The 123,848-nt window shown below is 45.4% G+C and overlaps 3 protein-coding genes across 6 annotated transcripts; 2 read left to right on the top strand and 1 right to left on the bottom strand.

Annotated features, from left to right (window-relative positions):
- Positions 1-13,344: 13,344 nt before the first annotated feature.
- Positions 13,345-49,734, top strand: ERICH5 (glutamate rich 5). Of its 2 annotated transcripts, none has more exons than XM_066578404.1 (4): positions 13,345-13,632; positions 42,095-42,394; positions 46,246-46,359; positions 49,329-49,734. In XM_066578404.1, exons 1-4 carry the CDS (start codon positions 13,542-13,544, stop codon positions 49,343-49,345), a joined length of 522 nt encoding a protein of 173 aa, XP_066434501.1. In that variant the 5' UTR covers positions 13,345-13,541; the 3' UTR covers positions 49,346-49,734. The 2 variants fall into 2 exon arrangements, with proteins under 2 accessions (XP_066434501.1, XP_066434502.1); XM_066578405.1 differs by having other exon boundaries at positions 13,348-13,632; positions 42,095-42,373.
- A 3,450-nt stretch (positions 49,735-53,184) lies between these two features.
- RIDA (reactive intermediate imine deaminase A homolog) lies at positions 53,185-87,376 on the bottom strand. 2 transcript variants are annotated; one of them, XM_066579018.1, is made up of 6 exons: positions 87,218-87,376; positions 62,298-62,403; positions 59,915-59,969; positions 56,030-56,098; positions 54,767-54,822; positions 53,185-53,428 (listed from the first exon to the last, which is right to left on the bottom strand). In XM_066579018.1, the coding sequence occupies exons 1-6, from the start codon at positions 87,280-87,282 to the stop codon at positions 53,360-53,362; spliced, it is 420 nt and encodes a 139-aa protein (XP_066435115.1). In that variant the 5' UTR covers positions 87,283-87,376; the 3' UTR covers positions 53,185-53,359. The 2 variants fall into 2 exon arrangements, with proteins under 2 accessions (XP_066435115.1, XP_066435114.1); XM_066579017.1 differs by lacking the exon at positions 87,218-87,376 and adding an exon at positions 78,507-78,630.
- Positions 87,377-87,504: 128 nt separating this feature from the next.
- On the top strand, positions 87,505-122,578 carry POP1 (POP1 homolog, ribonuclease P/MRP subunit). 2 transcript variants are annotated; one of them, XM_066578401.1, is made up of 16 exons: positions 87,505-87,590; positions 88,585-88,731; positions 89,872-89,994; positions 90,720-90,895; positions 91,370-91,618; positions 94,042-94,129; positions 95,059-95,246; positions 95,610-95,866; positions 96,894-96,987; positions 97,282-97,387; positions 104,666-104,785; positions 105,461-105,576; positions 106,741-106,932; positions 107,014-107,168; positions 112,364-112,636; positions 119,893-122,578. In XM_066578401.1, exons 2-16 carry the CDS (start codon positions 88,608-88,610, stop codon positions 120,518-120,520), a joined length of 2,889 nt encoding a protein of 962 aa, XP_066434498.1. In that variant the 5' UTR covers positions 87,505-87,590; positions 88,585-88,607; the 3' UTR covers positions 120,521-122,578. The 2 variants fall into 2 exon arrangements, with proteins under 2 accessions (XP_066434498.1, XP_066434499.1); XM_066578402.1 differs by lacking the exons at positions 87,505-87,590; positions 88,585-88,731; positions 89,872-89,994 and having other exon boundaries at positions 90,874-90,895; positions 91,347-91,618.
- Positions 122,579-123,848: the final 1,270 nt, after the last annotated feature.

Below are 123,848 nucleotides of genomic sequence, written 5' to 3'. Positions count from 1 at the left end.
CCTGAGACAACACCTAAGATACCACGGTGTTCACCCTTTAACCCCACTAGTCAAAATGTGGGCTTCACTGCTGGGACCTCAGGCCATTTATCTGGAGGTGGTCCCAGTACTGTGGCAGCTAATGCTATTATACATGTAGGCACTATACCCGAGGATTGTGAAAGGGAGCATAATCAGACAGTCTATATCAAGGTAAGCAGCACATTTTAGCATGATGAATAGAGATGAGCGAGCACTCTCGGATAAGTCGAGCCTCGCTCTTCTCGAGTAACTGCATTCTTGTCCGAGCGTGCTTGGGGGGGTGGGGGGGTGAATAGCGGGGTGTAGCGGGGGAGAGAGTGAGAGATCTCTCTCTCCCCCTCCTGCTACCCTCCGCCGCCCCCCGCTCACCCCGCTGCGAGTGAGGCTCGTTCGAGTACCGGACTTATCCGAGCGTGCTCGCTCATCTCTAGTCCTAAGAGCTCAGACACATTTTAGTGATTTTGTACATGTAATGAATTTAACAACTTGAAAGGGTTTTTCTGGACAAAAATTATTGAGCCTCGCTCTTCTCGAGTAACTGCATTCTTGTCCTCTCTCCCCCGCTACCCCCCCGGGCCTGCTCAGACAAGAATGCAGTTACTCGAGAAGAGCGAGGCTCGCTTGAGTATATGACTTATCCGAGCGTGCTCACTTATCTCTAATGATGAACAAGCCAAAGGTCAAGTCATGGAGAACAGGTTCAGCATGGTAGATCTGGCCAGAGGTTAGGACAGGTGGCAAACAGAATCATAGGATAACAAGCCGGGGTCACGAGCGGAGACAAGAACGTAATTGGGACATCCAAAGTCAGAAAATCAGAACATGATAGCACCTTGAGCAAAACCAGATTGACTGCAATACTCGGGCACCCTCCACAGTTGATAGGTAGATGAAGGATTTATAAGGAGCGTGCTGGCCCTTTAAGAGCGTGGCTGGGTGTGCACATCCTTCAAGCCGCTGTCAGACACAGTGCAGATACTGGAGCCCCACGTTTACTACAGAAGGAGGGCTGAATGTGGGCCGTGGCTGCCAGGAGAATTCATCAATGAGCCTTGGAAAGCAATCAATACATGGAGCATTATTCCTTTTTTCTGCAATACGTTGTTTGGAGGTTGAAAATGTCTTCTATATGTGTCAGCACCTAAAGTGCTCAGACTTTGGAATGTATAGATATGGAGGTTTTTTATGGCAAATTGCACATACCCCCATATGCATACTTCCATAAAGTGATTGTATGTGATGTAACAATAGAATACATTATTAATTCCCAGATTGCCCATGTACTTAAATTTATAGGTGTGTGGAAAATGTCTGAAGGGGTCTTCCAGCTTTAAACTATTGATGACCTAGTCTCAGTTAACGTCATCAATAGATCAACAGGGACTGACACCCAATACCACTGCTGATCAGCTGTTCTCCCGGACTGCTGCGTGTCCTGGAAACACGGAGCGCCTACAATGGTACTGCAGCTACAGCCTCCATTCACTAGCACTGTGGTCTGGGGAAACAACTGATTGGCCGGGGTGCCTGGTGTGGGACCCTCGTTGATCTGCTATTGATGACCTATCCTGACGCTAGGCTATCATGAGTTTAAAGCTAGAAAACCACTTCAATGTTTCCATAGTGGCAGACAGTGGAAAGAAGGTGATTTCCAGGCACACCACCAACTTTAAATACAGACAGTTTACTGTTTGCACAGTTGCAACCAAAACATACCATTGCCCATGGTTAGGATAGTATTGATTACTGTCTGGAGAGGGAGACATTGCGAGGCTATGGTTGCGTTCTGTTACTATAGTGCTTTTGATACATTTTTATGCCACAACTGGAATTTGATCCTTTTGGATACAAGTCAAGTGAAACACCGACACCTCTACAGCCTCAGTGTGTGAACCTGGACTTCCACAGATTTACAAAAATCTACACAATGATTCATTGTAGCACAGATAACCTTTGGCTCCAAGGTTAAAGCTACTGGACTTTAGACTGACAGAATTTGCTGTTTGCCAAATAATTGGGGAAAGAAGTAAACGTTTTTTATTTTTTAAGTTTTGCAATGGGCCTCTGTTCCATCGATAACCTCAGACACTTGTGGCCCATTTCCAGAATACACTAGAGCTGGCATGCACATAGAAATGAACTGCAATACACATGTGCATAACATATCCATTCCTTGCGTCCACTGGTGATGTGTTTTCAGTGGCAAAGCTCTTTGTAGTCTTTGCAGTCCACCCAGAAACAGTGCATCTTAGGTCCATTGGCTGTGTCCAGTATTGCAGCACATTATCATTTACGTAAATGAGGTTGAGTTGCAATGACAGACACAACCTGTGGACAACAGTGGTGATGTTTCTGGTAAAATAAAACAAATAGCTTTTTCCAAATTCCAGACTACACCCTGAAAGACAACAATTGCAATGGTGGCAGCATTACCCTATAGGACTAAGGGCATTATGTAGTATCCAAAAGTAACATTTTTTATTGGTTCCAACAGTAGACACATCTAGAAATTGGACAGCACACACTGTGGTAGAAATGCAAGGATATTGAAGATTTTCTGAAACCATTCCAAATGAACAGCACAGGAAGGCCACATTTCGGGGCATTGTGGTAACCCTCGATCCTTATGCTTCTACCCTCTATGCTTGACAAAATGCACTTGCCCAAAATCTTGCTCCCCTGTGCTGTTCATCTGGAATTGTTTCAATAAATCTTTAAGAGCTTTGCATTTCTACTATTGATGAGCCATCTTCAGGATAGGTCATTGAAATCAACACGAGCCATGCCTGCAGTTAAAGCGATGGCCACTTCATGGAGGTCGGAGCAGAGACTTCTGCTCCAACTCCTGAGTAATTGCGTTGCTGTCATCAATATTACTTTGACTGGGAAAACCCCTTTAACCTTCCAACAGTTTTTGGAGGCTCAATTTGTAATGCAAGAAAAGGACAATACAGCTTTGGATGAACAGACCTTGTTCTCTTTCAAATGGCTGTAGCTCCTGTTCTATCAGTGCTATTGACATGCTTTTAGTGGCATTTTAAAGATTCTTGGCTTTAAAATGATGCCCAAAGCTTGTTGGTAGCTCTTAAAGAAGCAGATCTACGGCCATTTGAAATGCAGCTCGGACTATTGGATTTACAGCTGTCATTTTTTAGTATGCAGAGCAGAGAAAAGGGTGAGGGGAGACCAGCAGGCTGCAGAGAAACTCTGTGATTCTCCTGCATATATTCCTGTCCCAGGGGATGGGTCACATGAAATTTTGCTCATGTTATCACTTCCCATCAGTCAGAGAGCATATTTGCTCTCTGATTGTCACATATGGGTTTTTTTCTTCCTAGAAAAGAAGTAAAAAAATGAGGACTTGCTCATATAATCACTTCTCTATACCATTTAACCCTGCAAATGCCACAGTCATTGCTGACCATGGCATCTAAACATTTTTGCAGAATTTTTTTTTTACATTTTTATTTTCCCATTACACAAAGCTTTATGTATTGAAAAAAAAGAACAAAAACCCCAGACACATAATCGGTATCACCACATCCATAACAACCCATATTAGAAAATAATACATTATTTATCTAGCATGGTAAATTCCATTACAAAAGCCAAAATAGCCATTTTTGTTCCTCTCACTTTAGTGCCAGTAAAAACTAAAGTTGTTCCACAAAAACAGCTCTGTCAACGGAAAAAATAAAAATGCTCTGGTCCTGCAATGTGGTGCCACACTAAATCATTTTGTAAAAGTGGTAGAACAATAAAACCTCTATAAATTTGGTGTTGTCAGAATCATAATGACCCAAAGAATAAGGGTAACATACTATTACACCACATGGTGAATGCCATAAAAATAAATCCCCCCCAAAAATGGTGAAATAGCTTTTTTTATCCATTGGCCTCCACTGTAAAAAATGAATAAAAGTTATTCAATACCTGAATGTACCCGAAATTAGTTCCTATAAAAACTAGAACTCATCATGGAAAATACAAGGTCTCATACAGCTACATTGACAAAAAAAATAAACGAGTTATGACCATTGGATGAAAGGCTGTCTGTTTAGACAAAGCAATGCAGCAGCAGACCAATGATGATTGTTGCATCTGCATGAAAGATCTGAACAGTGATTTATCACTGATCGTTCCTGCACTGCATGCGTTTACACCTAACAATTACCATGTAAACCGCTCAATCTAACCAGTGGCTTACACGTAATTGTGCAGTATAAAAGGGCCTTTAATGTATGCGGTCCAATTTCTACATTTGTCTACCACTTCTGCTGCTTCTTTTCACCAGCCACAGGTGATGGTGAAAGCCAACAGTAGTATCTCCTCATTCTCTCATAACTTTGCATGTTTGGATGAGCTGAGCCTGTTATGTTAGATAAGCTGTTGCCAGACACCGCTAGCTGCTTTTACAGGTGGCCATACACATTAGATGTGTATTGGCTGAACCTGCCAATTTTGGGGGCTCATAGGATCATCTGATGTTTATGGGCAACTCCCGGCTCTGCCCCTGGTGGCAAATGTCAGAGAGAAAAAGATTGGAAAGTTAGAGTTTAATATGCCCAATCCTTTTGTTCTTGAGAAATAATATTAAGGCCCGTTTAGACACACAGATGATCGCTCAAAAGATGGCTTTTGAGTGATCATTTTGCATAATCTGCTAATTGGTACTAATGCCTATTAGTACCAATTAGCAGCTTGTGAGCGGTATTAGTGTATTTTGATGCCACCGGAAGTTAGGGGTTTGACAGGAGGAATGCCCCTCTCACACCCCTAGCTCCCGATTGGCTCAAGAGCTGAAGGTGCTACAAGGAGCTAAAGTGCATGTCTGTGTAAAGGGCCCATTGCTTACCTGTAGCGCTGTGACATCAGGTACCCGGCCCCCCCAATGCCCCCTGCCCCTGGCGCTCTGCCCTCCGCCCTCCCTGCTGTATTACTGACAGTCCCCTGCCGCACTTGCCTCCGTGGTGTCCTACACCTGTGTGGGGGGGGGGGAGGCATGTCAGTCAGTGTCCTGCGGCGCTGTAGTGTCCCCACAGTGAGAGCCTGCAGTCTGGGACCGGCAGCTGTCAGTTCCATGTGGGGACAGGGGTGAGGCACTTGTCGGCCGGCACCGCTGGCAAAGGCGCTTCATGGCCGGTGTGGCCTCCCTGCTGTAGAACCCGCTCTGCGCGTAGTGTCCCTGCAGTGAGAGGCAGCAGTCTGGGGCCGGCGGCTGTCAGTTCCATGTAGGTAGGGGGGGGAGGCACTTGTCGGCTGGCACTGCTGGCAAAGGCGCTTCACGGCCAGTGTGGCCTCCCTGTTGCTGAACCTGCTTTGAGTGTACAGACAGAGTGGGGTTCCGGCTTATGCGGCGCCAGACACGCTACTTGCAGTGGCAGATGGCCCGCTACAAGTGCAGCCGCAGCTGTCACATTCATACTGCTGTATGGTGTATGTTACTAGGCTGCCAGGACCTGCAGCCCGGGAAACTATTTGGCCAATCACTTACAGGGGGCATCACCCCCCTGTCTATCGTGACTCCACCAGGATTTTCTGGTGGCATCAAGATACACTAATACCCTTGTGAGCTGAATAAATTCTCTTTGTTCTGCCAGTTGGGCAGGTAGAGCACAGCGTGTGGTCCATCTTATCAGCTGTTCTGCTGAACAATGGTTTTCACGCCAAACTGAGGACCGTCATTCGGCAGAAAACTGAAAGATGGGCACATATAGACACAACGATTATTGCTCAAAAGATGGCTTTTGAGCGAATTTTGAGCGATATTTGTTGTGTCTAAATGGGCCTTTATGCTATTTGGAGGTAACAAAAGGTTTTTCTTCCTTTTCGATATTCAGAATACATGCTTGCTCGGCCTAGTGTTTGGCAGACATCTATTTAATGCTCTTTCCTCAGGGAACGAAGGATGGGCTTGCTGAATTTCAACATATGCAATTATAGGACAACTGAGGCTGTCGACATACACATTAGAATGTTGAATAATCTTTCCGAAATAAGTGGTTTAGCTGATAGTTTTGTGATGTGCATGGCCAACTTATGGAATCTCAAACACCCAAATGTCTTCTATTTTTAAAGCGTACCTACAGGAAGAAAATGATAACCTGACAGTGCTAAATCCCTACGTGCTGTGACTAATGCCCCTTTAAGACGAGCTGATTCTCGTCTAAACCAGCAAATGACGACACCGCTAACTCGTCCATCTGTAAGTGAAAAGCAACACAGCAAAAAGTCTTCACAACATCATCTTTTAAAAGTAAAAAATTCTTATCTTTATTAAGACATCCAGGATACAAATGGCAGAGCGACATATCAGCCTTTCTCAAGCTTAATACCATATAAGACAGACTCCACATACATATAGAAAACCATATACCAATCAAAACACCACATGTAAACACCCCCCAAAAGTAGACATACAATTGGAACGTTGGAGAGGGCATCCTTCAGGCAGACAGCTGGAGGCAATGAATGTGAAGGCATTGTGTGGACGTCATCCCAGATGCCCCGTCAGTGCAGCGCGGCAGCACCTATGTGTCATCAAAGGGAGTCCCGATGTCCGTCATGACGACACATGCCACGATAACCTCTGACTCCTGCGCATGCGCAGCATATACCTCATAAGGGCAAACCCCCAAACGGAATACATCACACCTAACTCGTTCAGCCTGTTTAGACAGACAGATCATCGTTGAAAATAGTTCACTTTTCGTTCAGTGTTTCACATTCCTAGGTGAAGCATTGAGCGGGGAGTGTGTAAACGCAACGATAAGAGAACAAGCCAACAATGATTTTTAGTCCTGTTGGAACTGAAATTGAATCATTGAATGACTGTGATTGGTTCATCAAATGCTGGCCCTGATTGGCTAAGCCAGCAATTGAGAACCAATGAGATGCAGAGCTTCCTGGAGGCGGGGATTTTTAAAGTCCCAACCAGGAATCTCTGCAGGAGACTTCAAGCAAGTGCCGGGGAGCTTCAGGGGAGATGCGCGGGTAGATGACAGCACCAGAGAGGTGATGTTTTCCTTTTTTTATTTTTACTGCAGCTAGGGCTTATTTATGTGGTAGGGTTTTTATTTCAACCACCCACTCACCCCTGAAAATCTTTGCACGTGGTGCTACCAAGTCGTGCGGCTTCATAGCACCACTTGCGACTTTGTAGCGCCTCAAAATCATGGTATCACAGTGAGAAAACACAGCGATATTGCTGCAATTTTCTTGCGGCCATATCGTGTCGCCCATTTGAAATGGGTATAAAGGTTTAGTAACAGCGTTGGTCACTACTTTGCAAAAATAGCAGCAAAAAGGCTATTTATCACAATATGTGAATGAACCCTTAGAATATTTGCGCATTATGTATGCTACTATTATGTATACACTACACTTTGCATCACCACAGCAGGATGAAAGCTGGAAAAATGTAAAACGTTGCTTGGCACCTACGTATTTCTATATACTGTGAAGGACAGTTTGATTGATGCAGTGGGCACTTTGCACCCATTACCAGCTTGACCTCAGGTTCTGATCATGCTAATGCCACAAGTAGGTGGACCTAATCAATGTTCTGTTGTGTATAGAACCTTCTAGCCTTCCACCGGAGATGGCAAGAGAAAGAAGTATAGGCTTGCTGGATTTTAACATGTGTGATCTTCTATTCCCGAGGAAGATAAGCCGCTGCCAGAGGACTCTTCCCCTCCAGCGGACAAACAGGATCCCCTATGTTTAGGCATATAAGTTTGCAATAGGTTTTATTTTTCTTCTCAGGTCCCTTTAATACCGATCGGACGGAAGATTTTATGTGGACAGCAAGAATCTGTTAATCCTATAAAACATGCAAATTTGAGGAGTGGTTTGTTCTTGTCTTTCATAATTTGTCTGCTGTGATAAAATGATTGTGAAGGATACACTGGAATGTCAGCGGGCGTCCTCCCCTGCAAATCACTTTCGCATTTTACATACGCACTGGATATTTGATGTGACAGGTTCTGGAGCTCAATAATGAACCTGATGACATTAAATAATGGACAAGCTCATCTCTTTTATGCTGGCTCATGCACCGTCTTATCCTGTTTTTGTTAGGGAAACAAGTATATCTCATTGCTCATCGCAACATATTAGAAATCTGGAACCTTCATAAAAGTTGAGATTTGCTGAGACAGCATTCCCATGTTTAGATGGGGTAATCCTACTGGATAATGCGCTACCAGCACAAACATGGCTATAAAACAACAGTGCTGTCCAATACAGTCCAAATATACAGGCTGTCCCAGTGGATGTTGTGACGGGCAAATAGTGAGGTGGGCTTCACCACAAAGCTAGGAAGCTATAGTATACGTATGGAAATCAGGGTGGGAACTAATTTAAGTGTAAAATATGTTATTTGTACTTGCATGATTTAAAGGGGTTGCGCCCAGTTATAAAGAGCAGAACTTTATATGGGGTCAATCAGAATCCCTGTAAACAATGACTAGAGATGAGCGAGCCTACTCGGTAAGGCAGTTACTTGAGCGAGCAGCGCTCTTCTCGAGTAACTGCTCAGTGATCCGAGCAGGCTCGGGTGGGCTGCGGGGGAGGGGGGGAGCGGAGCAGGAGGAAGAATGACAGAGATCTCTCTCTCTCTTCCCCCCACTCTGCTCCACTCACCCCCGCAGCCCACCTGAACCTGCTCAGATCACTAAGCAGTTACTCGAGAAGAGCGCTGCTCGCTCAAGTAACTGCCTTATTATGAGTTTAGATGTGATTGGCTAATCCTGAACACAACCAAATATAAGAGGGTGTTCACACTTATGCAACCACATTATTTAATTTTTGGTTTTTTTCCCACCTAAATGATTTCAATTTGTTTTTTAATGGAATTAAGCAGATAGCGGGTCACATGGAAGGTGAAAAGAAATCCGAAATGATTCATCTTTGTTGGATTTTTTAACATGACTAAAACCTGGTGTTTTACGAGGGGTGTATAGACTTTTATATCCATTCTGCATCTCCAGAACAAAGTTGCTACGGCAAGTTTGTTGTTATGGATAAAGATTGCTTCTCTTCAGAACCTGATGCACTTTGAATTTTGGAAAACCATTGTGTCCTGCTGCTGCCTGATTGCTGAACATGGGATTTTGCTTGATGGCATCAAGAATGTGAAGTTTACATCACTGTTTGCCCTGTGATTGTTCTAAGCAAGAGAAACCAAGTAATCTTGTAGATATATTTTTTTAAATGGCAAAACAAAAAGACATGATGTTATAGCGAGCTTTCCAACCTACTTAGGGTTCTTCCTCAGACTTAGGCATTGGTTTAAAATGCATCAGTTCAGATGGGCATAGTCCTGCGGCATAAAAGCACCAGGCCGGCCAAAATAGCGCATACAGGGGCATTTCGGCCGGGCGCTTTAACGTCGGCCAGGAAAGATAGTTCAGGAACTATCTTCCTGGCCGGAATACGGCGGTGGCTCCCATGGACTCCCATGGTAGCCGCCGGAGAAGGGAGGTGGGAGGGAGTTTAGCAGCGTGTCTGCTAAACTCCAACCACCTTACCTCCTTCTCTCCTCACCTTGCCAGCTGTTTGCAATGGGAGGGAGCGGGAGCTAGTTGTTAGGCTCCCTGTCCCGCCCCCTTACATTGCTGGCAGCAGACAAGAGGCAAAGAGGGGGCGGCAGCTTAGCACACTAGCTCCCACCCCATCCCGCCCCCTTCATTTGCCAAGAGGGGGCGGAAAGTAGGGGGCAGTTTACCAGAGCTAAATGCGCGGAACCCTGGCAGTGTCAACAGGTGCACAAACGGCAGTTTTGTGCGTCCCCGTTCACACGATTTTCAGTCGTGCTGTGGCCGTGACACGGACGACCGAAAAATGCTACGCCCATGTGAATGAGCTTTTAATCTGTAAAATGTCAACTAAGATACTTTGTAAATAATGAGAATGACGTGCCCTCTACTCAAAATTTTAAAGGTGAGACGCATCAGAGAGCAGTATGGCCATGTAAAGTAAGAGGGACACAAGGCGTAATTTCCTATTTGTGATGTGATTGTAGCATTTTTGGCCACAACTTCCCAGTCTCTTGTTACTCTATGTCTGTATATTTCATCTATACATGAACGTCATTAACCCCTTAATACTACAGGATGTACGTTACGTCCTGCCGGTTAGGGGAATGTACGAAGGGTGATCACGGGTCGGTTATAACTGTGGCTATCAAACATAGCCACAGTTTTGTAATAATCTAAGTTTGCCTTCAGATCTGCAGTGGGGATTCCATTTTCCTGCTCCTTTCAGGGAAAAGGAAAGAGGAACCCCTGCGGCCGAACGAATCCATCTTATGACGGAACCGAACAGCACCAAACGGGCCCTATTGGCTATAATGGGGTCCGTTTGGTTTCTGCTCAGCTGCCCGGCATTTCACTGGAAGAAAAAGCACTGCATGCAGCACAATTTCTTCCGGTATTTTGTGCCAGATCTGTGATTAAGCCTCCCATTGGAGGTCCCAATGCAGATGTGAAGGCAGTCTAAGATGCAGGTGTTCAAAAGAAACAGTTCTTAAAAAAAAACACAAGCCAAAATACGAAAACTGTATATATTTCATATCCATAGAGAGACTTTTAAATGCTGTGGGAAGAAAAGGCTGCAGCAGCAAACGCATTGTGATCTGGTTCACTGATTCCAAAAGTTCAAGGAGGAGAAAAATTATATCAAGGTATGCAGCAGAAATCCTGTATTAGGGTGCCTACCCACTGGCGATTTTTTTTCCTGCGATGCTAAATTGTATTTTGCGTTTTTTCTGAAGAGCAATTAGCATAGAATGTGTTCTTGTCCATTTGGTTTTTTTTTTTTCGTTTCGTTGCAATTTTTCACATAGGAACTGTCAGTTGCATATGTCTCCTTATTTTTCTCTTAATGCACCCATGATTGTCAATGGAAATTAGCGAAAAAGGCGTGAAAAACGCCGCGAAAAACGCGCGGAAAACATTGCGTTTTTCACGCACGAAAATCGGCAACGCCAGTGGGTAGGCGCCCTTATACAGCACCAACTGCTAAGAACTAGCAATATGGAGAAATAAATACATTTTGTTCTATGTTTAATACTTGATTAGGTCTCATGCACACTACTGGATGCATTACAGATACAATAGGGTGTGCATCATGGAACTGTTTGTGCACCCTATTGTAGTTCCTATTAGTCAGTATTGTGTGCCATATACGGAACCACATTCTCCCATAGAAGCACTAAAGCACACCTCTTCATGTATAAGTGCATCCCGGCAGCTCTTTGCACCTTCATAGATATGTACGCCAGGTCCAACCTGGCATTAATATCTTGTATAATTCACGCCAGTTTATGGCATAAATTATACATAAATCCAATGCTGTGGGCAGTCACGCCCCCTCCCAAGACCCGCTCACTCTTCAAAAGTGGCAGGACTTTGTGCAAATATCCACTTCGGCTAAAATGTATGACTTATTTACACCAGAAACTGGCATGAAAAGGTTCATAAATGTTCCCCAGTTTTCTGTCGTAAATTTGAACCAGAAAACTATCACATTTGAATAGTAAATAAGCCCCATTGTACTTTTAGGCTCTGTTCATATCTCCTGGAAGGGTCTGGTGCGTATGCTACACAAAATGCTGGACAAAATAAGGCAGCATGCTCCACTATTTAGTACAGTAACATGTTGGGCAGCATGATGAAAGCCCAATAGACCCCATTATAGTAAATGGGTTTAGTCGGGCGCCATTCATTTCTTTCATACAACAGATCCATCGCCGGCTGGCATTCCAATTTCCTGTTCCCATGATGGAGCAAGAAAAATAAGTGTGAAGTAATCTTTAGGCCTTTTTTACGTGGCTGAGATTCACAATAGCCCCCACCCCTGTCCCGCCTCTCCCCATTGCAAATAGTGCAGAGGGGCAGAGAGGAGGCAGAGAGGGGGCGGGAGCTCAGTTCCTGCTCCTGGCTCCTCCATCCTTCCCCCCCTCCCCTGCAGATGAGGACGACGTATATCGGCTTGGCGTGAAAACCGAGCCGATATACGTTCGTGGGAATGCAGCCTTAGGCTAGCTTCACACGGGCATATACAAATTTGTGCGTGTCTGAGCGCTGCACATTTGTGTAATTAACGATCCTTTTTATGCACGCATTGGCGTATTTTACAGTACTTTTTGCGCTCACAATGCATGATCATTTGCGTGCGGCAAACAAAGACGCACCGATTGAAATGGATAAAGTTCCAAATGTGTTCTTTTTCCAGTGGAATCATGCAGTGTTTCGTGTATTTCCTTAAATATACCCATTTGCACACCCCCATTGACTTCTATGGGGAATTTTGGTATGCAATACGTAGAAAAATTGAACATGCTCTATTTTTTTGTGCGACTGAAATACGCGCACAATGTACAGAAATGTGAAGTAACCCACTGAAATCAATGGGTTCTATTCTCTGCATATTGCGTGCGCAAGTACGCTCGTGTAAAACCGGCCTTAGAGCAGAAGCCTGGCGTTCAGTAGCCAGCCAAGCCACCGCCGTATGGTGCATTCACACGGGCGAGCGTGAATGTTGTGCTTGCAAAATTGCGATGTTCACTGCCCTGCAGTTAGCTAGAAAATCAGATTATTTTGAATAGGAAAAATTAAAAACTGCATCGCGCTCGCATTAACATGTTAGTGCAATGTGATTCCTTGTTTCTCACTGGACTGGCGGGAAAAAAAATCACATATGTAAATGGCCCCATTGAAAACTTGCCTGCTAGAATACACCCTGAGGATAACTTCACGCGGCCGTGGAAATTGTGCAAAATTTGTGCGTTGCGAGACGCACAAATCTTGCATGAATATGAACAGCATTCTTTTGAATTAAGTCATACCGGTATATACGAGCGATTTTTCCCCCTCCCCACCCCCGAATTTTGGTGCGAGTAAAAAATCGTGGCATGCCGTGTCTTTGGGCGTTGCCTTGGTGCGAGAGTGATGCGAGGTTTCCCATTGAAAACAATAGGAACCACTTGCTGATCCTTTGGCGCATCTGAAAGCCACTCCAAAAGATCAAAACTGTACTGAAGTGATGCATCCATTGGTGAGCGTGATATCGGGCCACGAAACTTGTCCAGGAGGCCTTCAAAAGATGTATGAGCAAGTTTAAAGTCCATAAGTGAGGTCAGTAAAAAGGCAGATTGTGATCACAAAGGGGTTAAAGGAAAGGATTGCAGATGAAATGGTAAGAGCTAAGAACACTACAGTGTAAGGTGTCTACAGTCAGAGCAGTTACATTGTAGCTGGATCTGGTGACAACTAGGAGTTCTCCAGTCTACTTGTCAGTTTGGCGCATGCGCAGTGCACTCCTCCCTCTGCTCGCTCCGTGCAGTGTGCGGCGGCTGCGGGACTCTCAGCATCTTCGCTGCTGCTGTGTGCGGTGAGGGCACAACCTCTGCCACCCTGTCCGTGCCCAGCACTAAGCTCCTCTGTCGCTGGATGTGACCTCTGCAGCCCGACCGAACAGAATCCGCGCGATTTAACCCTTCTGACGCTGGAGGAGCCATGGGCTGTTCGAGCAGCACTCTCACTCACACTCCGGGGAGTAACCGACCACCTGCAAAGTCAGTGGAGACCAATGGGCCCAAGAAGAGTGGTGAGTGACACGATGAGTGCGCATCTACAGCTGCCTTCACACTTGTAGCTACTTTGTAACAAGTATCTATAAGAATTATAACAGTAGGGACTACTTGTAGGTGATGGAAGCGATCAGCATAGAAGGAGATCAGATGCACCACAATGGGGGATGGAAGTTTTCCTTTTTCCTATAAAGTTGGTCCAATGTGACTACTGAAATGATAATAGTAACTATAGTCCATGTTTACTGTAATACAATATTAGAAATATTATTACTACTACTAATGATAATAAATACAACAGTAATCATAATGATAATTTTGTACTTTTTCTGCAAAATGATTAACATGCAGTCAGAATATCCCTGCTGTAAGGATTGTAGATCCTTCCATTCTGCATCTGTTCTGCGCATCCGAGATTTCCGTCCTGGCAGCACACTGGCATCCGCAAAAAACATGCATTCTTCCATCTATAGGCAGCTCTGCATGGCCTCTGTATTCAGTCTGTGTGTTTGTTCTTTTTTTACTTCCATGTTTTCAAGTCTGCAGAAAAACTGAAACAAGCCTAATTCTTGCACTAATGGCATCGAAGTGTCCTTTTTTTCTATCCCTGTAGACAGGAGTTGGTGAGTTTCATCTGTAAAATGGATCGGAATAGTGCATGCGATGAGTTTGTTCACGCGGTCCGTGTCTTCGTCCTAGCAAGCATCTTTAGGCTTCCCTAAATGACACGATCAGCCGATGAATGAACGTTTCCTCATTCATTGGCTGATTGTTTTTTTTTAATTGACAGGCTAGGGAGTGTTCGTAGGAACATTCAGGCCCAATAATTGCCCATGTAAAAGGACGAATGATCACATCTGTGCTGGAGGCTTCATTCAAAATTCTGGATGGAATAGCACAACATGCTGCACTATTTCATCTGGTAGAATTATGGGCATCATGCCAGAAGCCTGACAAGCAGTGCAGTGAATGGGGTCTGTCTGGAACTGTTTGAGTCTATCTTGTTGCAGACCCGTTGGTTCTGATATTTTTGTTGTTTGCTTTTCACATACGCTGCCCACCTGATGCATTGGTTTACAGTGCATCAGTTCAGATGGGCGTATTCCTGCAGCGTAAAAGCACACGACCGGCCAAGATAGCGCATACGGTGTGCTTTTACGCCAGCCCGGAAAAATAGTTCAGGAACTATCTTCTGGCCGGAATAAAGGGATGGCTCCATAGACTGCTATGGGAGCCTATGACAGCTGCCGGAGAAGGGAAGTGGGAGGGAGTTTAGTTGTGTGTCTGCTAAACTCCCAGACACTTCCCTTCTCCTCTCTGCCCCTTGCCGGCTATTTGCAATGGAAGGGGGCGACAGCCGTCGAGGGGGCGGAAAAGGGGAGGCAGTTTAGCAGTGCTAAACTGTCTCCCCTGCCCAACGTCATTCTGGGGTCAGCGTATATGTGCCGGACCCAGGCCATCTGAATGGGTGCACAAATAGCAGATTTGCGCGCCTGTTCACGCAATTTTTGGTCACGCTGTGGCCATGACACGGCTGACCGAAAATCGCCATGCTCATGTGAAAGAGCCCTACGGGTGTATTTAAATGGGTGAGTGCAACATCAGTCCAAGAAACTCGGACCGATATCGCACTTACAAACCCATGATTTTTATACAAGTGCGATGCGTTTTGCGAGAAAATTGCATCACATTTGCACCTGTAATTTTCACGCATGTGAAGAACACCAATTATTCCTTAGGGAAGCAAAACCGCATGAAATTTGCGTGTACACGTGAGTGTGATGGTTGTTTTTTTTTTTTTGCTCCCATAGGAAAAAATGGAATATTCTTCAACAGAATCACCCAAAAATAGGACATGATGCAATTTTTCTCTTGCATCGCTTGTTCTCGCAATGCTGCTATGAGAAAAATTACATCATGTCAATGCACCCATTAAAAACAATGGGTTCTTTTTCTGTGCATCTCACAACATACGGAAATTGTGCAAGACATTCACCCATGTAAATGTACCCTGAAGCCGCCTTCACGCGGCTGAGAAAATCGCTCGGGATTTGTGTGTTGTGAAATGCATGTCGCATGAATATGAACCCCATTCTTTTGATTGGGGTCATATACATGAGCAATTATTTTTCCTGCACCGCAGGTCAGGAAAAAATTGCGGCATGTCCTATGTTTGGGTTTTCCCATCAGAATGCCTCACCCATTGTTTTCAATAGAGCAGCCAAAAACATCACACAGCGTGTGCGGTGCACGTGAGTGCGATGCGAGGTTTCCCATTGAAAACAAATACCAATGCTCCGATGCAGTTTTAGGAATGCTACTTTGCTGAAGTAACGCCTCGCATCCGCAAGCAAGGAAATCACGCTCGCCCATGTGAAATTAGACGGATATTTATGTGCTATGAACGATGTTTGAAGAGCGCACGTTATTACTGCAGGGCCAGTTCACACACGCAACCTTGTACCATGCAATTGATTGGTTATTAAAGCCTATTGAGGTCCAGCTGTCTTCTTTTTCCTGCATTTTGCGGAAATGTGGCACACCCTTCCTTTTGCATCATTTTGCTCCTCCCATAGACTTCTATGGGAGTCTTGCACAAAATGCAGGAAAATAGAGCAGGTCCTATTTTTTTGCACAAGTAAAATCTGCATGTGCAAAACAGACTTATGAGACTCATTGAAATCAATTGGTTCTCTGTTTTGTGTACTCAAAAATGTGCGCAGACCCGCCCGTCACTGGCAGCCCTAATTGTCAGAATCTGCACATTTAACTAGAACTACAACCCCCAATGTGCTGAGACAGCGGCGTAGTCTCTGCAGACCATACACTGCGTGAGCAATGTGTCAGCTGGAAAATCATCTTCCCGGTTGCATCTATTATGGAAGACGCGCTCAGATTCTATTACTGGTTTCAGACTGGAGATCATTATTACACTACAGGTAACACATGATGGCGTGATCCAAATAGCGCCAGTTCACTACCAGGATAGCTGTCTGAGCTGAGCAGGTACACGCGGGTAGGAGCAGGCGCTTCTAGGGGAAATGGTTCCCATTGTAACAAAGTAAACTGCTATTTCCGGTTATGTTTGTTAGTAGTCGCTGCTTACATGGAATGATGATGGGAAGGAAAAGCTTCATGCAGGACTGATAGATCCCATTCTCAGTGCACAAAGAACAATTATGTATGTCATTTGCATACGCCAATTACTGGCTGTCCCCGCACCTTACAGTTAGGGGTCCGGTGCAGATCAGCGCCTGCGCTCTGTGCATTGTGATCAGAGGGGGCAGGACTCGAGTTCTGGGATGCAGTCCAGTAATGATTAGTGCAGGCGCTCACCTCTCTTCTGGCTGCTCTGCTATTTATTATTGATTGTATGTTTTGGCTGAAAGATATCATGTTGTTCTTCCTATAATTATTGTGTGAACGAGACACAATGTATTCTCTACCGTTATACTAGAACCCCTACTCTCCTGCCGCTGCACTAGAACCCCTTTTCTCTGCACTAGAACCCTTATTCTCCTGCTGCTGCACTAGAAGCCCTAGAGCCCATTTAGACACAACGATTATCACTCAAAAGCCATCTTTTGAGCGATAACTGTTGCATCTAAACGTGCAGCCATTGTGCATTTTTTGTGCACGATTCGGTCATCGCTGGTTTTTGGCAAGCTAAAAATCAGCGATGACTCTTATCAGCACTGCGAGTTCTTTGCGGAATACCACCTAATAGTATTCTTTGCCTGGAGCTCTCAGCACTGGGGCAGAGCTAAGCACCCACCCCTTGTCTGCAGCCAGCAATGGGGGTGAGTGGTCACTTAATTTTGCACTTAGAATTGAATAATGGAGTTATGACCCCTCTACTTTTCCTAGTTAGGACCTATAGAATGGTTGTGCCAAATGTCACGTTTGTGCGTCTCCGAGAAGTTAGATACTGGTCAACAAATCAAAAAAACATTCCTGTATCTGGAAACAGGTTGATTCAACTAATTTTGGGGTGCTGAATTCAGTGAAACAATCAGATTCTCTCTATCACGTCACATTTCTGAGATACATAGCACTATTACATAGACAATAATACAATATTGACAAATATTGTCTGGTTGTGAATACAAAAACAAAAAATAACACTCAGAACTCTAAAATAATGATTTTCTGGTATTTGTGAATGAAACTGAAAATATACCAATATGCTGAGGTAAGAATGAAGAGAACTGCTTCTTGCGGATTACAACAAACACTAAACAGCAGTACAGATAAGCTCATGTTGGTAACCTTCCTGCTCAACTACATTGCTCTGCCATCTAGTGACCATTTTTAGAACTTCATCCGCTGTGTACTACATTCAAATAAAGAGTTTAGCTTAGTCACTGATTTAATTTTATACAAATAATTCACAAGAAAATGAGCACAAACACAAAAACTTTTTTTTAAAAAATTGAAAAAATCTAAATTACATAAAAACCTTACGTGATACATCATTTCCAAAGGTAAATTTGGATTCTACACCCAAAATTCTATAAGAATTGATATATCGCACACCAGATGCAAAAATGCTGTTGAGCAGTGTAATCACTGGCAAGTCAGTCAGCCAGTGAGGGCTTTCACCTTAACGGTTATTTACACGAGCGTATATCGGCTGGCATTATCACAGCTGGACAATATATTCTTCCATCTAAGCAACTGCCCCCTTCCCTCTACCTCACCGACTCTTTGCCTCTCTCCTCCACTCCAATGTTTGCAATGGGAGTGGGCGATATGGGCGTGGAGCTAAGCTGCTCTCTGTCCCGCCCACTCCCATTGCTGGTTATGGACAAGGGGATGGGGAGGGAGCTTAGCTCTGCCCCCTCCCACTGCAAACTGCTTGGAGGGGAGGGGGGAACTGCTTAGATGGAAGCGTATATCGGCCGGCCGTGAAAACGCTGGCCGATGTGCGCTCGTGTAAATAAGCCCTAATATATATAAATTGACTGGTTACTATGGTCTGTAAGAAAATAAGGATTTTTCTTCCTGCAGACTTTCAATTTCACACTGAAAAGGAATCTCCAGTATTGAAGCAGTTTGATTTCTTTAACCCCTTAGTGACAGGCCAATTTTTCACCCTAATGTCCAACCAATTTTTCTGTTTTTTGCGATTTTTGTGCGATGCATTTTTAAAAAAAACGCAGCGATATCTTGTGAAAAAAAAGTGCAAGAAAAACGCAAGTGTGGAAGAGCCCTAAGGCTGGCTACACACCGCCATAATGGGCTCCGCTGCAAAATTCCGCAGCGGAGCCCGTCACGGCGCCCCCCCCAGGAGACCCCATACTTACCTGCGGATCCGGCGTCCTCGCTCCCGCATGACACTTCCCCGCCCACCTCCGCCGCGTCATGTGACACGCCCGCCGTGTCATGTGACACGCCCGCCGCGTCACATGATGCGGCCGTGTCATATGACGCGGCGGCGGTGGGTGGGGAAACGTTTTCATGCTATCTTCTGCTGTGCTACAGCGGAAGATAGTGTGAACAGACGGCTTCCATTAACGGCAATGGAAGCTGTCCGCGCGTACACCCGCGGCAAATAGAGCATGCCGCGGGTGAATTCACGGTGCAGAATTCCGCGGTGGAATTCCGCACCGTGAGCACTGAGCTATTAGGTTCAATAGAACCTAATAGCTGCGAGCAACGCAGCAGATTTCCGCCGCGAATTACGCGGCGGAAATCCGTTCGTGGGAAGGAGGCCTTATACAGGTTTTTAAAGAATGTTTTGCTATTTTTGTACACTAAAAAATTACAACCGTAATACGAGCTTTTGTGGCGCAGCATTCCAAGAGCCATAACGTTTTTATTTTTCCATCGATGGTGGGTGCGTTTTCAAGGGTGAGAAAATCACACGAGTTTTGTGTGTTGCAAAACTCACACGAAAATGTAACTCATTATTTGCCATGGGTGTATTTACATGTATTTAAAAGATCTTTTTCTTGCAGTGAAGCTGCAAGACTGATTAATTGCAACATGCTCTATTTTCCAGCAAGTGTCGCATGAGAATAAAACCTGCAGCTGTGCGGTCTCCCTCACATTGGACAGAATGTTTGTGTGCTGAGCGATGCGAGTCATGCCAAGGATGTTGGTTACAACTTGCTCTTGGCCATGCGAATGCACCCTAATGATGAATACTAAAGGCTCCTGCCCACGGCCAGATGTTTGTTGCGGAATCCGCGGTGGGCGTCCGCTCTGCGGATCCGCAGTAAATAGCGCCCATAGCATGCTATGGGAAGTCGATTCTTCCTCCAAACCTGCGGAAATCATTTGCGGTTTCCGCAAACAGAGGAAAAATCACAGCATGCTCCATTTTTTTTCCCGCGGATTCTGCGCAAACTGCTTCCATTGAAGTTAAGGGAAGCTGTCAGGTCCGCGGCCCTTCCACAATGACAGGCGTGGCACCGGTGAAATAAAAATCTGTACTGCGCATGCCCAATGGCGAGCCACCGGCTCCATGCTCAGTACAGATTACCTGGCGACAGACCAGGTACACGCAGACACCGCTGATGACAGAGTCGGATTGCGCTGTGGGATTCCACATGCAGAATCCGGCTCTGCAGTGTGCAGGGGGCCTAATGCTGGTTTGGCCATCTTTGTTTGTCCAGGACCAGAAGGTGGCTTTAGGGATGCAACCTACTTTGATTTGTAAGGACACAATGATTTTTTAAAATTCTCATCTCCACTTTTCAAAAACCATAACTTTTGTATTTTTCCCTAGACATGGCCATATGAGCGCTTGTTTGTTGCATGGCGAGCTGTAGCTTATTGGTACCGTTTTGGCTGCGAATCATATATTGTATAACTTGTAGTCATTTTTTTGTTTTGGGGGGGGTATCGGTCCAATAGCTCATTAATCAGCATTGGTGGACTGATAGTACACTGCTTGGCACTAGTCATTGCTTAGTGGCCAGCAGCCCACTAATCAGCCCAAAAACCCACTAAATCCCAGTGATCAGTGACACAGCCCCAGACACTGGTGGATATGTGAACCTAGTTGACATTGAACATCTTCATCCTAGTGAACTGAGCTCACCGACGCCGGACTCAGTGACGGTCTACACCAGCAAGTAGTCCTGGGCAGGTGGCATAGCACCCACAGCTCAGGGTGGAAGAGGGGTGTTCAGAGGATCCTGGCAGATTGTAACTGGACTCGAGCGTTTTTTCACGGCTATGTAGCCACGTTATCACACCCACCCGAAAAACGTGACCATCTGAGGCATTGCATTCCAATGCATTCGTTCATATGGGCGATTTTGTGCCGCAAACAATCGCCTGGCATGGATAAATAGAACATACGCTGCCGATTCCGGTGGGTGCTTTTACATGCTTCTGAAAAAATAGTTCTGATTCTGCCTTTCGACCGATATACGCTGGTGGCTCCCATAGACTCCTATGGGAGCTGGAAAAATGGGGAGCTGCGTCCAACGCAGGGAAAAGCTTACAGGTACAGCCGAGTGAGGGATTTCCAGGCTGCAGCATATTTTTTGCACTAATACATCGCACCCAGCCATGTGAATGGACGAAAAAACACTAAGTAAGCTCGGGACTTGATCACGGAAAATCGTCCATTCATGCGAATTAACGGCGCGCACGAGTGAATGTAAAAATGCATTCGCTCATGTAAATAAAGCCTCAGGGGAATGTTGGCTTTTCAACTGCGCAGAAAAATTGAAGTGTGGAGCCATGGTCAAACACTAAGGCCTCGTTCACACGAGCGCTGTTTTAGCGCAGTATAGGCACGTGAAAGGATCGCAGCTATGCTGCACTAAAGATTGTGTGGACGGGTGATTTCCAGCTATTTTAATTAGCTTGAAATTGCTCGTTCACACGATTGGAGGTGCGTGTTATCTAGCTCGCATTTGAGTCTATGGAAAGCATGCACTAAAGATAGGCCAGGTCCTATCTTTTCTCGCACCACGGACCTTAGGGCTCTTTCACACGAGCGCATTTACAGTGCATTTTTACGCCTGTGTGTATAAACGCTACCCTTGTGAAACATTGGTTCCTAATGTATTCGTTCACATGGCCGATTATACGACGCGTAAATATGTTAGTACCGTGAAAGATGGAACATAAGCGGCTGAAATACGTCCGGCGTATATACGGTGGCCAAAAAGATAGTTCTGGAACTATCTTTTGGCCAATATACGCCCGCGGGTCCCATAGACTCCTATGGGAGCAGGGAAAAAGAAGGTGGGGGAGGTTGTTTTGCAGCGTCAAATGCTGCGAAAAGTTTACAGGTGCCTCTATATAGGCATTGGAAGCTATCTCAAGGATTTTGGCAGAGCGAGGGATTTCTGGGGTGCGGTGTATTTTTTATTTTTTTTGCTAAAAACAACGCTCACAGTTGTGTGAATGATTGAGAAAATGCTGGCCGTGATCGTGGAAAAACTCTTATTCATGCCCTTATATGGAGTGGGCGTGAAAACGTAAAATCCCTGCCTCCTGGAAGCGCTGGCTGTGATTGGCTGATGCTTAGCCAATCACAGCCATTCAGCGAGTGCTGCCAATGAGCCAATCACAGTCAGTGCTTTCAGGAGGCGGGGATTTTTCAATCCTCGGCCAGAAGAGAGGAAGAAGACGACTGCCGGGGACTGAGAAGAAGCTGCGGTGGGGCCCCAGACAGCGCTTCTAGTTGATGTATACTTTTAAAAAATATTTTTCTTCAGCTATGGCTGAGTTTAGGGGTAGAGCTTATATTTCAAGCCCCACCCCCAAAAATCCTTGCATGTGATGCTACAGATTCGCGTAACATTGTAGCACCATATGCAACTTTGTAGCGTTACAAAATCGCGGTATTGCCACGAGAAGACGCAGTATATCAAACGGACTAGCGATGCAATATCATTGTGATTTTCTCGCGGCGATGCTGTGTTGCCCGTGTCAACTAGGCCTTATCATTATATTCCAAGAGAATGCCTTTTACAGTATCATGGCTTATTTACACGAGCATATATCGGCCACCGTTTTCATGGCCGGCTGATACGCTTCCATCTGAGCCGTTTTCCCCTCGCCATGTCTCTGCGTCTCTCCACCCCTCCGTCTGTTTGCAATACGAGGAGGCAGAGCGGAGCTAAGCTCCCGCCACCTCCTCGACGCTTGTCTTCAGCCAGCAATGGCAGCCCCCCTCCCATTGCAAATAGCGGAGGGGAAGAGAGAGGCAGAACACCGCCAAGGGGTAGGGAAGGGGGAGACCGCTCAGATGGTAGTGTATATCGTCAGGCCATGAAAACGGTGGCCGATATACGCTCATGTGAATAAGCTCTTAAACTGTCTTTATGATTGACATGCAGCAATTTTGATGGAATTATATTAATGCAATTATACATGACCTCAGAATAGGTCATCAACAGTTGATTGGCTGGGGTATTCCAAATTACATATTTGGAAGAGGTTTTAAAAGGAGAATTTAGGCCGGGTTCACATCTAATAAAAAAAAAAAGTTTTTATTTGGATAGCAGCAACTTATTCTGCAGCGCTTTTCGGTAATTTATTTATTTCCCCCCGCCAAGCTGGGTACTCATTTTATCGACTCGGAAGAATGGAAGGCTGAGTCAACATTGAAGCGGCTACCTAAACCATACAGGGATTCAACTCCCAACCTTCAGGTGGTGAGCGAGACTCTGCGCCACACGAGGCTGTGTTCAGAGGTTCTGTCGCAGATTCGGCACAAAATGCCGGAAGAAATAGTGCTGCATGCAGTGCTTTTTCTTCCGGTAAAGTGCTTGTCAGCTGAACCGATACTGAACTGACCCCTTAGGGTGCCTCCACACAGGCGTCTGCATTTTTGGGCAGGCAAAAATTACACCCAAATCGAACAAATGATGGCTTCATGTGGGAAGGGGAAGGGGGGGGAGGGAAGGGTATAGCACCTGCTTATTGTGCAGCGTAATTTGTACTGCTGCCTCAACACTCTGCACCACACGAAGCCCATAACAAAGGGTCCCTTTACGCTGAATGTAATTGTTAGAGTAATGTTTTTTTTATACGGGCCGACAGTTGGGTGCTGATGTCACCGCTAAAGTTATTAGCCCTCATGCAGAGCATTTACACAGGCAGAGTTCACTGTTGAATCGCAGGCTTTTCACTCAGCGCTTCACCTTCTATATGCAGCACTGAGCAGGGAGCGTTTACACTGAACGACAAGTCTGCGATCCAGCCATGGTTTTTATAAGCTGAATGAAAATCCGTTTTAAGAAGCTGTGAACGAATAGTGAGAGATTTTTGTGCATTTACACTGAATGATAACGCTGTGCAACACATTTTTTAAAAATCCCTTAAGGGTGCATTCACACGACCGTATATCGGCTGGGTTTTCACGCCCAGCCGATATACGGCGTCTCTCTCTGCAGGGGGGAGGAGGCTGGAAGAGCCGGGAGCAGTGCTCTGAGCTCCCACCCCCTCTCCACCCCCCCTGAAAAAAAATATTTTTTAACATTTATAGTTATTTTTTTTTATTTAGTATATTTATGCTAAAATAAAGTATAGAAATGGGTTCCTCTATTTGTTTTGGACGTTTTGATATATAGTATGTATAGTTTTGGTTTACAGGGCGCATACAGCGACGGTTTTGGTTGGCATCGGTTTCGGGTTATTTTCTTTTTTATGTATATATTGTTGCTTTATTCTATAATTTTGTTTTACTTATGTATGTAATCATGTTTTTTTTACTATTTATGACCCCCACGACGTCATATAAGACCTCTGGGAGACATTCATATGTTTTTGTATTTGACACTTTCTCAGTGTAGCTGGGGCATCCATAGGAGCCCCAGTTACAGGGGAAAGCAACCCCTATATTCACATTAGTCACTGGCAGAGCTGGTCAGGGTCTAGTATGACCCTCCAGCTCTGCTGTAGCATCTCGGCAGTCACATGACCCATTGAGCACTGTGTAGTCGGGGAAGTAGAAGGCAGAAAGGGTTAAATACCCCTCCTGCCTTCTCCTCCGGGTCACAAGCTGTCACTAACAGCTGATAACCTGTCCTGCCTCTAATTGATTGCAGAATCAGGAGGCTTAAAGCGCTGCCATCATTTTACATATGGCGGTGCTTTTAGCCCAGGACCAGGCGCCTTTAATTTACTGAGCCTGGTCGTTAATGAGTTAATTTTCGTAACAGAAAGTAATTGATATGTTTCTGTACAATTAGGACTTGCTGATTACACTGATAAAACTGAATAATAGCAGCACGTCTCCTTTTCAAGTTATTTAACCCTTAAATGACCACGCATTTTTTACTATTTAATGTACCATATAATGTACTGAAAAACTTCTAAAAAGTTCTAAGTGGAGTAAAATGAAAAAAAAACAACTCTGAAATTCCGCCATCTTTCGGTGCGTCTTGTTTCTACAGCTCACAAACTGCAACAAAAATGACATGATAACTTTATTCTTTGGGTCAGTACGATTACTATGATACCAAACTTATTTAGTTTTGGGGGTTTTCTTTTTGCTGTACTGCTAGTATTTTTTTTCAAAGACATTTAATTTTTTTTTTTAATTATTTTCTGCCACCATCTTCTGCAGGACGTCCTGTAGTTTGCTTTCGGACCATTTTACATAGATTTTTTGTCCACTTTTCATTGCATTTTTTCTTGGAGACATGATGACCGAAAAAAAGCGCATTTCTGGCGTTCTTAATTTTTTTTTGTCAGACAATGTTCTCTGTGCGGGGTAAATAACGCATTACTTTGATAGATTGGACTTTTACGGACGCAGCGATACCAAACATGTATTTTTGTTTTATGATTTTGATTCTTTTATTTAGCTAACCAATGATCTGTAAAAACACTCAGTTCATTAATTACAACTTACTGGTGGATGATCTGCAGTGTTTACGCCAGGTGGAAACATACCCTATATGTTACATAAGCCTACCCTTATAGTGTTCAATCAGTACGCCGTGTGGTACAGTGATTGCAAAATAGTTGCACAATTACTTTTGCTCTTTTAATTAAGCGAGGTTAATGGTGAGCCGACTGGATTAATTGTATAGGCAGATTTCCAAAAAATACAATACAACGGCAATTGGATCACATTATTCCCCATAACTGGAAAACCTTACGTGGCAGAAAAATACAGATATCATATTTGAATTCAGCACACTAAAGTTACTATAAGGCGCCTATCTGCTTTCTGTTACTAAAATTCTGTTGCATAGTGTAATCATTCAAATTCATTTGTTTGAACGAGTTTTGAGCAATAATCGCCCCGTGTAAATGGCCCATGAGGTCCCGTTCACATAGGATGACTGTCGGGCAACTGATCCTTCAGTGAATGGAGGCAGAGCAGGCTGGGGATCATTCTATCCCGCCTGACCTCCATTCATATTAAACAGGCCAATCATTGTTTGACTTTTAAGGCTGCATTCCCACGAACGTATATCGGCTCGGTTTTCACGCTGAGCCGATATACGTTGTCCTCATCTGCAGGGGGGGGGAGGATGGAAGAGCCAGGAGCAGGAACTGAGCTCCCACCCCCTCTCTGCCTCCTCTCCGCCCCTCTGCACTTATTGCAATGAAAGGAGGCAGGACGGGGCGGGGCTAAATTCCGCGAATTAGCCCCGCCCCGTTCCGCCTCTCCCCATTGCAAATAGTTCAGAGGGGCAGAGAGGAGGCAGAGAGGGGGTGGGAGCTCAGTTCCTGCTCCTGGCTCTTCCATCCTGCCCCCCCCCCCCCCCCCCCTGCACATGAGGACGACCTATATCGGCTTGGCGTGAAAACCGAGCCGATATACGTTCGTGGGAATGCAGACTACACCTGCAGAAACAGAACAATGAACGAGTTATGGCTCGTCGCTCAGATTGTGCAGGCATTTACACTAATGATTACAGCGAGAATCTGAACGATAATCATTTAGTGTAACAGGGCCCCAACTGAACGCTGAATGATATAATTCATTGATCAGTTACTGCAGACATTGTAACATAGTATATAAGGCCGAAAAAAGACATATGTCCATCCAGTTCAGCCTATTATCCCCAATATTGATCTTGAGGCAGACCAGAAAAAAAGACAATCAGGTAGTAGCCAATTTTCCTGATTTAAGGAAAAAAATTACTTCCTGAGGCTGCATTCACACGAACGTATATTGGCTCGGTTTTAACGCCGAGCCGATATACGTTGTCCTTGTGTGCAGGGGGGGGGGGGGGGGGGGGATGGAAGAGCCAGGAGCAGGAACTGAGCCTCCTCTCTGCCCCTCTGCACTATTTGCAATGGGGAGAGGTGGGTCGTGGCTAATTCTCAGAACTTAGCCCCACCCCGCCTCTCCCCATTGCAAATAGTGCAGAGGGGCGGAGAGGAGGCAGAGAGGGGGCGGGAGCTCAGTTCCTGCTCCTGGCTCTTCCATCCTCCCCCCCCCCCCCCCCCTGCACATGAGGAGGACGTATATCGGCTCGGCATGAAAACTGAGCCGATATATGTTCGTGGGAATGCAGCCTGACTCCAAGTCTGGCAATCAGAATAATAATTCAACGACCCTTCTGAATTAATCAGTGATTTAAGATGTAATATTGTATTGCTCAAGGCATGCCTCCAGGCTCCTCTTGTACTCTTTTTATCGACTTCACCATCACCATGTCTTCGGGCAGAGAGTTCCACAGTCTCACTGCTCTTACAGTAAAGAACCCCCTTCTATGTCGGTGTAAAAACCTTCTTTCTTCTAGACGTAGAGGATGGCCCCTTGTTACAGTCACAGTCCTGGGTATAAATAGATGATGGGAGAGATCTCTGTATTGACCCCTGATATATTTATATATAGTTATTAGGTCACCCCTCAGCTGTCATTTTTTAAGCTAAATCACCCCAATTTTGATAACCTCTCTGGGTATTGTAGTCCACTTATTACGTTTATTACTTTATCTGCCCGCTTTTGTACCCGCTCAATCTCTAATATGTCTTTCTTGAGCATTGGTACCCAAAACTGTCCACAATGTTAAATGTGCGGTCTGCCCAGTGACTTGTAAAGAGGAAGAACAATGTTCTCGTCATGTGCCCCTAGACCTCTTTTGATGCAGCTGAGCATGTGCACATTCATTTTAATGGGGCTACTGAAAAAGGCTGAGCATTTCTACTTGGCTGTCTCCAGAAGTCCCATTGAAATGAATGGAACAGCAATGTGTATGCTCAGCCTCTGCTCCACTGGGACATCTCCTTACTGTGGGAGCTGCAGTGAGGAGGAGAGGGGGACATGAGACCCCTGTTTTTGGGATCACTGGAGGTTTCAGTGGTGAGACCCCCACAGTTGGACCTCTATCACCTACCCACGGGATAGGTTCAATTCCTGTAGATCCCCTTTATGTATTTCTGACTTTTTTTGCTGCACACCCATAAGTGAATGTCATAACCACATGCTTTAAACTCCTTAAAGGGAATCTGTCACCTACTGTTAGCCCTAAAAGCTAAGCTTATGAGCTGCAAGTAGGTGACCCGCTGAGTCCGCACTTCTGTTATACTTACCTTCCCTGTCGTTCCCCCAGTGTGAGCGCTGAAAGCCACAACTCAATGCATTGAGCAGCGTACTAGTAGTCCACCTATTATAATTTTATAATGCACTTGAGCGATGGCTTCCAGCGGCTGCACCACGGGAACAACGGCGGGGTAAGTATAACACATCCTTTGACTCAGCGGGTCACTGACTTTCAGACCATAAGCTTAGCTCATAGGGGTAAAAGTAGGTGACAGAGTCTCATTAATAGTTAAACTATTAACTAGAAAGTTAATGAGTGGCGCAGTCAGTGTGTGCAATGACCGAGTTTTCTTAAAGAGGTTGTCCAGCCGTCGCATACCTTATAACAGAACTCTGTGATAACAGTGGAAAAGGGCTTTTTGACGCTCAGAACTCTCATCTCAAAGAGTGTCTCTCGCTATTAAAGACTTGGTGTATCTCTGTATTACATGGACAGCTCATTTATTTCAATGGGAAAGGTGTAATGCTTCATATAGCCCCTTAGCGGCACTGCAGGAGAAATGAACACTTGCTGCTGTTTCCCCCACAGCTGATTGCTGGGGGTTCAGCAGCAGGACGCTCTGTGCGCAACTTATTGTTGTGGGACCATTTTAACAAAAAAGGATTATCCACAGCAAAGAAGATGAGGCCTCACTTCTAGGTGACTTTTCAAAATAAGCTACCATGTTTGTGCACATGAGAATCAGAAACGCTATCTTTTCTCCTTAGGGAGAGCAGCTAGACAGTGAATGAGGAGACTCAAAAGGCCATTCATGCTCCTCTGGGTAATATGCAAATAAGGAAGATGGAATAATACCTCCACAGTGCCACCTATTGGAAGGCAGCATTCCTTCAAGCCAAAGTTAGACTCTTTATATAGAGTCTAACTTTGGCTTGAAGGAATGTTGCCTTCCAATAGGTGGCACTGTGAGAAATAAAACTATTTCTATTTGTGGCCATTATATGACTTGTATCCTGCATTTTCCCCTCTGCAGGCTGCATCTCTAGTTTTCATTTAGCTCTAACAGCAGCTGTGTAGGAGTCACTGCCTCCACTCACCTATCCATAGACTTCTATGGACAGCATGAGTCATCCTCCTCCATTTTCTGTATTATATCTCTACTGACTGAGATGACAAGATGAATTTCAGAGGACAGAAGATAGTGGACAGCAAATTAGGAGAAAGGGAGACCCCTAGTGGCCAACATTATAGAGAGATTTTCTGCGTTAAAATCCTGCATGCCCATTGACAGGGTAAATTCCATATGCAGATCGGGACAAAAAAACATATTAAAGACATGCAGATTTTGACATGGATTTTAGAGGTGGAATTTGAGTGGATTTTTTCCACAGTGAATTCCGCCATGTGAATGCGCTCTTTGTAGCATTTTTTCTGCCTAAAACATTTACACAGTACTGTACATCCCTGGACAACTGAAGGAATAGCCACCATATGACATTTGCTTCCCGTTTTCTTATCGAATATGCACGTCACAAAGTTTGCCATAACTATGACCGTCTGCCTCACGCAGTGTAACTTGTCATCTTTAATACATGGAGAGTTGTTCAGCTTATCTCTGTTACTGAATGGCTATTAGACATCCACGGGTCTGGGGTTTATTACAACTCAATGGAAATTATAAAGAGGGGCAGACTGTGTAGGGACACATCCAATTGCCAAGGGGAATGATAGCAGCCAGTTACCAATGTGTGCAGTTATTGTGCGTCAAGGAGGAATAACATAGGAACAGCACAATGCAGATTTCTAAGGAAAAGTGCTATAGAAGTCTGTGGAGAATACACGTATTTACTAAACAGACATATGAGAAAAGATCACTGGTCCTTTTCAGGGTGGTTTCACATCCCCACTGGGACCTCCGTTCGGAGGTTCCGTTGCAGATCCGCCTGGCAGCTGAGCTGAAACTAAATGGACCCCATTATGGTCAATGCTGAACAGAGCAGGACCCCCCCCCCTCCCCTCCCCATGCAGATGTGAAACCACCCTTAGATGAACAACTTTACGGTTTCTTTTATTCTGTATAATGGACATAGATAAGTTGGAGTACTAATAAACACCCTCTTACTGTTAAAGGAACTGCTCCCAAGGTATTGGCTATTAGGATAATTGGCTTCCTTGTCAGTACACAGCTCTTATGTGGTAGACATAACACTTGATGAACATTACTTTTCTTCAAGCTGATGCAATTATCTTGAGTTGTGAATACAAACAATAAGTGTGTTATTTAGAGATTCCTTTAATTAGACATGGTGACTACATAATATTAATAGTACTGCAGCACAATAGAAAGTGAAGGCGGTGGCAAGCAAGAACTTTAAACCCACAGCATGCCCTCTCTGTCATGGACTTCTTGCAGATTTCATTGTGTTTCAGCGGGTCAAATATACTCTCCCACAAAAACCATGTTTAGTATCGGCAGATCTTGCCACACAATATCCAGACTATATCTGCTACATGTGGACATGACCTTAACTTAAGGCGGTTATCCAGGTTTAATCTATGGATGAGCTATCCTCAGGACTGGTTATCAGTAGTGACCAGCTGCTTGGCGACCCCGCTGGGTGCTAGAAATACAAGTGTAGGACCATTGCTGATCTGCTATTAATAACCTACCCTGGTACGGTTTGGCATTTGCAACATGTCACCTACAGATACCCAAGGAAACTTGGAGATGTGACGTCACCTGTTGCATGCGTGGACTGTGGCTGTGCATTTATTTCTAGTAAGAATCTCTGTCCAGGGGAAGACCCAGTACAAGTTAAAAATACTACGTTATAGGTTCATATTTAAAAAAGACAATCCAAATTGCTGAGGCATTTAGAACTATTAATCTACTTATACTTCGAACTGCGTAACAGTTTAGTTATTTTTAACATGTACCAATGAAGTAGTGTTTTTAACTTTTACTGCATATGAGGAAGATGGACCAAAACCTCCGCAGCGCCACCTATTGGAAAGCAGCATTCTTGCAAATCAATGTCAGATATTTTATACAGGTCCTTAACAATGACTGGGAATTGAAAACCAAAAGCTAAAAAACCATACACAGACAGCTGTTTCAGGGTTTTTGCCTGTCATCAGTGTGCAGTAGGTTTCTGGCTTGGCTTTTACTCTGCATGTGCTGGGTCTTCCTCTGGACAGAGAGTCTTCTACAGATTACCTGCAGTCGATGAGGCATCACTCCCCCTCTGCTTGGCTGGCCTTAGGTCCGTGCGACCCGTGTGGTCACACAGGGCACCAGCTTGGAGGAGAGGTTGGCACCAGCCAGATGTAGGCTGGGGGCAATTTCCCCCGTTAGTTCCACCCGGTCAGATGATCTATGATCTACTTCCTCCTTGCTGTAAGGTCTTGTGAAGTTACATGAATTATCCCAGCTCTATCTCTTCCTCTCTGATGTTCTGAGCACTCCTGTCAGCCAATCGGCATCCCTGAAACACAATTGCTTAGTTCTGCTAATGTATTTATGTTATAAGCTTGATTCTGGGGCTGTCTTTATGTTATGAGATAGATACAATACCATAACCAATGTACTGAGTTTGATTCCTGCTATATTTATATTATGAGCTTGGTTCTGGTGCTGTATCTATGTACAGAGCTTGATTCTGGTACATTTATATATTCACTGAGCTGTTAAGATGTGGGTATGCTGCTATCTTGCAACCTTCTGCACAAGTAGAATACAGGCAGGCTGCTTATCAGTGCAATATACATATCAGTTTTTTTTTTATGACAAGGAAGGGGGGACGCCAAAAGTTCTGCACAGGTTACCATCTAACCTAAGGATCGTCATACTATGGCAATATGATTTACAGCACACGACTTAGGCCGCCTGCAGACGAGCGGAAATCCCGCCGCGGGATTTCCCGCGGGATTTCCGCCGCTGAAAGTCTGCATAGGAGTGCATTACAATACGCACTCCTATGCAGACGGCCGCGGTTTGGCCGCGCGAAATCTCGCGCGGCAAACAAACCGCGGCGTGTTCTAATTTTCTGCGGGGCACGCACTCACCTGGCCGCCAGCTCCGGTCTGCGCATGTGCCGGCTGCGCGGCAGCCGGCACATCAAAGAGCCGGGGCCGCCAGGCGCGGGTGAGTACGCGCTCGTCCCTGCAGGCTCTGGGGTCGGATCGCGCGGCGAGATTTCTCGCTGCCGGATCCGACCCGCTCGTCTGCAGGCGGCCTTAGAATGGTGTACAATGCAGAGCCATTGATTCTAATTAAATTATGCTGCATTATGAGAACCTATACAATTCATCATAAAGTGAATCAAAGACTAATCAGAGCTGAAGGAGCTTTGCTGTGTATGTAGTGCCACTACCTGTATTTGCTAAATAATTAATGGGAGCCAGAAAATACGGACACCTCTCTAATGAAAGGGTATACTGGACATGCAAGTTGGCCATTGGATAGCTGAAAACCTGGAGGCGAAGTTGGAAGGCCTTATTCACACAACCATATATATGCAGCTATTGTAGCTGTGTTCAAAAATTGGGACCATCTAAAGCATTGGATTCCAATGTATTCATTCAGATGAGAGATTTTTGGGCACGTAAAAAAAAAAAATTGCATCAGCAAAAATAACACATACTGTATCACAGCACCAGCCAGAGTGAATAGAGAGCTGGTCGCACTTGTGCGCTGCAGCTCCATTCATTTCAATGGGTTAGCAGAGTTAGCCATCAGTGGGGCTGATGGAAATAGCAGAGCATAACGTTTGGCTATCTCTGCTATCCCATTGAAATGAATGGAGCTGCAACATGCAAACGCGACCAACACTCCATTCACCCCAACCAGTGCTGCGATGCAGTACTCCTGGCTTAACAGGATATTTCCTTGACATTTCTGCAATCTCCCTCATGGAGATGGAACTTCTTGGAGGTTTGGCAGCTGTATCTGACTCAAGTGATGACATCCAACTTTTACAATAAAAACTGAATGAATGACTTACTATAACCACTGTATAGGGGCAATGGCAAATACTTAAAATATACTGCAGCCTGTCAGTACTGTTATTTATTGGTGTAATGGAACTCAATTCCCATATGGGCTATGCGTTATGTTACACGGAATGATGGAAATGTCAATATACTCAACTGTAAGTCAATGTGGTCGTACTATTATGCCAGTGTGAAGAGAGGATAAAGTGGCGATTTGGTTAATCTGATTTAACATAACTCTCTTGTAAATGTTTAATGACTTGTCCAAGGCTGACATGACATCACTCGTGAGGAATCTGGTTTAACAAGTATTTGCTCCCACTGACCATATCATTGTTAACGTTTAACATGGGGCTTTAAATTCGTCGGTGGAGATGTGATGAGAACACCCAGTCGTAATGCTACTTAATTATGTTTTTTCTGAAGGTCCTTGAACACTGGTTGACAATTGGGCTGGGTAATGGGAGCAACGATTGTTCTGTTTTAACGAGCTTAAAAATGCTCACTGATCGGTGATACACCCGGCCCATAGAGACAGACTAATGCAGTAGTGATCATTCATCTCTACAAGGTGATTCTTATACTGGATCCAGCAGCACAAAACCCTAAATCCCAAAAGGGGGGAGAGGTACAAGGAACAGATGCCAAGCCAGCCGGGAGACTGTGAACCAACAATCCCAAAATTACATAAATATGGAAAAGAAGTGGCAGCATAAATGGTGTAGAATTTTTCAAATGACATAATCCTTTATTGCTCCATAATCAGACACAACCAACGTTTCGACCAATAAGGTCTTTTTTAAGCCACCATCTGATAGGACAGAACTTCCATGTTCAGGATCACACAGACATGGAAGTTCTGTCCTATCAGATAATGGCTTGAAAAAGACCTTATTGGTCGAAACGTTGCCTGTGTCTGATTATGGAGCAATAAAGGATTGTGCTATTTGAAAAATTCTACACCATTTATGCTGCCACTTCTTTTCGATATTTATACAAGGTGATTCTTGGCTCATGTAAAAGAAAATGAAATGATCACTGATTGTCAGGCATGTCTACTGGTGCACCTTACGATCTTTAGAGATGATATTTAAATCCCCCCAAATTCCTTGGTCGTAAAAGAGAAGTCAGGTTCTCAAAACTGGTTAGGAGCATATTGGGAATGGAAAAGGGCTTGTACCATGAAAACCACTTATCACCTATCCACACGATAGGTGATAAGTATCTGAGAATTTGGGTCTAATCTCTGGAACCTCAATGTTCACAATAATGGGGGTGCAGAGAATCCCCATGAGAATGGTGTGATGGTCAGATGTGCACACTAATTTATTTCAGTGGGACTGCCGGAGTTTGCCAAGCACTTGAGTTGCTACAGTGTGTCAGTGAAGGAAAAATGGACTGTAGATAGAGGTATAGCTTGGAGCTCCTCTGATTGATGCAAAATATGTAACATTTCCCCCAACTACCATGTGCCATGTATAATTCTGGTGTCCTCTTATATGGCAGAGGGCCAAGGGTCTGGGTGCAAATGGTATGTCTACTGTCAAATAGCTGGTCTGAGTCTAGTTTGTTTAATGCCGGAAACACACGATTGCGTTCCAGCCACATTAATACATCCATAAGACAGATGAACATCGCAACCTGACCACTAGTCTCCTGCCTCAAACTCTATGCATGATAGATGCTCAGAATTCACGTCAGGAGACCCGTAAACAGTCGAGGACATGCTACCATATTACAGACAATAAAGGCACCCAGAATACGCTCGTGTGGCACTGGATTGAATACAATTGCATTAGTTTCACATCTTCAAATCTTTAGCCTTTGGCTGGAAACAAGAATGTTCTCGTTCACTAACAACAAACAGAAGTGTAGAAAAGAGTGCGGAATTAAACTCAAAGGTCCATTCCAGACTTGGGGGCACTAAGAATTATACTGGTCTACATATGAAAAGTTTTTTGTACTGACTAGAGATGAGCGAGTAGTGGCTTAGTTGAGTACCTGCCCGCTCGTCTCTAAAGATTCGGCTGCCTGCGGGGAGCGGCGGGGGAGCGGGGAGGAACGGAGGGGAGATCTCTCTCCCCTGCTCACCGCCGCAACTCACCTGTCACCTGCGCCAGTAGCCGAATCTTTAGAGACGAGCGGGCAGATACTCAACTAAGGCACTACTCGCTCGAGTAGTTAGCCTTAGCGAGTATGCTTGCTCATCTCTAGTGCTGACCTATTTGTACTGATCCTATACAATTTGTAGGTGCTGATTCCAAATATGAAGTCAAATTTTTTTTTAGAAATGATAAATATTTGCTTACACTGTTCACTTTAAATTGAAGAATTACCAAACTTGTGAAGAACATAATAACACCTAATATTGTAATATTAGTCTAGTACAAAAAGATACGTTTATAAATGAAAGAAAAGATCCATAGTTCTATAAATAATTAATTGTTTGGCACAAGTTTCCCTTTTTCTTTAAATGTTCTACATATTTTATAACTTTTCTGCTAAAGGGTACTCCATACCATGTCACAGCTTGACAAAGACTGCGGCTGTGCAGTCGAAACGTCGCCTGTTTTTTATGCCAATGAAAAATAAAGTGACATCCATGCGGATGTAAACTTTTATTATTGCACCTAATTGTGCTGTTCGTACTTCTTTCCATGTCACATATTGGTGGCACTGTAGAGGTATTGTTTCATCTTCTCATTTCCATATTTCTCAGAGGAGTATGGATGTCTTTATAAGTCTCTTCACACACATTCTGGGTGCTCCCTCTAACAATACCCTTCCTGATCCACGTCTATAGGCCCATCACTACCCAAGCCAGAATCCTACTGCACATTGATGAGGGGCAATCATCCTGAAACAGCTATCTGTGCATGTTTAAAAAATCTGCCATTGTTCGCAGGGATGCTGCCTTCCAATAGGTGGTGCTGCAGAGGCATTGTTCCATCTTTCTGTTTGCATATTTCCCAGAAGAACATGGATGGCCTTATGTGTCCTACGTGCTCTCCCAAAGGAGAAACAATACCCTTCCTGACCCATGTCACATATTAGCATGTAAGACATAACCATACGTATGACAAGATGGTATGTTAGTGTTTGAATGTGTATCAATGAGCTTACAATTTTAAAACATAGTATATGGTTTGTAGTCTAATCAACCAAATGTTACTTAGGCCGCGTTCACACGACTATGTCGTAAAACGCTGCGCAAAAATTGCAGTGTTTTACTTGCATAGGGAATTGCGTATTATCAAGTTTTTGCTTGTGTATGCCTGCGCACGTACAGCGTATTGCATTGTCTTCTTGGTTTCTTCTTTTTCTTTTAACTTCTCATGTCTTCTAGCAACATGCGTAAAACCTCCTTTATTCATACACCGGAATCCTGTACGAGTTCAACATTATTTATGAGTTCTAGCTTTTATTTAATCTCATTTGAAAGGATCAATTACGCATATATCTTTAAGGCTGGGTTCACACAGGGCGTATTCCCGTCGAAAATCTCGCGGTTTGGCCGCAGCAAAAACCGTGAGATTTCCGCCGGGAGAACCGCGGCGGCGGCTTTGAAGCGGCCCGGCCGCTCGCTTTTCCGTTGCGGCCGGCGCTCCCATAGAGGAGAGTGCGGCCGCGATGAAAGTAAATAATAAACAGACATGCTGCATCATTTGAAACCGCGGCTGCGGCAGCCGCAGCCGGACTTACCGCAGCGGATTAGCCGTCCCGTGTGGACGAGATTTCTGAGAAATCTGTGGCAGAGAGATTTCTGACAGCTGTGGCAGAAGTCCGCGGCATTCTCCATATCTTTTCAATGGGGCTAGCGCTGCTGCCGCTGGCCCCATTGAAAAGACTGGTGATGTCGCGGCGATATCCCAGCGATTTTCGGGTATCTGCCTGCATTTTTCTCGCACTGCGATGCGAGACTTTAACTTTAGAATCGCATCGCAGTTGAGAAAAAAAACGCCAGTGGGTGGGAGCCCTAATTCAGTCTTCCGTTTCTAGCTCATTTATTTTATCATAGAAATATATCATATGTGTTCAATAGACACAAAATAAACAGTCTGTTTATCAAAAACAATATCAGTAATATCTGGGAAAACTGAACCTGGCTGAAATAAATGAATGTGATATTTGAATTCAGCACATAGAAATCTCTAAGGATCAATCAGCAACTTTGATGTAGACCAGTGTTACTTGTGGTTAGTTTGCCCTGTCATAGGACCTCTTGTTCCATCAGCAGTGCATTACCCAAACACTCATTACATATTGTTCTCTTGCGGTACAAGTGCCAGCCTTATTTGTGCTTCTGCTAGATCAGTGGTTCTCAACCTTTTTCAGCCCATCGCCCCCTTTAGGTATTGGGATGGTGGCCAGCGCCCCCCAAGCCTTAGTAGTCTTAACCCAGTCAAAGTTTACCTTGTTTAAAGTACAAATTAAAATACCAAATACTTTTTTTTGGAAAGTTTGATAGTGTTTAACAGATTAGCATTAATTGTAAAAACATGTCTCTAAAAATTACTAAAGAAGTATTTTACTCAGCTAAATTATAGCTGTTGAAATGTAGGTGATAAATATTTAAATAATAAACAGGTTAATTGTGAATACAATAATAAATAGGTTTTATTGTAGGATTTTGGGGGGGGGGGGGGCAATAATACCATCTTTAATTATCATTCGATAGAAACGTACAACATATAAAGAAAATGCAAGATACACCTTAATGGTCAGAAAACTAATTAAAATGCAAGAACAATGAAATTTGACATAGTAATAATAATGTTTGCCACAATTACTCTGTCTCATTAATGGCTGCCTTGGGCCTGATGAGCGGACGCCAATTTTGCGATATCTGCTTCTATCTTCGTCAACTGCAGTCTCAAGTCACCCCTTACACATATCTGAAGTTTGTTTCTTGCTTTTATCAGGAGCTGCTGAAGCCCACTGAAGCCCCTCTCCACTAAGTACAAAGATGGAAAAGCTAACATGAGCAACTTAACTTCCCACCACAGGATAGGATAGAATTCTTCACTTTCACCCAAAAACATTCATAGGCACATGGTGGGAAAAGTGCTTGGGCTATCATGTTTCAAGTTGATCAACTGCTCTTGTAACCTGGGATGAAATTCTCCTGTGTCTGCTGAAAATGGATTGAGTACCCACGTTGGTATGTCAAGGGTACATAGATAATGAAACCTAGTTTGCATCTCTTCATGGCTTGCTTGAGGTGTGAGCAAAATAAGTCTGCATGTTGAAATTTGTCTCCGTCTTTGCGTGCAATTTCTTGAAGACTCGGAAACTGACAGAGCTTGCATCGACTCGGGTTATTGGTAAAAAAAGCGCCAATTTGGCAATGAAGGAAGAGATTATACCTTTAGCCTTAATGAAATTCCTTTTGTCTCCTTGTAAGATAGGCAACATCAAGACATCGTAGTTTGATTGCATCACAAATGCTTGGGTCAATCGGCTGAAGAAACTTGACTACTGTGTCAAAAAATTCATAGAAGTGTCGTAAGCACTTTCCTCTTGACAGCCACCTCACTTCAGTGTGTAGGAGTAGATGTTTGAATTCTTTGTCATGGTCTTGACAGAGCTTGTGGAAAAGCCGTTCATTCAAAGAGTGCGCTTTTATCTTGTTAACAGCATTAATTACATGGCGCAGAGAATCATGCAATCTCTCACCTAAATGTTTAGTAACAAGGTGCTGCCGATGGATCACACAGTGGACTGCCATTATGCCCTTTATAGCAGATTCTAAATGGACTATAAATCCACAATATCGACCAATCATGGATGCAGCTTTGTCAGTTGCACAAGCAAGTATATTTGTTAAAGGGATGTTTTTTCTTTGAAAAATTCTTTCACTCTTTTGTATATAGAGGACTCTTTTGTGTCGGTGGTTAAATTTCTGGTAAACAGTTCCTTTACTACCTCTTCATTCAGATTAATGAAACGAACGTAAGCTAGCAGCAATGCTTCATTGTATCTGACCATTGACTCGTCAATTTGCATTCCAAATTCTGTGTTCTTTATCACGTCCAAAAGCATTTCTTCCACATCAGCAGCCATCTCATCAATTTTTCTTGAAACTGTGTCATTACTCAAAGGAATCGATTTCACCATGGCACAGGCATTAGGCTCCAGCATAGTACTGACAATCTCTTTAACTGCGGGTAGCACAAATGTTTCCCCAATAGTATGTGATTTGCCACATTGCGCTATTAATAAAGAGACTTTATAGGAAGCAAGAGGCCTTTGTCAGCATTGAGAGCGGATTTTCCAAATAGCTTGCCTACAGTGCTGCGGTTCTCAAACTTTGACTTTAAACCTTGGAAAAATGAAATAGGCTTACCCACTTTGTCTGAATGCATTTTTGCAAGGTGATCACTCAGTCTCAAAGGCTTCATATCTTTATTCGAAAATGCCTTTTCACAAACTAGGCACAAGGGAAGCTGTCCATTTGTAGGAGAAGGGATGAATCCGTATTTCAAGTATTCATTTGAATATTGACAGCATTTCTTTTTCTCAGCCATTTTTATAAAGTATGCTTCAAGAATGCACTGCATATGTCACTCTATCATATAATGATGCATGACTTTTATAACTCCATGAACAGCCTAACCCGCTGCATTCCATAATGCCGCTGATTGGCTGGAACTTTCAATTGTGTGGGTCTCTGAGAGTTGTAGTTTATATCAGTGTTCTAAAAAGACTTTTGTCATCCACTAAAACTACAACCCTCAGAGACCCACACAAGTGAAAGTTTGAAGTGGTGCCAGTCAATTAGCAGCATTACGGTATACAGCGAGTTAGGTTGTGCTGTAGGTTATCCAGTGTTATGAAGTATGATTGATCTGTAGTGGAGCCATGGAGTTATAAAAGTCATACATTATATGATAGAGGCGCACACAACTCCCATTACATGTAAGTGATTCATATGGATGGATTATCGACGAAAACCGAGGTATCACTACTGATTTTTAGAAAAAATGTAGTAACTAGACAAAAAAAAACCCCAAAGCAAACATAACATTGAGAATCAGTGTGCTAGATCACCATGACATTTTGTCATTAGCTCTAGTACACTGAGCTACCGTGTGTCAAAAAAATCTAATCGAACTGTCCAATGGAAACAAAACTAAATGCTTTAGAAACCTTAACCCATGGCTTCATCTGCCGTAATTTATGAGTGATGTACATGGGCTTATATGGAGCACACTCGGGAGCAGATCCGTCCATAGCAGCCATTAACAGAGAAAGCCGATTGGAGCTGTTAACTGTTTAAATGTCACTGTGAATTCTGGCAGCAGCATTTAAATGTCCTAAACAGCTCTTCAGTCTGAGAAAATCGTGTGATACGAGAGTGAGTGAAAACGCATGGTTATGAAACCAATGATTTTTCAATGGTTTCATTCCCACCTGCAATGTTTTCCCTGTAATGCTGCAGGGAGAAAAAAAAGATCACAGCATGTTCTATCTTTTTGTGATATCGCCCATTGTTTTTATTGGGGCTGGCGGCAGCAGTGCCGGCCCCATTGAAAACAATGGAAGAACATAGTGATTCCCTACTGCAGCTTTGACAGCCGCGATGAGGAAATCCTTCAGCCCTGCACTGATGCAAGGCTGTTTCTATGTGAAAACGCCTTACATCCACAGGTTTTCAATGGTGTCGGCAGCAGTGGTGCCCGTCTTATTGAAAACAATGGGAGAGCATAGCGATTTCCTGCTGCGGCTCTGACAGAACTTATTCAGCCCCGTAGTAATGCAAGGCTGTTTCCATGTGAAAACACCTCGCATCCAGGAGTTTTCAGAAGGATTGCAAAGGCGATATTGCCCTTGCCAGTGTAAAGCCTGCCTCAGTGAATGAGCATGAGTTCCACTGGTGACAGCGCAGGAGCATGGAGCCAGGTAAGTCTAATAAGCATACCCCCAGACTCCTCATTCTCTGTCCTATGAGCATCATAACTTGGTTTACAGTACTTATAGGATGGTCCCTGTACTGTTAGGTCACCTGTCCCAAACTACGACCCAACATTAAAGGGGTTGTCCCGCGCCGAAACGGGTTTTTTTTTCCAAACCCCACTCCCCGTTCGGCGCGAGACAACCCCGATGCAGGGACTTAAAAAAAAAACAGCACAGCGCTTACCTGAATCCCCGCGCTCCGGTGACTTCTTACTTACCGGTTGAAGATGGCCGCCGGGATCCTCTCCCTTCGTGGACCGCAGCTCTTCTGTGCGGTCCATTGCCGATTCCAGCCTCCTGATTGGCTGGAATCGGCACGTGACGGGGCGGAGCTACACGGAGCCCCATTGAGAAGATAAGAAGACCCGGACTGCGCAAGCGCGTCTAATTTGGCCATTAGGGCGAAAATTAAACGGCAACCATGGAGACGAGGACGCTAGCAACGGAGCAGGTAAGTGAAAAACTTTTTATAACTTCTGTATGGCTCATAATTAATGCACAATGTACATTACAAAGTGCATTATTATGGCCCTACAGAAGTGTATAGACCCACTTGCTGCCGCGGGACAACCCCTTTAAGACAAAATAAGGAGTGTGTGTGTGTGGTTAATAAAAAGAAAAACTATTTGGACAACGCCTTTTAAGTCTTAGTGGTTAAAAAAAAGTGTAGTAATATTAGCCAAAAGCTCAATATATTAACTAATTAGGCCAATCTTAATACTTTTATTAAAAACATCAGTGTCGTCATTACTAGGCTCATAGCACACTAATGGAAAGTACATGGAGGATATCCTGTCATTTCTTTACAAGCAAAAATGTGGCAACAGAACACGTGTTTTTGCTTGTACTGTATTGGCGCAGTCATGGCGTACGCGCACCTGCACATTTAATTAATTTTTTGCAAGTGCTGAGTTTGTTGTTTGTTTTTTCTGTTGCAATGCCGTAATTTCATGTTTTAGAATTAGAGGGATCAACTGACTACTAAGAGGAATAAGGATTAAAAAAGCTGCAATAGAATCAATTTTTTTTAAACTCCTGGACTAATTGCAATTAAAGTGTCAATCAGTGAACTACATCAATGTGCACTAAACTGTGTCTTTACTTTCAGCATCATCAGAAGCCAGCGACCAAATCATAGATGACATTGAAACTATTCCAGATCAAACAAAATTGGTTCCCTTGACGGAGAATGAACCAACGACGAATGGAATTCCACCGGAAGAGGAGCAAACTGAAGCTGTGGCAGCTGTCGAGTTAGATCAAGAAGAAACTGCAGAGCCGGCGCCAGAAGACTGTAGAACTAGCTGCCAACCGGCAGAGGAGGAAACTGGCCACGTCGAAGAATTTTCAGACCTGATCACTGGTCAGGACAGTTCAGTGGTTGAAGGTTGGTTACGAGGCAGTGTGGGTATGTGGTTACGGATAAGAAATGTCTTAAAAGCAAAGGAGTGGTCCATGTGTAAATACTTGTTGGGACATGGTTACCTAATTGGGGACTGTTAGTTTGCAGTTTCATGTACTGTATAGCTACAGTAATGTGATTGAGAACCTGACAGTATTTTCAAGGGTATAACTAGAAAACGGTGGACCCAATATCAAAATTTTGAATGTTCCCTTTCTAAAAACACACTTTCCTGTCGGGTTACGCTGAATAAACTAAGTATGTCCTTATCCTTAGGACTCTTTTACACGGGCGCTGCGATTTTTGGATGGCCATGTCACAGTTGCATTTCCTGTTTATGCGCCCATTCAGACTGCCTGGGTCCTGGCAAGTATACGCTGAGGATTGGATACAATCAGACAGGGGGAGAGACTTTAGCTCTGCTAAACCCCCACTCCTTCCTTCCCCCCTCTCCAGCTGTCTGCAATGGGAGGGGGCGGGAGCTAGTTTTTTAAACTCCGCCCCTTGCCATGTGTCTGCAATAGGAGGGGGTGGGATGGGAGCTAGTGTGCCAATCTCCCACCTCCTTCTTTGCCAACAGCCGGCAAGGGGCAGAGAGGAAGTTTAGCAGAGACGCGGCTAAACTCCCTCCCACCTCCCTTGTTCGGCAGCTCCCACAGGCTCCCATTGGAGTCTGTGGAGCTGGCCACCATATTTAGGAAGGAAGATAGTTCCAGAACTGTCTTTTCCAGTCGGCATAAAAACGGCCAACCGGAATGCGCACCGTATGCCCTACCTTTGCCGACCTGCTGTTTTTACACACTGCAAAAATGGCCGTCTGAACTGAGGCATTGGAAACCAATGCAGCAGATGGGTTACGTATATTGTCCGGCCATGAAAATGGGGTCGATATATGCTCATGTGAATGAAGACTTAAGACTAAGAAATAGTGTTATAAACCGCTAAGCACTGATATGCTTTCTCAGACCTGACCCTTAAATCATATCAAATACTGTATATAGATGGTCCAAATATTATGACCATATTACCTTCATAATATCACTGAACAAAACACACCCAACATTACGAATGCTATACAGTATTCGGACCAAATAATATCTCCACACCTTGATTAGTTTGGCTCATCTTGATCAGACGGGCGATATAAATTGCCCCGATTTTAGGTAAATTGAATCTGGCAAGCCTGTTCTGATTTTTGGCGAAAATTGCAGGATAATTAAATTTCCCATAATTGCAGAGGTCAGAGTACAGCCAAGGCGCCTTGCTGATGCCCATCTGCATCATGTTCTCCATCTTATAGCAGTGTCTTTGTTTGCCTGCATCATATTACCTAGCCATATATAACATGGGTACAGTATAACCAGTGTCCATTTTACAGTTGAGAACAGGACAGAGAAGCTGCATCATGTTTATATGCCTATATAACACCGAGTCTGTTGTTAGGGACAGATATTCTACACCAGATATATTGCTGCTTAGCGTGAAAGTTCGTATACTGGGGTTACATTGGAGTGACCAGAAAAAGAAGTTGCATCACATTTATATGCCTATATAACATGTCCTCTGTTGTTAGGGCCAGATATTCTATAGCGCATATATTGATACTGGCCCTTCACAGTTTAGACATAGTTTAAAATACTTCCTTTATTAAATAATTTTTAAAAAATAAAACACAAAACGGGGCACTACAAAAAACCTCCTTGTTATAGAGGTATATTGACCTTAGTCACGTAGTAAACGACTATAGCTGCTTACTTATTTTTTCACACCCTCATTAGTGTCCAAGAGGGGCTGTAAATTTGTATAATAGTGCAGCAGCTGTCGTTATATCAAAAACCTTGGATATGGGTAAGAACAGATTAATATCTTACGCATTACTTCCCATATTTCGGGTCTTATGATAGAAATTAATCAAGACTTGAGATGAATACTGTTATGGCAGCGATTGGTCTTGTTTTTTTCAATATCACAAGACAGGAAGGTTAGCGGATATTGGAGGTGTGTGCCTTTAGACTTGATGATGCGATTATATATTTCATAATTCAAGTGAATAAAGGCTCATCTCCTATTCGTATCTTTTCAATTTTAATATCATAATCTTCAATTTTTTATATGTATTTTCTTCGTGTTTTTGGTTAAAATCTCAACGCGTTTCTCCGCTTATTGTAGCGGGTCATCAGGAGATTTTTCACTGAGATTATGGCTTTAGTTCTAGATTAATGCCTGTTCCAGAGTTTTAATAGCTCTCTTTAAAGAGGACCATTTTCGCTCTGTCAGACATAGGCAGTGCAGATGAATCAACTGAAATAAGAGATGAGTGGTTACTAATAGAAGGACACCTCTATTATAGAGGTAGTTTCTATATTTGTAAACGATATAGATCTGTCTCTTTTTCAGAGAATGCAGTATTGTGATGGACAATCTGCTCTTCTATATAGCACAGTATTGCATTGTTATGAGGTGATAGCCTTTGGTATAGGCCATCACTCCCTATACTGCAAGTCTGTGATCTATATATTTCCTATTATTCTTCATGTATCTATATATAGGGAGAGCAGCTTGTGGTAAGCACGCTGCGTCCCTATATAGTTTAGATACTAGTCAGCCGCAACCATATATATAAAGATAAGGAGTATCGATTAGAGATGTTCCCAGATCTATGGTTAAAGCAGGTTGGCTATTATCTCTTCCTTCATAGCACTGCCTAATGCTGGTACATGTTTCTGACAGAGAGTAAGAGAGGTAGCGCCTCTGGCCTGGATGGTAGGTCAGGACAGGGCCACTGTGAGCATATATTGATACTGGGTATGATCCTGTATACCAGCAGAGAAAAATAGGGTTCTATTAAAGAGAAGCTGCATCGTGTTTATATGCCTGTATGAAACGTGGTCTGTATATTTGCTATATACGTTGCTGCTGTTAACATATAGCAGCAAAGCAGACCGACAAACTATACTTTGGCGTGGGGAATGTCGCAGTTCTCAGGTTGTGGTTTTGGGCATCATTCAAAGTCGCCATTCTGGTCACTGTGAATTATTTGCAGACCTTACAGAGCTAGTTGTGGAGTTTGGGGAATTCAGTTATGCAGTGCCAACAGGGACTGTGCACAAACATACAAGCTGTACGCTGCAGCTTTCTGATCTCACATATTGTGCTTCCCAGAAATTGTAGCCCATTTGCTTGGTGGTGCTTTTTGTTAATATAAAACAAAAAAAACAAACAGGGAAACCGTAAATACACACAGTGCATGTCAGTGGCTTCAGATATCATTCAGAGTTGCCAGTCTGGCCACTACATATTATTTGCAGGCTTTATGCAGCTAGCAGTGGTTTTCTGCAAACTACAAAGTTTACTTTTTAGTGTAGTTTGCAGAAAAAGATAACAAAAAAAGAACAAAATATAGAAAACATGAAGAAAGCAAGGGGTAGGGGATGTGGCGGTAGAGGATGAGCTAAATTGACACTTCAATTGGCACCCACTGAAGCAATAGCTCCACGTTCTGCAGGAACTGTGAGCGGCCCGCTGCCATTCCTTATAAGTGGTTCTGCCCGTGTGTTACATCCGCAGTGCGCAGAACAGGTTGTAGCGGGGATCACAAAGCATACCTCAAGTACCACCACCTCCTCTTCCTCCTAGTAGCAGGCACACAGCATTCAGTCTGCACTAGTCGCCCATTCTTAGGCAGGCGCTGTCCCTAGCTTAACATTCATTTAGTCGATCTGTGGGAGGTCTGGGTAGTGCAACCATATTCTATCCGTCTGAAGGCGGTTTTACTCTACAGTGTGTAGTGACACTGTACATAACCTGCAGTAGTACGCAGAGGTCTAATTTGATATCTCCATGGTTATTGTGTCCAGGTGAGATAGAAGAAGCTGTGGAAGCCAAGATACATGAAGAGGCTGTGAGCAAGGGCCCGGAGACAAAAGAGGATGAAACAGGACACCCAGTGGATGAGGCAGAACCAGAGATGGGTACGTTGATAGGGGAGTGAATGTCCTCTTCTTTGTTACACTGGTGAGACAAACATTATAGTCTACGTAATAAGAAGATCTGTCACCGCTGCTCTACGGTTACTTGGCTCAGCGAACCAGTTATGAAAAAAGATACTCCAACTTACACATACATCCAGTGTGTACAGGCAAACTGGTTTGTTTGTTGGACAATTACAACAGTATCCTCGATAGGAGTTACTTGTATCGCCATCATCTATGTATTGTGTTACTTTTGAATTACTCTTGTTATGGTGGGTGAAGAAAGCTGCTTACGTTACATAGAGGTCAGGTCCGCTGTGAGCCCAGTCCAACCCTGAAATGTATGCTAGTAATATCTGTAAATTATTATCCTAAGATCAGGAATACACAACTATGATATATTGAAAAAGTGATTGATATGTTTATGGATATGATATCTTTGTTATCTCAAAAGGGTGTTTTCAAGGTAAATACCATTGATCGTCTCAGGACCTCAGTCAATTAGCTGATTTGGCATCCGCTGTCAGCACAACACACGGAAAGTACAGAGCAGAAGCTGATGCTCCGTCCTCTGTGTAGTGGCAGATGCTGGTAATTGCAGCCATATTAAAATCATTGTGTATTGCTTCATAGCCCTATAATAGAGTCATGTGCTGTTCATAGATTTACACAGACAGCACACAGCTACTGTGTGTGGGGGCCTTAAGACCCATTTAGACAACGATTCTCACTCAAAATTCGCTGAAAGCCATCTTTTGAGCGATAACCATTGCGTCTAAATGCACGGACATCATGCATTTTTCATGCACAATTCGTTCCTTGCTCAATTCTAGAAGACTAGATGAACTCTTAGCAGCGCTGATAAGATTCTTTCATCCTGTGTCCCGCTGGTAGTTCACAGCGGGATGTGAGCTGTAAGCGCCAAGGACAATGCAGCCGTTTGCTTATGCAAAACAGCTGTATTGTTTGCCAAGCGATAGCAGCGGTGTCCCGCTCAGCCTGCATAGCTCTTTAGTTGCTAATTATCCGTAATAAGAGCAAAAGGTTAAGCCGTGCCACTGAGGACTATAAACTTCTGTTCTTTAAAATAGTTTATTAAGCTACGCGTTTCAGCATCTCCATGTGCCTTTTTCAAGCTTTACACACAAACAATAATATCCTAGCTTATATACAAGCACAAGTATTACTCACAACAAGGCTCCTCCTGGCATCCCCACGAGGTAACTCATGACGTAATGAATGGGGAAGGATTCCCTACCCTCTAACATTAGCGGTCACATGACCTGTTGTGAAACGCATATGTGCGTTTCAGTTCTTCTATAAGCTTTATCAACAGCCTTTGCATAAGTACAAACGACCTTACACTTGTGCGTACAACTCATTATCAAATAGAGGTATTATTTGTCAATGTCACATATTATACATTAAAAAACTTCTCAAAACACCTCTATACATAAAAAATATAAATAACGGTAATATTAGTATTAAACTCTTTGAAAAAACATAGGAATAATGTAAACTCCTATAAATGTATATTTTATCCTTAAAGATTACCATTAAAATATTTTAAATGGTAATCTTTAACCCCTTCCCACTCCAGGACGTACATTTACGTCCTGGAGTGTCTGGGTATGTATGCAGAGAGGTCGCGGGGCGACCTCTCTGCATACAGCGCGGGCGTAGGCTGTTTATTACAGCTGACACCCGCAGGCAATTACAGCTGACAGCAGCATTTAAATCCCCCGAACGATGTTCGGGGGTCCCGCATGGTGCCCCCGCGGTGATTGAGGGGGAGCCGTGCAGGTGTCATGACAGCCGGGGGCCTTTTGAAAAGCCCCAGGGCTGCCTTACCAGACTGCCTATCAAGCCATCCCCGTGGGGTGGCTTGATAGACTGCCTGTCAAATAGCAGTATGACGTAATGCTGTAGTATTAAGTCATACTGCAGGAGCAATCAAAGCATCGCTGGTTGTGGTCCCCCAGGGGGACTTTAAAGTAAAAAAAATAATAAAGTTTTATTAATTGTAAAGAAAAAAAAAAAAAAAGTTATAAAAGTTTAAATCACCCCCCTTTTGCCATATCTATTATTAGAAAATCTAAATCATAAAATAAAAATACATATTTGGTATCGCCACGTCCATAAAAGTCCGATCTATCAAAGTGGTGCATTATTTTTCCCGTACGATGAACGTCGTCCGAAAAAAAAAAAAATAAAGAACACCAGAAATGCACTTTCAGTTACCCTGTCTCCCAGAAAAAACACAATAAAAAGCGATCAAAAAGTTGTATGTTTTCCGAATTGGTACTATCGGAAACTACAGGACGTCCCGCGAAAAATGAGCCCTCGCTTAGATATGTCAACGAAGAAATACAAAAGTTATTACGCGCACAAGATGACGGCAGAAAATAATTGAAAAAAATTTAATGTCTTTGAAAAAAAAAAGTAGTATATTAAAAAAAAAAACAAAAAACTATTCAAGTTTGGTATCGTAGCAATCGTACTGACCCATAGAATACAGTTATGTCGTTTTTGTTGCAGTTTGCATAAGGCGCGTTCTGATCAGTTTTTTTCTGATTTCGTTGCTAATTAGCTACTACAGACTATGCAAAGATGATCGTTCAGAACTGTCACTCAAACTGTAGTTTGAGTGCTTTTTGAGCGGTCATCTTTCAGTGTAAATAGGGTCTTAGGGTGACTACCCACTACAGTTTTTTTTCACTGCGAAATTCGCAGCGTTTTTTTGTAGGGGTCTATGGGACTTGTAATGTTAAAATCGTGATCGCGCAAAGTCGCGATTTTGCGCGATCGCGATTTTAACTTTACAAGTTCCATAGACCATAGACCCCTTCAGAAAAAAAACCCGCTGCGAATTTCGCAGTGAAAAAAACTGTAGTGGGTAGTCACTCTTAGGCTACAAGGATATCCTGTAATGTTATTTTTAAAAAAAACCTTTTTTTTTCTTTTCGCAGATACGGTGGAAGGGTAAATTGATTTTGAAATCTTCACATTCTGGACTTTTTTTTGTACTGTCACTGAAAACTTTCTGGAGATTCTTCCTTAGATGATTAAGTGAGAGCCGATCAGAACTCCTCTCATGTCACATTGCCAAGACTTCAGCATGTAGTCACAAGAAGAGTTGTACTACACCACCGTTTGTGCCTTATCAATATAAACTCTGTTAAGTGGAGGGTTATTGAACTTTCTTTGCGTGATATCAATGTTCCTCTGTATGTGGTGTCAAGAAAAAAAAAAAGGAGCCTCAAGACAAGTGAAAATGTCGCCACCTTGTGATCTGAAACAGTAATGGTCACACAATGTTAATGTGCAAGATCCGCTGTCATTTTCTAGCATTAAATGATGTAGACATTACTTACAGCATGTCGTGCTTTCCGTTTTTTTCATTGTTTCGCAGCCTACATAGCGTTCAGATAAAGCATCTGTATGAGGTAAGTTATAAACATGAAGAGTTTAACCCCTTCATGACATGGACTATTTTGGGCTTAAGGACGCAACAATTTTGGGCGGATTTTCTTCTCCGTTTATCAAAAGCCATAACTTTATTTTTTCCGTCGACGCGGCCGTATAAGGGCTTGTTTTTTGCGTGGCGAACTGTAGTTTTTATCGGCGTCATTTTTGGTTACATTAACTATATTGTAAAACTTTTATTATTTTTTTTATGATAGCAGGGAGAGAACGCATCAATTCTGCCATAGTTTTTTTTTTTTTTTTTTACAGCATTAATCATGCAGCATAAATGAGACATTCCATTTTTTCTGCGGGTTGGTACGGTTACAACGATACCAAAATTCTTACATTTTTTTCCACTTTTCTGCAATAAAACCCCTTTTTTTTGGAAATCTTTTTTTTTTCTAAATCGCTGCATTCAAAGTCCTGTAACTTTTTTATTTTTTGATGTACCGAGCTCTATGAGGGCTTATTTTTTGCGAAACTAGCTGTAGTTTTTACTGGTACCATTTCGGGGTACATACGGCTTTTTTGATCACTTTTATTGCATTTTTAGTGAGGCAAAATGCTAAAAATTAGCATTTTGCCTCAGTTTTTTAGCGGGTTTTTTTTTGCGTTTTTTTCGTGCACAGTCAAAAGCATGTGCAACTTATTGTACGTGTCATTACGGACGCGACAATACCAAGTATGTGGGGTTTTATTTTTTTACCTTTTTTATGCTAATCTGAGAAAAAGCATAAAAAAATGTTGTTTTTTTTAAATTGATTTTTTTTAATCTTTGCTTTTTTTTACACTGTTTGTGTCCCCCTGGGGGACTTTGACCACTACCCTGATGATCGCTGTCATAAGGCATGGCAGAGCTACTGCTCTGCCATGCCTTATCGCTTATACAGCGATCATAGGCATAGGCAATACAGGACGCCACTGTCTGGTGTCCTGTTACCATGGGGACAGGCCGGGCTCTCGCGATAACATCGCGAGAGCCGGCCGGAGACACAGAGGGAGTCCGCTCCCTCTGTGAACTCTTTCCCTGCCACGATCTACTTAGATCACGGCAGGGAAGGGGTTAACAGCGGGGGGTGGGGGGGGGGGGGCGCATCTCTGATGCCCCCCCCCGCTGCGGGATCACATGTGATCCCGCGCTATCTCTAGGACATTAGTTCACGTCCTGTTGCAGGAAGTACCAGGCTCCCAGGACGTAAACTTACGCCCTGCAGCGGGAAGGGGTTAAAGGCTACAGAGTCCTGGCAAAATCATTCATATCAGAATGAGCCGCGTGCAGATAAAACACGAGTAGTTCACAAGCCAACTAGGGATCCAAAGGTTCAAAGAAACATGAAACCATCCAACAAAACCCATATTTTATTCTACTTTGGGTTGTGCTTACACGGAGCTGAAATGGCAGCGGAAGATTATACGGCAAATTCCGCAGCATTTCTGCATCCATCCAAAACAAAGTCAAGATCTGGCGGTCCCCTCACCTCCGAAGTCTTTGCACTATCAGTGTTGCACAGTGCCACTGGTCAGGTGATGCCACTTCCGCATCACCTGACCAGTAGTGCTGCGCCTCCAACAGGCCACCAAGTGCCAGGGAACACTAAAGGCCAAATGCACACGGGCGGGATTTCCGTTTGTGCCCGCTGCCATAGGATTGCATTTGACCAAATTAAGCGAATTACATACATTACGTTTTTTAGTTTGCAGCCTTATAATGTGTTCTCTTTTTTTGTTTTAGACAGCCTGGCTGAATGTTGTGGTGAGAACTAATGGAAACAGCTGAATAGGGCTCTCTAGATGGTAACTCCCTTAGGGACATTGCACACTGGCAAAATTCCTCCATAATGCCCAGTGCAGTTTCGGATTTCCTCCTATTTTTAACCATGAAATGCGTTGTGTAACTTTTTTGTGGAATTTATAGTATTTTTTTTCAGCACAAAAAAAAAAAAAAATTGCGGAATTACATCTCTTCCGTATATTAGAAAGCAGCTGCATCAATTCTGCAAAAAGTCGTTAATTTCGTGGTGGTAACTTTTTCTCTTGCCGAAAAGAGACATGCGGGTTTAAATTCAGACACGTGAATTTGAAATGATGTGGATTTCAAGCCCATAGGATAACATGGGGCTGTGGAATGGTCTATCCAGAGAAATTCCATCCTTTGTGAAAAGTCCATCAGAAATCAATGGATGTTGCATGGTCTCCACAGGTCCCCAGTTATAGTTACAGCCAAGCTTGCTGTGCTGTTTGCGCAACTCCCATTGACTTCCATGAGAATTACGGAAACAGCGTAGCGAAGCCTCTTTACGCAAGTCCCAACTACCACATTCAGCTGGGTCGGGAGCAGCGGGGTCTAGAACTAAAGACAGGTGCAGGTCCCAGACCTAAGAACCACATTATCAGACTCAGATGGGAATACCCCTTTGCTACAGTATAGTAAGATCCAGTTACTTGCAGGCGAGGTCTTCTCTGATTGTATACGTTCTTTTTCCTTTTCCATCTGAAAAAAAGCCATTTCTAGTCCGTGCAGCAGCACTGTGGGCGATTCAGGTGATTCAGGACAGCCAATGCGGTTGACAATGCTTTGAAGAACATCACACATAAGGATTCCAGGTCTTCTTTGGCATTAGGTTACAGATCGAGTAGCATTGTGACATATATATATACCAGCAGTATTCAACACAGGCTTAACACTATTGAGACGCTATGGGTCAACCCGAAGAGGGCGGTGCATCAAGGCATCCCAGAAATATTGATGAACTGAAACACATTTGCAGGGAAAAATGGTCCAAAATTTCTTCTCGACGTTGTGTAAATCTTATTTGTAGTTACAGGAAACAGTTGGTGGATGTGAATGCTGCTAAAATGGATTGTTATTCTTATCACAGACAGGATTACAATTAGAGTGACACCCATGTGTCGATTCAGAATAGGCAATGGTCATCGCCCACCTTCTTCCCCTCCCTACACAATGACCTCTGCATAGGTAACTGAGCATACCCACAACACTGAGTCCCCTCCTGTCCATTGTGTCTGTGGCCCACAAGGCTGCTATAAAGCATCTATAAATGCAGGTGAGGCAAGATGGGCGCCCCCATAATCATGTACAGACAATAGAATAAAAAAAAAAAAAAAAAAAACAGGATTAGAAAAATATGTTTTACTCTCTGGTTTGAATTGGTAAAGAAAAAAAATGTTATACAGTACATCCCCTTTAAGCTGACCTTGTGGCTTATTGATTGCATGCTTTGGCTCAGAGCCATCACGTACTTTGTATAATCATTGACTGAACTACATAGAGGCAGCAGCTCATAATTTAGCTGTAGTGATAATTTAGTATTCTAATGTAACCAGTAATAAATGAGATCTTGTAGAAGAAAAATAACATTTATTCCAGTCAAAAATACCTAATATAGCGCTCTAATGTCACATCCAGCGTCCGGGATGCATCGCTGCACTAAACAATGGGAATGTATAAACCATGGTGGAAATTGTGTTTCTATGACCTACTAGGGAAAAGATAATTTTATGTAATTGATCTTTATAGGGAACTTGAAACTTCAGTGATTGGTCCAAGGATGGCGATCGCCTCAATCTCTACTCTTCCTCCCTTAAAGAAAGAAAAGCAAAGCCGTTATAGTAGAACCATTTCATGTAGGGATGCCAAATAATACTTACATTGCTCTAACGGCAAGACGGTCATGTTCTGATGTGGCTTGTATGGCTAGTGTCACACAGTGCAACATTTCTGCACACAAACATCCACAATTAAATCTGCACATGGTTTTATTACGGACTTACTGTAGCTATGGGATTTCATTCACTACCTTGTAATGAATGAAATTCACAGTGAGCTTTCTGCAATAGGTCATGCCATGGATCTGAAAATAAGGAAGATGGAAAAATACCTCTGCAGCGCCACCTATTGAATGGTAGCAATCTTTTAAATCAAATGTGAATTTGAAGGATTGCTGCCATCCAATAGGTGGCGCTGCAGAGGTATTTTTCCATATTCCTTATTTGCATAAATTACGCAGAGGAGCTAGCATGGCCTTATAAGTCTTCTTATTCACCCGTTAGTTGTCCCCACACCCCTTTTGGGTACTCTCCTTGGAGAGAGACTATACCATCCCCGACCCACTCACCCCTAGGTGTCTCTACACACTTTTTGGGTGCTCTCCTTAAGGAGACACGACACCTCTCCTCCTGACCCATGGATCTGAAAATTCACAACATGACTTGAATCCACAGCAGAATTTTTCTGCTGTTCATGAATAGGGTTTGTTAAAACACGAATCACCAACATTGTACTGTACATACCATAGCTGCAGAATTTTCATGCAGAAAATTGTGCCACTTGTGCACTACACGTGAAACAGGTCTAAAGGCAGTAGTACTGGTGACCAGCTGATTACTTACTGCAGGTTCAGCTCGCTACAGGGGGACTGCATACAATTCAAATGAAGGTCCAACCACGGGCGGCCAGATCTACCAAAGTGGCTCTTCACCAAGGAGTTATACATCCTCTTCTATAACCACCTAATAACCCCAGCATCTGTTACAGATGTGACAAAGTTTAACTTGACAGTGATAACCTTCTGTGACAAAGTATCTTATCTTAAGCCATTGAAAACCAACTGTTACCCTTTAAAAAGTGTTTTACGTTGACTTTTATTGTGATAAGGTAAATAAACTGTGACACAGAAAGCTATCTTAATGGGTTGAGTCAAGTTAAAAACTTTGCTACTTGTGAAGTCTCCATTGATGCTGCAGTGCAGAAAGTTTACAAATATCTATATAACCGCTGAATGAGAAGGAATGGGGCAGAGCAGCTACTGGCTATTATCTAGGTAAGTACTCATCTGTTATTATTCTATAGCATTCCCTCCATCCACTCCAATGTTTAGATAGAAAGACAACTTAAAATTTACAAAAACCCAACACTTACTCTTGGCAGAGCGGCGACCTGGTAAGCAGCTCTGGCTGGGAAATTAGTCTGGAAAACTGTGAAACAAAGCAAATCACTACAGTTGGGAGGTGAGCATGCTGAAAATATACATACAGTAGTAAATAGACAACCAATAAACCAAAAAAGGTATAAAATGTAGGTCATGGTATTTTGCGTTTGGTATAAAACACGAAGGAGACTTCAGAGCCTCATAGCCTAATAGCAGTAGTAGAATGGGTTGTACTGGAGAGAGGAGCAGCTTCCAATGTGGCACTATCACAGCAAGTCTGATATGCAAGAACCTGACTGTTTTGCACTGAACATGAAGATCGCTTCTTTCCATGTACCGTATTGGGACACTTGAATGCAATATAGGTGTTCCCCATCTAAAGTAGATCTGGCAGATCCAGCTTGGCCTTTATAACATGGACAACTACACATATGAATGAATGGCTACAATACATTTCCCTTAAATAGGACCCGTCACTGGACAAAATCTGTATGGTTCTGTAGCTTCAGCCTGTTGACTCTATTCAACGCCCCCCCCCCCCCCATCCTTTTTTTCTTTTCATACTCACCTCACCTGTAAAGCAAGTGCTATGTGACCTACTGACAGTGAGTGGTAGGGAGTGCCCACTTGACACATTCACAGTGATGAAAGCCAGGAGGGGAAAAAAAAAAGTGGGGGGTGGTGGTGATAAAGTCATAACTGTAGACCTATGTATCCAGCCCTGCTGACTGTATCCAGTGATAGGTCCTCTTTAAGTGTATGGCCAAAAGCAACTTCGCATTTCAAACTCCCATTGGATTAGGGGCGATCATCTGACACCAGATCAATTTTAGTAAAGTGTGTAAAAAGTTTTCCCAGGTGAAAAAAAAAAAACAGATTAAACTTTAGCAGTAAGGAAATGGTGGCACTCTTTGAAATGAGAGAATGAAAACAAACCAAAAAAATCTAGTAAGGATGCTGAGGTGCCCACATACTCTTGACTGTTAATTGGGTTCCTGGTACACATAAGTATTGTAGATCTCAGCAATTTCCATCAACTATAATCCAGCCAGCAGCGAGCCGGAGGCATCATGGCCCTGAAACCATTTTAGGCACATGGCTGCCCATCAACATTGTATCACCCACAGGCTGTCCGGCTCTGGTCATACAGTATTTTAATGCTTTTAGTTTGATAACTGTATTAGTAACTTAGTCACTTTTTTGACAAACAGATGATGGCACTATGTGAAAGATTTGCTCTTCTCAATACTTACATTGCTTGTAAATTTCATTAACGGTATTGAAGTCATTAATATCTGTCAATAACACCGTAGTCTTCACAACTAGAATAAAAACACAGAACTAGATTTTATATAATAAAACAGATGGGTGCATGCCAACGAAAATCAACACGCAGAGTTTGGGCTGCTGGGTATTGCTTAGCTTTTTTCTACTTAAAGGGGTTGTCCAGTTCCCAAACTATATTCTTCTGATATGTTAATGCAGTTGGAATCTTCCGCTTTGGGGATCCAGCGCTCTACCCAGTCGTTCTTTCGGTGTTTGCTGTGGAAGATGTCACATGAAGTCGCCTGACCGCTGCAGTGTCACTGCCCGTTCTGCTGGCATCAACGCTCACATCCTGGGTGCCGGGAGATTGCAACAATGACGCTACAGCTTTTGATTGGCTTCAGAGTCATTGTTGACTCTTCCACAAAAAATACTGGAAGGATGTCGGGGCTACAGCGCTGGATCCCCACAGCAGAGGAGCGCTACATAATGTTCTTTTTGTTATTTTAACCCAATCGTAGCCATTGGGAGAATGTTGTCCGGTAACTGGACAACCCCTTTAAGAATGTTCATGTCAATAAAACCATATAAGACATCAAAGCAAGCCTTTCTATGTTCCAAGCACTGATAAGACTATGAGCAAAGCTAAGCAAGTATAGTAATACCCACAATGCATAGGTTTTCTCTTAAGCCGGTTGGGGAAAAGCTTGATGATGTCTTGCAGGCAGTGCGTATGGCTCTTTGGTGTCTCTTATGCAGAAGATACACCATATCTGCAGCTGCACAGGGGCCTGGTCGAAAAGAGAACGCACCACTTTGAAGTGCTCCCATTAGTTACTTTGAGGTCATCCAATTAGTCCACAATACTGTGATTCTTTATTATACATTATTTCAAAATAAAACTTTACAGGGTTCCGAGGTCAAAATGCCTCTTTTCCCCTAAAAGAGTCAGAAAAATTAAATTCAAGCTGCAACAAGATCTTTTTAACTTTAAAGCGACCCTCTGGTTTCGGGACAAAATTCTGTCCCAGGTCTGGAGGGGAAGGGGGGGGGAGGATATCACCTGCAGTTGTTTTTTGCTGGCCCTCCAATCCACTGGTTTTAGACATTTTTTTTAATTTTTTTTTTTTAATTGCAAATGGCTGTAGCAATTTTCTAACTACCTAATGCACTGCTCTCTGGTTGGCTAGTGCTCATCACATGAGCAGACGTGAGCAGGTATAGTGCATTAATAGTTCAACATTATGAATGCATTATGGGATTAAGGTAGTCTGAAGATTGTGTCGGCCACCTTGGAAGTTGAAAACAGAACCCTAAACTGGTGGATCAGAAGGATGGCAGAGAAGAAGAGATGCAGGCAATAAATTCCCCTTCCCCTCCAGTCCCGGGACAGAATGGTCATGAATCCTAACAGTCTATTTAATGGGTACTTTAATATCCCTAGGACAAACAGGCTCGCCATACACATTAGTTAGCTATATTTTCCGATATGTGTTCCGAATGGAGAGGGAGTACATATCACTGCAAGACACCTCTGGCGGTAGCTTATCTCCCTGAAAACAAACTGATCAGACAAGTCGAAATCCAAATGCCCGATTCTTATCTCCCCCGAAATCTGCCATCCTTGGAGAGTCAGGAGGATCTCAAAAAGAATAGGAAATTAGCTGGCCTTGCTGAAAGATGCCTTATAACAAAAGTGAATCCAAACTCATGGATGCCTCAAGATAACTAAAAGGAAGGAGTCCCTTTACTTGACAAATCAGCTGTAAGGGGCGCACACGTCTTTCTTGCACCAAGGCCTTATATAGTTCAAACGCCTCCCAGAATACATATTATTAAAGACCAAAATATTTGTCTTTATTGCATGTGCAAACATGAACCCTAAGAGCCTAATGCAGTGTCCTCACTATTTACTTAGAGCTGACCTCTCCTGGGTTTAGAGGCACCGTTCTATCACATCCCCGTTGGTCATATGACCAGTGTCGCAGCAAGATGACTGGTGGTCACGGGCAATACACTGGAAGTGCTGGACATGTCCCCAGTGGTAGACGTGTTATAGCATCACAAAACTCCTTTCCCACCATCAGCTTCCGCCCCTCGTCTCCAGTCTAGCACATGCTCTGTGAAGCAGAGGGAGGGCTTCTGGCAGTGTCCCAAGGTGATGGAGACCAAAAAGCATGTACAGGCAAGCACAACCATAGATCTAAGTAATAATAGCTGTTCAGCATATTACACATCAACAAACGATATGTAAAAAAGAAAAAATAAATAAAAGATACGCGACATTCACATAAATATATCATCAATTACCGATATCAAGATACACCGATGCAGATACAAACAATTTTCATAAATAAAGTCACAAACAGGACATCAGGGAATCTTGTGTGGCGCAGAGTGTTAAGGCAGCAGAAATGCAGCCCTAAACTCGCGCTCATGGCCTGAAGGTTGCTGGTTCAATCTCCGCCTGATTCAGGTAGCCAGCTCAAGGTTGACTTAGCCTTCCATTCTTATGAAGGCGGTAAAAGGAGTACCCAGCTTGGTGGTGGGGTAATAAATAAGTTACCTGAAAGCGCTGTGGAATAAGTTGGCGCTATAAAAATAACAAGATTTATTTATTTTATTTACAGAACCACTAGGTCTGCATAAAATGTATAAATAATCATAAAAAAACATAATTTAATACATAAAAGACCCACAGTGATGTCCTGGAAAAGAGTTAAGCATAACGGAAAATAGGGTGCAGCATCCATCTATCTATCTGCATTGTTGTAATAGCAGGGTGTATAATGGGCCCATTCTTTATTGTATTGATGCACCTTAGGACTTTGACTACTTTCTCTCTGGAGAATTTTAAAGATTTTTAAAAACATTTTTTGGACAACTTCTATATGTCTAATAGATTTGTTTGTAGCATTCTGATACCTTTATTTATGCGAGTGTCACGTAGCTTTACTTTTTTTCTTTTTTTTTGTATGCTAAGAGGACAAAGACATGTCCGTAACATCAGGCTTGCTCTGCTGAATGTGGCGGCTTGGTCACATGACCGGTGGGGAAGTAGAAGAGTGGTGAGCTTGAAAGATGGAGAAGCGAGCTTCTAGTTTTCTAGAATTGAGCAATGAACTCTTATCAGCGGTGCAGGCTGTTATCAGTCAGAAGCGCTGATAAGATTCTTTCAGCTCGTGTCCTGCTAGTAGTTCACAGCGGGACAGGAGCTGTAAGCGCGGAGAACAATGCAGCTGTTTTCTTATGCAAAAAAGATCTATTGTTCGCCGAGCGATAGCAGTGGTGTCCCGCTCCACCTGCATAGCTCTTAAGCAGCTGCTTAGCTACTAGAGACTATGCAAAGATGAATGCTCAAAACTGTCACTCAAACTGTCGTTTGAGCGATCATCTTTCAGTGTAAACGGGGTCTAACACAGACAGACGGCCCTAAATATGCCAGTGTGCCAGGGACCTAGAGGTGAGACCATACAATGGGCCTGAATGCACAGGGCCAAACCATGCCCATATGCGATGGTCAATGGCTGCATTACTTACTGGCAAAATCATACAGCCATTGGCTACCACAGGTGAGCAGGACTTGGGTCCGTGCGTTTAGCTCCACTGTGTGGTCTTACCTTTACAAGAATTTTCAAAAATTTTTACAAGTCTGCATTAGTGGATAGACTTGTAACTAAAAATTAAAAAAGAAGAAAAGAAAAAAAAAATATTCCTAATTAGCAGCAAAGTTCATATTATCATCAACAAACAGAGCAACCATCTACATCCATGACCAAGTTACACAGACAACACAAGAAAAGGCCACATAGAAAGACGCATGTATATTGGAAGATAACAGATCATCTAAAGAGTACAAGTCTATAACATACCATTGTTGTAATCACATCCTGCAGCTTTAAGAATTTCACCCATATTCACCAAAGCCTGGAAAACAAGGCCAACATGTCAATGCTAGACCGTGGCTATACGGCAATATTCCTATAGTGTAAAGAGATTTCACAATATATTCTGTAAAACATCAGAACATGGGACACATTCAGGAAACAAACTGTAGAATGGGTACAACTAATGAGAATCATCGCGTCGTCTTCTGAATGACAAATATTTGTTACTGGGGTTATGCAGTTTATACAGGGTGTCCCATTCACTGGAGGCCCGAAATAATCAGTTATAACTCCAAGACTCATGAACACACTTTAAAGGGACCCGAACACCTCTGAGCAGCATCATAAAGTAAGAAAGTGCCGTTCGGTAAGGTGAAGGGGAGCCAGGGGGTGTTTTTATTTTTCATATACTCCCCCTATTCTAACAGTGTTCCCTGGTGAAGTACGTGTATTGTCTGAAAATCTATATAGAAGTCTATGTGAAAGCTCGCACATAGCACTCTTAAGAGTCATACTTTCGTGCTGTTTGTGAACTTCACCAGGGAAAACTGCAGGAATAAGAGATCGGACGAGTATAAAAAAACAAAACAAATTAAAAAAACCATCCCCAACTCCCCTTCACCTTCCCGATCGGCACCATAGCTTAGTTTACAGTGCTGTACAGAGGTCAAGCTCTCTTTAATGAAATTTAGTCAAAACATACCTTACTCATCGGGAATCAGGCACTCCTCATAACATGTGCTGCAAGTGTCCTCCGTCAATGGTCAAGCACAGCTGAACCCGATGCTCCGTATTGCTGAACGCTCCGGTGATTTTATGTGTCGTCACTGCAGCAATTTTTTGCTCAATGTTCCTGTTCAATTCTTGGGCAGTTCGTTGCTTATGCCAGTCAACTTTCCCCTTCAGTGGGCAGCAAAGGCTCTGACTACGTGACTGGATGGCTGTGGAGATGGCATGGTGTGCCGACCGAAACAGCCAGGCTAACCGCCCAGACTAGCTGGACTTCGGCAGACAGGAGTGACTGACACACATGTTATGAGGGGTTTCCTGATTCTCACTGAGCAAGATATATTTTGCCCAAATATCATTAAAATGTGTTCATTAGTTATGAAATTGTAGCATATTTTTCAGGGCCCAGCGAGTGGGACATCCGGTAGAGCTGTTAGTAAATGTTGCTCACCATCTGAAAATTGAAATGAATTATAAAGCATAACTCCACATTCTTATTTGCCCAGAATTCCACACTCTGCTACACTCCGAATCTCCAAGTTTTTCTATGAATCCCAAAAATATCTCAAATACCGCTCAATGGGCCAAACTGTACATCCCATTTTATAAAGGCACAAAGAACTCTCTTCCTCATGGATTCCATGCTGCTGTATTCTGGAGCTATAAATTGTTGTTTTTAAGGCAGAATCCGACGTTAGACGCATCACGCAGCGGCACAGAGAACCTATGGATGCATACTGCTGACCCATAATTCAGTCCTAAGTGCCCATGTACACATTGGAGTATGCATGAGCCCCGATTTTGAATAGTGGGAGTATGACCATTGGGGGAATGTATATATCGTCACACTTCTGGAAGGAGTGCTTATATAGGGGTCAAAATGTGTTGTTATTTTATTGCTAATGATGTTCCTTTCAATGTTCAACCATATTGGTTAAAGTGATGGTACGGAGAACATTATAACCCGTTAGGGGAGAGGCAATTAAATCATAAACAGCCCCCAAGAATAATAAAAAAGTTCTGCGTGTGGTTTTGTGATACAGTTAAGAAGAGAAAAGTGTATTAGGTCTGGAGAAAATATCTCCACCTTGTAGACCATTATACTGCACTATCATCAGCTATGATAGTGGCTGACAAAGTGGTCCTCAAAGCTAAAAGAGGTCTGCATATCAATCAGCAATGGAACAAACGGAAGACTTCCGGAAAGGGATATTGTGCTGCTGCCACTAGTCACTGCCGTTGACCTGTGTTTGTAATGCAACACCATAAGCTGTACTTGTTCTTCTCCGGATCTACTCTCAGTTATGATGTGGTCTCCTGCTCTTCATTCTAGACCACATCAGCTGGTACCCAACAACCCGACTGATCAGAGCAATTATGCAAGGTAAGTGATGCCTAAAGATCAAGCATCCATCTTTGCTGATATGGAGCCAATGGCCCTAGAGCATCATACCCTGACGCTAAAGACCTCTTACAACATGGGGTAGTCGGTACGATGTGAACCTGTGCAGGGAGATCCCAATGGATTGACCTCTTACACTTCATACCAGTAAATGGGAGATACAGATACATCCAAAGTTGATCCCAGTTACAGGGTCAAGCCTAGTTGTAAAATCTAAATAACAAAGAAATATTTTACCTGCTTTGCCTCATTTCTGACACCGCCGGGCACAAGCTGTCCACTTGCAGGATCCATGCCGAGTTGCCCAGATACGTACATGGTCTTATCGACCACCACTGCTTGACTGCAACATAGAACACAACAGTCCATTAAATAACACTGGTATGTCATGCCAAACTTGCATAAAAACAAGATTTTAAAAAGATGTTGAATTTAAATGAAAAAAAGTGTATTTTTGCTGTTTGGGTCAAACATTATTTCCATAGAGAAGGTTGCAGTGATTTATAATGGTCTCTGCCTTCCTAAACACTAAATGGAAGGCACTCAGAGATGAAACAAAGTAAGTCAGAATACTGGCGATTCCATGACACATCACGATTGCCAACTAGTTCTGCTCACATCACGTTCTTTTGTTAATAATTAGGCGTTTGCCGGAAAGGTCCCAAAATAATATATTAATTATGTCCATAGAGCTCCATTAATCCGATGGAGGCCAAAATAGTGTCCTTTTGGCTTCTGTCTGGTCGGTATAGGTTATTATATGGCAAAATTAAATTAGTATGGTATCCATCACAGACATCCACTAACCATATAGGCCATGAGCCTAACTATATGCCGCAATAAATCCAAATAAACACCACTTTCAGGACTCCCAATCTATTGGGAGAATGAGGGTCACCTTCCAGACATGACTATACAGTGCACCCATAGTACGTGTCCTAATATATAGTGGACCCAGACATGACTACATAGTGCACCCATAGTACTTGTCCTAATATATAGTGGACCCAAACATGGCTACACAGTGCACCCATAGTACGTGTCCTAATATATAGTGGACCCAAACATGGCTACACAGTGCACCCTTAGTACTTGTCCTAATATATAGGGGACCAGACATGGCTACACAGTGCACCCTTAGTACGTGTCCTAATATATAGGGAACCCAGACATGGCTACACAGTGCACCCTTAGTACTTGTCCTAACATATAGGAGACCCAGACATGACTACACAGTGCACCCTTAGTACTTGTCCTAATATATAGGGACCCAGACATGGCTACACAGTGCACCCTTAGTACTTGTCCTAATATATAGTGGACCCAGACATGGCTACACAGTGCACCCTTAGTACTTGTCCTAATATATAGTGGACCCAGACATGGCTACACAGTGCACCCTTAGTACATGTCCTAATATATAGGAGACCCGGACATGGCTACACAGTGCACCCTTAGTACATGTCCTAATATATAGTGGACCCAGACATGGCTACACAGTACAGCTTTAGTACTTGTCCTAATATATAGTGGATCCAGACATGACTACACAAAGCACCCTTAGTACTTGTCCTAATATATAGGGGACCAGACATGACTACACAGTGCACCCTTAGTACTTGTCCTAATATATAGTGGACCCAGACATGGCTACACAGTGCACCCTTAGTACTTGTCCTAATATATAGTGGACCCAGACATGACTACACAGTGCACCCATAGTACTTGTCCTAATATATAGAGGACTAGACATGGCTATACAGTGCACCCATAGTACTTGTCCTAATATATAAGGGACCAGACATGGCTACACAGAGCACCCTTACTACTTGTCCTAATATATAGTGGACCCAAACATGGCTACACAGTGCACCCTCAGTACTTGTCCTAATATATAGGGACCCAGACATGATTACACAGTGCACCCATAGCACTTGTCCTAATATATAGGGGACCAGACATTGCTACACAGTGCACCTTTAGTACTTGTCCTAATATATAAGGGACCAGACATGGCTGCATAGTACACCCTCAGTGCTTGTCCTAATATATAGGGGACCCAGACATGGTTACACAGTACAGCCTTAGTATTTGTTAGTTCCTGTTGCCCTGCCATGTGCCGCCACTCTTCATCTAGACATGGAAATTACATGTGAACCGCCACACATAGATATTTCTTTCCCCAGTTGATTGGGGCCACACAGAATGGGCTTGTGAGCCACAAGTTGTGCACAGTATTATTGTATCTTGTCACCACCAGAAAGCTAGGGTCTTGACAGGGCTTGGATGGAGGAATGCCCCTGTCACACCCCTAGCTCCCGATTGGGTGACTTCTGTATGGTCCTTGAAGGTCCTAGCAGAAGCGCGTGTAGTGATGTTGTGCCCGTGCTGGAGGGTTAGGGTAAGGGGTTAGTGTTCATGTTAGGCTTACATAAGTAGCTGTAAATACAGAAGCCTTTACAGCTAAAAACGTAAGCGTCATAGGAAAAATAACCCCTTAACCCCAACCCTCCGGGCCAGAAAAGAGTCACTACACAGGCTGCATCTGTCCCAGTGCTCCGTGAGTTATTCGTGTGGCCACTTTTAGCCTGTCGCTGTGCTGCCTCTCACCTCGATCCTGGCCGCCAATTGCCCCAGTGACTGACTGCTGTGGTCAGCTGGCGCCTCTGCCGCCTTTCCCAGTGTTGCCGCAATCCTCCTGCCATCTGTGGACGGCACTTGCAGGATTACATACACAGCCGACGCTACCAGCGTCAGTGGTGTCCGGCGCCTGTGTATGTGCCGACGCTCGCCGCTGTATTCCTGGCATCCGAGAACAGCACTGGCTGGTCTTCTCGGCCGACTCTGGGTGTCCTCCTGCCCTGTGTTAATTTAGTAACGCGCCCCCCTCCCAGTCAATCAGAAGCTGGAGGCGTTACTACGTTCTTTGACAGCTGCTCCCTTGTCACCACCCCTAACTTCGGGTTGTGACAAGGTACAATAATACCGTTGTGCACCCCTGGTCTAAGGCAATATTCTAGCAGCACAAATCTCTGGTAGTTGGGGGGCGTGGCCAGCGACCAACATGGAGAGTCGCATGTGAGGAGAGCTCCCCAGGGGATAACCTAAAATCCTTACAAAATCCTGGCCTCATCAGAATCCTGAGATCCAAAACGCCGCCTAAGGACCTATAGATCCTGAGAGGAGAGTTGGACCGCAGCTGGGGGCACGTTTAGTCTCCTGACACCCATAACGGGACTGCGGGCCGAGGAGGAAGAGGAGCGGCGCCAACGCCCTGTTACTTTCCCGCGCTTAGCCTGACGCCGACCTCCCTAACCCCTGCCTGCAGGCTCGGCTGGGACCAGTGGGCCGAGTGGACCGGTGAGTCTGCCCCCCTCGCCCAGACACAGCTCACCCGGCAAATCTCCCGGGACCCAGCCACCTCGTCTGTACCAAACCTCTCCCCCCCCCCCCCCCCGCGCTGCCTTGACCGGTCGCGACCCAGACAGAAGGGAACCTCCCGGGCCGGACCCCAGTCAGCGGGACATTGCGATTAACCCCTGGATCGAGCCGCCACGGCGGGCCCGGGGGGGAGACCGCGGCTGGCCGCCCCGCCGTCTTGAGACCCCCTGCAGCCGCCTGCCTTTGCCGCCATACACTCCGCAACGAGCCGCACTGGACCTGACCCCGCGGGCGAAGAAGCCCGCTCTGCAGCCCCCGACGAAGATTACCTGCCGCGGGGCCCCGACCGGGACCGCGGTTTACTCTGCCACCAGTCCCCCGTGCATCCACAGGTCCTCCACGGCTGACGGACGCTACATCCTTTCCCGGAGGGGGCGTGCTTCTTGCCTCCTGGCCGTCGGAACTCACCCTCCGCTGTGAGGGCTGCGCGGAGGCCGCGGCCCTCCCGACCGTCCCGCCGCCTCACAACCTCTTGCCGCCGCCTGCCAGACATCCGACGGAGCGCCGACCTAAGCCCCAGGAGCCGGCGCGCTCGCGGGACGTCCCTCTATCCTGCACAGTCGCGGGGGGCACGGGCACCGGTCCGCCCGGTACCACGGTCGGCCCGACCGCACCTTCCATCACCCACCCGGGAATCGCCTTGTGACGGCCAGGCGGGTCAATTAACGGCCCCAGGGACTCTGAATTACACAGATCCTGCCTTCCGGACCCGGCCCTGCGGAGCCGGCAGCAAAATTGTAAGTAACCAGCGGGGGCTGGGGGACAACACACCTGTCAGAAGACAGTGACCCCCCTGGGACTGTATATCGGGCAAGCAGCCCATAAAGATAGAACCTCCACCTCCCCTTGGGAAGCACCCCCTGCTGCCTATGCCACCATATAATAACGCCTTGGAGAGTCCACGGGAGATAGACTGCCTTTACATATAGCTCCACTTAACCAACAAGCAGCAGGACCCACAAGGAACAAAGTGCTCCCTGTACTTCAATCTGCGCTTCTGGTGCGCTGGGACGGAACGTTATTGCCCTCAGCAGACAGTCGCGGCGTGGGGTCGGTGTCACCCCCCCCACCTTTCTCACCATAAATTATCTCAGATCTGAACAAACCCTGCATAGTTGCGGCCCAGGCTGCGGGACCTCTACCCTCTAACAGCTATTGTAACCGCATAAATACAAGGACTCTATAGTCAACAACACCTAAAACCCACAAAAGTCGCGTCAAACCGTTGGATCCACCACCCGGCTTCGGCCACAAGCAACGGCCCTGATACCTTCTATACTATACTACACTAAGCGGAACAAAGGTCGTGGCCCGGCGACAGCGAGACTCCCGCAGTCACTAACAATTTAAGCTTCCCAGCAGAGTCCCCACAAGCTATCTGACCGGCTAACCAGACCCAAACCAAGTAACTTCCCTCAGAAACACTCATCACCAAAAAAACCACTTACGTCTCCAGTTAAACACGTCAACTATCTACCCGTGAACATGAGCGTACGCAAAAAAAGCGGCTCTGCGGCAGAAAGATTAAAAGAATTCTCACGCACTGAAACTCCAGATCACTCTCCTCGGGCGACGCAACCAGCCCAAACAAAGAAAACCGATGATGTTTCCGAGCAGCCACCAGAACCAACAATGCGTCAACTCCTGGAAGCAATCAACAATTGTAAGTCCGCCCTTACAGACAAGATAGAAGAAGTCAAATCAGATGTAGTCCTCCTGAGACAAGACCTACAAAATATGCGCGGCAGGGTGCGAGAAATGGAAGACCGCATCTCGAATGTAGAGGACTCCCTGCGCCCAATCCCCGCAGCAATACAGAAAGCCATAAAAACAGCGGAATACTGCCAAGCAAAAACTGACGACCTTGAAAACCGCTCGCGCCGTAACAACTTGCGCATAATCGGCCTACCTGAGAAGGCAGAAGGCTCACAACCAGAAGCGTTCACGGAGAACTGGCTAAAAACATTGCTGGGTGACGACGCTTTTTCCACCCATTTTGCCGTGGAGAGGGCCCATCGAGTCCCAGCGAAACCACCACAACCAGGAGCACCCCCGCGCCCGTTTATAGCCAGAATTCTAAACTGCAGAGACCGTGACACTGCCCTGCGACAGGCCAGATTAAAAGGTCCACTCAAATACAACAATTCAATAATATCTATATTCCCCGACTTCTCTGCGGACTTGCAAAAACAAAGAGCCACCTTTATGGAGGTCAAAAAGAAATTTAAAGATAGAAACATTCCTTATTCCATGGCATATCCGGCCCGCCTGCGCATAGTCGCAGAAGGAAAAGCGACATTTCTACACTCTCCCACTGAAGCTCTGGAATGGCTCAGAATGCATCCAACGTCACCAAGAGGCGCTAATCCATAACATATATAAATATGCCTGCTAGCGGAAATCGGGGCTGAGGAGCTTTATTATCCCCCTGACCTACGGGTGGTGGGCCGATCGCCAACGATGCGAACCCGTAGCCCGGGACCCTTCCGTGTCTCAATGCTACCCTAACCTAACAAATTAAGTCCACTAGGTTAAACCAGCCACCCATAGGCCACTGGAACTTTTTCCCCTCCAGCAACATCAGCTACCTACTTGATAGTTTGTAGCTTAAGTTTGTTCATTGTCTCCTGTCTCTAGATTTACCGGAACCCTAATTTAGGATTCCTGTGTTTATATTCAGACAGGATGTCAACAACTAAAAGTTTAATCTGTTTTGTGATAATTATTGTTATTTGTTCTGGACTGTCGATGCCGATGATCCCTATTGCTCTGTATGTGCAGAGACCTCTCCCTCCCCTTCCCCTAATTATAAGCGCGTTGATTGAGCTTTACATTTACACCAACACCAATGACCTTAAAATACCTTAGTTGGAACGTACGCGGTCTCGGCTCAGCCCTTAAACGCAGAAAAGTTTTCTCCTTTATTAAACAAACCAACCCCCACATCGTATGCTTGCAAGAGACCCACCTTACCAGTGACAGAGCGGACACTCTTAAGAGGCCGTGGGTGCAGTGGGCGGCCCACTCTTTCCACACCTCCTCCTCCAGAGGCGTTTCATTACTTATACATAGCTCCATAAGATGGAATCCCATCAACATTCGTAGAGACCCGGAAGGTAGATCAATCTTCGTACATGCCGAAATAGACTCCAAGCTTTACGTCATCCTGTGTATTTATAACCCACCTCATAATAATCTCTCTCTTCTACAAGCGGCCATGGCCTTTGCGCACCAATACCCCTCAGCAGGAGTACTCTGCATGGGCGACTTTAACCAGGTAATGGACCCGACCAGAGACAAATTTCACGCCCTAACTAACACAGCCACAAACACTAGCTCCCCCCTCCGGCAGATGACTGAAAGTGTGGGCTGGGTCGACCTTTGGCGGTTGCATCACCCTGATACCCTGGAGTACACCTGCCACTCCCTCGGTCATAATGCCCTTTCAAGAATCGACTATATACTCAGCTCTGCGGAGGTCGCGGTGTACCTCTCAGATATAACACACTGCCCGCGAGGTATATCTGACCACAGCCCGGTACTCCTAACACTGAAATTCCCTCAACTCATAATCCTTCCTACCTGGAAATTACACCCGTTCTGGCTCAAACTTCTAGGCCCAGATGACCAAACCCCATTCCATATATCTCTCTTTTTAGATGCCCATAACAACAACACCCATCCGGCTCTGAGATGGGATACCCTTAAAGCATACCTCCGAGGGTTCCTTAAATCAGCCATTGCATACATCAAACAAACGACTTCCCAAGCTGACCGAGAGATAGAATCCAAGACACTTGAGACAGAAAAGACTTTTATTGATAACCCTACAGACTCTAACAAAGAAGCTTGGCTCAGTTGCTCCCGCCTCTACAAACACCAACTTCATGCTAAGGCCAAGCGCAAGCTATTCTTTGTGAAACAATACTATTTCGAGCTGGGTAACCAATCCAGCCATCTGCTAGCCAACCTGATTAAGCATGAGAAGCACCCGAACACGATCCTTAAAATAAAAGACCAACACGGCAATGAGCTGACCGACGCCCCAGCTATCACAAATCGCTTCAAAGAATTTTACGCTGACCTGTACAGCTCACCCACAAATGCCACTAAGGCAGACGTCCTAAACTACCTGAGCGATTTGACTTTTCCAACACTGTCTGAAGAACAGGTGGAATTCCTGGAAGCCCCAATCACCCTAGACGAAATCCGGCAGACAATGCGAGACATGGCATCCAATAAAGCCCCAGGCCCGGACGGCCTCCCGATAGAGGTGTACCGGAAATACGACGAACAACTGGCCCCGTTGCTACTAGAGACGATACAACAGGCCCAACTAGATAATTCCCTCCCACCCTCGTTTTATGGAGCATCTATCATAGTCATTTTGAAGCCAGATAAAGACCCTACAGACTGTAGCTCTTATCGGCCCATTTCCCTGGTAAACGCCGACTATAAAATCCTAACAAAACTCCTGGCTACAAGGCTAAACCAAGTAATCCTATCCATTATACACCCTGACCAGACCGGATTTATGCCAGGAAAATCCACGACAATCAACATACGGAGAGTCCAGACAGCGATCCAACTGGGCAAACAATTTAACATGCCCTGGGCACTAGTCTCACTGGACATGATGAAGGCCTTTGACTCGCTGGAGTGGACCTTCCTTGAGGCCTGCCTGGCCCGTTTCGGGTTTGGCCCTCAATTCTCACAATGGATCAAAACCATTTACAAATCCCCAAGTGCCAATGTAATAGTAAACGGCATCCCATCCGCCGAGTTCCGCCTCGCAAGAGGCACCCGGCAGGGATGCCCGTTGTCCCCAGCTTTATTTGCCATGGCCATCGAAGCCATGGCAATTCGGTTGAGAAGCACCCCTGAAGTGACCGGCATTAAATGGGCAGGACTCGAAAGTAAAGTGGGCTTATACGCGGATGATACGATCCTATTTTTGTCAGACCCTATAACCTCCTTCTCCCACGCTATGTCCCAAATTGACAAATTCTCCCACCTATCTGGACTACATGTTAACTGGCCCAAGTCCACAATCCTATATACAAATCTCAACCCAATAACAGACCCTTGCGTCGCCAGATATAACCTAGCTGTGGTCTCTACATTCAAATATTTGGGGATGTATATGTCCCAAAACCAAAACAATGCTATAGAAGATAACATTGTCCCACTGCTAGAAAACGTAAAAAATAAATTCGAACGATGGTCGAAACTACCACTCTCGATAGCCGGTCGCATAAACCTGGTAAAGATGGCCACGCAACCCAAATGTCTATATATACTGCAGCACATGCCAATATCCGTACCCAAACGTATTTTCCAAACCCTCAACTCCCTCATCAGATCCTTCATTTGGAACTCCACTCGCTCAAAGCTCAGTCTTTCGACCCTACAAAGACCTAAAGAGCAAGCTGGAATGGCGCTTCCAGATCTGCACGTATACTACTTAGCCGGGCAGCTGCGTAATGTTCGGAGCTGGTTCTTGGAACGAGAAATGCCCATCGCTGACCAATACCTGGCAAAACAAGTGAAAGGCAACAACCTTCTAAGCTTCCTGGAATTCCCAGAACATACCAATCCCTCCGATATTTTGCCACTTCACAAACTCGCCCTAAAGGTGTGGAGGGAGGCCAGGGCCATCCAACAATACAAAGGAGTGATGTGTGAACTTCCCTTGTGGAACAACCCTGGCCTTAAGGCCCTGCAGTCGGTTCCGGATCCCCAATACTTGAGATTGTTGGGGGTGGTGACGGTGGGTGACGTCTATACAGACGGGAACCTCCTCACATTCAATCAACTACGCGAAAAAATACAGTCCCCACAACTTCAACTATTTAGATATTTCCAGCTGAGCCATGCCCTGAACTCCCAATTTCCACCTACCTCTACAAACATATCCAAATTCCCCACGATTGGCATCCTCAGATCCCAAGGACCTAAGGGTCTAATCTCGGCCCTTTACACACATCTCCTTTCAGCCAAAACCGACCATAACCCCCCCTCAGCTTACGATAAATGGAAAATTGCCATCCCGTCCTTATCTCCGGAAGACTGGGTAGATATATCGGAATCCCACCTCTCAGTCTCCCCCGCAGTCAACAATAAACTGATTCAGCTATACATTATTCACCAAGCGTACCTCACACCCAGCCGACTATATAAAATGGGCAACTCCTCCTCTAACTCCTGCCATAGATGCCGTCAACTAGAGGCCAACTTTTGGCATTTGATCTGGGATTGCCCCCTGATAAACAGATTCTGGTCCGAGATTGTATCCTTCATAAACTCGCTACTACCATCCCCCTTTAATATTGGAATGGACCCCAAAGTAACTTTGTTTGGCCTATTGGAGGAGGAGGAGTGGCCGCACCACACCCGCATTTTTCTACAGAAGACCTTGTTCCTGGCACGTAAAACAATAGCTACTCACTGGATGGCTGCGGGAACCCCAACGATCTCGGGGTGGGTTCGGTTGGTAAACACAGTAATCTCATACGAGAAAATCATCTATCAAAATAGAGGATGTCCAAATAAATTTCAAAAAATATGGGATATTTGGCTGGATACCAACTCCACCTTATCCACGGACTAAATCCCCAGTCTGGCGTCCCCTGCCCTCTTTCTCCCCCCCCCCCCCCCCCCCACTGTGGGTGCCCCGGTACCCATCCCCTTTCCAAATGGCAAGTGCAGAGCCTTACCCCACAAAGAGTTTAAACAATCGACACAGACGGTCCAAGTTTTTATGTTATAGTTTACTGTTAATTATAAGAAAAATACACAAGGAAAATGTTGTTATACCACTATGATCAAGCAAGCTATAGCACAGCATGTAATCTATGTAACACTGAGTTTATTTCATTATGATTTTACTATGTACTGTGCAATTATCCTTAATAAAGAAAAAATAAAAAAAATAAAAATCTCTGGTAGTTTTCTAAAATGTATCAGTCTGGAGTCCGGGCTGTTTAGCTTACAGAGCATTGTCTGGGCTGGATGCAATCCACTTCTCAATGGCATTTTGTTTCAGAAGTTTGGAAATATAAGTTGTATAGTCTCAGATGACAGGGCATCTATGGCGACTGTTCAGGTTGGGTGGGCTGTGGTTTTTTTTTTTGTTTTTTTTTATGACTACCGTATATACCGGCGTAAAAGGCGATGGGGCGTATAAGACGACCCCCCAACTTTCACCTTATACGCCGGTAATACAGTGGCGAAAAAAAAAAAATCAGTACTCACCTCCCCCGGCGTTCTGTCGCGCTCCGGCAGGCTATCGCTCCCATCTGGTCCCCGGCAGAACATTGCTTTCTGAATGCAGGGCTTGAAATCCCCGCCTCCAGAAAGCTAATACACACGCCGTCAGCCAGTTACAGCCATTCAATGACATCATTGAATGGCTGTGATTGGCTAAAACACACGTGGCTTCAGCCAATCACACTATTCAATGACATCATTGAATGGGTGTGATTGCTAACACACGTGCGCCTTCAGCCAATCACAGCCATTCAATGATGTCATTGAATGGCTGTAACTGGCTGACGGCGTGTGTATTAGCTTTCTGGAGGCGGGGATTTCAAGCCCCGCATTCAGAAAGCAATGCTCTGCCGGAGACCAGGAGGGAGCGACATCCTGCCGGAGCGCGACAGAACGCCGGGGGAGGTGAGTACTGATTTTTTTTTTTTGACACTTTTTTTTTTGTATTACCGGCGTATAAGACGACCCCCGACTTCAGAGCAGATTTTTCGGGGTTCAAAAGTCGTCTTATACGCCGGTATATACGGTATATTTTATTGTATAATTGTTAAAAAAACAAAACAAAAACAAACACACACATTTGTATTATATTTTTTAACCTATATGACATCATATAAGACCTCTAGGGGAGATTCACAATGCCATTTCTTTTTTCTTATCTCACATTTTTCCATTTTTGCATCTATAAGAGCCCTAGTTACAGGGGAAACACCACCAACCCCTACTGTGACATTAAATCACCGGCAGAGCTGGTTTGGTGTCTGCTAATACTAGGCAGCTCTGCCATAGTGAGGTGTCCCCAGCAATCACATGATTGCCGGGTCCAATAAGGAAAAGACTGCAGCTTCCTCTATTCTCTAAATAGCATACACTAATTTATGTAAACCGCTTCTGTAAGGACAAAGCCACAAATGGTTAATAATTTCCCTGATATCCAAATCACTTACAACAGGTTAATGGTTACATTAACTATTTTCTTAGTTTTCCTAAATAAGAGAAGTGAAATAGTATCCCAGAGAAATGCAGGATGTCAGCACAGCACTAGGACAGGGGGAACCTTGCTGGGGGTATGGACAGCTCTTGTCTGACTAGACAGCGCAAGGCAACGCTCCAAAGTTATTGCTTTACTTATTTGCCAACAGTTCAAAGGCTGTCATCCCGCTGGCTGGACGTAACATTATTAGTCGCTGCGCCTGTACTTCTCAGACTAAACTGCTGGTTTGCAAAATCACACAGTGCTGAAGTACTCCTAAGGGCTAATGTCCACGGGCGGATGCGTAAAACGCCACGGGTCTCCTGCGGCATGTTACACATACAAACCCCATACGCTTTGTCAGCAAAGAGCTGGCAGAAACCACTGAATAGGCCCTGCGCATGCCCAGGAATCTGACGTCACGGACATGTGGAGTGTGATTTTTGTTTCGAATTCCCCACTCGGTTCAGAACAGGGATGTGTATCGAAACGCTGCCCCTTTGCAGTGCCTGCGTATGGGCAGAGTATCATACATAGCCCATAGAAAGGCTGCATATCATACTCAGAGAGATAGAGCATGCTGCCATTTATTTCTCTTGCATAGGGGTACGCTGTCTCCACACACTGGTGTGCATGGAAGAATGAAAGATTATTAAACTTTCCGTGTCTCTATTCACCGCATATCATGCATGCATGCAACACATGTGTAATACATGGTGAAAAACCACCCCTGGACATTAACCCTAATTCAGTTTGTATTCTAAAAGAATGAACCCCCACCCCAGACAAACCTGCTAGACCCATAATAAGGCAAAGACAAGGCTACGACTTCGTTGAGTCAAGCTGACCATCTCACCTAAAGTGGGACTCTACCACAGCTGCAAAGACTGGCAGATTTGTGCCATTAGGTCCCAATACCCATTTTAAAATATCTGATTGGCGATTTCAGAGTTTTCACAACCAGCTGAGCCATTGAAAAAAATAAATAAATATATATAATATTAATATATATTAATAGCGTTTCTCCATTCTATGGGTTGTCTCAAAAATGTGGAAACACCCATATAGAATGAAAACTGTTTGGCAGATGGTGATCCAATTTTGCATACAAGCTGCAGGGGGAGTGGAACTTTTGTTAGGTCGTGTCACCAACATGACGGCCATTTTGAATTCTGCCACCCAAGTTTAACTCTAATTTTTCCAATGAGAAGGTACTTGTGTGATATATCAGATCAACATTTTTTTCGTTCTTATCTTCACACAATGATTTGTCTTCATTACAGGCAATGCGAACGATGGCGTTATCTGAAGCAGAACAGTGGGATCGTCCTCCATCATGGTGCTCTTTAGCCATAGATTTGTATACAAAAGTGCATGTGCAAGAAGAAAAAAATTCCATCCCGAGTGATCTTTGGAGGGCGACAGCACTGGCTTGTGGAAGCAGGCGAGTATGGGAAAAAAAATTATATAACACACACACACACACACACACCAGCTCCATAACTTAGTTTATGGTGCTGTGGAGGGGTGACAAACTTTAAAAAAAAAAAAGTTTTTAGTGTAAAAATAAAAATAGCAAAACATGAAAAATGCAGTATAAACTTGGTATTGGAATTGTGCTGAGCCAAAAAGCGTTATCACATTATTCATTTTACATGCAGACGCCGTAAAAACGAAATTTAAAAAAAACAAATGGTAGATTTTTTTCCCTAATCCCCCCCGTCACCCCCTAAAAAAGTTATAAAATATATTATATGTACACCCATAATGATGTGATTAAAAAAAATACAACTTGTCCCGCAAAAAACAAGCCCTCATATGGCGGTGTCAACAGAAAAAGTAAAAAAAAAGGTTATGGAATGCAAGGATAAAAAAAACAAACTGAAAAATTAGTTGGTCATTAGTGCTTAAACAGGCTTTGTCACTAAGAGGTTAAAATCCAACTTTGGAATTTACAGCTTAGAAAGTACAGGGATCAATCAGTTACAGCAAAGTAGGTTAAACAATATAAGAATAGTAACACATGAGAGGCGACACACATGGTTGTACATCTACCCTGGCCGCTACATTATCACAATATACAAGAAAACAAGCAAAATGCAAATGTAGAAGCCCTACAAAGCATCCCAGCAAGTTATACAGCCACTTGTATTGTTCACCAGTGAGAAGCAGCCCTCGTACCTGTAGACGTCCCTCCGGACAGGGGCAGTTGGTGTATAGATGATGCGTCTTAGGGAATCGGACATATCTGACTATTGTGCGTCTGCCTGGACACTGTGAAGCTCCGCTCCTAGTGAAAGTTGTAATCTTTGTTCTATATTGACTCAGAGCATTAGCCAGAGACAGGATCATTGATCCTGTTAGTGCTCCATAGTGAGAACACGTGAGGAATCTCTGACCCACAAACGTGTCGTCCAATAGAATTACTGTTACAGAGGTAACTTTTCATTCTGACAGGTGATAAACAGCTCCTCAAAGTACATATATAAAGAGAGTCAGAAACGCTATCTTTTCTCCTTAGGGAGAGCACCTAGACGGTGGATGAGGAGACTCAAATGGCCATTCATGCTCCTCTGGGTAATATGCAGTGGAGTCTGGCTTTGCTTTTTAGTCCCAGTCATTGCTACAAGGCTTGTATAAAAAGAGTCTAACTTTGTCTTGAAGGAATGCTACCATTAATGGGTGGCACTGTGGAGATGTTATCTATGCTGGTGAGCTGCGTGGCACTCCAAAACGGTGGAAGGATATGGCAGATTGCAATGTTGCATCTAGACACTCACTTGGCGGTCATTGTCGCTGAACACTACACTGCACCAGGTAGCTTGCAATACAATCGCAAGGGTGAGATCCACAAATCAAGCCGCCCATGGGGATGCATGGGCGTCCGCATAGCAGCTAGAAGCATGCAGATGCAGTTTTTTTTCCCAGCAGGCAGATTGCACATGCAGGAAGAAATCGCAGCATGCTCTATTTTCTTGTGGATCCGGCAGGGACGGCTTCAATTAAAGTCAATTGAAGCCGTCCAGTCCGCGGCACACCCGCAGCTGTCACTGTGGACGTGCCGCGGACACGCGGGAATTTAGAATTTTTTTTAAATGCATGCGCCGTGCTGAAGAAAGAAGATCTAGCCAGGGCAAAGCAGACCAGCACTAGATCCGGAGAGGTAAGAAAATGTTTTCAATGCCTCATGTCTGCAGGCATGGGTGGATTCCGCAGCAAAATACGTGCGTGCCAATGTGCATGAGGCCTAACTTCCACGTGAATCCGCAGGTTTGAGCCAAGTTGCAGACCGATTTCCCCCACATGTATACTACAGTATTTCTGGTGTATAAGACAATGGTGGCTAAAAATGATAATCCTAAATGTGGTTGTGGTTCTGCAAAATCCCCAAGAGCAAGACTACAGACTTTCAAGGTTCTGCTCAACTTCTGATACTCATTAAGTGACCCTTTCTGGCCTGTCATATTGTGCCAGACTACTAGGAGACCCAACAGCTTTAGCACGGACAATTCTGCAAAGGACGCAATGTTTTCAGATGTGCCGCTATAGATTGAAATGAGGCTTGAGTACCAGATATATGACCAGGATTGAAAAAACCTTGGGGAGTGTTGCAAAAAATAGACAATGGTGGTACTACCAACCAGATTAGATATGGGTAGATTAGATTTGCAAAAACAAAAAAAATGCTATTTTGGCATCACTGCCCAATAAACCTCGTAAGACAATAGGATGAAATATCCAACTTCTCTTTCATGAAATGGATTAATAGGCAGCAGAGGACATGCGTTTTGTGGTAAACATCTTTATCAGTCAGCTGGGACTGCAGGAAAATGGACCCTTAAGGTGGTCCACTTTCGCTTCTCCTGGTGTCATAGCCCCGGTCCTCTCCACCCCTGATGCCACCAGCACTTTTGGGTCCGTATTCCTGCAGTCCGAAGAGTGATGTAGTACCTAGCTTTACTGATGAAGGGGTTCACCTCGAAACGCGTATTTTAGGCTTCTAATTCATTTAATAAAAAAAGAAGTTGGATATTTCATCCTATTGTCTTACATCATTTATTGGAGAGTGGCACCAAGATAGCAGTTTTTTGGTTTTGCATATCAGAGAAAGTCAGCATAAGGGTGGCAGCATATAAAGGAGACATCAGCTGGAGGTAACACATATGTTGTCATGTAATACTACAAATGTCGACGCTACTGAAGACCAGTGGCAACGACTATGCAGTCTTAACAGTTACCGCGTCTGGTTGTCATTGTATAAGATAAAAAATAAATCTTGTTATTCGTATAGCACCAACTTATTCCACAGTGCCGTCAGGTAATATATTTATATTTATAACTCCCCACCAAGCTGGGTACTCATTTTACTATCGGAAGGATGGAAGGCTGAGTCAACCTTGAGCCAGCTACCTGAACCACGCGGGGATTGGACTCGCAACCTTCAGGTCATGAGCGAGAGTTAGGACTGCATTTCTGCTGCCTAAACACTCTGCGGCACACAAGGCTCCTAGCACCTACAACTGGAAGATGTGAAATGTGAAACTTTGCTAAAATATTCCTAATAAAAATGGAAACAATAATAAATAAAAAACAGAATAAAAAGTATTCAGATAGAATGAACTGTAATGATACTTTCTCGGATGGGTTTCTCTCAGCACACATCCCTTCTAGTTGTTTGCTATGTCAACATTTTATGAAGCCACAGGCGATACATAAGTACTAAGACGACAATTGGTTACATTGTGGAGAGGCAGAAGTCCTACCTGTAAACCCCCTTGAGGACAGGTGCCCTCGGTGTGTAAATGATACGTCTTAGCGTGAACGACATTCTGCACCCTGGAGCGTCGCCCTGCAACTCCATGGTCTGTCATTCCGGCAACAGACATAACCTTTGATTCTTATTGACTTAGGGAGTCACCCAAGTTGTGATCGGGGCTCTTAGTGGTTCAGCCTGGCCAATAAAAATAATATCACCTTGAGAAATATTTATGATAAACACTTGTCGCCTTCTGAAAAAGCAACCCTGTAAAGAGAGGGTTGTGGGATTAACCATTTACATCCTCTACTTTAACATCACAAACCCATTACATGTAAAGCAAAGCTGCTGCCAGGTGTTGTGAATTATCAACACCCATTAACAGTGCACTGAAGAGTTTAGGGAAGCTGCTGCACTATAAAGTGTAAGGCCCCCTGTCCACGGCCGAGGCGGAATATCGCTAGCAATATTCCGCCGTGGAGTGTGGGGGGAACTGACAGATAGAACTAATAGATAGGCTCACCACAGAAAATCGCAGCACACTGCAATTTGAATCCCGCGAGCGGAGAATCACTAGGATACTCCGCAGGTGGACGGCGGGCTGCGCTTTCCACAGGAAGCCTATGAAAAGCATTCACTGCGTTATCCGAGGCAGGATTATCGCCGCGGATAACGCAATGACAACTCACCCGTGGTCAGGCAGCCTAATACTTTTTATCTCAAGTGCTTTCACAAGTCATGCAGGTGAACGGGTAGGAGATTAAAAGCTATGGAAACAGTCCTGCATGAAAAATCAATACAGACACATTTTACTATATGCAAGTCCCTGCAAGAAGAAAAAATTATGCACTTTTTTGCATTGCATTATCATTTTCATGCATTTAAAAAAAATATTACAATTCATTCACATTCAAGTTTCTGGTTTAAGGGCATTCCTAGAACTGATCAGCTGGTCTGTCATGAGTCCACATAAGCTCCCCCTCCCCTCTTTCAGAAGCTGTGTAGCATAGCTGTGTCTACTCAATACTACACAGCTATCTCTTAGATCGCTCTAAGTAACTCTTGGTCCCATTCCTCCTCATTGTTAATAAGAGCTGCTGATCGCCTCCACCAACCCCCAGTACTGGCATACAGACCACTGTAATAGTAGTTTTCCCTGCTCTGCTATCTGTCCTCCTGATCGGACAGAGGAGTAAGTTAGAGGAGGAGCTGAGAAACCCTTAGTTTACTCTGACTGACAATATTTACTAAGATTTCTATCCTCTAATCTGCAATGCCTTGGAAAACAATACAAGCATAGACATCAAACAAATTATGACTTGTATCCTACATTTGTCACCAATTTTGCTCTCTGTAAGATGGATTTTCAGTTTTATCTGTCAGCAATCTGGTTTGAATCAATCATTCTCCCTTAAGACCCATTTAGACACAATGAATACTGCTCAAAATTCCCTCAAAAGCCATCCTCTGAGCGATATCTGTTGTATGTAAATGTGTCCATCTTTCAGTTGTTCTGCTAAATAATAGATTTCAGTTAGGCTTGAAATCAGTCATTCAGCAGAACAGCTGATAAGACGGATCGTACACTGTGTTCTGCGAGGAAGAGCTGATAACATTGTCTCAGCTGTCAGCCCCGCCGGCAGAACAAAAGGAATTTATTCAGAGAACAGCGGGCGGTCCTATGAATAAATTCAGCTCCCCTTGGCTTACATGCTACTAATTAGTACTAATAGACATTAGTACCAATTAGTAGTTTATGCAAAATGATCACTCAAAAGCCATCTTTTGAGTGACCATCTTTGTGTCTAAACGCACCTTTATCTGCGCTCTCTAGACTTCAATGGGTAGCATGAGTCATGACCATCCAGTTCCTGTTCTTTCACTTGTTATTTCTGTTACTAGAGATAGATTTCACTTGACAACAGGTAGCGAATAGCAAATTAGAAAAAAAGGGAGCCTCCTAGTGTTGGCACTTTAGAGCCATTTTTTTGCATAAATAAAGTCATTTTAGTTAACTACCAAAAGGTACAAACCCTCTATCATTAACACAAGGTTTTACAAAGTGCAGTGATAACTTGATTATGGCTTACCAACCCTATAGTACTGCAGAGACGTTCACTGGAACTTTTCTGAACATATTAGTAATGGTCATAAATGCAGAAATAAAAAAAAGAAGAAGTAAAATTAATCTTACAGTTAATTTGTTTTTTAGGAAAACATCAACGACAGCACGACAGAAGATTGATATCCGCTCTTCAATAATGGGAAAGGAAAAAATGGGGAAGTTAAACAGCCTCTCCCCACTCCATCCATCAGGCTGGCTTACATTCTTAAAGAATTTATTTACACATGAAGGGTGGGTAATAAGTCTGCTGTCATTGAGGGTTTCTTAGAAGCCGAAATAATGGTAAGTATATTTTTTACCCCTCCAATTCACCCTCCATGACAACACCACAGGAGTTGTGTCACAAACATATACTCTAAGGCTTCAAGTCCACGGGCGGATCGGATTCCAGATGCGGGAGCCCGCAGCAGAATCTGAATCTGCCTGTGGGAGAGGACACTGCGAGTCTTTTACTTACCCATCTTCTATCTTTTCCACTGCAGACGTGTGTGGAAGCGCACATGCGCAGTGGAGTTTTGTTTTTTATTTAACTCCTGCTTTGAATTGCGGATGGGCCGCGGATCATACGGCTTCCATTGAAGTCAATAAAGTCAGGGATCCGCACTGAAATGGAGAATGCTGCAATTTCTTTTCCGGACCAAAAGGTCCGCAAATCAAATCCACATGCTCTAATTCAAATGTGGATACCCATGTATCCCTATGGGTGGCTTGATTTGCAGATCTTCCACATGGGTGACCCGTGCGGATCCCGCAAATCTAATCCGCCCGTGGACATTGGGACTAAGGCTTACTACAGCAAGGAGAATTTTTCTCCCAAAGGCAAGATCCCCATTGAATAAGTCGAGGCTATAATGCGTTGTGAATGTGTGAAGAGATGACCATGTTATAAGTCTATAGATCTGCTCGATGGAAGCTTTGGTCTTTTTAGTCCAGGTGACAGCCAAGGCCCCTTGGATTTAAGCCAGGCAGATGGCTCATTTTATCCAATCTGCTAGAAATTTGCTTTCCTTCGTTTGGGACACAAAAATGGATGTAGATGTTGGGGGTCTTTCCTCCAGAGTTTGGAGACTCCCACATACTTCAGAATTCACTAAACTTCATTAAACATCTAAAGGTATGAAATTTTTTCTCCTTCTGGATCACAGGATTCTGGAAGAAGGAGGAGAGAAAATCTTCTTGGGATTCTTAGTCAGACCTCATCTGGAATACGGTGTCCAGTTCTGGGCACAACAATTTAAAAAAAGACCTACAAACTGGAGCAAGTTTAGAGAAGAGCTACCAAGATGGTGAGCGGTCTGCAAATCATGTCCTATGAGGAACGGTTAAGGGATCTGGGAATGTTTAGCTTGCAAAAAAGAAGGCTGAGAGGAGACCTAATAGCGGTCTACAAATATCTGAAGGGCTGTCACAGTGCAGAGGGATCAGCCCTATTCTCATTTGTACAAGGAAAGACTAGAAGCAATGGGAGGGAACTGAAAGGGAGGAGACAAAGTTTTTTCTAATATCTAATCTGACAGTGAGGCAAACTTCATACTGGCAAGCGTGATATGAGGCCATGAATCATATCCCCACATCGCACCCCCCACCAAGTGAATTCCCCAAAGAATGCAAAAGTTTTCATGTCAAAACAGCCTTGCATCACTTCAGGGAAGAAGCAATCCTCTGCCACAGCTGCGACCATCGTGGTTTCTCCCATTGCTTTCAATGAGAGATCTCGCAATGCTACTGCCGACTCCTTGAAAACAATGAGTGCTGCGATGCGAGAGCACGCAGGAAGATAGAAAATACTGCAATTTGTTTCCGGCATTGCAGTGCCATGCAGAAAAACATTGCTAATGTACATGTCCCCATTCAAAAGAATGGGGTTCATATTTTTACGTCTTACAACACCCAAATCGTGCATAATTTTGACACCTGTGTGAAGGTGGCCTGAGGGTGATCAATGAGTGGAACAGGTTGCCATGGGAGGTGGTGAGTTCTCCTTCAATGTAAGTCTTCAAACAGAGGCTGGAAAGACAACTGTCTGGGATGATTTAGTCATCGACCCTGAAGGTCACTTCCAACCCTACCATTCTATGATATTCACAAACCACATTAGTACAAAAGGAGGGATCTAGGAGGAGGACAATTCTGTAATCCAAGCTAGTTAAGTATGGATCTCCTATAGAGAGGGTTTAGATTTCTTCAACTCCTCACTGTGTCGATGGCTACAAAGAGTGTCGCTTTCCAAGAGAGATTTTTCATGTTTTAGGGTGGACACTCACTGGCGATATTTTCTTTCTTGCGCTGCGAGAGCATAAGAAAACTCTCGCCTCGAAGCGCAAGAAAACGCCGGAATAGAACCGGTATATCGCTAGTGCTATCAATGGGGCCAGCGGCAGCAGCGCTAGCCCCATTGAAAACATAGGGAGAATGCCGTGGACTTCTGCCACAGCTGTGGCATCCCCGCGGGGATGAAGGAATCCTCTGCCACAGCTGTGGCAGAAGTCCGCGGCATTCTATCCCTTTGCTTTCAATGGGATTGGCACTGCTGCCGATCCCATTGAAAGCACTGCTTTCTGCCAAGCCCCGCAGTATGATTATCGGGGAAGGGCTTGAAATAGAAGCCCTTCCACGATGATCATCAATAAGTGTTAAAAAAAAATTTTTTTGTAAGTTACTTACCTCTCCGGCGCTCAGACGCGTCCTCCGGCTGGCTCCCCTGCACTGCTGTTAAGCTCTTTCAGCAGCCGGGGATTTAAAAATCCCCGCCTCCTGAAAGGGCTGTGCTGATTGGCTGAGGGCTCAGCCAATAACAGCTAGTGCTTAGCTATTGGCTGAGCACTCAGCCAATGACACATAGCCCTTAGCTATTCATTCATGAATAGCAATATCTTAGCTTACATTTTTTAGGTAATAACCTGCTGGCAGCCTTCATGAACCTCTTGATCTAGAAATGTTCAGCCAGGTCCTGATCAAAGTACGAACTAAGGGCTGAGATCTGTACCCTTAGGTCATCTTCACATGGCCGTGATGGGTTCCGCCGCAGAATTCCGCGGTGAAGCCCGTCACAGCGCCCCCCCAGAGACCCCAATATTTACCTCCGGATACGGCGTCCTACGTCCCGCATGACGTGGAATTCCGCACCGTAAGCATTGTACTATTAGGTTCAATAGAACCTAATAGCTGCGGGTAACGTGGCGGATTTCGTCCTTAATGTACCAAGTCCCAGGCATTTTTCCAGGCCCGAAAGAGAAAATCCAAGATCTTGGCAATGTCTGGTTGGTGAGGGTTTAGGGATTATAGCTGGATCAAATTGTTTTACATATTTTGTTGTAAATCGAGTTGGCTACACTCTTCCTGCTTTGTTCAAGTGTCTGGATAACTGCATCAGATAGGGGTCTATCCTAAAATATAGATGACTAAAAAGTTTTGAATGCAGATGAAACTTCTGGCCAAGATACATGAGCCCACTAACCACTTCACGGTTCCTTGCGTTGTAGTGGGTCCCTACACTAATATAAATGCATCACAGAAGGAGAAATAAAAAAATTAAAAACAATCACAGAAAATGGCCGTTACTTACTGGGTGAGGAGTGCATATAGATGCATCCTCCTCTCACCATTCAGGTAGCGGACTACCAAATGGAGGAGCCAATAACACCTGTGCAGGACACCGATAAGACAGCCACTCTTGGCCAAAATCCAACCAATGCCTTGCAATAATTATCTATCATTCACATGCAGTGTGGCATTAAGACTCCAGGGGGAGCCCAGGGTGGCAGTACCAATGTGGTTCACTGATGGAAATGCAGGGCAACCGGCCGAATTATCATGGCGTCATTAATAGGTTGCTGGTCTGCATGGTGAACTACATATATCAGAAGGTCTGACACTCTGTATCTACTATGTGTAGGAGTGTACGCCAAGCATCCACCCCCCTCATTATCAGGAGGCAGTGTGAGTGGGTGTTTTATCGGTGTCCTGCACAGGTGTTATTGGCTCCTCCATTTGGTAGTCAGCTACCTGCATGGTGAGAGGAGGATGCATCAATATGCACTCCTCACTCAGTAAGTAACGGCCATTTTCTGTGATTGTTTTAAATTTTTTATTTTCCCTTCTGTGATGCAATCCCTGGATCAACCTCTAATAGTTCCTACCTGTCTGTGTACCCGGATCAACAACTCACTGGTCACCTAAAATTTATATCCTGTAATATCCTTCCCCTCTAGAAAAGCATCAAGTCCCCTTTTAAACTCCCCTATGGATTTTGCCATCACCACTTCCTCAGGCAGAGAGTTCCACAGTCTCACTGCTCTTACAGTAAAGAATCCCTTTCTATGTTGGTGATGAAACCTGCTTTCTTCTAGACGTAGAGGATGCCCTCTTGTTACCGTTGCAGTCCTGGGTATAAACAGATCATGGGAGAGATCCTTGTATTGTCCCCTCATGTATTTATACATAGTTATTTGATCGCCCCTTAGCCGTCTTTTTTTCAGGGTATGCGCATCCTTATTACTACTGGGAATAATATAGGGGGCACTATTACTACTGGAGCCACTAAGGAGAGGGGGCAGTATTAATCTTGAGGCCACCTATATAAGGGACACTTACTATTGCAGCCACTATGGGAGTCACTATTAGGGCTTGTTCATATGGGTGTAAGTGCATTTCAGTAGTGCAAGTATGCCGCGTATTTGCGAGACCAGAAATCACTTACGCCTGTGTTTTTCGGCTGCTCTGGTAGGATTCTCTGTATGCAAATATATTGCGGATTTGTGCGTGCAAAACAGAACGAAGCGAGGCTAATTGAAACGGTGCACAAATATGGACTGAATACTGCGTATTTGTGCCGACCGATTCATTTTGATGGCCTAGCGCAGTGCATAATACGCAACAAATTTACACAATTGCACATTGCGTGAAAATATACGCTCAAGTGAATGAACTCATTAAAAAACAATACTTTTCTTTATTCACTGCATAGTATGCGGGCAAGAATCATGCACATGATACACTGCAGAAATACGCTCACGTGAACAAGCCCTTACTATATAGTCTTTGAAGGCAGCCAGAAGCCGATGTGCCCCTCGGTGAAAATGAGTTTGACACCCCTGACGTAGAGAATAATTTTAATACAATTCCTTAAAGGGGTTGTCCCGCGAAAGCAAGTGGGTCTATACACTTCTGTATGGCCATATTAATGCACTTTGTAATGTACATTGTGCATTAATTATGAGCCATACAGAAGTTATCAGAAGTTATTCACTTACCTGCTCCGTTGCTAGCGTCCTCGTCTCCATGGTGCCGTCTAATTTTCAGCGTCTAATCGCCAGATTAGACGCGCTTGCGCAGTCCGGGTCTTCTTCTTTGCTGAATGGGGCCGCTCGTGCCGGAGAGCGGCTCCTTGTAGCTCCGCCCCGTCACATGCCGATTCCAGCCAATCAGGAGGCTGGAATCGGCAATGGACCGCACAGAAGCCCTGCGGTCCACCGAGGGAGAAGATCCCGGCGGCCATCTTCAGCAGGTAAGTAAGAAGTCACCGGAGCGCGGGGATTCAGGTAAGCACTGTGCGGTTTTTATTTTTAACCCCTGCATCGGGGTTGTCTCGCGCCGAACGGAGGGGCTGTTGAAAAAATAAAAACCCCGTTTCGGCGCGGGACAACCCCTTTAAACATACTTTCTGTGACCCTTCCTTAAAGGGATATCAAGAAAATTCTATTTGTTCTCTTAAAGGGGTTGTCCCGCGCCGAAACGGGTTTTTGTTTTTTTCAATCCCCCCCCCGTTCGGCGCGAGACAACCCCGATGCAGGGACCTAAAGAAAAATCCGCACAGCGCTTACCTGAATCCCCGCGCTCCGGTGACTTCTTACTTACCGGCTGAAGATGGCCGCCGGGATCTTCTCCCTCGGTGGACCGCAGGGCTTCTGTGCGGTCCATTGCCGATTCCAGCCTCCTGATTGGCTGGAATCGGCACGTGACGGGGCGGAGCTACACGGAGCCGGCATCCTGCACGAGCGGCCCCATTGAGAAAAGAAGAAGACCCGGACTGCGCAAGTGCGTCTAATTTGGCCATTAGACGCCGAAAATTAGGCGGGCTCCATGGAAACGAGGACGCTAGCAACGGAGCAGGTAAGTGAAAAACTTCTTATAACTTCTGTATGGCTCATAATTAATGCACAATGTACATTACAAAGTGCATTAATATGGCCATACAGAAGTGTATAGACCCACTTGCTGCCGAGGGACAACCCCTTTAATGACTGGTGGGGACCTGCCGCTCAGATCCCGCTGATCACCCAATTCTGGGGCTCTGTCACCGCAGTCAGCGCTGACCATAGTGCAGCAGCCTTGGTTGGTATTGCCGATGCACTTCCCAGGAATCAGGTGATCGACGGGGATCCGAGGGGCGGGTACCTTTTGGTCATAAATAGAAAAAAAATTAAAACCCCTTTAAAGCTATTTTTATTTCTGCATATATGCAACCCAATTAACATTAGTCACCTGCTGCATATAGAAAACACAAGGCTGTCCTATCAGTGGTGACAGCAGCAGGTGCTCACCTAGAGCTCTGCAGTCTCCTTATACCATATGATAGTCTTCCTGCACATTACCTGTACGGGCCAATGGCGGAGGGAGCCTTTGCACTGCAGATAATCCTCCTGACCACGGAAGCCATGGCTGACAGTTGTTCACTCCCCACCTGACAAGTACTATGGACTTTCTGCAACACAGTGCACACAAAACTTTCACGTGGCCTACACGCATGCGCAGTCCGTAAGTGCACGGACTCTCATGGGAACGTACTAATGACATCACGCCGTCTCCAAATCCACCAATCGCGTTCTCCGCTGCGGTTCCAGACCGAGGCTTGGAACGCAGAGTGCGCCCTACTCGTGTGTGAAGTGTGGTCACTGAACCGGGAAGTTCGGGGCTTCGTTCTAAGTGACTTGCAGAGAGAGCGGCGCTCATAGCCTGACTGCTGCGGTAAAGCCACCCCTGTTCTCTAGCTGTGCGGCGCTTTTCTTATAGTGTAGTAGGCCATATAATACACCTGCATAGTAATGTATGGGGTGCATGAGGGCCTTAAAGGGACCTCTACTTGGTTTACTCTGTAGTCTAATGCAATCAATTGTTCTCTGTTATCAGCCACTGAGAATCCAGAATGTCTGCTGTATCATATGATGCCCCAAGTATAAGCACATGGCTACCTCTGGAAGTCCCATGGAGATGAATAGAGTAGTAGCAGGAATGTGTGACCTTCAGTCCATTCATATGGGGTCAATCTAGACCTGCGTTCTTGTGATTGGTGGGGGTCCCAGTAGTTGGACCACCGCTGACAAGTCATATATTGTGAGGACAGGTGGTAAGGTCCTTTGGTGGACCAACCCCTTCAATACTTTTAAGGTGTATTACTGTATATGGGGCAAAAACTCTGTTTGGGGGGAGTCTGTGTATCATGAATATATTGGGCGCTGCTTTTGTACCGCTGGTGCCCAATTCAACAGTAAGCCCTGGAGTTTGACTGAACCGCGCCATAATTGTGAATCACACAAAGTGCCTGTCAGTGCTGTGTGTTACCCTCGGAGAGCGCAGCATGAAGTAGCTGACAGATCCACTTTTTGTGTGTCTTTTAGAACTTTTTTTGGATTTTAAAAGATCTCCAACTATGATGTTCCCACCTTGAGGTTAGGCATACAGTAGTGAAAGAGAAAAAACTCCTAACAACAGAGAATATCACAATCAAAGATGTCAGTATAGGAAAAGGAAAATAAGAGCAAAAAAAAAACGCCAGCCTATGAATCGTCTTGTCCGTTCGTTGCCTAATGAGTCCTATGAATAAAGGTTGCCTTTTTGCACAACCCATTTAACCACAACTGCCCGTGTGATTTCAGCCTTGTTGTTCGTGGTTTCTGCTGTCTGCTTTATTACAGTTTGCTGAATGTCGTCTCTGTGATTGTTTTATTTTCTTTCTTTGCAGTGTGTCATCCGCTGAATGACGCCATGTCTACGGCAAAAGAAAAGAAATATGCGAAACGCATGCGAAATCAGCCTTCCAATGTGAGCCTGGATCAGAGTGATGACCATCCTCGCCATGGCGGACGGGGCTCCTTTCAATCGTATGGAGGTAAACCCCTCTTGTGACGCAGGAGGTCATTTTTGTACCAAAAGCTAACATTATCACCTATCCAAAGGATAGAGGATAACTTTCTGATTGGGGGGTTTTGATTGCTTGGATTTCCACCGAGTGAAAGAACTGGGGTCCTGATGACCCCTGCATGGATGGAGCGGTGGATACATATGTGTGCTGCTGCTCCATTCATTTCATTGATCCTGGGAATAAGAGATAACATAAAATTTTGGTAAGTCCCTTTACAGTTGAAGTGGTTTTCTTACGCGATAGTATTAGCTTAAAGCGACCCTCCGGTTTCATGACCAAATTCTGTGCTTGCATCAGAAGGTAGGGGGGGCATATATTTCCTGTAGATTATATTTTCGTCATGCCCTCATTTCGTCGCTTCTTGGTGCCTTTTTTTTTTGTTTGGCCAAGATAGCTGTTGTCATTTTCTTCCTGCTCTGGGATTGATCAGTGCTGATTGCATGAGCAGAGCTGACCAATCACAGAGCAGGTATAGTGCATTGATAGTCCTAAAGTGTGATAGGGGTAGTTTAAAGGTGGCGGCAGCCATCTTGCCCACTTAAAAACGGCGCCCAGAACTGACAGAATGGAGATAATCTACAGGTAACCCCTCTACCCTCTGGACGGCGCCCAGAACTGACTGGAAGGAGGTAATCTACAGGTAATAACCCTTCCACCCTCTGGTCCTAAGACAAAAATTTGTCCTGAAACCAAAGGTCACTTTAAAATGTGAAAATATGCAACTTTGTACTAAACACGTCCTACTGATTCTGACATTATTCTGTTTAGTTTTTTCAGGGGATGAAATCACTGTCCTGTCACATGACCAATATCAACCCTAGTAATGTTTTAAAGGCAGTGGTTTAAATTGTAGTTTTCCAGTAAACATCTGTTCCCATGTGGTAAAGTAACAAATGTGCATAAACTCGCCTACCCCCGCTCCCGCTGTGTCCTGTGGCACTGATCGGTTCTCCGCTGCGTTGTTTAGTTACAGGCTGCAGTCCTCATTTTAAAAAAATGACCTGGAAGGGAGTGGAAACACATAAACTTAGAAGCACTTGTCTTCATATTTTCAGCACAAGCCAGTTGACTGGAGTCTTCTTCTTAATCCTTGTTAATTTTCTTCAGACAGTAACCCAGGCTCCTCTGGACAACAGCAGAGGGGCTTCCACCAGTCACGTTTCCACTCAAGGGGAGGTAGAGGAAGAGGACCACCCAGTGAATCACAGCCAGTTCCAAAATTTCTGACCGGTAAGTGTATGCTGTCTTCTTTTTGATAGTCAGCTCTGCTTTCACATTACCTGTGCCTCTATTCACAAGTTGGAATTAATTAGAACTCCAATGCAATTATCTTCAAGTAGCTTTCAATGTTCCTATAAACTTCAGTAGAGGCTCATTTAGACACGATTATCACTCAAAAGCCGTCTTTTGAGCGATAATTGCTGCGTCTAAATGTGTGCCCGTCATGCGCTATTTCGTGCCAGCTTGAACTCAGCGTTGCGTCTTATTGGGACTGCACGCTGAGTTCTCAGCGGGATTGTGCTTGATAGCATTCTTTCAGCTGCAGTCCAGCTCGAGAACAAAGCAGCAGAATGCAGATAAAGACCTCCAGCTGTTATCTGCATTCAGTGAAAGGTATCATTTGCACGCTAATAAACTCTTAAGTAGCTGAGTAGCTACTTAAGAGTTTATACAAAATGATTGCTCAAAACTGTCACTCAAACTCACGTTTGAGCGAATTTTGAGCGATCATCGCTGCGTCTAAATGGGCCTTAACTCTGCTCTACTTTGGCATAAAATTCTGTCACAGGAATGTAGACAGTTTATGCAATCTTTTAATTCTCTTGAGTTAGGTATATGAAGATTTGTCATTTATATTTCAGGATTTGCCTGTCGGTCTACATTCGGTGTATATAATCTCATTATTTCATGGTTTGTCTGTTGTGTATTCATAACATTTGGCGTTGCTTTTCTAGTCACAAAGTTTGCGCAAGCCCGAGCTGCGGAAATCAATGCCATGGTGAAGGCTGCCTCTCAGAAATCTTCCAACTCCCTGGTGTTTCAGTCTTTACCCAGACACATGCGCAGGCGAGCTATGGGGCACAACATTAAACGGTTGCCTAGAAGACTGCGTGAGATTGCAAAAAAAGAGGTAGGTTTAAGTTGGAACTACTAAATTACTGGATTATTTTAAGTGTCAAAATGCTAGCCCAGAACTTTTCTATACTTTGCCCCTCACCCCGAAATAGATGTCTGTGTATAGAATCTGGCTTGGCTTTCAACTCCCAGCCATTGTTACAAGGCTTGTATAAAGAGTCTAACATTGACTTGCAGGAATGCTGCCTTCCAATACGTGGTGCTGCAGAGGTATTGTTCCATCTCCCTTATTTGCAGTTTTGGACTGCTAAAACTTTTGGCTACTCTTAAACTGCAGGTTATAGGAGTAGATCCACATGCATGCAGATTTCTACAACTCTTCTATGCATCTGAATGGAGTGTGCAGAGATCCATGCACATGCTGCGGAAATAACCCCATTTAATGAATCCATCATATGTGAACTCACCTTAAGTAGTTTCATTTCTGTCGCTTTCAAGTCTAAAAGATTTTACATCTATGTGTATTTAGATGGAGAAAACTGTTCACCAGAAGAAAGAGCAGTCCAAAAGCAAAAGCCGTAAAGCACGGAGACGCCATGGGAACCTTCAGTTGGAGTTTAACCGAAGGCAGAGGAAGAATATCTGGCTGGAGACCCACATATGGCATGCTAAGCGCTTCCACATGCTGAAGAAGTGGGGGTACTGCCTGGCAGACCGGCCTACAATGAAGAGTTACAGAGCGTGTTACCGAGCCATGTCTAATCACTGTCTTCTGCAGGTAACAATCTTATAGTCTCCTACTCTACGGCTCAGGGCTGTTCGTTACAATAAATCGCTGGATTCCTGCAGTGTCCTCTCCATGTTCAAACTCGAAGTGAAGACTTGAACCTGAAGAACCACATTAATAGTATAAAAATTTCATCCAACGTATTGATGAAAAATGATCACTTCGATAAACCATAAATGTGCAGCTAGAGTCCATCCGCTGTGTATCAATCGCTGATGCATGGCAAGGGTGTTGAGAAAAGCTCCCAATCAGTCTTTTCCAAGCAGCTGTATGGGCCTCTATTACAGTCACTAGATTTACACCAGTCGCGCCTGTCAGAACAGCAGAGCTTTGGATGCCATGGGCGGCTTCGAACCCATTACTGCCTTGTGATCTCAGAATCGGATAGAAAGGTAACTCGCCACAGAATCTTGTTTTACTGCAAATAAACACAATAAAAACTGGTTACCTTTTAATTGACACTGTCCAAAAATAAAAATACAGCTCATAGAAGTTGTCGTTTTGCTGCAAACCTGCCTGCAGTTACATCTCAGGTAGCTATACAAATGATTAGATTTGTGGTGATTAGATGAGGCCCTGAAAATGGTTTCACCCTTGGCCTATAACAAGGCTCTCAGACTACTTGCGTGTAGTGACCTCTTCTGCTTGTGTAGAGCTTGTTGACCACTAGATGCCTCTATGATGCAATAGAAGGGATTTCACCCAGTTAAGAGTCTGAGAGGGGCACATTATTGGAAAGTGAGAAGCTGGGTGTCCATATTGACAAACTGCCCACCACCTGGGCCGCTCTGACCAGACTGTTAGAAGGTGTTGGGAGCAGTGGATGCATGAGGGCATACAAGGTGTTCAGGCTTAGGACTCCCCCGACAGACCATCAGTAGAGGGGATCGTCTAATCATTCAACCAGCACGAGCAGATCCAACTGTTTCGTAGTCCTCCATCCAGATTATGGGTGGCCATCTTCGTTAGAAGCCCCTGTGTTTTTTAGAACCATTTCGACAATTGGGATGCCAATTTTGACAGTTTGCACCTTCTAGAGGTTCATGTAGAGCGGTATGTCGCAGGATACCATATGGAACCTGTATGCCACCATGCACAACCGTGTCACATCTTGCATTCAAGCTGGAGGTGGTACAACAGCGTACTAGAGCCTCCATGCCCGCCTTTACCACATCTTGTATCCAAGCTAGAGGCGGTACAACAGAGTACTAGCGCCTCCATGCCCCCGTATCACATCTTGTATCCAAGCTAGAGGCAGTACAACAGGGTTACTAGAGCCTCCATGCCTTCCCGTATCACAACTTGTATCCAAGCTAGAGGTGATACAACAGGGAACTAGCGCTTCCATGCCTGCCCGTATCACATGCTGCATACAAGCCAGAGGCGGTCCATCAGGGTACTAGGCCTCCATTCTCAACTGTATCACATCTTACATCCAAGCTAGAGGTGGTACAACAGGGTACTAGAGCCTCCATGCCTATCCGTATCACATCTTGTATCCAAGTTAGAGGCAGTCCATCAGGGTACTAGAGCCTCCATGCCCACCTGTATCACATGTAGCACCTCTAGCTTGGATGTAAGAACAGGATACTAAAGCCTCCATGCCTGCCCGTATCACATCTTGTATCCAAGCTAGAGGCAGTACAACAGGGTACTAGAGCCTTCATGCCCGCCCTGTATCACATGCTGCATCCAAGCTAGAGGCGGTCCATCAGGGTACTAGAGCCTCCATGCCTGACCGTATCGCATCTTGTATCCAAGCTAGGGGGGGTGGGTTCAACAGGGTACTAGAGCCTCCCTTCAAAGGGTCAGTTTTTTGCAGTAAACTATCCTTTTGCTCTGATGTTGTAATTGCTTACATATTTACATATATGAATGTTATAATCACACAAGTTTCATTCAATTCCGACAACTACTAGGTGCTTTTCCTTATTTTCTTGACCGTATTTTCATCAGGGTTTCAAAATTGATTCGACTGTAGCGATGCTTCATAGTTGTGACGCATCAGGTTGTGCTGCTTCAGGTTAAAATTAATGTGGGTCCTCAGTCTGGTGGAGCATGTATAGACCAATTAAGTTTGTCTTCCAAATTGCATTTTAAAGCATATAAAACTTCAGAGACACGTCAAAAGTTTGGATCAGTGGGGGTCCTGCTGATCGTTAGAACTAGGGGGCTGCAGCACTCGCCTGAGCGCTGTGCCCTTTGGTAGACTTCGCTGCTTTTTGGCTTCCCCCAGCAGCTGAAGATGGCTCCAAGACAGCTGGCCCCCACTAATCAGAACTTTTCCTGGCATGTTAAAAACTTGTGAAAAGTGCAGCTATTCTTTAATTTTTACCAAGAAGTAAATGTCCTCTAAAGATTTGTGTAATCTTGCTGACTGATATTTCATGGGACTCTTCTGCTTTGTGTTCTAGGATATGTCTTACTACTGTTGTGTGGAGTTACTGGGCAAAGAAGAAGATCTCTTCGAGGCACTGTCAAGACTTTGCAGTATAGATACAGGTATTAATGACCTTTCAACTGTCCGTTTGTGTCCTGTTATTAAAAGTGATGTGAAGTTATGAAAGTTCTTGCAATTTCAGTTTGCTGCTTGTTTGCCTTTTCTTTCTACTATGAGTAGAGTCCTCTATAGCTAAACTCCTACACCCCTGAGAGTTCTGGTAAAACGAGTTGGAAGAACTGGTCTTTTAGCACAGGGCCTCATATAGTCTATCCTGTTATGCTTATGTCAGACTCAGTTTATCTGGCAGCATTTATCTCGCATGCTGGCAGCGGATGCAGGGATCCAATCACTTGCTGAATCTTCAGTATATAGCAGTATACTGCTGCATAGCAGCGCGCACCATTTGCAGCAAGAGTTATAGTCATGACCCTGATATTTGTGCATAATTAGCAAGGGAGGATATTGTTCCTCTGGTTTTGTTTTTTCATTTACACTATATTGAGACGCTGATCTTTTTAATTCATTGTTACCACAATATATTTTACTACAGATCAATAAGTTATTTTTTTAAGGGGACCCAACTCTGGGTTTCAGCTTATGGAAAAGGCTGTGGTGGGATTGGTTACAATTTAACCCTAGGGTGCCCTTGAGCCTCCCCCCCCAAATTTTCATTTGAATGCAGAAATATAGCTGCGTATGTCTGCTGTAAGCTTCCATTAAACAAGCATAGATTTTCTTCGTATGTAGGTGTACAAAGAAAAAGCATGTTTGTTTTTGTCTCTTTTGGGGGGGGTGGAGATTTACAACTGTATTTTGCATTTAGTTACATACATCATATGTTTGGCTGGACAGTCCAACTGAATGAAAAGTGACCTGAATGTAGCCTCATTAGGGTCGTCTATTGGGAGTCTAATAATGTACGTTTTTAATAACTTTTTTTTTGGTAATTCTTTAGTCTAATGTGTTTATTTTGTTAACATCCCCCTAGGTCCGACCTTTAAGGCTGCCCCGTGTATATCAGGGAAGCGGCAGGGCTCCCTGGTCCTCTACAAAGCTGATAAATACCCGGAGGAGGCACTCGGCCATGTCACCTTTATCTGGAAGCCCAGGAGTGTTTCAGATACTGCATGCAATAAGCGACAACTTTGGATATGGATGCATCCTGCCTTCAAAGCGGTAAGAAAGCACAAACTTGCTGATGTGTATACCATGCAGTTTTTCTTCTTAGTAGGAAAATTTTATGATGGACTGAAAGCGACTTCCTTCCCTGGTCAACAACTTTTGGTCGCATTGGAAACATTTTAGCCCCCATCTGGAGCCTTGACCATACTTTATCACGATTGTTATAGGACGTTTCTTGTATTGAGATATTTTGGCTTTGTACTCCCCCCACCCACCCATACGCCAGAGCCAGTACCCATGATCTACCAGTATCTACGTGGGAGGACACTGAAGTAATCCACGTGGTCCATGTTACTTTTTCCCGCTAGACCGCACATAATGCTATTTTCCTTTTACCATGTGATTTTTCTTTGTCAGGATGTCTTAAAGGAGCTCAGGCTTGTATGTGTTTGTGAAGAGAGACCTGACAATTTTGTATGCGTCTCCGAGCCAGCACCACCACCACCACCTCCGACTGAAGAGCCACCCGCAAGTGTGACTGGTGCAGGCAGAAAAAGGAAACTGAAGAGTAAAGGAGAAAAGGCTGTTCCTGTCAAAAAGATCATTGGGGATGGAACAAGGGCTGTTCCTGACCCCTATTATTGGACCTCCACACAAACGGGCATTACCATTCGGTATGTGCTGATGGGTATACAGTTTGGTTATTTGTATGTTATTTAAACTTTACCTGACTCCCACAATTTGTTTTACTTCTATTCACTGGTGGGAAATTGTCTCTATCTAGGTTATGTGCCGAACGCCATGACTCCTGAATGTTTAGATTTAGCTGCCTTTAGTCATAAATAAGTCTTCAGAACTCTTATTACCCCATAATGACAATGGAATGTTAAAAATCCCCGCATCCAGACCTGCCAGAGGCATCCGGGGTGCCTGGCAGGGGCGTGCAAGCAGGCCGCCCGCCGGCCCCCGCGGCTGGACAGGCAGAATGGGGATTCGGCTCTGCCCCAAGGGAGGTGGCAGAGGGGTGGCTGCAGTGCGTTAAGTAGGGCGTCCCCACTCATTCTCAGCATTTTGAGAAAATATGTAAAAGGCCACAAGCTCTCGCCCAGTACTATTGGACAAGGTGTTCACCATGACGCTTTGCGAACCCTTATATTTTACCCCGGTACGAGTTGCTCTATCTTTTTGCAGTGTGCGATTCAACTTTTTTTTATCTACCATGTTTCCCTGTGGAGCCTCCTTTTTACCGCAATGCACAAACTTGCAATTGTCATGTGATGCAACTTTAACATTAGAAAGTCCTATTGACTTTCGCAGTACAAAATCCTGTGTTTTTTGTGTTTTTGTTTATTTTATCACGGGCAGCAGCGATTTGAGATTATTCTCAAAAAAAGGATTGCTCATGCTCAAAAATCGAGGGCACAAAGACGCGATTTTTGCCGCAATCGCCCATGTGAAACTACCCTAAGGCTGGGTTCACACAGGGCATCCAGAATTTCGTTGCGACTAATCCCGGGGTTAGCCAGCCATGTAGATGAGATTTGTCAAAAATCTCGTCCACACAGGACGGCCAATCCATTGCGGTAAAGTCAGTAGTTTGTACTTGAGCCACTTGCATTTGCATGGAGATCCCCTCGCTGCCTAACACAGCGCCACAAAGTTTGTATGCAATAAACAATTGTCACTTGGTATTCTTTTCAGGGACCTGACAATGGAAATTGTACGATATAGACTTGTTGGCCCGATGTCCAACTGTGTTCTTGGTGATGCTCTGCATGTTGCCCCACTTCATGAGGTAAGCGCAAGTAGATTTCTGACTGGTGGTCTTGTGTGGATATGTAGCGCTGTATTCATACATGACCCCATTCTGGGTAAGGTGTTTTTTTTTTTTTTTGCATTCCACATCTTTCATCTATGGCACATTATAAGATTTTTATTCATCTGCTCCTTCTGGTTCTCAGTACCTGTGTCTCTTATAGACTTATAATGAATGCTTTGTGGAAAGTCTTTCATCAAATTATTGATCGTTTTAAGTTTCTCTGTTCTCATAAACTTTAACTTGATGGTGAGAGATCCCCTTCCCACACAGGAGACTGAAGCCCCGGGACCGCACAGCTGGTGGGCAGATTACTGTAAGGATCCAGATAAAGTTCTCCGTCATAACAATCAGGAATCCTTGTTTAAGATACTGAAAGGTGAATATCTTTTATATCCAGTGTGTGTTATCCAAGTGTTCTGTATCTACTTTATCTCTTTTTCATGGTTTTGTATCTTTATATCTCTTGTGTTCGTTCACATTTTTGCAGCTCGACATGTAAGCATTAGAGATGAGCGAGCACTAGAGATGAGCGAGCGTACTCGGAAAAGCACTACTCGCTCGAGTAATTTGCTTTATCCGAGTATCGCTGTGCTCGTCCCTGAAGATTCGGGTGCCGGCATGGAGCGGGGAGCTGCAGGGGAGAGGAAGGAACTCTCCCTCTCTCCCGCCCGCTCTCCCCTGCTCCCCGCTGCGACTCACCTGTCAGCCGCAGCGGCACCAGAATCTTCAGGGACGAGCACAGCGATACTCGGATAAAGCAAATTACTCGAGCGAGTAGTGCTTTTCCGAGCACCAAAATGCTCGGGTGCTCGTTACTCGGGACGAAATTATCGCGATGCTCGAGGGTTCGTTTCGAGTAACGAACCCCATTGAAGTCAATAGGCGACCCGAGCATTTTTGTATATCGCCGATGCTCGCTAAGGTTTTCATGTGTGAAAATCTGGGCAATTCAAGAAAGTGATGGGAACGACACAGCAACGGATAGGGCAGGCGAGGGGCTACATGTTGGGCTGCATCAAGTTCCCAGGTCCCACTATTAAGCCACAATAGCGGCAAGAGTGGGCCCCCCCCTCCCAACAACTTTTACTTCTGAAAAGCCCTCATTAGCAATGCATACCTTAGTTAAGCACCACACTACCTCCAACAAAGCACAATCACTGCCTGCATGACACTCCGCTGCCACTTCTCCTGGGTTACATGCTGCCAACCCCCCCCCCCCCCCCCCGCACGACGCAGTGTCCACAGCGCACACCAAAGTGTCCCTGCGCAGCCTTCAGCTGCCCTCATGCCACACCACCCTCATGTCTATTTATAAGTGCGTCTGCCATGAGGAGGAACCGCAGGCACACACTGCAGAGGGTTGGCACGGCTAGGCAGCGACCCTCTTTAAAAGGGGCGAGGCGATAGCCCACAATGCTGTACAGAAGCAATGAGAAATATAATCCTGTGCCACCGCCATCAGGAGCTGCACACGTGGGCATAGCAATGGGGAACCTATGTGCCACACACTATTCATTCTGTCAAGGTGTCTGCATGCCCCAGTCAGACCGCGGTTTTTTATAAATAGTCACAGGCAGGTACAACTCCGCAATGGGAATTCCGTGTGCACCCACAGCATGGGTGGCTCCCTGGAACCCACCGGCTGTACATAAATGTATCCCATTGCATTGCCCATCACAGCTGAGGTAATGTCATGTTAAATGCAGGTGGGCTTCGGCCCACACTGCATGCCCCTGTCAGACTGGGGTTCTTTAGAAGTGGACACATGTAGTTACAACTCCGTGTGGACCGACAGCATGGGTGGCTCCCTGGAACCCACCGGCGGTACATAAATATATCCCATTGCAGGGTATGACAGGCGGGTACGCTTATCTGTGATGATTCCCCCAGCCGCACTAAACACCCTCTCTGACAAGACGCTAGCCGCAGGACAAGCAAGCACCTCCAGGGCATACAGCGCGAGTTCAGGCCACGTGTCCAGCTTCGACACCCAGTAGTTGTAGGGGGCAGAGGCGTCACGGAGGACGGTCGTGCGATCGGCTACGTACTCCCTCACCATCCTTTTACAGTGCTCCCGCCGACTCAGCCTTGACTGGGGAGCAGTGACACAGTCTTGCTGGGGAGCCAGAAAGCTGTCAAAGGCCTTAGAGAGTGTTCCCCTGCCTGTGCTGTACATGCTGCCTGATCTCTGCGCCTCCCCTGCTACCTGGCCCTCGGAACTGCGCCTTCGGCCACTAGCGCTGTCGGATGGGAATTTTACCATCAGTTTGTCCGCCAGGGTCCTGTGGTATAGCATCACTCTCGAACCCCTTTCCTCTTCGGGTATGAGAGTGGAAAGGTTCTCCTTATACTGTGGGTCGAGCAGTGTGTACACCCAGTAATCCGTAGTGGCCAGAATGCGTGTAACGCGAGGGTCACGAGAAAGACATCCTAACATGAAGTCAGCCATGTGTGCCAGGGTACCTGTACGCAACACATGGCTGTCCGCACTAGGAAGATCACTTTCAGGATCCTCCTCCTCCTCAGGCCATACACGCTGAAAGGATGACAGGCAAGCAGCATGGGTACCCTCAGCAGTGGGGCAAGCTGTCTCTTCCCCCTCCTCCTCATGCTCCTCCTCCTCAACGCGCTGAGATATAGACAGGAGGGTGCTCTGACTATCCAGCGACATACTGTCTTCCCCCGCCTCTGTTTCCGAGCGCAAAGCGTCTGCCTTTAAGCTTTGCAGGGAACTTCTCAAGAGGCATAGCAGAGGAATGGTGACGCTAATGATTGCAGCATCGCCGCTCACCATCTGGGTAGACTCCTCAAAGTTTCCAAGGACCTGGCAGATGTCTGCCAACCAGGCCCACTCTTCTGTAAAGAATTGAGGAGGCTGACTCCCACTGCGCCGCCCATGTTGGAGTTGGTATTCCTCTATAGCTCTACGCTGCTCATAGAGCCTGGCCAACATGTGGAGCGTAGAGTTCCACCGTGTGGGCACGTCGCACAGCAGTCGGTGCACTGGCAGATGAAACCGATGTTGCAGGGTGCGCAGGGTGGCAGCGTCCGTGTGGGACTTGCGGAAATGTGCGCAGAGCCGGCGCACCTTTCCGAGCAGGTCTGACAAGCGTGGGTAGCTTTTCAGAAAGCGCTGAACCATCAAATTAAAGACGTGGGCCAGGCATGGCACGTGCGTGAGGCTGCCGAGCTGCAGAGCCGCCACCAGGTTACGGCCGTTGTCACACACGACCATGCCCGGTTGGAGGCTCAGCGGCGCAAGCCAGCGGTCGGTCTGCTCTGTCAGACCCTGCAGCAGTTCGTGGGCCGTGTGCCTCTTCTCTCCTAAGCTGAGTAGTTTCAGCACGGCCTGCTGACGCTTGCCAGCCGCTGTGCTGCCACGCCGCGCGACACCGACTGCTGGCGACGTGCTGCTGCTGACACATCTTGATTGCGCGACAGAGGTTGCGTAGGAGGAGGAGGAGGGTGGTTTAGTGGAGCAAGCATACACCGCCGCAGATACCACCACCGAGCTGGGGCCCGCAATTCTGGGGGTGGGTAGGACGTGAGCGGTCCCAGGCTCTGACTCTGTCCCAGCCTCCACTAAATTCACCCAATGTGCCGTCAGGGAGATATAGTGGCCCTGCCCGCCTCTGCTTGTCCACATGTCCGTTGTTAAGTGGACCTTGGCAGTAACCGCGTTGGTGAGGGCGCGTACAATGTTGCGGGAGACGTGGTCGTGCAGGGCTGGGACGGCACATCGGGAAAAGTAGTGGCGACTGGGAACTGAGTAGCGCGGGGCCGCCGCCGCCATCATACCTTTTGAAAGCCTCCGTTTCCACAACCCTATACGGCAGCATCTCCAGGCTGATAAATTTGGCTATGTGCACGTTTAAAGCTTGAGCGTGCGGGTGCGTGGCGGCGTACTTGCGCTCCAACACTTGCGCTAGCGACGGCTGGACGGTGCGCTGAGAGACATTGGTGGATGGGGCCGAGCACAGCGGAGGTGAGGGTGTGGGTGCAGGCCAGGTGACGGTAGTGCCTGTGTCCTGAGAGGGGGGTTGGATCTCAGTGGCAGGTTGGGGCACAGGGGGAGAGGCAGCGGTGCAAACCGGAGGCGGTGAACGGCCTTTGTCCCACCTTGTGGGGTGCTTGGCCATCATATGTCTGCGCATGCTGGTGGTGGTGAGGCTGGTGGTGGTGGCTCCCCGGCTGATCTTGGCGCGACAAAGGTTGCACACCACTGTTCGTCGATCGTCTGCACTCTCAGTGAAAAACTGCCAGACCTTTGAGCACCTCGGCCTCTGCAGGGTGGCATGGCGCGAGGGGACGCTTTGGGAAACAGTTGGTGGATTATTCGGTCTGGCCCTGCCTCTACCCCTGGCCACCGCACTGCCTCTTCCAACCTGCCCTGCTGCTGCACTTGCCTCCCCCTCTGAAGACCTGTCCTCAGTAGGCGTAGCAAACCAGGTGGGGTCAGTCACCTCATCGTCCTGCTGCTCTTCCTCTGAATCCTCTGTGCGCTCCTCCCTCGGACTTACTCCAATTACTACTACCTGAGTGATAGACAACTGTGTTTCATCGTCATCGTCCTCCTCACCCAATGAAAGCTCTTGAGACAGTTGCCGGAAGTCCCCAGCCTCATCCACCGGACCCCGGGAACTTTCCAAAGGTTGGGCATCGGTCACGACAAACTCCTCCGGTGGGAGAGGAACCATTGCTGGCCATTCTGGGCAGGGGCCCGGCAACAGTTCCTGGGAGTCTGCCTGCTCCTCAGAATGTGTCATTGTAATGGAGTGAGGAGGCTGGGAGGAAGGAGGAGCAGCAGCCAGAGGATTCAGTTGCAGCAGTGGACGGCGCAGAACTCTGGGTGGTCGATAGATTGCTGGATGCACTTTCTGCCATGCACGACAGGACCTGCTCACACTGCTCATTTTCTAATAAAGGTCTACCGCGTGGACCCATTAATTGTGAGATGAATGTGGGGACGCCAGAAACGTGCCTCTCTCCTAATCCCGCAGCAGTCGGCTGCGATACACCTGGATCAGGAGCTCGGCCTGTGCCCACACCCTGACTTGGGCCTCCGCGTCCTCGCCCGCGTCCACGTCCTCTAGGCCTACCCCTACCCCTCAGCATGCTGTATTACCAATAGTGCAGAAACAGAACGCTGTAATTAAATGTGCCGCTTATTGGCCTGTGGTTGGAGGCTGACTTCCCTTACGGAACGCACAGCAGAGCCAGGAAACAATTTTGCGCACGCCTGTAGTGAGACGTAGGTGCGTATGACTGAGCTAGTGGAATTCACAGCGCAGAAGCAGTCAAGTGGCCAAAGGCCAGTAGTAGGCCTTAAGTATTTTGCTTCTATTTTTTTAAAATGCTGAGCTGATACAGCAGACAGATACTGTAGGCAGCGTATAATATTATGTATACTGTTTCCCTCTGGCGGGGTGACGGCGATCATGTAACAGAGACAGCAGATCCAGGAAACAATTTTGCGCAAGCCTGCTGTAACGCTTAGCTGCGTATTAATTAGGACTACTACCCCCAGCAGATAGATACTGTAGGCAGCGTATAATATTATGTATACTGTTTCCCTCTGGCGGGATGACGGCGATCAATTTTTTGGAAAAAGCCCACTGCCTATATAGCCTGAATATCTCTTTCCCTGCCTCACCAGTACTGGCCCTATACTCTGTACAATGACTGCAGACTGCGGACGCAATGCTCTGCACGGCCGATATACAAAAAAAAAAAATTGTGCAACACTGCTAAAAGCAGCCTCAACAGTACTGCACACGGTCAGATGTGGCCCTAAGAAGGACCGTTGGGGTTCTTGAAACCTAAAATAACTCCTAACGCTCTCCCTATAGCAGCTCCGGCACCAGCAGCACTGTCCCTGATCTCTGTCAGAATGCATCTGTGGCGAGCCGCGGGAGGGGCAGATTTAAATACTCGGGTGACACCTGATCTCGCCAGCCACTCACTGCAGGGGGGTGGTATAGGGCTTGAACGTCGCAGGGGGAAGTTGTAATGCCTTCCCTGTCTTTCTATTGGCCAGAAAAGCGCGCTAACGTCTCAGAGATGAAAGTGAAAGTAACCCGAACATCGCGTGGTACTCGTCACGAGTAACGACCATCTCGAACACGCTAATACTCGAACGAGTATCAAGCTCGGACGAGTACGTTCGCTCATCTTTAGTAAGCATAGATCACCTAAAGTGTAAGTCCTGGCGAACCCTGTTAATAATCAAAGTTACACTTTAAGGGCACCTTCACAATGGCCATAAAATCATGGGAGATTTGTACGTTGCGAGACGCACAAATATGAAACCCGTTCTTTTGATTGGGTTCATTCACATTTGCGTTTTTTGGGGGTTTTTTTTCCCCTGGCAGAACTCTGCGATGCAGAAAACAAAACGCAACATATTCTTTCTTTTGGTGATATCGCCTATTGCTTTCAATGGGACTGGGGGCAGCAGCGCCGGCCCCATTAAAACCAATGGGAGAACATTGCAATTCCCTGCTGCGGCTGTGACAGCTGCAGCAGGAGATTCCTTCAGCAATCTTCTCCCATTGATTTCAGTGAGGCTGACGCCTGCCTCATTGGAAACAATGGAAGAACATAGAGATTTCCTGCTGCGACAGCCGGGGCGGAGGTGAAGGGACCACGTTTTTTCGACGGGACTGGCGGCAGCAGCAGTGCTGGCCCCATTGAAATCTATAGGAGAAGATCGCGATCCCCTATTGCAGCTGTGACAGCCACGGCAGGAGTTTTTCTCAGCTCTGCTGTGATGCAAGGCTTCCCTGTGAAAATGTCTCGCATCCAGGGGTTTTCAGAAGCATTGCGAGGGTGATATCGCTCTCGCCAGTGTGCAGCAGCCCTAAGACTATTAGTAAGGTGTAAAATACTTGGTGTACTGGTGGAAAAGCTGAGAGGCAGGTGTGTGAATATTAAGGCTGGGTTCACACGGGGCGGAGTTGCCGCGGAATTTCGCCGCGGCAAATCAGCCCGTGGCCGCTAATCTCGAGATTAGCCAGCCATGTGGACGAGATTTCTCAGAAATCTCGTCCACACGGGACGGCCAATCCGCTGCGGTAAGTCAGGCTGGAACCGCAGCTGCCGCAGCCGCGGTTTCAGAGTATGCAGCATGTTTGTTTATCTTTTCTTTCCGCCGCGGCTGCGCTCTCCTCTATGGGAGCGCCGGCCGCAGCGGAAAAGCAAGCAGCCGGGCCGCTTCAAAGCCGCCGTGGGTTTTTCCGCGGCGGTTCTCCCGACGGAAATGTTGCGTTTTTTGCTGCGGCCAAACCGCGGGATTTCCGCCGGCAATACGCCCAGTGTGAACCCAGCCTAAAGGTCTCCTCACCTACAGCCCCTTTTTAATCTGAGATGTGGGTCCTGTGCCCAAGATCCTTGGCCAACGCGAACGGTGGTATCTCTGATTCAATCCGTGCTACCGTCATGCTTTTTGTGGAATTTTAAAGTGAAGAATCGGTACCACTGAGAGAATTACAGCTGTTTGAAGTGGGACAAGCTCAATTCGTCCAAAATTGTAATGCTCTTTTCCTGTAGGAGATTTGTTTTGTGTGGGGGGAATTGATGAATCTGCTTTCTGAGTGAAATTGAGCAAAGGGATATAAACAAAGCCACATGATAACCCTATTCTTTATGTTTCCAGGCTTGGAGTCTGCAGCACAGATACCGTCGGGAACGGTTTTGGGCCTCACTGTTGGCGATCCAAGACTGAACCTGCCTGATAAGAGGACAAAATCCTTTCCTAATGTAGAAAGCTATGAAGGTGAATCTCTGAACTCTCTCTGCAGTAATTTAAGAACTTTAGGTGTTGCGTTGCCCTTTTATTTCTCTACTGGTCTTGTGCTCAGCGGGAGCCTCTGTTTTTCCATACAGATGACCCAGGTTCAAATCCTGGCAAGGCCAACAAGAATATATTGATTCAGATTTGACGATTTTGTTTCTGTGTTTTGTTTTTTTCTCCTGTTGATTTACATTTCTGTGGCGTTAAGATCTATAGGTTACCTCATTATGATCTGATTTCCAATTAAGGGTACGTTCCCACAGGACGGAAATGCTGCAGAACTTCAGTGGAAAATTCCACAGCATTTCTGCATCCAAAATAGTCAAAATCCATACCACCTGACCAGCGGCGCAGCGCTCATTACAGGGTGCCAGGATGCACTGACAGCGCAAAGGCCTTGGCTGTAAGGAGGCGCTCTGTGTATCTTCTGAAATCAACTGTAGACACGCAGATGATTTCGAGCCAAAATCAGTGACTGTTATGGATGCAGAATTTGCCGCAAAAATTTCGTACCATTTCCGTCCCGGGGAAACATACGCTAAAGGCGATTGACGGAATTTGGTGAACCTTGGAAGCCGCTATATCTATGGATGCCCAGAACACGGCGGTTTGCCTGTTGATGGATGGAATTTGTCCTCTTTGTTTTCTGTTCTCTAGATAGAGATAAAGTAAAGTCCTTAACGCAGGCGGGAGTTCCCGTGGAGTGCACAGAGAGTCTTATATGGTCTTCTGATGTTCGATCCCATGTATTGGATAATAAAATATCAGAGCAGGTAAATGCAGGTTAATGTATCTTGGGTCATGCTGTACAATGCAGTATTTTCTATTAACTGTGTTTACATTGATTTTAAAATTCCTTAGAACCAATATGGCGTGAAAGTAGATAATCTGGGCATTTCATAAGAGACTTTTGAGTAATAACCGTTGTGTCATTTGCAGCGTAATCTGATCGCTCAAACATTGAGCGATCACCTTGCGCTCCGAGCGGAGGATGCAGAAGACAAGCGGGGTGGCACTGCTTCTCTTCTGTATCCAGCTGTTCTTTGATCGGAGTGCCCGCTGTTATACAGCCGAGCACTCCGAGTGGAGGATGCAGAAGACAACCAGGGTGTCCCCGCTTGTCTTCTGTATCCAGCTGTTTTCTGCACGGAGCAACCAGCTGTCATACAGCTGAGCGCTCCAAGTGGGGTATGGAGAATACAGCTGGACCGCTCAGTTCTTCATACCCAGCCTGTTATCAGGGAGCGGGATACAGCTGAAACAATAGTATCAGCTGTACCCCGATGTGAATCCCTGATAAGGCTCATCGTCATCTTTCAGCATGCTGAAAGACAACAATGAGCGACGCTTTACCGTCAGTGCAGTTAGACATAACGATTATCGCTCAAAAGATGTCATCTCAAGTGCTAATGCCGCCACCACCAGTCCAGCCTTCATCTAATCATCAACTGTTGTCCAGTGTTGCAACAAACCATCGCTTTCGTGTAAACATGTCACCACAGAGGGTTCAATGCCGCCATGAAGCTATAATGCAGCTTACATGATACAGCAACAAGCCACGATTTCACCTCAGTACCAGCTGAAGTATGTAAATCTTGTGCAGCAGATACGCGAAAGCTATGAGCTAGCATGTCTTCTCAGCGAGCAGCTGAAGTTCGTAAATCACATGCAGCTCATATGCGAAAGCAACATAGGTGTGTGTGTGTGTGTGTGTGTGTGTGTGTGTGAGACACACACGTGCATGTAGCAGAGCTGTGTGGCGCATTGTGCCACTAGAAACACTGGTACTATGTAATTTCCTAATTACTAGTGTGTGTGTGTGTGTGTATGTATATGTATGTATATATGTGTGTGTATGTGTGTGTATATATATATATATATGTATGTGTGTATATATATGTATGTGTGTGTATATATAATAAACTGTTACATTACAGGAATTTAACCGACTAAGAAGTGAGCTGCTTATACCGGGTACAAAGCTGGATCTCCACAATAGTGAATCTAAGATCCCTGTCCTGCTAATCCAGCAGCCCGGTAAGGTCACCGGTAAAGATCGCCCAGGGTGGGGAAGCGGATGGGACATTTGCCTACCCAAAGGATGGGGAATGGCTTTCTGGATTCCTCTTGTAAGTTTGTCTTCTTTTTATGTGTAATATTTTATTAGAATTTGGTGTTCAGAAACTTGAGTCTGTAACTGCAATTCTCAGATTTTCAGAGGTGTCCGGGTTGGAGGTCTACAGCAAAGACTACAACACTTCCAGTATATGGGGGCTCCGAATGTACCTGGTGACTTCCCTGACACCCCAGCTGGAGTCCAGTCTGCACAGGAGACTAAGGCACAGTTGCTTGAAAAGTACACGAGGTGAGATTGATGTTGGAAACTAGATGCATTTAGATGGCGCTGTATTGGAAATCTCTCAAGACCTATGAAATATGAACTTCGATGGCTATATCCGTTTGTGTTGGGCTGTAAGTAGTAGTTTTTTTCTTACTTGCATTACGTGGGCAGCATTCACACCTTCCACCCAACTATCTTGCATTTGGGGACAAAAGGTATCCCTCATGTTTGGCATATATATTGCTGGCGATTGAAAGTGTTACAAGGAATTGGGGGATTTTCATGAAACAGGGTAGATATGTACAGGGTTATTTTTTTAAATAAATGTTAACAAATTGGAATGAATCGGACACAATTGATTACTCTTCGGTGCAGATTTCAGTAAGAAGTGTAAGAAGTGTGCCTACCATGAGCACTTATACACTCTTGGATCCTTGCAGACATTGAATCAATAAGTGTTCGGAAATCTTGTTGGGGTCACTCCGTGCTGGCATGACTTGTGCAGTAAGTTCTACAGTTTGTGATGGGTGGCCAGGTATCACAATGAGTCTACCTAAGGCGTTCCAGACATGCTCTTTGGGGATAAATTTGAGTCTGAGAATGAAACCCACCTTGAAGCAGTTAGTTTACAAGTATTTGTGGGGTGACTCTTACTCCAACTACTGCTCGGATCTGTGCCGCGGTTTCATGCCTATCGGCAACTGCTATCCCCACTAATATGGTGGCCTTCACATGGCATTGTCCTTCTGTGTGGACCTGTGCCAGATCTGCGAGTACAGGAGCCTTCCAGTCCATCCACTGAGTAAGCACTCTGTACAGACATTGCTCTACAGCCAGTCCTTCAGGAGATGTCATGCCCCCATTTTGAACGTGCCAATTATCTGACCGCTCTCATAGTTTAGATATTTGGGTGTAAGGAGTTTACTCTGATTTGGCATACCTGCTCACCGACCATCTGTGGACAAAGAGTAGCTTCTTACATAACACACTGTACCACTTTTAATCTGAAACAATGTATCATTTTATGAAGTGCCCCATAATTTGCAGGCCAGTAGACATACTTCATCTAGTTTTTAATTATTCAATAGCCTTCCTATAGAGAGACTTAGACAGAGTTGCAGAACAAGTACGATCAAAGTGTAACACGGTGGATTTCCACCAGTGTATGTGCAGCACATCGGGACGTCTCCCTAAAATAATTTTGTGTTTAGTTACAACTTCACTCTGAGGTGACCTTCTAATCGAGCTCTGCAGACCGGGATTGCTATGAAGTCTCGCATTCTGTCAGAGTTCAAATCAAGCTGCTGACATACTTTTGAGGAGAATTTTTTGAGAATTATAGATATGTCATATATTTTGCTCCATATTCAACTAAAAAGAGTAGCAGGTCTATCAATGTGCCTTACGTTTCTTATATACAAATTTTGTTTTTTTTTATTTGGACAGCTGGGTTTGTAATCACATATACCTCTGTCTTATTGCATAAATTCATGGTGATAAGAAACGGGTGAATGCAGACGACTGGGTCAGATCCCGCTGCAAGAATTCTCGCAGTGGGATGCGATCCGTGACCCGCGGCTCACTTCCTCCAACGTCTTCTCTCTGCTCTGTGATGTGCTGGCTGGAGCAAAGCCGTATATGCGCAGAGCAGAGCCGGCACATCAGTGGTGACGTTTCTGTGGGGGACTCTGCGAGGCTCGCACTGAAATAGGACATGCCGTGATTTGTTTACCGCACAAGTTTTCACACGATCGAATCGCGGCTGTCTGCATAGGATTGCATAAACCAATGCAATCCTAGGGCAGCGTGCAAGGGTGGAAATTCTGCGGGAAATCCCGCTGTGGAATTTCCGCCCGTGTGCATTCACCCTTACTCTGGACTTTGATAAAAGCTTAATAAAAATAAAATCTGTGATGCAAATGGGGTTCATTTTTCCAATAAAGCAGTGGAATATAAATGGGTACAGAGAACTGACACTGAATTGTGACCACTTATGTGCCACAAATACCTGGTACAATCTTGGCTGTGTTCTACACAGTGCAAAAAGTGTGTTGTTTTTTTTTTGTTTTGTTTTCTCCCGAGCTAAAGTAGGATTTCATGTTAAAAAAAAAAAAAAAAAAATCTGATTGTTAAGTATGGCGTATATATTGTCTGTCACCCCACTAACATTACTGGTAACTATGGTGATATTGGCCGCTATCGTTCCTAATAATATCCCTAACTTGTAGTGCAGAAAATCTTGCCCTAAAATGATTCATGTAGTGCAGAAAATCTTGCCCTAAGAATTAAGGTACGGTTTCTGGTGGAGAGCACCAAGCAAGCATAAGAGTTATTTCTGTGCAATATGTAGTCAGTAGAATCCATTGATGTCAATAGGTTCATTCACTTGTGCGTATTTTGCAAGTGCGCCGCACAAAAAATAGGACCTGCTCTTTCTGTGCATTTGCGCACCAAAGCTCACCATAACCTCTTCAGTAGCACGCCCGGAAATTTTCCGGGACTAGCTCCACTGCTCATAGTGACATAGCCCAGATTTCTAGGCTATGTTTTGCTATGGAACCGTGCAAAACACAGTGTCATAAGCAGTGGCATTGTGTTCTGCACAGGCACTGCCTGCACAGTCCCACAGAGAACCAGTGCAGGACTTAAAAAAAACAAAACAAAAGCGTAAGATATAACTGATCTGCCGGCAACTCCCCGCTTCTTTTTTTAAACTCCTGCTCTGTTTACATGTTGCCATGGAGACCATCGGCTTGTCAGAAGCTGGCTGATAGTCCCCGTAGCAGGGAGAGCTGGTGATCGGCTGTCAGATGACAGGCGGGCACCAGCTCTTACAGTGAAGAATGGAGAAAACCTTAGATCTCTGCTGTTTTACCCTTTACATGCCACAGTCTGTGTGACCGCAGCGTGTAAAGGGCTGACAGAGGGAGGGGGCTCCCTGTGTTACCATTGGACCCCTCGCAATGTGATCAGTGAGTCTTGACGGGCCTCTGTGGCACTCGGAGGCTTGAATATAGCCTCTGGGTCTGCTAGCTAAATTAGGCTATGACGCTCAGACTCGGATCCCGCTCCATACAAGCATTTGTTCGACTTGCAAACAAAATGGATTTGCGAACAGGCTCCTGGAACGGAACCTGTTCGCAAGTCGGGGACCATCTGTATATTGGTCGGGTTTTCACGCCCAGCCAATATATGCTGCCCCTCTCTGCAAGGGGAGGAGGTGGGATGGGGCGAAAGCTAGTGCATTGAGCTTACGCTCCCTCTCCGCCCCTCGCTACTGTTTGCAATGAAGGGGTAAAGCAAACAGTGGCGAGGGGCGGAGAGGGGGCGGTATATACGACTGAATAGGCATGAATAAGCCCTTACTTTGTAAAAAAAAAATTAAAATCAAAATTACACATGCGATATCCCTGCGTTCCTGATGACCCAGAGAAGGAAGTTAGTACATTAATTTTTCTGCAGGGTGCACAGCCTGGACAAAAAAAAGTAAAACGTGGCAAAAATAGCTAATTTAGCCCATCTCTCACTTGCAAAAAAACGGAACAGAAAGTGATCAAAATGCTGCACGTATCGACACATGGTACTAATAAAAAGTACAACTCATCACGCTAAATAAAAACCCTTACACATCTCCATTAATTAAAAAAAAAAAAATGCTAGGGGTCTTTGAATGCAGCAATAAAAAAAAAATTCCTTTTTTACATAAAAAAAAAAAAAAAAAAAAAAGGAGCGAAAAAGAAAAAAACTATAACAGTTTGGTATTGGCATAATTGTACTCGCCTGTAAAATTCCTTTAAAGGGGTTGTCTCGCGGCAGCTAGTGGGGTATACACTTCTGCATGGCCATATTAATGCACTTTGTAATGTACATCGTGCATTAAATATGAGCCATACAGAAGTTATTCACTTACCTGCTCCGTTGCTGGCGTCCCCGTCTCCATGGATCCGTCTAATTCTGATGTCTTCTGGCGTTTTTAGATGCGCTTGCGCAGAAGGGTCTTCTGGCTTCTGTTTGGTCCGGCACGAGCGGCGTTCTGGCTCCGCCCCTTCTACGCGTCATCGCGTAGCTCCGCCCCGTCACGTGTGCCGATTCGAGCCAATCAGGAGGCTGGAATCGGCAATGGAACGCACAGAGCCCATGGTGCACCATGGGAGAAGACCCGCGGTGCACCATGGGAGAAAACCGCAGTGCATCCCTGGGAAAGGACCGGCTGCCATCTTAGGCACAAGATTTTTATAACTTCATATTTCGTCGGATCGGTGAGTAGCAAGCGGCTTAAAAACCGCTTTAAAATGCTATTTTATGCCAGGGGGGTGACAGGGGGAATGGGGTAATGTAAAATTTTGATGTTTGCCGCGAGACAACCCCTTTAATATATTATTTATACTGCTCAGAGAATGCAGTGAAAAATAAAAATAAAAAACAGACCAGAATTACAGATTTAGTTAATCTCAGCCTTAGAAAAAATTGAATAAAAAGCGATCAATGTTTTTACATGTTCCCAAAAATTGGATAAGTGAAGACTAGAGTTCATCCTGCAAAAAACAAGCCCTTCTAGACATCTGGCAATGGAAAAATAAAATTAATACGGCTCTTAGAATGTGGAAACATAAATGTAAACCTTTAAGAAAAAAAAAATGTAAATGTACAAAAATAGCAAAACCTAAAAATATCTGCAGATCGGACATTTAGGTTAGCCTTTAACTTGTAGGGAAGCTACCTTCCAATAAGTGGCGCTGCAGAGTCAATGTTTCATCTTTCATTTGCATACCGTAAATTAAAGCCCCAAGTACCTACCAAAGCAATGCTCAGCTCTAAAAGAAAGTCTCTTACACCTAGAGCCGTGTGCAAGGAGGCACGGAGTCCTTGTGGCTCGGTACAAGAACTCCTCCATGTGCCACTCTGATGTACTCTGTCAGACCCCATATTATAGAGATATAGCTTTGTAACACAGCGTCTAATGGAACATGGCACAATTTGTATTTGGTTCGAAGTCCTACAAAACCTGACAGGAAACCCTCTCTATGCTTCCATATGAATCGGCCATATGTAGTGTTTCATAGAAGTCTATGAATGCCGTGTTAAGGCTTAGTTGTACAGTAACATTGTAAAGTATATGGCACCTAATCAAATATGTCCTTATTAGAGAATATTGAACTGTGTCTGGAGTTGTCTTGTGTCCTAACCCGATTTTACTGTGTTTCTGCTATCTACACTAGACGTCCACCTGCAAAGCGAACGAACTTTATCAAACATGGGGTCCTGTCCCCTTTTCATTGCCCTTGGGATCAGCTCACAAGAGAATGGGAGTTGCGACCCTCCGTTGGCTTGGAGTCTCCTAAAGTTCAGCTGAAGGTGGATAATCTTGAAATCAAAGGGGAACCTGCTGATTCTCCAGCTGATGAAGAAATGTCAATGGAATCATCTGCAGTCACGGAGGAGAAGACCGTGCTAGAAGACATTGAGGGTAGAAAAGATTTCTCTGTACTTAGGTTGGTAGGATTTCCTTAATATTTTGGCTTTGTTCTACTTTGTAAGCTCAATGTGAAACCGAACCGCCCTGATTTGGTTGTATTGGTCATATCCCCACGATAGGTCGTCAATAGTTTATCGGCAGGGATCCTAAGTTGTACCAACACAAATGGCTTATCAACGGGGATCTTGAGTGGCAAACCCCCACGATCAACTATTGATGGCCTATATACATAGTCTATATTTAGGTCTGGGGTTTAAGGGGTATGGAGGGGGTGGCACAATGTTTCTTCTTGGAGGGCACCATCATGTACATACAGCTGTCTTGGGATTATTTCTGATCCCTCATCCCTAGTCATATTCCCAACAATGCTCCCTATGAAAAAGACTCCATTGCCTATATAAGACTCCCTGAACCTTTTGCAGTCCTCTCCACAAGGAGATACAGTAGCCCCATGGACTCACATTGATGGTATCTCATTTAGCTAACCAGAATTTAGGGCAATGACTCTGAAACGGCGGTATGTTTATGAATATACTCGTTTGGCTCACATCCCTAGTCCTATTGCAAGGCCTATTAAAAGGTCAAATATTGACTCATGGGGTAGCTACTTTACTCTAGGTGGCGCTGTGAAGGATTATTCCATCACTGATTTGCAGATCTTGATATACAAACACTCTTGTGCTTTCTCGTCCGTATCATTGGGGGCCACAGCCTAGACCATGGGATATAGCCACTGCCCTAGGAGGCGACACTAAGCAAAAAAGTGTTAGCTCCTCCCTACCTGGCTATATCCCCCCTGCAGGCACTCAGCTAATTAGTCTTTAGCTTAGTGTCTGCTAGGAGGCAGACATGGAAAGAGCTATTCGCGGGAATCCGGGGAGTCGGGGCTTTTCCCTGGCTCTACTGGCCTCCCGGGGGAGACGCAGGCAGGGGGTGTCTCCACCACTACTGCGGCGTCTCACCCAGAGAAGAAAAAAGGGCCCGACCATGCAATGCGCATCTGAGTCGGTTACCCGCCAGCCATAGGGCTCCCCCTCCCTGGAGTAGCGCACTGTCTGACGGTGACGCGTAGGGGGCAGCACTGCTGGAGTAGTCGACGCAAGGGCAGGCTGTGGCTCCCAGGACAAAGACACCCCCGCTTGGGACTATGGAGCATTCCGGCGCCACACGGAAAGACCGCACAGCCGAACTTTGAACGCATACCTTAAGGAGCATCAGGACATCGGCGGTGGCGACGGCGGGGGCAGCGGCAGCGGCGAAGGCGGCGGCAGCGGCAGCTCTCCCGGCCAGGGATAGAAGCTTGCGTGTCGCAGGACGCCGGGACGCCGGCCGGCAGGCCACTTCCGGGCACGGCGCTCCGGAGGGCGGAGCGCCGTCGTCACGGCCGGAAAGCGTCACTTCCGGGTCGCGGGGACGCTTCCGGGGCAGGCCACGCCCCCTCCGACTGGGGTGAGAGTAAAAAGACCGCCGGACAGAGGAATGGCCGCGCTCTGGGACACTTCATTGGTCTACACCTCTGAGCCCAGCACCTGCAGCTCGCTGAAGCACACAGCAGCCTTCCAGCCGTTCAGCCCTGCAGTCCTGCAGTTTCCCTCTGCAGTTTCCTTCTGCAACGGAGAAAGCACCCGGACAGCAGCAGCACCTCCTGTCTCGGGCACCAGCAGCAGTAACAACACCTGCCGGGTCACCAACGCCGCGAGATCGTATGGTACACCAGCGTCGACTTCCGACAGCATCCAAGCGTCAGGACCAGAGGCTCCAGCTGGACCGGGGGAACCGCAGAAACAGCTGCTAGACCGGGTAAGCCCTGCCCAAGGCAGCACTTTGCGGTGTTCTCCCCTCGCCCTCCCCATCCCCCCTGCAGGCATTCCTGTAACGGTACTTAGCTTACCCGCTACCTGGGAATTGTTTTCTGTTGCCATGTCTGACCCTAGATCAGAGGGTTCCAGCCCGGCCAAGGGGAGGGTGAAGCATTACGCTTGCACTACCTCAGCGGTAAGTTCGCTTGCGGTCAAGTCGACCCCCGCTGCGCTAGATGTGCCGCGGTGCGCGCAGCTCCAGGGTCCCCGGTGCCCCCCGCCGCCCCTGTGGAGCCAGGGCCCGAACCCCAACGGGCGAGGTCCCTGGCCGCTGCCGTTTCTAGCTTGGCCATATCCTCTGCGGCGATTTTACGCCGGTTAGAGCCCAGCTCAGACGCGTCCTCCTCGGAATATGCACGAGAGAGGGCACACAAGAGGAGGAGGTCCCTTAGCAGCGAGGACACTCCCCATAGATCGCGCCACATCGGGAGGTCGTCTAGACCCTCAAAGTCCAGACGATCCAGGGACTCTCATGGCTCTCATGGTCCAGGGAGTCCGTGCATACTTATCATAGATCAAGGCATTTTTTCACGGTCCCGGTATTCTGCGAGACCAGCCCGGGCTCGCTATGAGTCCCCTCGAGCATCTTGCTCATGGGCGCCCCAGGACACGGCCCAAACGGCAGGCAAGGGCAGTGGGTCTGAAGACTACGACCACTCGGCAGGCTCGTCAGTTTTGGAACTAGACGAGGAACAGGTGTCGCGCCTAGCCAGCCTGATGTACGGCCTGGTAATATCCATAAGAGAAACCCTCCAAGTGATGGAGGAACCAGTGGAGACGCCTCCTTCCGCGGTGTCATTTAGACGGCAGAAGAGATCACGACAGGTCTTCCCAGACCATCCGGATTTTTCGGAGGTTCTTAATAAGGAATGGCAGAACCCGGATAAGAAATTTAGGCAACCCGGGAAGACTTGGGAAAGTACATACCCATTCCCAGGGGGTCTGAAAAAGGGTTGGGCGGTACCTCCGGTAGTTGACCCGCCAGTGTCACGACTGTCTAGAAGTTCAGCACTGCCAACAGCCAAGGTAGCAATGCTGGCTAATCCTCAAGACAGGAAGCTGGATGCGTTGGCAAAACTGTGTTTTAAGCCACAGGCACCGCCTTACAGCCGATTTTTGCGGCCGCATGGGTCAGCAAGGCATCCCTAGCCTGGGCCAAGCAGCTACGGAGAGACAGTGTAGCAGGCGCTCCACCAAATGAGTTGCTCGAACTGACAGACAACGTCATACAGGCAAACAAATTTGTATGCACAGCAGAACTAGACGCAGCCAAGTTCGGTGCCCGGCCATCCGCTGCATCGGTGACGGCAAGGAAAGCTCTCTGGCTGAAAAAAGCTGGTCAGCAGATACAGCATCCAAGATGGCCCTAACAAAATGGCCATTTGAAGGAAACAGGCTGTTTGGACCTAAACTGGAGGACATGGTAAAGAACGCTACAGGCGGCCAGAGCACGTCGTTACCACAAATGCCGGCAAGAAAGGAGAAGGTTCCACTAAAAAGGAAACCGTCCTTTTTTTTTAGATCCTTTCGGCGTTTTTTTTTTTTTTTTTTTTTCATCCCGCCCAGGGTCAGGGCAGTGGTCCCAGTCTACAAGAACCCCGACAGACGCAAAGAGGGGCCCCTCTTTCAAAACAAGGCAAACATGGCGATCCCGACCCGGAATATCTAAAACAGCGGGATCAAAAGAGCGTGGCATGAGATGCTGCCCCCACCCAGTGTCACCAGGGTGGGGGGCAGGCTCTCCCAATTGCGAGAGACATGGGGGAGGCGCGTGAGCAACAAGTGGGTGCAGGAAATTGTGACATCCGGTTACGCAATCGAATCCACGACTCTCCCACGGAATTCATTCTACAGGTCCAGAGTGCCTACCACCCCGGAAGGAGTAGCCAACCTACAGCAGGCAGTGCGGAACCTTCTGGCACAGGGGGGTGTGAAACCGATACCGGAGGCACAAGAGAGGCAAGGGTTCTATTCGAATCTTTTTCTTGTACCCAAAAAGGACGGCAGAGTGAGGCCGGTGCTGGATTTAAGGAGGTTGAACCAATTCATCAGAACAAAACATTTCCGGATGGAGTCAATCAAGTCCGTGATAACCTCCATGCAACCGGGCGAATTTCTGTCCTCAATAGATATCAAGGACGCTTATCTCCATATCCCGATTCGGGAAACACATCAAAAATTCCTTCGTTTCGAAACACAGGGAAGGTATTTTCAGTTTACGGCGCTGCCATTCGGCCTGTCTACCTCTCCAAGGGTCTTTACGAAGGTACTAGCAGCAGTGATGGCGCCACTCCATGCGGAAGGTATATCAGCCATTCCATACCTGGACGATATACTAATAAAGGCACCGTCGTGGGACGGCAACATCAAAAGCTTACACGTCACGATGAAGATTCTAGAAGAATTTGGCTGGATAGTGAACCGCGAAAAATCATGCCTAATACCGACACAACACTTGGAGTTTTGGGCATGATATTCGATACCAGCCAGCACCAGGTCCGGCTACCTCAAGCAAAGGTAGACAAGCTCCGGCAGGGGGTCCGGTCCCTAATACAGGGGAAACCGTTAACCCTCAGACACTGCATGGCTATCCTGGGCCAGATGGTGGCAGCATTCGAGGCGGTTCCGTTCGCCCAGTTTCCAGTCAAGGAAACTACAACACTTGATATTGTCACGCTGGAATGGGTTCCGGATGACCCTGGAACAGCGAAGCCAGATAACCCCTCAAGTCCAAAGGTCACTGAAGTGGTGGCTGGAACCTGGGAGGCTTCAGGCGGGATGGCCTTTGGGCCCAAGTCGCTGGACAGTAGTGACGACGGACGCCAGCCTTTCAGGTTGGGGCGGAACACTAGGGGAACAGTCTGTTCAAGGAGTGTGGTCTCAAAAAGAGACAAGGCTACATATAAACATCCTAGAGTTGCGGGCCATCTACCTGACTCGCCGACACTTCGGGCCCAATCTCAAGAGAAAAAAGGTACGCATTCAGACGGACAACACCATAGCGGTGGCCTATGCCAACCGACAAGGAGGAACACGGAGCGTGTCGGTAATGAGCGAGGTAGCAGGCATACTAACGTGGGCGGAGAAGCATCTGAGCTCGATTTCCGTAGTCTACATTCCCGGAATAGAGAAAACTGGGTGGCGAATTACCCAAGCCGAGAAACAGTGGATCCCGGCGAATGGGGGCTGCACCCAGAAGTATTTCGGACGATATGCCGGAAGTGGGGCACGCCAGTCGTGGACCTCAGGGCGTCCCGACTAAATTACAAGCTACGCCCGTTTATGTCCCGAGCGCGGGATCCACAAGCAGCGGCAACGAATGCGCTGACCATTTCGTGGGAGGAGTACAAGCTCCTATACGTATTTCCACCCATCCCTTTCATACCGAGGATCCTAGGGAAAATCAAGCAGGAAGGATGATCAGCAATATTAATAGCACCAGACTGGCCAAAAAGAAGCTGGTACGCGACCATCATAGAAATACTGTTCGACACACCGTGGCATCCTCCAGAGCAAAGAGACCTGCTATCCCAGGGGCCTTTTTTTCTACACCCAAATTCCAAGTCTCTACATTTGACGGCTTGGCCGTTGAGACCGAGGTGTGGAGGAGGAAAGGTTATTCGGGGAAGGTTATCCAGACTATGATACGGGCCAGAAAACTAGCCTCATCGGCAGTTTATTATAGAGTCTGAGAAGCGCCTCTTCACCTGTGTGAGGAGGGGCGGGTACAACCGATGCAATTGTCGGGGCCAGAATTCTTGCATCCCTACAATCAGGCCTCGAGGTAGGATTGAGGGTAGGCTCACTGAGGGGACAGGTGTCGGCATTAACGGTACTGTTCCAAAAGCCAATCGCAAAGAGGATGGCAGTACGTACATTCCTGCAAGGAGTCGCCCATACGACACCCCCGTTTAAACCCCCAGTCCAAACTTGGGACCTTAATTTCGTGTTCGACACTATGACGGGCCAGCCGTTTGAGCCGCTGAAGGAGATTTCTATGCGACTACTGACCTGGAAGGTGGTATTCCTCGTCGCCATTACGGCAATCCGTAGGGTCTCGGAGCTGGCGGCTTTGGCTATGCAGGCGCCATATATGACCGTCCACCAGGACAAAGTGGTGCTGAGGCCATCACCCGATTTTCTACCAAAGGTGGTATCAGTTTCATACTAATGAAGAAAATTGTCTTGCCTTCGTTTTGTCCAGATCCAGTACACAAAAAGGAAAAAATGCTGCACCACCTGGATGTAGTAAGGGCGCTGAGGATCTATGTGAAAAGAACACAGGCGTTTCGTAGGACCGACACCCTCTTCGTTATTCCGGAGGGGACCCGAAGGGGCTTGGCAGCCTCAAGTCACCCTATCCAAATGGATAAGGTCCCTGATAACAGAGACGTATCGCACCTCAGGGCGCTCGCCGCCATTTCGGGTTACGGCCCACTCCACACGGGCGGTAGGGGCTTACCGGGCAGTCCGTCACGGAGCCTCAGCCCTTCAGGAGGGTAAGGCAGCCACCTGGACTTCCTTACATATGTTCTCAAAATTTCATAAGGTCCACACAGCTGCATCATCTGACGCCGCTCTTGGCCGGAAGATCTTGCAGGCGGCGGTCGTTGACCGCACAGCCGAACTTTGAATGCCCACCCAATATATTGTTTTCGGGACTGCTTGTGGACGTCCCATGGTCTAGGCTGTGGCCCCCAATGATACGGACGAGAAACAGATATTTTTGGTATAACTTACCGTAAAATCTCTTTCTCGTCGCGTTCATTGGGGGGCCACAGCACCCACCCCTTGTTTATTTAGGCGGTTGCTGGAACTTTCTGTTCTTCGGTCATGGTTCGGCAGAAAATTGTGCCAAGAGTTTTTGGTATGTATAAAACATAATATGTATAATCTTACTCCCACTGGCTTCCTACTGCTTGCAGACAGACTAATTAGCTGAGTGCCTGCAGGGGGGATATAGCCAGGTAGGGAGGAGCTAACACTTTTTTGCTTAGTGTCGCCTCCTAGGGCAGTGGCTATATCCCATGGTCTAGGCTGTGGCCCCCAATGAACGCGACGAGAAAGAGATTTTACGGTAAGTTATACCAAAAATATCTGTTTTAGGCTTGGGGTGCAGTGCAATAACTGCCCACAACTTTCTGGAGAATGGCAGCATTACCATGATTGTGGGGATGAAAGTTGTAAAGAACTGCTGAAAAAGTTTCTAACCGAACATTTTCTCTGACTTTTATGTATTTTTTCCATAATAAAGTTGCAAGTGACTCTTTATGGAAAAAATTAATATATAGCTCAATCAATTTTTTTCATAAAAAGTCACTTGCAACTTTTGAATTTTGTATGACTACCTCAATTATTACATCGACTCACAGACCACTCCATGTTGGGGTTTTTATATATTTTTTCCTTCTAGGAATAAAAAGATCCTGCAGAACCTCTCTGCCCTTGTTGCCCCCGTAAGTCATGGAAGAAAAGGACCAAGTGACCGTTCTCAACAATTATCTCATCTGGTTGGCTCTGTTCTGAGAGACTTCCCAAGGTCTTTGGTGTGGGTCAGGCTTTCTATGTTGGCAAAAGGGAGTCCTGAGCTCCACGCCTTGATCTGTAGTCCATCTGAAGAGGACTTGCTTCACCTGCAACAAGACAAGTCCTTCCCAGGTCCTCTGGAGCCCAAACATGGAGATCGCTTTAAGAAGCAAGTATTGAAATTTAAGAAGGACAAAAAGAAAGCCAAAAAAAACAAGGATGCAGCGAAAAACGGTAGTGTAGAAGAGGCCTCCTGTAATGATGATCTAACGCTGGGGCTCTGGCCTAGTCCTCTACCCGAGGTCACCAGTCACTGCAGCAGAACTCTTCTAGGTTATGTCACCCAAGGAGATTTCTCCCTGGCAATGGGTTATGGAGATGCTTTAGGCTTTGTTAGTTTTACGGGACTAGCACACATGTTAACTGATCAACCTCAAGACAAGACTGGCCTTGTGCTAGTTAGGAACCTAACCTCTCTCCAGTACAGATTTGCAAAATTGACTATTGAGGTATAGATTTCCACAGCATCCAGGGCTTAAAGGGGTTTTCCGGTCAAAGAAAAACCAGGATGTAGTGGCCGGCGCTGGTAACTGCAAGCACGGCTTTCATTAATTTCAGTGAGAGCCGTGCCTACAGGTACAAGCGCCGGACACTACCTGGGAGGTCGGCGTGGAGGCTTCCCCTCCGACCTCGGCTGATTGGTCGGGGTCCCGATAGCGACCTATCCTGATAATAGATCATCAGTTGTATTTTTGACTGGAAAACGCCTTTATATTCTAATGTGCTGACAGACAGTCTAAGGGGACTTCAAGTTTGCCGCCAACATACGCTATGCAAATGGGGAATATGATTTAGCGTGTCACTTTGTCAGCGTGTTGTCTATGATGAATTCCTAAGTTAACATCAATAAATATCTATAAGGCTTTATGCACATGGCCGTATCACAGCCCCACTATAGGGCATCCATAAAAGGGGCTCAGCTGTGCCTCTGTATTTCCCCGATTTTGGTATGGAGGTGTTTTCTGACAAACTCATCCAGAAGCCAACAGGAAAAAATGTGACATATTATAATGTATTAGTGCGCTATTCTTGCCTTAAAGAGGCTGTACCACAATTGCAAGTTAACCCCTATCTAGAGGGTTGTGTGGGTTGCTTCTCGCCGCACACGGACATCCCTATGAATGGAGTGCTGGCTGAGCATGCATGGTCGGCACTCCATTCATTTCAATGGGATCATTGAAATAGCCACTCAGCTATCTCCACATTCCCATTAAAAGTGAATAGAGCACTTTTTCGCTTGTGCGACTAGCGGTCCATTCAGCTGCAGTCTCGCTGTGTGGGTTGCTTTAACCCCATAATGAGGATGATGGGGGAAGAGGGCACGGGACCCACATTCTAGAGATTGGTGCAGGTTTCCGTTGTGAGACCCCCACGATCAACAATTTATCACCTAATTGTGTTAAACCCCTTTTAAGTATCACTCCTTATACTGCACCTTTGAGAGCATGGTACTCTGTAGTATGAGAGTCTGCCATGTGAGGAGGGGGCTTAGTGGCAGAGTTTTGACTTTCTGTAGCCTCAAGTTATATCGAAGGGCATGCTCACATGGGGCGGATTTACCATACTGGAGTTCTGCAGTATTCCAACACGGAAAATCGGCAAACCAAATCCATTGCTACTATTGTGGATTTAGCACATTTGTGAATTTTTTTTTGCTGTGGTTTTGATTTCTTAGTTTTCTATGTATTAAAAAAAAAATGACAGCCACCGATCCAAACTTTTTTTTTTTTGTTCTGCAGATCTGTAACATTTCTGCATTAAACTGCGTATTTTTATGCAAGTTTTAGGCTCTCCATTAAAATCGGCACTGTAGGACAATTTCCGCACTGAATAAAGCTGGGCGCACACTTACTGTTTTTGTGTGTTGCACCCGAGAGGTTTGGGAGCAACTTGCATCGGACTCCCGCCTGTGCTGTCCAATATACAGGCTTCCCATACACTGACATACATTTGCATGTCCTAGTTCTTTTCCGTGATGCGGACAGGAATAGGACATGCAACGAGTTTCTGCGTGTTTTTTGCATAGTTCTAAGATGGGTCCATGTGCTACCTGTGAATTAACACAGACCGCACACCTACCCATATATACCAGTCTGCTGGAGGCCTTGGTGCGCTTCCCCATTCCCTGCTGTGTGTGGACCAGATTTTGAAAGTCTCCACCGCCGCGCTGTTGTAAATGCTGCAGAGTTTCCATGCAGAAAATCCAAATGCTAAATCCGCTGCGAATGCCACCTTTGTAAGCGTGGACAGACTGATAAAACATGTCACAACTTTTTCCTGTTTGATTTGTATGTAATTTGGCAGAAATAACGAACGGAGAATGTGCATGGCCCTCGCACCAAAGGTTTGAGCTTGTATTCCAAGTACTTGAGACAGTATTTTTCAGGACACGTTATGTAGCACGTTGCTATGGATTTCTGTTAATGGCTGCCAGTTGCTGCTGTATATTTGTATATGAATGCATCATATCTCGTTTACGTTTTACCTTCTGTTTATAAACATTCATATGCCTACACTCGTGTCGTCTTGCTTGTGTGGCTGGTGTCAGTGCCGCTCCAGGTCTTCACTGTCTAATCCAGAGTCTCAATTCTTGATTTGAAACTCTGGAAGGAAAGTTAAACTGGGCGACTCGGTGGCTTATCTCCAATATTTCTTGTTAGTGCAAGTACTGCTTTATCAAAGCGGTATAAAGTCCAGGCAACACTATCAGTAAGAGAATTCTAGTCAGTCTAGTCTTGCCTATCCTTCTGCACCACATCCCTCAACATGTAGACAGCAAAACCGTTTCTAACACCACTACTTTCAAGCGCTGTCTGCTCTATTTTCACGTGTTTTAGCATTTTTTAATGCACCTCCTCACCCATCACAATGATGGGGTGCGTTAAAAACTACCGTCAAATGCTGTCCAGTGCATTCAGAAACAACGCTCGAAATCGCTGTAAAATGCCGTGATTTTTGAACACTGCATTTTGTGAACGCATGTGTGAGAGCAGCCTTGGACTACCACTCTCCCCATATTGCCACTGGAAAAGATGGATAGTCTGAGCATCACATTGACAAATGTAGCCATTACTACTACCAAGGTCCTAGTTGTAACTAAAGGCCCATTTACACGCAAAGATGATCGCTCAAAATGTGTTCAAAAGATAGGGAGATTGATAGTTTGAGCGATCATTTTGCATGAGCTGCTAATGGGCACTAATGCCTATTAGCAGCTTATTACCTTCATTTATATGTAAATGAGCCTCTGGTTGCTGTATGCAGAAAACAGCATGTGGTCTGCATACAGCTCCTTTGTTCTGCCAGGGGATAGCAAGCTGAATACAATGTAATCAGCACTTCCATGGAGAACACAGTTTGTGGTCCCTGCGATCAGCTCTCCCGCCAAATGATGGATTTTATGCTGACCTAAAAATCATCGTTTAGCTGAAAAGTAAATGATGGTAGGATTTAGACGCAACGCTTATCCTCTCAAAAGACCTCGTTTGAGCAATAATCGTTGCGTGTTAATGGGCCTTAAGAGGTGCTTGTGTGATCCTAAGAAAGAAAATATGTCAATATAGATTATTACTATTATAGGGATTGTATGACACTGGGGGAGGGGGTCTAAGGGCTAGTGAAGTCCCAAAATAGACTAATCATTACTCAGCAATCAGAAATTCCCAAGTTGGGTCCAGCAGTCACTTTGGTCTAGTAAGTTTCTTCAGCGGTCCCTACCTGCTGTTTATTGGTCATGTGAATGCTTGGCCAATTCCAGTGTTTAATGGGCCTGTGTCATTTGTG

This window comes from Eleutherodactylus coqui, chromosome 9 (assembly GCF_035609145.1).
Source record: "Eleutherodactylus coqui strain aEleCoq1 chromosome 9, aEleCoq1.hap1, whole genome shotgun sequence".
In the NCBI taxonomy this organism is placed as follows: domain Eukaryota; kingdom Metazoa; phylum Chordata; class Amphibia; order Anura; family Eleutherodactylidae; genus Eleutherodactylus; species Eleutherodactylus coqui.
The sequence above is the reverse complement of the archived record's forward strand: the minus strand, read 5'-3'. Positions and strand labels throughout refer to the sequence as shown.

Excerpts from the sequence above, each read along its gene's own strand:
- ERICH5 (XM_066578404.1), top strand. The coding sequence starts at position 13,542 with ATGGGCTGTTCGAGCAGCACTCTCACTCACACTCCGGGGAGTAACCGA. Across the intron at positions 13,633-42,094 it reads CAATGGGCCCAAGAAGAGTG|CATCATCAGAAGCCAGCGAC; the intron begins GTGAGTGACACG and ends CTTTACTTTCAG. Across the intron at positions 42,395-46,245 it reads TTGGTTACGAGGCAGTGTGG|GTGAGATAGAAGAAGCTGTG; the intron begins GTATGTGGTTAC and ends TATTGTGTCCAG.
- RIDA (XM_066579017.1), bottom strand. The coding sequence starts at position 78,604 with ATGGAGTTGCAGGGCGACGCTCCAGGGTGCAGAATGTCGTTCACGCTA. Across the intron at positions 62,404-78,506 it reads GTCCTCAAGGGGGTTTACAG|TCAAGCAGTGGTGGTCGATA; the intron begins GTAGGACTTCTG and ends TCTATGTTGCAG. Across the intron at positions 59,970-62,297 it reads TCAGAAATGAGGCAAAGCAG|GCTTTGGTGAATATGGGTGA; the intron begins GTAAAATATTTC and ends CTTGTTTTCCAG.
- POP1 (XM_066578401.1), top strand. The coding sequence starts at position 88,608 with ATGTCTACGGCAAAAGAAAAGAAATATGCGAAACGCATGCGAAATCAG. Across the intron at positions 95,247-95,609 it reads TGCATCCTGCCTTCAAAGCG|GATGTCTTAAAGGAGCTCAG; the intron begins GTAAGAAAGCAC and ends TTTCTTTGTCAG. Across the intron at positions 105,577-106,740 it reads ATAATAAAATATCAGAGCAG|GAATTTAACCGACTAAGAAG; the intron begins GTAAATGCAGGT and ends GTTACATTACAG.